This window comes from Mytilus galloprovincialis, chromosome 1 (assembly GCF_965363235.1).
Source record: "Mytilus galloprovincialis chromosome 1, xbMytGall1.hap1.1, whole genome shotgun sequence".
NCBI lineage: Eukaryota > Metazoa > Mollusca > Bivalvia > Mytilida > Mytilidae > Mytilus > Mytilus galloprovincialis.
The window spans coordinates 132,747,528-132,869,423 of NC_134838.1; the positions used below are offsets into that span (position 1 = coordinate 132,747,528).

At 33.2% G+C, this 121,896-nt stretch overlaps 1 protein-coding gene across 1 annotated transcript; it reads left to right on the plus strand.

The window, feature by feature from the left end:
* The first annotated feature begins 46,621 nt into the window (after positions 1 to 46,621).
* Positions 46,622 to 120,450, plus strand: LOC143060552 (protein EFR3 homolog A-like). Its single transcript, XM_076233613.1, has 21 exons — positions 46,622 to 46,759; positions 59,901 to 59,974; positions 62,623 to 62,750; positions 67,006 to 67,156; positions 68,674 to 68,795; positions 79,437 to 79,574; positions 80,353 to 80,484; positions 82,490 to 82,568; positions 83,468 to 83,714; positions 86,919 to 87,012; positions 88,507 to 88,558; positions 89,353 to 89,525; positions 91,034 to 91,109; positions 93,369 to 93,530; positions 94,237 to 94,365; positions 97,318 to 97,394; positions 106,083 to 106,216; positions 109,008 to 109,093; positions 110,671 to 110,719; positions 111,914 to 112,023; positions 113,914 to 120,450. The coding sequence occupies exons 1-21, from the start codon at positions 46,753 to 46,755 to the stop codon at positions 114,055 to 114,057; spliced, it is 2,364 nt and encodes a 787-aa protein (XP_076089728.1). The 5' UTR covers positions 46,622 to 46,752; the 3' UTR covers positions 114,058 to 120,450.
* The last annotated feature ends 1,446 nt before the right edge of the window (positions 120,451 to 121,896 follow it).

Sequence of the window (121,896 nt, forward strand, 5' to 3'; positions counted from 1 at the left end):
AAAATGATGCTACTTTTTCTTTTCTTTTTTCACCTTTAGTTACTTTTTTTTGTTAGTTTGTTTATATTTTTATTTTAAGTGTACCTTTTCTCTTTACTCAGTTTTGTATTGCGCCAGGCAAAATTTTATGTAACACTATTTGTGTTAATCGTGAGTTCTCCTCTCAGTATTAACTTTTCTTAACGTAAATAGTGGGTGTGGCATATTTGTACATTTCACATTCCTGTAGGAGTAGTCTTGTGTATTCATAATGTAAACATTTGGAATCTCTCTATATAGTTCTCACCGTGAAGAACGCCACATGCGGGTGTCGGCTATGTTTGACATGGGGTGGCAATTTTGAAGCGACGAAAAAGTAACAAGGTAAGTTTAAGCATCAAAATTTCATATTTTTAGAAATCTCAGTACCATATAATGTATTGCACGAAAGGAACCGCAACATAATCTATTTCCTGAAACTAGAAGCAGTCGTTTTCAGTGCTCAGTTTTCTCAAACACCTCGCCCTAGTTTTCCGTGATGCAGATTTTGAGCCTTTATATGCAAATTTCGATATAAAAACTACTATACACAGCTACCCTCCGTATCATTTATATAGAATTGTATTCCTCTCATTGACTTAAACCAAATACCAGTTTCTTAGTTAGAATTAATTGGTTTTAAAACTGTTATTCATCAAAATATAAAGTGTCGCTCGGGGTGTCAGATTTTGCGTCGCAAGGGGTAGAGGCTTGTTATAAAAAAAAAAAAATATTTGCATGTAAATTAGTCTTCATAAGATACATTTTATTTCAAACACATCTACTTTACCATGACAAAACAAGGATTTTTCATTTTGCCTGTTTTTGGTCTTATAAAATATATGCTTTTGATTTCATTCACATCTACTTTACCATGACAAAATAAGGGTTTTTTCATTTTGCCTGTTTTTGGTCTTATAAAACATGTGCTTTTGATTTCATTCATAGTAAAAACTGGCTCAAAATATTTAGTTTTCAAGCTGGTAAACGATTTCTTTTCCTTTTCAGTCACTATATATATCATGGTAAAAAAAAAAAGTCAAGGCTATGGCTCAATAAACCAAAACATGGTGGAAAATCACAAAATACATTTATGCATTTACATAATGTCTAAACAACAATTAATCTATTTGGGCGTCGATCAGTTTGGGAAAATAAACTGATAGTTACTAAATAAAAATTATATAAAATCATTTACGATCTCGAATATACATTTGCATTTACGAAATTGAAAAAAATATCATGGACAGATTAAAGATTTATATGTTCATAGCATTTAATTAAGTATATTACTATTCAACTCAATTTAAATCATTAATGATTTGATAATTAATCGGGTACACCCTTCTTCATTCATACGTGCAATTTTCATATTCTTACGTCCATTTGTCAATATTTTTGTATTTCAAAAGTATAATATAAAACAAACAACATTACACTTCTATTCATATCCAATTATTTTTCTACTTTGACAGTTTGAGGCTTTATTTGCTATGTTTATCAATAAAAATGCACATTACTTAAAAGACTAAAATATGGACAAAATGACATACCTTAAGTTTGTAATTTGTCATCATAACAGTGTAGGTGTGTTTGTATTAAAAAGTATCAGATAGAGATCGATTTATAAGAAAATTTATTCTTTTTATGACAAGCCTCTACCCCGTGCGACGCAAAATCTGACACCCCGAGCGACACTTTATATTTTGATGAATAACAGTTTTAAAACCAACTGATTTTAACTAAGAAACTGGTATTTGGTATAAGTCAATGAGAGGAATACAATTCTATATAAATGATACGAAGGGTAGCAGTGTAAAGTAGTTTTTTATACCGAAATTTGCATATAAAGGCTCCAAATCTGCAACACGGAAAACTAGGGCGAGGTGTTTGAGAAAACTGAGCACTGAAGACGACTGCTTCTGCTTTCAGGAAATAGATTATGTTGCGGTTCCTTCCGTGCAATACATTATATGGTACTGAGAGATCTAAAAATAAGAAATTTTGATGCTTGAACTTACCTTGTTACTTTTTCGTCGCTTCAAAATTGCCACCCCATGTCAAACATAGCCGACACCCCGCATGTGGCGTTCTACACGGTGGTTTTGTTCTGCTACACTCACAACACAATGGAAGCCTCCGTGGATAAACACATGTTATCATTTAATCATAAGTGCTGTTTACAGGTAAAAACAATAAGAACAGGGTTTACCCTTCCACCTAAGTCCTACACATGCATCTTTTTATTTATTTTTTTTTCAAATTTCAGATCCCGAATTCATACAATAGTGTGAATTATATTTATATGATTTGTTCAATAATATAATAAACAGAATTTTTTTTAAGGTACAATCAGATTACGGATAAAACAACATAACAAGGTATGGTCTCCGTTAATTTTATGCATTATGCTTCCAGTTTTGGAGTGAGCTACAAAACCATAATATATAGTTAAGTAACTAGAAACATTTAGAACTTTCTCAAAATCAACTTCTACATGGAATGACAGCTTAGACCAAAGTTGAGCATGATGACTGCTTTTGGTGCTTAATTGCATTATTTATCTTGTGTTTTCATGTTGATAAAATGCTGAGCTGTTTACTGCATTCTACTTTTGCTTTAGTTTAAGCTTTGTTTTTGTGATAGCATGTTGCTTGATATGTTTATTTGCTTGCTGCATGCTATGCTTATGATTTATTAAACTGTTTGTTACTCATGCATGACGTGTAGTAGTAAAGTTCTGTTTACATGTGTGTATTGTCCATATTTTACATGTATTTGCTTTGTCTAAAATTCACTGTTTAATTTAAAAGTTATTAAATCATGGCCTTAACAAATGCTTAAGGGCTCAAGAGGGGTAACAATTCTAATAAAAAATAGTTTTACATTTACTACTCACCAAGAAAAAAAAGGATCAGGATGAATCAGAATGACCATTCAAGATTATCGACTCTCTCTTGTTGCAATATATGGTCCCAATTGGGACTTTCCACTTTTTTTGAAAATATAAAAGGTCTAGTATCTGGTATGAAAAATAGCTCCATAATTATGGCTGAAGACTGGAATGTGGTGCAAGACTTTGATAAGGACACCTCAAATTATAGTGCTAAAACAATATAAGAGCAGATGATTAAACTTTAGATATGATAGAGTCCCTGGACCTTGTTGATATATGGCGAGCATTAAATCCGGATACAAAAAGATTTACATGGCGTGGTCCTGGGCTTAAGCAAAGCCATTTGGATTATTTTTTTATTTCATCCGATCTTGAACCATTTGTAAAAAATGTAGACATGAATATAAGTTACAGGTCTGATCATTCTCCAGTGTACCTGACCTTACAGTTTTACAATCAAATTAAAGGTAAAGGCACATTAAAGTTTAACAATAGCTTACTACATGATATGGTCTATGTAACTGAAAAAACAAATTGCATTAGGGAAACTATAAATCAATACTCTCTGCCTGGGAATGACCTAGAAACAGAACTATCAGAAAACCCACACATGTTTTGGGAACTCTTAAAATGTATGATAAGAGGGAAAACAATATCATATGCCAGTTATATAAAAAAGAAACACACAAAAACTGAAAATGATTTAGAACTCAAGTTAGCTTAATTACTTGAAAATTATGAAATAGATCCTTCAGAATTATCAAATTCAAACATTAAAATTTTAGAAGATCAACTTGTTAGAACAGAAACAGAAGAACAGAAGATGAACAGAAAGAATAGTAACAGGTATTATAACAAAAGCAAAGGCAAGATGGGTAGCAGAAGGTGAAAAATGTACTAACTATTTTTGTAATCTTGAAAAATTTATTATGAAAAGATTATTCCAAAATTAATTAAGGATAATGGAGAGGAAATGTTCAATCAAAGTGAAATTTTAGAAGAACAAAAATCATTTCATGAAAAATTATACTCCTCAACAAATCCTATTCTTCACCAAGAACATAAAAATCTATTTTTTTATGAAAATAATCCTTTTATCCGCAAACTTTCAGATGAACAGACGTTACAGGCAGAGGGTAATTTGAATGCTAATGAATGCTTAAAAACATTGAAAAATATGATAAAAAGGTTATTCTCCAGGGATTCACTACAAAATTTTATAAATTCTTTGTGATAGACCTCCATGAGTTTATTATAAATTTTTTTAATTATAGCTTAGAAACTGGACCTTTTTCGGTTAGTCAGAAACAAGGAGTAATAACATGCATTCCAACAGAGGGTAAATGAAAATTTCAATTAAAAACTGGAGACCTATCACTTTATTAAATGTTGATACAAAAATTGCATCATCTGCATTAGCGAATAGAATAAAACCTTTTCTTGGGGATATAATTAGTGAAACACAGCAAGATTTCATTAAGGGAAGGTATATTGGAGAATGTACCAGGCTTATTTTTGACATTATGGAAAAGGCAGAAGATGATAATCTACCAGGTCTTTTACTTTTATTAGACTTTGAGAAAGATTTTGATATTATTGAGTGGTCATTTATAGACTTGGCTTTGTCTTTTCTAGGATTTGGTCCTATTTTTTGTAGATGGGTCAAGACCTTATATGCAGAATCTCAGAGCTGTATTATAAATAATGGACATTGCTCTCAATTTTTTAATATTGGTCGTGGTGTTAGACAAGGTGATACTCTATCTCCATATCTCTTAATATTATTTTTAGAACTTATGAGTGCTGCACTTGAAAATAACCCAGATATAAATGGTATGAAAATAAATGATTCTGAGTATCTACTAAGTCAGTATGCAGATGACTCATGTCTCTCATTAGACGAGGATGAGCAATCTTTAGAAAAATGTTTATATACTTTAGAAAAATTTTCGGAGTGTGCAGGACTTAGGGCTAATTTTGAAGAAATAAAATTTGATCTGTTCAGTGAAAATAAAACGCTTGTAAATTTTGTAGAAAAAAAAATATACAGAGCTTACTAAATTCCTGGGTTTATAGAGATTTAACATATATGGGAAAGATCACTGTCATTAAATTACTAGCTCTACCTATTCAAATTCTATCATTGTCGGTTTTGCCAAACCCGCCTGATGATAAAATTAAAGAAATTCAAAATATTTGTTTTAGTTACTTGTGGTCAGGAAAAGCAGACAAGATTAAAAGAAAAGTTATGATAGGGTTATTTGAAAATGGGGGGTTGAAAATGCCTGATATAAGATCTTTTAGTTATTCATTAAAGATGACATGGATAAATAAACTGTTAGACCCCTTGAATATATCCCCATGGAAAACATTGTTAATAGATCAATACAACAGATTAGGAGCAGACAAAATATGGTCGATGACCCCTGATGGTATCCAAAAGATTTCTTCAAATTTTAATAATTTCTGGAAAGATATTTTACTAAACAGGAATATCCTAAACACTCTCACTAATGGCACTGCTGAAGGGATCATGAAACAATCCATATGGCTAAACAAGAGTTTGAAAATTAATAATAAAACTGTCTTTTACCAGAGGTGGGTTGAATCAGGAGTTTTCTTTATAGGTGATTTACTTGATGAAAACAGTAATTTGTTTATTTTATATAGAAAATTGGGATTTCATTTATAGTTTACCCTTTTGTTGCACTAAAAACAACAAATTTAGTATGTTCCAGTTTAAGATTTTACATAGAACTCTCGCTACAAATGCATTATTTCAGAAATATGGGTTAAAAGAAACAAACGTATGTAGTTTCTGTAATGAAACTAAAGAAACTATAAGTCACTCTTTCTGGGAATGTACCCTAGTTAGAAATGTGTGGTTAGAAATTGCAGGACTTTTTCTAGTTGAAAATAATTTGACTTTAATACTTAATGTGGAAAATATTGTTCTTGGGTCAGATTCTTGGGATGTTTCCCTAAACCTTTTCACTATTCTGGTTAAATATTACATTTATACATGTCGCTTTAATACTTCATTACCGACTCTTACAGGTGTCATAGCTATGATTAAAAATTCCTACCGTCACCGAATAGGAAAAATATCTACCTCCTTTTATAGATCCCATAAAGCAAGAGAGAAATTTGATAGTAAATGGGAATTTATTAAAAACTTAGTTCACATATGAGGAGAGATCTTTCTATTTGTACTTACCAAAGGCTTTATAATAGTTCATGTAGAATTAATAATATGTTGATGCACAATACAACTGGACAGTGATTTTGTGTGCATCTTAAAAGTACTATCTATATTTATTGATATTGTTATATATATATATTGATAGACTATTTTTTGTTTGATTGTATTTGAATTATCTCCCCGTGACTTAGGTTGACATTTATTATGTGATTCTGTCCAACATGTTATCTGTTAATGATCTCTGGTGGACTCTCCTGGTACCTCTCATGTGCAACGTCAATGTATAGGCAGTAATGCCTGTGGCTAGAGGAGAAGGCTGATGCATTCATTAACCTTATTAGCATATTCAAGTGTTCTAATCCAGAGTGATAAAGGTTGTGTATGATCGAGTAGAAAAGAAGTAGGTTCAGTAAGACCCCTTTTTGGCCCCAAAATATAGCAGTTTTACAAAATTGTGAAAATGTGATCTTTTAGCTATTTGCTGGAAAGTAGAATGCTTCTGCTACATAAATATGGACTGTTTTTGACAATACACTGCACATTATCGGGTACTAGCATCATTAAGTCATGCTAAATTACTGAAATCTTCACAATGTTAGCATTTTAGCTAAATTTTAGACGGTTTCCGTCTTAAATGAAAGTGGTCGCATTCGTGTTCCTTCATGATATTGAAATATAAGTTGTATTTGATGATGATAAATAACATATATAAAGGTTGAGGATGAACACGAAAGTGGCCACTTTCATTTTTGACCAAAAAACATCTGAAAAGTGACGTTTTTTGACATATTTGATAGATTTTTCATATTTAAGCTAGAATCGGAGCGTATTTAATGACTAAATCAGTTAAAATCTTTCACATAAACTAAATGAATCAATTGTAATAGAAACTTAAGTGTTTAAAAAGTGTCCAAAATCTCTCGTTAGATGAACCTGAAATTTGAGGCCAAAATCGGCCCTTACCGGACCTACTCCTTTAGAAAATTAGCATAACTAAATTTTTAATTTTAGACTGTTATTGAAAAAATTAATATCAATACATGTATTATGAATTATCTATATATTTATGTATCCCAATACTTGGTGTATTTTCAGATGGAATAAAGATAAATTACAAAAAAGAACCTAATGTTTGTTGTTTATTAGTGTGGTTCATTAATGTTTCTTGTTTCTCGTTTTTTTATATATATAGATTACGCCTACGGTTTTTCTGTTTGAAAGGTTTTGCACCATTCCTTTTTGTGACCTTTTAAAGCTGGCTGATCGGTGCGAGTCAAGGCGTCGGGTTCAAGACCGTACTTTGACCTATAAAGGCAACAAAGTAAACCGCTGACTTGGTACAGGAAATTTTAATAAATAAAATGGTGGGTTGAACCTGGTTGTGTGGCTAACCAAACCTCGCTCTTTTCTGGCAATGTTATAAATATAACACTAAAATGACTAAAATGGTTTACTTTCGCAAATTGCGACTTGAATGTTGCACCCATATCAAATTTTCGTACAGATCTGAGAGTTCTTGCAGTAACTGGCAGCTAGTTCAAGTTAAAGCAAACCAACAAAACAAATTATGTATCTAAGACTAAATTATCAATCAGTACACATTCAACATCCAATGGATTTAGTGTAGAGACGTTATTTACAGTCATGGGAAAACATGACCGTACCCGCATGAAGCTTATCAACAGCCAATTCTTCAATTTTCATTTTATTTTGTCTAGCATGTTTCTACTTCAGTTTTGACTTATATTTCTTTATTTGAAAGAAAGATACATTCAGCACAATTTTTGGAAAATTTAAAAAGACTTATAGGGGGAAATAATAGTGGTATTACACCTAAACATCATGTTTATCAGGCGGGTTGTCGATACTTAAACAGATACAAAGATTTTGTCTAATGAAATTGAGAATGGAAAAATTGAATAAACTCATCATAGATATCAGGACAAAATTTTGTATATACGCCAGACGCGCGTTTCGTCTACAAAAGACTCATAAGTGACGCTCGAATCCCAAAAAGTTAAAAAAGGCCAAATAAAGTACGAAGTTGAAGAGCATTGAGGACCAAAATTCCTAAAAGTTTTGCCGAATCCCGCTAAGGTAATATATGCCTGAGGTAGAAAAGCCTTAGTATTTCAAAAATTCTTAATTTTGTAAACAGTTAATATATAAATATAACCATATCAATGATAATTCATGTCAGCACCAAAAGTACTGACTACTGGGCTGGTGATACCCTCGGGGAAATAATTCTCCACCAGCAGTGGCATCGACCCAGTGGTTGTAAATAAACTCATCATAGATATCAGGACAAAGTTTTGTATATACGCCAGACGCGCGTTTCGTCTACAAAAGACTCATCAGTAACGCTCGAATCCCAAAAAGTTAAACAGGCCAAATAAAGTACGAAGTTGAAGAGCATTGAGGACCAAAATTCCTAAAAGTGTTGCCAAATCCCGTTAAGGTAATCTATGCCTGAGGTAGAAAAGCCTTAGTTATCCCAAAAAGTTAAACAGGCCAAATAAAGTACGAAGTTGAAGAGCATTGAGGACCAAAATTCCTAAAAGTGTTGCCAAATCCCGTTAAGGTAATCTATGCCTGAGGTAGAAAAGCCTTAGTATTTCAAAAATTCTTAATTTTGTAAACAGTTAATATATAAATATAACCATATCAATGATAATTCATGTCAGCATAAAAAGTGCTGACTATTGGGCTGGTGATACCCTCGGGGAAATAAATCTGCACCAGCAGTTGCATCGACCCAGTGGTTGTAAATAAACTCATCATAGATATTAGGACAAAATTTTATATATACGCCAGACGAGCCTTTCGTCTACAAAAGACTCATTAGTGACGCTCTAATCCTAAAATGTTAAAAAGGCTAAATAAAGTACGAAGTTTAAGAGCATTGAGGACCAAAATTCCCAAAACTTTGCCATATCCCGCTACGGTAAGTTTTCTATACCTTGGGTAGAAAAGCCTTAGTATTTCAAAAATTCTAAATTTTGTAAACAGTTAATATATAGATATTACCATATCAATGATAATTCATGTCAGCACAAAAAGACTATTGGGCTGGTGATACCCTCGGGGAAATAAATCTGCACCAGCAATCCCAAAAAGTTAAAAAGGCCAAATAAAGTACGAAGTTGAAGAGCATTGAGGAAAAAAATTCCTAAAAATTTGCCAAATATATCAAATTGAAAGAGAAAACAACCCCATCAAAGAACAGACAACAACCGAAGACCCCCAATGTTGTGATGTTTCACTATATGTCTCTTTTCTCTAAGCTTTTTATGATATAAATCATTTGATTTTTTATGCTAAGATAGATTGAAACGGATCCAATATTTGTTCCTTCATATTTGAAAGAAATGCCACCTTAAAATGTTTTTTTTTTAAATTACATCATACTTTATTGAAAAATTTATACATTTTTTAGTTAGATACAGAAATAACTGTACCTTATCCCGGACTCGTTAAACATTCAAATTAATATTCAAATTTAACTAATAATTAGTAAATGTTATTATTTCTTATGCAGCAAAAATACTGCAATCTGATTGGTTAATTACCCCGGTGTAAATAACATCCCACCCTGGTTCACCCCGGGATAAATAAAATTTTGCCAAAAATTTCAGAATTTTTTATTTTTTTTTGCCAAGAAATTTTTTTTTTTTAAATTTAAAAAAAAAAAATAATCAAAATAAAATGTTAAAAATTAAAAAAAAAAAAAAAAAAAAATTCCAAAAATTTTAAATAAAAAATATTTAAAAAAAAATGTTTCCGGAAAACTCAAAGAACACAAAATTTTTCTGATTTTTTCCAAAAATTAAGTAAAAAGTATTTTACAATGCGCAGCAACATAGACATTGAAAAAAGTTACACTGAAAATGAGTAAAGGAAAATTAATGTTCATAAGAAATAAATTCGTTATCTTGGTGTAATCAGGGGTGTACGGAATTTTACACCGTTGTTGAAAATTCATACACCCATTCGGCTGCGCCTCAGGGTGTATGAATTTTCAACAACGGTGTAAAATTCTGTACACCCCTGATTACACCAAGATAACTAATAGTATTCTCAATTGGGAAAATATATTACTATATTATTATGTATCCATTATTGCCATAGTCAATTTCCATTTAAAAAAGAGAATACTATATTTTAGAAGAGAAAATAACAAAAGAATAACAAAACAACAAAAAACAATAAAAAACACTGAAATTTTGATTTTTTTTGGCAGAAGCATTTTGATCAAAACTAGAGTGTGTCTAAAGATGGTTGTTTTTGTTGTAAAACATCCATACACAGGGAAACTTATCTTAACAAGGTAAATGATAAATGGTGAAACAGCATATAGAGCAATACAGATTATTTAATTGTGTTAAAATACCTTTGCAAAAACAAAACACTCAGGTTCGAACAAAAATGCTCTGAAACTGTCATCGCATCCTTATGTTTACGGGGATATTGTTTATTGAGAATCAGAGATTATCTCTATGTGAACTTATGGAGCCTTTGAATAAAATTAATCTGATTATCAAATTTATGCTGTTATACATGCTTAGAATATTGTTTTTATAAAATCTAACATTTATTTTATCATTTATAAATTGGAACTTAGTAACTGTTACTCAACATTTTGAATTGTATATGGTCGTACGTTTAATATTAACGGTTAATACTAATTCCGATTGATGTGTCCTGATTGAAATTTAAGTCTGGGATAAAATGAGATCACGTAACCAGTTTTAAAAATGGACCGCTACTGTGCTTGGAAGGAGATTATTCTATGCGAAAACCAGGTCCAAAAAGAGTGTTGCAATAATTGATGAAAAAAGGTATGTTTATTATCTACTGGCAAATATTCCGTGCATAATATTTAAATATAAACCAAGAAGTTGGTTCTGAATGTAAAGTCCCTATTCTCATTATAGAATCTGCATATTAATTGGTGTTCCTGCTTAGAGTAGTAGAACCTATCTTTCGACATGTTTGTACTGTCGGACTAGAGAATTCAATATTACCATATTTCTATATTTCTGAACGCTAAAGGAGATATGAGATAGTTGTCAAAATACACGTGGGGTATAGGTCAAAGGAGATGTGCGATGAACGTCAAAAGGGAAGACGGATACATGTCAAAGGAGAATATGGATAAACGTCAAAGGAAAAGTAGGTTAAGCGTCAAAAGGGTAAAAGGTCAAACGTAAAAGGAGATGAAGAATAAACGTCAATGGAGAGGGAGGAGTAGGATAAACATCAAAGAAGATGTGAGATAAATGTCAATGAAACTGTGGGATAAAAAGGAGAAGTAGTATTAACGTCAAAGGAGAAGTGAGATAAACGTCAGAGGAGAAGTAGGATAAACGTCAAAGGAGAAGAAAAATTAACATCAATGGAGAAGTTGGATAGGTTAGATAAACGTCAGAGAAGATGTGAGATACACGCCAAAGGAGAAGTAGGATACACGTCAAAGGAGAAGTAGGATAAATGTTAAAAGGAAATGTGGGATAAACATCAAAGGAGAAGTAAGATAAACATCAACGGAAATGTGGGATAAACGTCAAAGGAGAAGTAGAATGAACGTCAAAGGAGAAGTAGGGTAAACGTCAAAAGAGAAGTAGGATAAACGTCAAAGAAGAATTGGGATAAACGTCAAAGGATATATGGGATAAACGTCAAAGAAGAAGTAGGATAAACGTCAAGAGAGAATAGAGATAAGCATCAAAAGAGAAGTAGGATAAACGTGAAAGGAGATATAGGATGAACGTCAATGGAGAAGAAGAATAACGCCAAAGGAGAAGTAGGATAAACGTCAAAGGAGGAGTAGGAAAAACGTGAAAGGAGATATAGGATGAACGTCAAAGGAAATATGGGATAAACGTCAACGGAGAAATAGGATAAACGTCAAAGGCGAAGTGAAATAAACGCCAAAAGAGAAGTAGGATGAAAGTAAAAGGAGAAGTAGGATAAACGTGAAAATAAATTTCGATGGGGATGTGATATAAATGTCAAAGGAGATATGGGATATATTTCTAGATGGCGCTCTAATATACTTCATTCAGATTCTATGACCTCATTATGGAATTTCTAATTTTATTTCAAAAAGTAAATGACATACGAAATGTAATATCCATCTTCATTTTTTTTATCCTGTCTATAACCAATAAGCAGTGTTGTATCTAAAATAGATACACTTAAAGATCCTAATTGAACTATCCAATTACATAACAACAAGTAGGGTGACAGGTGGAATACATTGTTGATATATCTATAATGGATACACTTAAAGATCATAACTAAACTATCCAATTACTAAACAACAAGTAAGGTGGCAGGTGGAATACATAGTTGACATATCTATAATGGATATGCTTAAAGGTTCTAATTAAACTATCCAATTACTAAACAACAGGTAAGGTGGCAGGTGGATTACAGTGTTGTTATATCTATAATGGATACACATAATTATCCCATTAAACAACAAGTAAGGTGACAGGTGGATTACAGTGTTGTTATATCTATAATGGATACACTTAATTATCCCATTAAACTATCCAATTACTAAACAACAAGTAAGATGGCAGGTGGAATACATTGTTGATATATCTATAATGGATACACTTAAAGATCCTAATTAAACTATCTAATTACTGGACAACATGTAAGGTGGCAGATGGATTACTTATTTCAAAACAATTCATCAGTTTAACATTTACAAGCTGACAAAATAAAACTGTCACACAACCTTTAGCTAATACTTTATGATAAAATTAAATGCCAATAATATTATCACATCAATCTAAGACACAAGACCATACATCACGTTCATATGTTCACGTGCTCAAACTATATCCTGAACACGATGTAATACTACCTAAAGTTTCATATTTAACAATGCTATTAGCAACTGAAGCCCAATTTTCATGAATAAAACCGTCCAACCATATTTGTTTAGAATACCGATATCGTAGGAATCAAGTTACATAAACTTGTTTGTAAGTGATCAACGGTTGCAAATGCCAGTGAATTAAATGAAAACAGTTCAGTAGTCAGTAATTTCCAAGGGGATGGGGGTTGGTAGCATTGATTTTCGAAACGAGCCTTTATTACGAACGGGGTAACAATTTGAACATCATATCGACTTTAATAGATATAGGAAGATGTGGTGTGAGTACCAATGAGACAACTCTCCAAATAACAATTTTAAAAAAGTAAACCATTATAGGTCAATGTACGGCCTTCAACACGGAGTCTTTGCTCACACCGAACAACAAGCTATAAAAGGCCCATACATTACTAATGTAAAACCATCCAAACGGGGAAACCAACGGTCTAATCTATATAAAATAAAAAAACGAGAAACGAGAAACACGTATAAATTACATAAACAAACGACAACTACTGTACATCAGATTCCTGACTTAGGACAGGTGCAAACATTTGCAGCGGGATTAAACGTTTTAATGGATCCAAACCATCTCCCTTTTTCCGAAACAATAGCATAACATCACAACATAGAAAAACACACGGTAAAATATCAATTGGCAGGCTTAATCATTCAACTCAATCAAAAAACGTACATTAACGACTTTAAGCTTGTTTGACGCTAAATATCCCACCTTATGTAATGGTTTATTTACTACCTTACGCTAAACATATCACCTAAGAAAATGGCCAATTTGCTGTCTTACATTGAGGTAGCACTCCACAGTTAGAAAAAAATGTTAAAAATGAGTCACAAAATGTTTTATCATCTCCTATTCCTGGATTTCTAATACATTAACCTAGCTGTTTGTGTTGTACATGTGCATATGTATGTAATCAGTATCTTCCATAGATTTGATTTTGAAAAGTTTAAAGGGTGAAAAATAATTCCTTTTATGTGTATCCATGGCAACATGATTCATTTATTTACCATAAAATATTGCAAAAAGGGGTGAACATGTCACATATCAACCAAAAATTTGGATCAAACTGTAATTTCAATGCCTTTGAGTGATACCTTTTTAGAAACTGTTGACAATAATTTTCCTTATGATCAAATAAAAAATGGGTGTCTTTTGCCTCATTTTTTCGTAAAATCTAATCACAAAGTTCGTGCAGTAAAAAACATTACAATTATTGCCGGACCAATGTATGGTATGGACATGCCAATACGGACTGTCATACAGAAAACAGCCTATATTAAATATATTACATAATCTTGATGTTCATATAAACCCATTACGAAGGCTATTTTAATACTCAACTATCCAAAAATGAATTTTATTGCACATTAACTCTCATGTTTGAAAAATCCACAGGGGCCAAAATGCGAAACTACAGTCATAACTGTGGAGTGCTACCTAAAAATAATGTCTTATGTAATGGTTTATTTACTATCTTACGCTAAACATACCAGCTTAGATAATGGCGGATTTATTATCTTATGCCAGATATCCCACCTAAGATAATACCTGATTTTCTATCTAACGCTAAACTTCACGAAATTAAAAGCAAACTAAGTATCATTGTTATATACCTATATACCCAGGCATGGCTCTACAATATGTATCTTGTCATTGCACAAGTTCATGTTTTTCTCTTACTGTTTATAGCACTAAATCCATTGGACGTTGGATGTGTGCTGATTGATAATTTAGTCTTAGATGCGTGATTTATTTCATTAGTTGTTAGTAGCTTTCAACTAGCTGTCAGTAACTGCGAGTATTCTCAGATCTGTATTTTGTTAAGATAAACAAGTACCGGTAATTCTGTGTAGTATTTGTAGTTGCATCCATCTGATGAGCTAAGCTTTTGCCTACAGATTTTTATAGTTCGTTCTTATCTTGTACTGTTACACCATTGTCCCAGGTTAGGGGATATTTTGGGATCCCCCTAACATGTTTAACCCCGCCACATTCTGTATGTATGTGCCTGTCTCAAATAAGGAGCCTGTAATTCAGTGATTGCCGTTTGTTGATGTGTGACATATTTATTTTTCGTTTTTTTTTACATTAATTAGGCCGTTAGTTTTCTCGTTTAAATTATTTTACATTTGCAATTTCAGGGCCTTTATAGCTGACTATGCGGTATGAGATTTGCTCATTGTTGAAGGCCGTACGAAGACGTATAGTTGTTAGTTTATCTTTTTTTTATTATTGTCTTATGCTGATAATATCACCTTAAATGATGTCCGACCTACGATATTATGCTAGTAATACAATCTAACACAATAACATCCTATCTTTCTTTTGAACGAGATGCGGGATATATGTCAAATGAGATGTTGTGTACTCGTCAAAAGAAAATTTCGGTAAGGATATGTCGGGTAAATGTAAGGTATATTTTATATGACGCTCTAACAAACTTCAACAAGGTTCTATGAGCTAAATATTGTATTTGTAATTTCATTTTAAAAAGCAAACGGCATATGCAATATAACATACATTTATTGTTTAAAATCCTACATATAACCAAGAACAGTTATATCTATAATATATCACGTGTACTTTCGATGGGCCTAAAAGATCCTAATTGAACTATCAAAATAAATAAAACAACAAGTAATGGGGCAAATGAATGTATTTCCAAAACGATTCACCAGTTTGCAATTTCAAAGCTGACAAAATAAAACTGCCATTCAACCTTTAGTTAATATTAAAATAAACAACTTAAATGCTAAAAATTGTATCACCTCAAACTAAGGCACAAGACCATACATCATTTTCATATGGTCACGTACTCGTACAATATCAAGTACTCGTTTTAGTATTACCTAAAGTTTCATATTAACTAAGTGATCAGTGAAATACCAAAACAAAAATAGGGTGGATTAAATCGTTTAGGTTAATAAATTGATGATAATGAAAATAAAGCAATACGATGTTGCCTAGGTCTGTAAAAATCTACTCAAAACCTGGCATCAGATTGGTACATAGGATGGATGCTTTGTAGGTATTGATGTGTATCTCAGTATTATTCTGTGGACACGATAACTTATAATACTTTGTCACATTGTCTCAGTATTACTCTTTGGACACGATAACTTATATAATACTTTGTCACATTGTCTCAGTATTACTCTGTGGACACGATAACTTATATAATACTTTGTCACATTGTCTCAGCACAGTGTAGATACTATTCTGTACGCAATCAGGAAGTCGCGATTTTCGAAGCGAGAACTTTTTGGATCACATTTTAAATTTGATGGGTATACTGAATTAAACGGTAAGTTGATCATCTGTACATTGCTTAATGAATAATTCAGCCGACATTGATATTCTCAAATGGTTAAGAATTAAATTCCGCACATTCATTATTCGTATCTTTGCCTTAATCAAGAGATTTTCAAGTGCATCACTAAGAAAAATCAGTCGGCGAACCTAAAAACAATCTTTTTACCCTCTTAGTGTACAAATTAACGTAAAAACCAGACTTAATTAACTAAATGAAGTATATTTCAAGTGATGGTAAAAGTTTCAACCAGATCTTTGAAGCCAGAAATAAGAAAATTACACTCGTTTGAATTTCTCACTGTACGATCAGTCTCGCTTGTATATTTTAAAACTGTGTGATCAGTCTTTATGTCACTGTATTCTAGTGGTGATTTCAAAGTTATTTACGATACATTAGAAGGTGGCATTTTTCTAAATAACACAAATATATTTCAATACATTCACATCCTAAAAACTTATGAAACATTTTTTTAGCTTGATAGGGTGTACTCGACTTACTACATTAAGTATAAGGATGTTTAAATGTTGCTAAATTAAGAGGAAGGTTTGATGTATACTAGTATATTATACGTTTTAGAAATGTCCTCCATTATACTTAAAATTGTACAAACACACATATTTAGTTGTTATATAAAATGCATGTATTTACACACATTCGAGGCCGTACTGTAGCCTATATAATTGATCACAGTTCCTTCACTTTGTTTAAGATGTAGAGCTGTCTCTTTGACACCCAATTGTACACCACTCTGTCAAGCGGGGGATTATAGTGATAAAGAAGTCGTCTTTCCGTTCGTCCGTTGGACCGGTACAATATGTTTCGCCGGTTTTGTAAGCGCATCTCCTCATAAACCGCTTAATATACATTGGGGGTTTCTGGCCATTTTTAAATGGAGAGGGGGTCCAATCCAGGAGAAAAGGGGATTCCAAATATATGTTCCCATACAAATGCATTGATAGTTAAAAAAGGGTTTCAAACTGCCGGATCCCCTTTTTTGAATCCATCACTGATATAACTATTAATTAATCTTATTCGTAATCCTTATCATAAATGGTCCGAGACCACAATTATTTCGTAGTGCATTTCTTTTAGAACATAAATGAAATAAAAAAAATCCCACCTGCGCATTCTCAAAATTTTTTACAGTGTGTTGTACTACTTTTGGGACAAATTATATCAAAATCATAGAAAACTTCATCGGCTCTAACTCAAAATATGGACAATTTTACGTTAAGGGCGTCTTGAAATCTTTTGACAGATTCCGAAGTGCTAATTTTTAACCTTTTTCAGCTGGACCAAATCACTACTTTCCTTTAAAATTCTGGACCCATTTTTTTTTACAGTGTAACTTCACCCCCTTTTTTGCAATTTGAGGCATTAAACAGGAGAAATAAATTTGGAAGGGGTATAAAAATAAATGGCAAGTAACCCACTGTCAACACTAGGGACTTTATTCGAAAATCAAGGAACGACAACTGTGGTCTCGGACCAAATGATAATGACTGTATTGTGCACCGTCTATAAAAACTTTTATGGGGTTACTTTATATAACATACGGACTTGAACATTGCATTATATGGGGGCACCTATCAGGTATTTCCAACACCTCCTAAACCAATCATTAAAGTTTTCTGAAATTGCTCCATTTTTACTCGATAAATGCATTATGGACCTTCTATTTCTGTAAACTTACCAAAACTATATCACATGAATTACCCCCCTCCGAAAAGTTGTCTTTATCCATTTTTTGTTATTTTAAAAGAGACAAGCTTGATTTATGTTATCATCAATTGGTCAACGGCGGACGTGTAAATAACGATACACTATTACAAAGTCCACACGCGAATCATGTATTACTTTTTAGTCATTTGATTTTAAATAAGACTGATGGAACAAAAATACAATTATTTTGCCGTCTAAAAAATCATCAGAAATATATTTGTATTGTCTGATGAAAGTAATTGCACGTTATAGTTCCCTGGATAGTTCATAATATCACATATACACGTATATATCTTCAAATTGCTGTTGTTTTTTCTCCAACATCACGACTGGTCATACAGTAAAAAAATCTGAAATCGCTTCTAGAATACAGTCAGTTCTATACTGATCGTACAGTAATTTATTTTGGGATCCTCAAGGAAAACATATTTATTTAATGGGAAATACGAATATTCTACTTAAATACGAAAAGAATACTGAAACAGTATATATTTAACTGTAAACTGATGCAAATATTTGCAATAAAAGATTATTTGCTTTGTACTACGAGAGCAAAATTGTCCATCGATTTCACTTTTTTCTACCAAATTGATGTGATGCACACGTATATTTTATATTCTAATGCATGTTTTTGTTACAGTTACTCATATTTATGATGCTATATATACCTTGAAGATGTTCAAAGCACTTTGTAGATATAGGAGTAAACAAATGATGAGAAAAGTTACCGTAGGCAAAACCGTGCTGTTAGCCAGTTTTAAATCATCGCTTCGAAAATCGCGACTTCCAGATAGCGTACAGAATAGTATCTACACTGTGCTCAGTATTACTCTGTGGACACGATAACTTATATAATACTTTGTCACATTGTCTCAGTATTACTCTGTGGACACGATAACTTATATAATACTTTGTCACATAGTCGAGTAAACATTTTATTAGGGTATTGATGTTGTTAATGCAAATTGAAAATTGGAATCACGTTTTAGAGTTCACGTAAAAATTAAAGATAAAGAAATAGAGCTTGCTGTTTTCTGTTATATTGGAAAATAATGATGAAAATATCGTTCTTCATATTAAAAACGATGATTTAAGTAGAAATAGAGCGAAGTTGTACTTTGTATCAATGTGTAATGGACGTAGTTAGCAACGTGCATCTAGATTATTTAAAAACAAACGTATTGGGAAATCCACTTCTTGTGTATAAATATGACTTGTAAATATAAGAGAGAAGCAAAAGATATTTTCAAACATATAAGTAAATAATAAACTGACGACACCATGGTGTCCGTAAAATTTTCGAAGAGATGACTTCAACATCACTATTTAGAACTCTTGGTTTTATACCGTCCTTATAAGCAGCAACCCTTTATCTATATATATTTAGCTAGGAAATTATAATTAGAAATTCAATCCATGAAGTATCGTATCAACGGGGAGGTATATATTCGGTATGAAGGCGCTGCTGAAATGTTGTACACAAAAATGAAAATAGATATAGGAAGATCTGGTGTGAGTGCCAATGAGACAACTCTCCATCCAAATAACAATTTATAAAAGTAAACCATTATAGGTCAATGTACGGCCTTCAACACGGAGCCTTGGCTCACACCGAACTACAAGCTATAAAGGGCCCCAAAATTACTAGCGTAAAACCATTCAAACGGGAAAAACAACGGTCTAAAGTTCACATTTGGGAAGCTGGTGTGATGTCTAATTGAAAAGAAAAAGTATTGCATATACCCGTAAATAAATACATGTTTTATGTTTTATGTTCTATGAATGTGAAGTCTCTTATAACTCTATTAAGAGTGGCTCTTGTTGCTTTAAATTTTAATTCTTTTTAATCATTAACGTACTGTGTAATTAGTAGAATAGGTGACAAAAAATGTCGCTCAGTCGGTATATAGGTAAAGTGGAATAATAACGATATAATCACATCAATCCAATACACGTGTAAATAACTCACGTTCATATTGTCACGTGCTCCAACTATATCCTGCACATGATGTAATTTTACCTAAAGTTTCATATTTAACAATACTATTAGCGACTGACGCCCTATCTTGGAGAATTAAATCGGCCCAGTGTATTTATTTAGAATATCGATATCGTAGGTAGTAGGAATCAAATTACATAAAATTGCTAGTAAGTAATCAGTGGTCTCACATTCCTGTGAATCAAAAAAGGAAACAACTAACCTTGTCAACGGATTCGTAATGGAATGATGAAAATAACAAAAAGAAAAGAGACAAAATAATAAAATAAACTTTTATCCGAAAAAGGCTATTTTTCGTATTGAACATAACCTCTAGTGTTATAGATTGTGTATATAGAAAGTAACAAGTAACCGTTATAACCAAAAAGCAATGAACTTTGTTTTCAAGAACTTTTTTAAAAAATAAAAATTAAAAAAAACACACTAACATTTCGATTTTTTCCATTTTGTGATAAATCTTTTTGGTAATTCTAGAGATTCATGGTTTAATGTCACTGACAAAGGATAATGATATATTCACATATACATTACAGGGAGATATGGAGGAATGTCAATGAAGATAATTATTTTATTAACGCAACCCGCAACGAATGAATATAATGGCCCATTGCCAACTCGAGGATACCTTGATTTAGAATAAATCAAAAAAGGATAGCCGAACTTTATGAATTTCACAAATGAGCCCCGCATGATATCTTCAGATTCGAGCAGAAACAACAAAGGCAAAAGTGCATGTTACATACGTACCGATTATAAGGTTGTCTGCACATTACCATTGTAAAATATCATCTGCGAGCCACAATATGAAGCTTTTTGTCGAGTGAGCGCAGTGAACGAGATCAAAAAGCCTTCATATTGTGTCGAGCAGATGATATTTTACATTACGATTATGCAGATAACATGATAATCGATTTATCGGGTTGTGTTTGCGTCTTTTGGAAGTGTTTTACTTGATAAGTGCGGGTCAGTTTTATCGGTTCCAACATTATGACGTCGCCGATGTGTCCAGGTTAATATTATTAAGGACGGGTCACCGTTTTTGCCGTCACAAAGCCGTAAAATAGAATTTTATTAACAGCTGAGCAGAGTGATATAGACAGTGGGACGACTGTTAAATCCCTCTATCAAGTATTGTCATTTTACTATGTGTAATACAGGAAGTATCTATATGAATGAGTGCAGTCAAACTGACTACTTTTATTTACTGAAACCCTCAAAATATTGAACCAAACACAGCAGATCATTATCACATAAATATATCATATTCAACCAACTTTGAGAAGAGAAATAGTTCCTTATTTTTCAATGATAAAATCAATTTAACTAGGTCCGATATTGACAAAACAATTGAAAGATAAGTATCTTATGCAATTCGGAATTTCTTGATAATTTGAATATACCGAAGTCAGGAACATGACAGTTGATATCCATTTGGTATTCTTCACCTCTCTTTTGCAACCTTTAGATTTAAAACTCCATGTGAGCAGCACCTTTCTTTCAAAGAAATAATGATAAGAAATTCAAACTGTACGACGAAAGAGACGATTTTTAATTCCCTACCCTATTGTTAATTTTCCTTTTTTAGACTGCTATGTTCTTTTGGCTCCATCCCACGGTGTTTAAAAAAATATAACACATAGTAAAAAAAATTTCTGACGTCAGACACACAAATCAATGAATGTGTTTGTGGATAGATGTTTTTTTTTTTGTGTTCTGTTAAATTGTCCCTTTTAAAATTGTTATACGATGATGACTGATGTACCCATATTTTGACTATTTTATTTATTGTGTCTGTTTAGTTTACGCATCAATGTAAATATAACAGAATTTGACGAGACTTTCATCAAAGTTAGAGGGTTAGCGCTATAAAACCAGGTTTAATCCACCATTTTCTACATTTGAAAATGCCTGTACCAAGTCAGGAAAATGACAGTTCTTGTCATTCGTTTTTGATGCGTTTTGTTATTTGATTTTGCCATGTAATTATGGACTTTCCGAATTGATTTTCCTCTAAGTTCAGTATTTTCGTGATCTTACTTTTTATATATTCCAACTTGTTCGGTATGCCCTTGTATGTAGTGATATCAGATTTTAACGAACGTAATCAATGCATCAGTGGTAAATTATTTAGTCAGGGATTTCGTTATTATCAATTACTATACACTTTTACTAAATTCTTTCATAGTTAGAAAGATTTGATCATTAAATTTGGCTGTCCCTGTAAAAAACTTATTAAAACAGTATTTCACATCCTAAATTTTACGGTAATATTGTACTCAAATCTCGGAAATCACTATGTTATACGTATAAACTCACCGAACCTTTAAACAAATTTATTAGTAAAGGTTATCTTACTAATGTTGTAATTAGATCTTTGAATATAGTTTACATTGGCACTTATATCGATTGTGTTATTAGCAAATTTAAATATAACTGAATTTGTATTCTTTATTGACGGGATGTATAGAGACACACACACACACGTTAATTTTTATCTATAAAGAAGTAAACTATCATACTCCTTGTCGATACGTATATTTTCAGCATTGCACAAGTCATGTCTTCTTTGACTGTCCATGACGTTAAAATGCTTAATTCCTGGGATTGTTTTAGTTGATTTTAGCCTCTGATGCATGATTTTTATTATTAATTGTTTTGGCTTTTAACTAGCTGTCAGCGAGTACTCTTAAGTCGTACTTTCTTTTTGATGTGATGTTATTTAATGTTAACAGGTAGCTGGTCTATATTCAAGCTTTGATTGTACGGAATTACTACAAATTGTCTCTTCTTCGCACTATGAACATCAAAATTATATTGTTTCTCCTTAAATACTGTTTGGGAACCTTGACATGAAGAACACGAAGTTTTATCGAGCACTAATTGTATAGTTTTAATGTTGATATTCACCCACATGTCCTTAGTTTTAGATTAGATTTCTGACATACAAGAAATTGCTAGGTATTCCTAAACGGAAGATTATAAAGACAGAAGAAGTATACTTGACTACGAAATTATTTTCATTGATCTGTGTATAATATAACGTGATTTTTTTCATAATTGATGTTTTTTTCTAAAATTGTTTAACATTTCACAGCGGTTTATACTTTATTTCAATCATCCCTTATTTTTTATTAACTATGTATTTACATTGTATCACAGATCAAATTTATTTGTTCATTGTGTGTAAATTTATTTTACTACGTTTTGTGATTGAGTTAAGTATTCAAATTGCTATTTTATAGTTTGTCTTTCTATGTTGTGATGTTATACTATTGTTTCAGAAAAGTCAGGCATATGATGTTCAGTTGCTGTCGTCTGTTTATGTGGTTCATGAGTGTTTATCGTTTTCGTTTTTATAAATAAGACCGCTGGTTTTCCCGTTTAAATGGTTTTACACTTCTAATTTTTGGGGCCCTTTATAGCTTGTTGTTCTGTGTGAGCCAAGGCTCCGTGTTGAAGGCCGAACTTTGACCTATAATGATTTACTTTTATAAATCGTTACTTGGATGGATAGTTGTTTCATTGGCATTTATACCACATCTTCCTATATCTATGTAGAATATCATATGAACTGAGAGATAGATACTCCATATGATGGCGCTGTATGAATGTTGTTTTTTTCATAAAATGTAAAGTTCACTGAGATGATTGAAGCTGTAAATGTTTTCTTTGGGATAATATTAATGTACGTTCGGCAACAAAGTTTATCGACATGTTGTATGAATTCCAAAGAGCACTTATTGCGCCAGTTTAATAGTAGACTTGATCTTGTTCTGTTATAAATAACATTATACAGTAGCGGGCTCACTTGATATTCTTGCTGATAAAGTCAGTTTGATAAAACAAAAATGTCATTATTCTATATATCATTAGGATCATACTTGAAACTGTATATGTGTGTAATCCTGATTGATTGTTATCTGTCTTTATGTCAAAATTAAACAAATTACAAAAACAACTTTTAGATAAGAATAAGAACATGAGGACACAATGGAAAATAATTTGGTGAATCTATTTAAGCGACATATTTAAGCCTCATTTTTTTCTGGAAAAGAAACCATTGTAAATGAATGGGGTAGAATCTCTGCAATAAATTAAGGATAAAATAAATGCGACAATAGTTCTCATTATGTATAAATCTCTATGATATATCTAATATGAAAAGACTGTAGAGAAATAGACCATTCATAAAACAGAAACTGATTTAATCTAAAATCAATTATGAAACGTTTTCTTTTTTCACGTGTATATGTAAGTTTGGTGTGATAATACAAATAAGGCGATAATTGCGTTGTGGACAAATGATATTATTATAATTTCACCAGATATCAACCAGTTTAGACGTATATTTAAGGTACAGTAATAATTTCACCAGATATCAACCAGTATAGACGTGTATTTAAGGTACAGTACTCTAGTATTTTTATTTCTTTTTATTTTGCTTTTATTGTAAACGATTGACAAAGATATGTGGGGTAAACAATCAATTGATCGATATGATTTAAAAAAAAAAGTATTTAAAACACAGAAAGCATCGAAATATGCGTAAAGATAATAAAAAAATTGAATAATCAGATGACCCTGAATAAAAATTCTTAACAAAATATCATATACATGTTTATAAACATTTAAACTTTTTTGTAATCGGAAGTGGTACCAGATTCTCTACAGGGTGAACATATCATGCTGAACATGTAACACTTATTTTTGTTTTAGTCGTTAAATGCATATTTTATCTGCTAATGAAAAATGGGACAAAAGAACGGAATCATTTAGAAATGTATAATGTCATTGCAAAACATTGAACCGAAATAAAATTTGAACAAAAATAAGAAGAAGAAAATGAAAGAAAAATCTTGTGAGCTTTTAATTTTAATTTGAAATTATCAATAAAGTATGACACCCATTTAAAAATAAGAAAAGAACATTTGAAAAGGTAAATCATCACATGTTATCATGGTCGGTGTGTTGGACATGCCTAGACCAAGCAGGAATATGAAAGTTGTTTTCAATACGTTTCATATGTTTGGATGTTTGATTTTGGTTTTTGTTCAAGGACTTTCCGTTTAGAATTTTTCTTGTAGTTTTGTAATTTCGTTATTATTCTGTTTGACACTTTAAACACATTGATACTAATCCCTCGTTACACTTTTAGGTCATATCAACATATAAAAATATGGATTTAGTTGTCCAACCGTATGAACGTTGCTACGGAATGTTCCATCAGTCAGCTGATTACAGCATGAAAACAAGCGAGGTTTATTCGCAACACAGAGCTAATCGTGAATTTGTACCAGCAGAGAAAAAAGATGACAAATACTGGTTCAAAAGGGTCAGAAATAATGCATCCGCGAGAAAGTCGAGAATGAAAAGGAAAGCTATGGACAATGTGCTAGAGAAAAAATTACTAGCACTTCAGAACGAAAACATACAGCTCCGAAATGAATTGGCGACCATCAATATCATGTACCGTGGTTCAATTGCTAAACAGAGCATTAGACACCAAACCCATCAAGAAGCTGTCAATACGGATGGGGACAACAATGATGACGTCTCAGATAATGAGATAAAATATGAACAGAAAAATATTGATCATGAAGAAGAAAACAGTAATTTCTCTGGAAAATCTGAAATGGATGACGGAAGAAATGACACCGTTTCTTCAGATGATAATTTAAGTCCGTCCTTTCCAACTTTTCACGGCATGTTTCCACCTACTTATGCTGCTAATGAGTTGTCCGAAAGTTTTCATTCGTCCTCCAGGTACCTGTCTTTGCCTCTAAGCTATCAAGCCATGATGACATTTCATTCAGCCTTTGCCCCTCAAATCATGATGCAGAAAATGAACAATGCTACAGACAAAACACAACCCGAATATTCAGAGAAAAATGTCTATGAACATGTACACAGTGTGCCACTCAAAATAAGAATGAAGGAAAAGCTTCATTCAGCTTTTCAAAATCAAAATCTTAAGTAAATGTGTACCCAGATGTAAATTGTCTACTATCTTCTGTTTAAGATAACTGGCAAACATATCAAATCTTAAATAAAATCAATTTCTTTATACATGTATCTTTTTTACTGTTTTACTATACACTATATTTGCAGCAAATTAGTAATGTCTCTTGTACCACGTTCGTCTTTCCATTGTTCCGAGTAATCAAATTTTACAACATATATCATTTCATTCTCGTAATTTGAAAGTAATATACTCGATTAATCATACTTGTCAAGTATTGAAAGATATATAAGCAAGTAACATGGATTTTTATTTGTGAAAACAATCTACAATTTTGATTTCAAGATGCCTGATCCTAAATTGTATGCTTGCAGGGATATCACTTATATCTATGAATGTTACTATAGGCCAGTTTATTATCTCTGATCATACTTTATATCACATTCTATATTTAAATCTTCGTTCTATATCCTCTTTTTGTTTAGACAAGATATTGGCGGTTGAAACTTTTTCTAAAGGCAACAGTAGTATATCGCTGTTTTTAACATTTTGAAATCAAACGGTAGATATAATTAAGGAATCATATAAAAGGGAACTGATCACTATTTGAACAGAAATATCAACATGGTAAACATTATTGTCACTACCACAGCTCAGCTGAAGACCTCTTTGGAAGTTTAGCTGTACATTTTCTGAAAGGTTACCAATTCGAAACTATAATTAGATCTTTCAGTATTGTCTTATTGTTATGAATATTGATTTTGCTATTAGTATATTAAAATCATACTAAATGTTATTGTTATACATAAATGCACTTTCATGGAACTACAAGTTGTCGCTATCAGTATTTAGATAACCTTAGCCGTATTTGGCACAACGTTTTGATATTTTGGGTCCTCAATGCTCTTCAACTTTATACTTGTTTGGCTTTCTAATTATATTAATCTGAGCGTCACTGGTTAGTCTTATACCTGCGTCACACATCAGCATATAGCACCAATGTACATCGGACGTGTTCAAAAAGCATGAACCGTTCCAATAAGCTAGTAATTTTTTATTTAGTCAACTTGTAAATCATATCTGTATCGTGTGCACAACGTGTTTAGGGCGTACGAGAAGCGATAATAATCGTGTATCGGGCGTTTAAGTAACGTAAATTGGTGTGTGTCTGGTAATTGTATAACGCAGATGAAATGCACGTTACAAAGGAAAAACGTCTCGTGAACGTTTTTGAGACGTGTGCCGGTCGTACATAGGACGATTTAAGACATGTAATTGTGGGTTGTTTGAACTACATCTAGGTACATACATCTTGTAAATTCACGCACATATTCCACTATAAATGTCAGAGCAATTTTCGTTAAACGTCTTTAGCTGTAATACCACCCAATCATAGTATGTCACATTTGGTTGCAAAAGAAACAAGGTCGAAACAAATATTCCCTTTTACTTTGACAGTTGTAGGTAAGTTATCTTACTTTTCATTGCAGTAGCACAATTGTGGTTCATAAATATATATTTTTTTGTATTTCAAAGCAGCATTGTTTTTTATTTGTGGTTTCTCTAAAATATAAACGTGAGGTTATATGGTTACTAAAGCTTGTAAGAGATAATAAAAAAAAGAAGTGACGGTTAATTTCTTGTATGATTTGAAATTTTTGTTCTTTTCTATAGTACTGGACAGGATAAAACTTTACTACTGCCAAGTATTTAAAACAAAGATGAATTCTGTACATTTTTTTTGAAAAGTGCAATTTAACAATGACTCAAAGGGAAATCAATGGTGTTATTACACCAGAATACGTTTTTGATACGCAATGGATTCGTTTATACGTTCACGAAGCGCGCAGAAACTAAGCAAGGCGTATGTAACAAACACGCCTGATGTAAAATAAAATAAATCGAAATAAAAGTCCAAGTAAATGTCGAACGATCACGAGGCGTATACAACGTACCCTAAAAGTGTCACAAACGTATCAGTAGCGTTTGTAACGTATTCAGTGTATGCGTGTTGCGAACAGGTAGACGCTCGACAAAAGCTACAGTTAGATATAAATTTTAATGCTGCATATAAATTTCATTGAGTTATATCGTTCACAAAGCGTATAATTCTGCATTTCGACGGACTCCAAACTTATGCAACGCGCGTCTTTCGATTTCTTCTCGTTTCTCTTGTGTGCACCTTACCTATTCGGACTTTCTTTGTACGTCTGGGGCACGTCGGTATATACGCCAATGTATGACGCCGGCATTATAAAGACGGAATTCGCGTCTGGCGTATCAAATTAGAAGCCTGGTACCTTTGATAACTATTAACACCACTGGGTCGATGTCACTGTTGATGGACGGTTCGTCCTCGAGGGTATCACCATCCCAGTAGTCAACACTTCAGTGTGGACATGAACATCAGTTATATGGTCATTTTTATAAATTTACTGTTATAAAAATATAAATTATTTGACATAATAAGGAATGTCTTATCCAAGGCATAGATAACCTTAGCCGTATTTGGTACAACATTTTGGAATTTGGGGTCCTAAATGCTCTTTATACTTGTTTGGCTTTCTAAATTTGTTGATCTGATTGTCAATGATAAATCTTATGAAGACGAAAAGCGCGTCTGGCGTATCAAATTATAATCCTAGTACCTAGCAATAACTATGTGTATGTTTTACTCTGTTTTTAAGATCTCTTTACACTAAATTCTTTGAATGATTTAGGGATTCTGATTGATACTAGAAACCTTCTGTATGTATTTTTTTCATAAATGGTTATTAGCTTTGACCTTTCTGTATGAATCTATGAGTAGTTTGTGTCTTTTTGTTGTTACTGATGTAACAATACCTGCCACGTCTGATCTGTTATTTTTGGTAAGACGTGTTTTTACCTTGTTTGTATCCATCTTTTGAGTTAAAATAAAACTTAGTAGATCATTGCCAATGAGAATATAGTTGTTAATTTCTGTGTCAATTGGTCACTTGTGAAAATTTGAGTCATTGACAATCATACCACATCTTTTATGTACTTTACACTACAACGCAAATTCAAACTTTTTTTTATCAGATATTTAGACATTGCTTTAATCCGCCATTTTCGACTTTAAAAATATGCCTGTATCAAGTCAGGAATATGACAGTTGTTATCCATTCGTTTGATGTGTTTGAGCTTTTAATTTTGCCATTTGATTAGAAGACATTATTGTTTTAGGATTCGAGCGTCACTGATGAGTCTTTTGTAGACGAAACGGGCGTCTGGTGTATATACAAAATTTGGTCCTGGTATCTATGATGAGTTTATTTACTAATTTTCCTTGGAGTTCAGTACTTTCGTGATTTTACTTTTAAATAATTTCCATAATTTAGTTATTTGATATGAAGATATCCCTCACAAATGTACATAACCTTTTGTATATGCATCACAATTAAGTATTCAAACATAAAGATATATAGTTTAATGACATTCTTCAGACTACTTTTTGGTATCCCTCTATTTATTTTTGGTCCAATAATCGTTGGTTTCATATTCATAAAGTAACAATGGTAACAAATGGTAACCAAATCGTATGATTTCTTTATTGTGTTGTCTCATTGTATACTATTGTTTTCTGTTTATTTCCGACACATGAGTTAAAATGTTCCTACGGTAGCTTTCGTCTCTCTGTTATGCTTTGAAAGTTAAAAAATTTGTCATGCAAATGAGCTCGCAGTAAAAAATCAAAAAATCAGAAACAAATTATTTCTCATTCATTAGCTAATCAACAAATAAAAAATTAGTAACAAATTGCTTCAAATTCATAAGCAAATCACAAACAAATTGTCTAGAAATCGTTAAGAATTAAGTCAATAGTTGTCAACCGATGTTCAAAAGTCATAAATCGATTGAGAGAAAACAAATCCGGGTTTCGAACTAAAACCGAGGGAAATACATCAACTATAAGTGAAAAACAAAGGAAACATAGGAACATCTAAGATTATCCAACTAAAACCATAACAGAAACATCAAAAATAAATCCCTGAATGTTTGATGTATAAAACATCGAAACACGCCGCACAGCAACTAAAATTCCCATTTATTATAACTGTCATATTTGGGAATATAACAATGATCGTATTGAAAGGTAACAAACAATACGACATCAAGTCATTTACAATCAGATGTAATTCTAGTTTTACTTCAGGTAAATCACAAACAAATTGTTATCAATTCATAAACAAATCACAAAAAAAGTCAAGAAATCGGTTTTATTTTTTTAAATATAAACAAAATTGGATAAGGCAAATATATATGTTCAAAAAATTGGAAAACAATTCGTTGCACTGAAGATTCATTCAAAACTAAAGTTAAAGTTATACATGACTTGAAAATTATGCACAGGACAATTACTCCCTTAATGAGCACAAAAGAACTCTATAAAATATTCACACTGATAGATAGTTGTGATAAACCAAATGGTTTTCTTATGTGGCAAAACATATTTCAAAAATATTTAAATTCTAAATTGAAAAATGCTTTTGTTTTTAATTTTTTAATATCGCACTGATAATAGATTGAAAATATTTAGACGGAAACTTTTTCACTACATACTGCCAAGAAATGAACTTTCAAAAAAGTGGAAACTTACTGAAACTAATGTAAGCATTGTAAAAAAAAGGAAGACTATGAACAGTTTTTGTCAATTGCTCATACAATAATTACTTTTTAAAAATAGTAAGGAAATTAATGAAATCAATTGGTATTGGAAAATACATTATAAGCCTTGAACATTTAGTAACAGGGTCCAAGCTGAATATTCAGCATACTTAGATATTAATTACATATTAACTATATCATTCTTCTCAATATACAAATCACATTTTGTCTCAGAAAAGAAGACAAAAAACATTAAACATCTTTAACATTTTTCAGAAATAATTGAAATAAACAATTTTAATAACAAATTGTAATCAAATTCTAAACAAACTGATATGAAATCTTTAGCAAATCAGAAGTAAATCATATTTCAACCTCAAGCGAAGCACAAACAAATCGTGAACAAATTCACATCAATTATTAAGTCACAGATTAATTCATTTGATTAGGGACTTGGTGAATCATCTAAGTTCGGTGAATTTGTATTTTATTTTTTTAAATCTAGATCAAAAATAATTTCTGCACCTGAAGCCCCAAGGTTTGTGCAAATGTATTGATGTTAGATCCTGATTTTTAAGGGATTTCTTGATACTGTTTTGTGTGCTGTTTTTACGTGTTTTATTCTGTGGTTAGCATAACATAACAATTGAGAGGTGTGGCTAGCCATTAAACCATGTCCGATCTATCATTTTTCTTAAAATGTCCTGTACCAAGTCATGAATACATAAGTTGTTATCAAATTGTTCGTTTCTATGTATAATAATTATGTTGCATTGTCGTTTTGATTTGCACTTGTTCGTTTTCCACTTAAGGGAAAACGGTACTATTACATTTTCCCAGCATTAGGTTGGCCGTTTGTGTACCCACAAAAGGCAGGTGAAGGAAGTCAAATTAGTAGCGTTGTGATTGGATGTAAGGGTACAATAGATTTTTTAGTTATCTTTGAATAACTGCAGTGTGTATATTTACAATATAAATTTTGAAACCTATTGAAATATTTTATAGAGAATTATTCGAAAAAACTTCCCAAATTTGATGCAAAATGACGGTGGGCATGAATAACATAAAAAAAAGCTCCGTTGGAAGTTGGTCATGATACTATTTGGCCTTAATTTTAAAAACAGACTAATAAAGTACTAACATCACATATAACTGTTTATCCAGGTTTTTATCATTAAAAAGTGGTAAATTCAGAAAATGTTAATATTGTCGCGTATGGCAGAATAAATAGTACCGTTTGACCTATAAGTTGATGTGTTTCCCTCAGTTTTAACTTGTTACCCGGATTTGTTTTTTCTTAATCAATTGATGACTTTTGAACAACGACACACTACTGTTGCCTTTATATATGCATAATTTTGGGGATTAGTAGAAACTATTATAGAACCGAGGTGGGTATACGTGTACTTATACGCGTTAGCATTGTCTTTATGCAATGTCATATCTGAATAACTTTGCGAGAAAAGGCTCGCGAGGATAAAAAAATGAATATCCAAAATGGCAAAAACCGGAGCAGAGGGGAATTTGAGGAATATTCACCGGCAGTGTTGACAACAGAAAAATTCGTTTGCTATCAAGAAAAAGGCTTGAATATGCGAAAAACTCCAGTTCATATTATATTAAGGTCGTACTTTGTTCTGATGTTAAAATTATAATTAGGTCATGCATTCTTCTGTTGATGGTATTCTAATAAGGGTGTTAAATGAGAAATAAAAAGAATATGATTAAATGTTTAAATTGTGTTATAACATTTACATATGTCCTTTTATCTAATTGAATATGTAAGGCAGTTGATAGATTATAAATGTTAGGAAAGAAAATATGGCAACGTTTTTCATTTTCACGTGTAGATATAAGTTGAAATGTGATTATTCTGGTAAAGTGATAATTGCTTTGCAGACAATCATTTTCCTATACTTTCAGCGAACATCAACCGTAATAGACGTCAATTTAAGGTACAGTGCTATATTATATAGTTAACATTTTAACCACAAAATAATCATGCAAAACTTTTTTAATAATAATAATAATAATAATAATAATAATAATAATAATAATAATAATAATAATAATAATAATAAACTTTTTAAACCGAAAAAGTCATCTAGGTATATTTTTTTTTATCAAAATGAAAAGAAAGTATATATTTATAAATGACATAACTCATTACATTTAAAATGTTCCTCAAAGACTGACTAATGTTACTTTGAATGTTTTTCTTTGTCTCAAATCACGACTCATTGGCACAGACTTATCATAAAAAAATCAATAGATCATGGTGCCAAGAACGTTTCTTTTGTGATTTAAATTTTACAAAATTCGTATACTAATCTTGCATTATAATTTTAGGTGCGACTTATATATATATATATATATATATATATATATATATATATATATATATATACAAATGGATTTAATTGTCCCTTCATATGAACAAGGTCATTCTTACTTGAAGTTTGATCCCTCATATGAGCCCAATATGATAGAAAGTGATGTCAATTTACAGCACAGAGCATGCCGAGAATTTGTACCAGTGGAGAAAAAAGATGACAAATACTGGTTCAAAAGGGTAAGGAATAATGCATCGGCAAGAAAGTCCAGAATAAAAAGGAAAACCATGGACCAGGTAATAGAAAAACAGCTATTAGCGCTGCAGAAAGAAAATATTCAGCTTCGAAATGAATTGGCGGCAATCAATATCATGTACCGTCATAGTATAAACAGCGAAAGACTACAAACAAACCGACAGGATATCATCACAAACGATAACAAACATGAAGATGGCAACAAATCAGATAATGAAGGTAGAGTTGAGACGACGAGAGTCCAGAATATAAAATATGGGGTAGCGGAATCTGCCGATAATTGCCGATTGATCACGGACGATGGTCAACAGGTGGAAGTCGACGACAAATCAGACAATGAGGGCCAATATGAACAGAAAGATATTTATCGCGAGGAAGAAAGCAGCAATTTCTCTGGAAAGTCTGAAATGGATGATGGAAGAAATTACACTGTTTCCTCAGATGATAATTTTAGTCCGACATTCCCAAGTTTTCACGGAATATTTCCACCAATATACAACTCACAAACAATTTCAGAAAGTTTTCGTCCGTCGGACAGGTATCAGTCTTTGTATCTGCGAACTCCGGCCATGATGATGTTGAAGTCAGAGGCGGCCTATTCGCCTTTTATGATTGTTTCGAACATTGATGATGTATCAGAAAATACATCGAGTGAACATTCTGACAAAAATGTCAATGATATGGTACAACGTGTGCCGCACAAAATAAGGATAAAGGAAAGGCTCCATTCAGCTTTCAAAATCCAAAAGTAAATTGAAGACACTCATATGTACAAAACAAAACAATTTCAAACAGAATGACTTAGTACAAATAAAGTTTTTTTCTCTCCATATTACGTTTTATTTAAGATTAAATATAGCTGTATTTGGCAAAACTTTGAGGAATTTTGGTTCTCAATGCTCTTCAAATTCGTACTTTATTTGGTCCTTTTAACCTTTGTTGGATTCGAGCGTCACTGATGAGTCTTTTGTAGACGAAACGCGCGTCTGGCGTATATACTAAATTTAGTTATGGTATCTATGATGAGTTTATTATGAAAACAGATACATAGTTTTAAAACACTTCCGATGTAAGTCAGTATTTTTACTAATGGTATTGATTTGATACATGTGTAGCTATGACTGGGATCCTCTTGTGCCACATTTTACATTTGATATGGACATAAATGAGTCAGTAAAGCTTTGAGTGGGATCATCTTGTGCCACATTTAACATTTGATATGGACATAAATTAGTCAGTATAGCTTTGAGTGGGATCCTCTTGTGCCACATTTAACATTTGATATGGACAAAAATGAGTCAGTATAGCTTTGAGTGGGATTCCTTTTAGACACTTTGATAATGGTCCAAGATTGTCATTTAGATTTCTAGTTCAGTTTTCTAGGTAGTATCCTGTGTAACATTCGTCATTGCATTTACTAATAATTAATCATTAAAAATGTCGAAAACAAACTCATCAGATTTGAGAGACAGTTATCCTCTGACGTTTAATACAAACTTATCAAATATCGGGTAAAACAGTTTGTATTTGTCAAAGGCTATCGTTTGACCTATAAACATATTCAACAACTCCTCTCTACATCAACCCAATGACCAATTAGCACGTTAAAGTGCTGTGAATGTTATACTATTGATAAATTTTATATTTAAATTGTTGTTATTTGTATCGGTGCTAATTGATATTGTTTTCTTGTGTCAATATTTTGTGATTCCCAACAGTTTCTTAAACACATTGTTCTTTTATAAATAGTAAAAGGTGAGGGAAAAGATACATGTATATTATACAAACATGTATTATAGACTTTTTATTTTGAAAGTATTTCATTTAACATGTTTAAGGATGTTTCAGGATCTAGAGAGACGGATATTAATATTTTCGTATAATTACACCTTATGTAAAAACCTGGGTTTTGATTGGTTGATAGCCAGTGTATTTTTCACCAATTTATAGTTATCAAATGAATATCGTTCATTTTTTTCCCTCCAGGGTATTTGCCTTTTTTACCCACTCTGCCGTGGTATTTGTCACGATCTTCAATACGTTTTTGAACATTAAAACATTCGGTGTAATTAAACAGATATAGCATGTTCTTGAGGGGTATTTGCGAAAAATACCAGTCTTGAGAATGAATTTCCCTCGCTTTACGGCTCGCGATATTTAACATTCTCTCGAATGGTATTTTTCGCAAATATCCCTCCTTAACATGATATATCTCTTTAATATTTAATTCAATCTTCACACATATATTCATTATTTTTAACTAATACATTGTTTATCAAACAAAAGTGTTTACTTATATTATTAAAGAAATATCATATACGTTATTTCTGTAGTTTGAGCCAAAGAAGTCAAAATATTAAACACGACGTGATTTTGATTTAGTGATACAAACTCATTATGTTGGATATTTTGAAGTGCCACTGGGTATATTGTTCCTGTATTTGTCAGGCGTCACACAAAGTATCAACTTGAATAGTTAGCCTTCACAGCAAAACAAAGGGTAAATCACAATTTAATTATATTGCTCTGTAACTACAGTAACTACACTGTATACCAAAAGAATAATATATATCACAACAATACTGAACCGGGGAAAATTAAAAAAGGAAAGTCTCCAATCAAATGGCAAAATAAAAAAAACACACCAAACGAATGGATAACAACTATCATATTCCTATCTTGGTACAGCCATTTTCTGGTGTAGAAAATTGTAGATAAAACCTGGTTCTAAAGCTAGCTAAACCTCTCACTTGTTTGAGTGTTGCATCAAATGTCATTATATTGACAACGATGTGTGTACAAAACAAACAGACATAATAGGTAAAAATGTCAAAAAGGGGTACAACAGTCAACTTTATGTTTTAATCTTAATAACTATAGAAAACAAAACAATTATGTAATAAAGAAACACATAATTGCATATAGACCAACCATACTAGTATTAGCAAATATTAAAGATATAGACAAGATTACACGTAATTTAGCATTAGCATAGTACAATAACACAGTGACGGGATGTGAAAGTACACAGCCATGTCCTAAATGTGTATATATATATGTAATTATTTTTGTTTCTAAATTGAGTGTATAATACCAAAGATTACCCCAAAGTCCGATAAAATTATTGGCTCTTGTATTGTTTCATCCTATGAGCTCTTTTGCTCGGCCTTATATATTTAATATTGCAATTGAGGTCGAGGTTTGGCTAGCCACAACACCAGGTTCATAACACCATTTGTTCTTGAAATGTCCTGTACCAAGTCAGAAATATGGCACATGTTTTTTAATAGTTCGTTTCTACGATTGTTGCATTGCCGTTTGTAACTCGGATTTGTTTTCCTTCATTCGCATGATGACTTTTGAACAGTTGTATATCACTGTTGACCTTATTTAATAAGAAATCAAAAGGTGATATGTTTTAAAATGTTCTAGCTATTGTAGAATTAATACAAATGTTCTTATCGATTTTCAAGTAACCAATGAACAGTCAGTATGTTAAATTATCTTGCTGTTATGATGTTCCAATGAACATTCAGGCAATATGCTTTTAAAATGCTTATGTTTTTGACAATTTAGATGTTACATATAGAGTCAGTCAATATTTAAATGGTTTTGACTATTTAAATGTTACATATAAAAGAGTCAGTCAATATATTAAATGGTTTTGACTATTTAGATGTTACATATAAAAAGTCAGTCAATATATTAAATGGTTTTGACTATTCAGATGTTACTTATTAAGTGTCAGTCAATATATTAAATGGTTTTGACTATTCAGATGTTACTTATAAAGTGTAAGTCAATAAGTTAAACGTTCTAGTTATTTAAGTGTTGCCAATAAAGAGTCCAAATGTTTAATGTTCTTACTATTGTAGTTTTTCCAATGCAGAGTCAATACATTAAATGTCCATTGTAGTGTGACCAATGCAGAGTCAATACATTAAATGTCCATTGTAGTGTGACAAATGCAGAGTCAATACATTAAATGTCCATTGTAGTGTGACCAATGCAGAGTCAATACATTAAATGTCTATTGTAGTGTGACCAATGCAGAGTCAATACATTAAATGTCCATTGTAGTGTGACCGATGGAGAGTCGATATGCAATATCTTCTTGACCATTGTGGTTTTATTTATGGACATTTAGGGCGTACATTTTCTATTTTAATGTGAACAATGATCGATCAAATCCAAACACATCGTAGTCCTTTTGATACCTAGTAACTATCTTTTTTTCTAAACTGTGTGTATAATATTTTAAGATTTTGTTCTTTGCGTTAGTAGCATGCATTCTTGTAACGACTAAGTCATTACGTTTCCGATTTTGAAGCCAATGTCTGACCGTGTCGTTCCATGCCCCTACTTTTCGTAACAATTTTTCGGTAAAATCAGGTAAGTTTTCCATGACACCAACTATCATATGTTTGTAATAATGTTGTGGTAGTCGAACTTGTGACTCCCAGTGTGGATCTTTACATGTCCTTGTTAACTCTATAAATTCTGAAAAAGACTTAACACTTCTGTTACATTTTTCCAATACAAATGAGTTGTCAATTGCTTTATCTAAATATGCTGACAATAACCGTTCTCTTGGCTCTCTGACGAAGGTGGCTTTAATCCAGGTCGGATCATTCATCATCTGTGATATACTTTTGTTACTATAATTATCTAAATACTTTAACCCGCTCCTTTCTGGTGTATGTATAAACTGGAATTGTTTCCGGGGAATTCCTTGTATGTACTGGAAAACTCGCTTCCAGTAGGAGCAAGCTGACTTTTGATTCCAGAAAAATATAAGTTTATACCTTGGCACGACAATGGGAGGGCCACGTTCTACTCTTTTTAAACGCTCCAAATCATTAGCAGATAAAAGCTGAATATAAATGTCACCGGAAGGTTTAATTGTCTCCTTAATTTGCATATTTTTACTACTGTCGTTATATTGAGTCAGACATTTGAGAATAATAACAAAAACAATTGTTAATGTTACAGCCTGGAATAATGTCCTGAATCTTCGACGACCGTCAAATCTAAATATAGTCATAGTATCACACATCGTCCGTAAAAGTAGAAATCTAAAAATAATATAAAGATTTAAAAGTAAAATCACAAAAATACTGAACTCAGAGGAAAATCAATTCGGAAAGTCCATAATCACATGGCAAAATCAAATAACAAAACGCATCAAAAATGAATGGACAAGAACTGTCATATTCCTGACTTGGTACAGGCATTTTCAAATGTAGAAAATGGTGGATTGAACCTGGTTTTATAGCTAGCTAAACCTCTCACTTGTATGACAGTCGCATCAAATTCCATTATATTGTCACCGATGCGTGAACAAAACAAACAGACACAATAGGTAAAAATGTCAAAAATAGGGGTACAGCAGTCAACATTGTGTTATCATCTTAATCACTATAAAAACAACAAATGTAACGAAGAAGCACCAAAAGGCATACATCAAATTAACATCCTCATTTTGATTATATTATACGATTTTATTTGTCTATGTAAAATGCACCCATCAAGGACCAAACGACCAGAACATAATATAAACGGAGTTGGTGGTACTGATGACAAACTTTTTTTTATTATTTCTTTAAAATGTAGTCCTAACTATTCAAAATTCGGATGTTTTTTCCACTTATCTATCATCGCATATATATTATAAAATGGCATTAGTGCAGGGTTGTTGTTTTATTAACATACCCCCAACATCTACTAAAGTCAGAGGGGCCTATCTAAAAAAAAAACACAATGTCTGAAGTCTGTTGGTATAACCAATCTTCAATGTACAGATACACGCAGTGTAATCCACATCCAACAAAAATTACACATCGCCATTAACAAAGTGTCACTTGGATTGAGAGTTGTCTCATTGGCACTCATACCACATCTTCGTTTATCTAATACATATATATCTATATACTTTACAACATAATAAACAAAGGGTAATAAACAGTACCTGAGATACAATATATATCATTTCCTGCAAAAACCTTTGATGACATATGAGACACGATATATTCTTCACGGTGAAATCAGTAATGACATTATAGACAAGATATATCTTTCACCGTAAAACCTGTAATGACATGTGTTGTATAAAACAACATATGTCAAAATACAAGTTATGTTGTACAGGAGTTTATGGATTTTATTGGTAATTAATTCACTAGGATAATGTGTTAATTTAGTAAAAAAAAAAAAAAAAACGAAACGCACACAAATAGTTATAAAAAATGATAACGAATCTTACGAACTAGTGTGCAAGTCCAGAATTGTACAATTGGAAGATATTTCTCCAATAAATTGGTTTGTCGGTAATATAAAAAATTAAAGAAGTGGTATGATTGCCAATGAGACAACTGTCCACAATAGACCAAAATGACACAGACATTAACAACTATATGTCACCGTACGGCCTTCAACATTGACCAAAGCCCATACCGTATAGTCAGCTATAAAAAGGCCCCGATAAGACAATGACGTTACGCACGATATTGCGTCTCAAATGGTAACGTCAACTTTTTACGTTTTACGGCGATTAATGATTATTTGGAATATTTTCTTATTTCGCTTGCAATTTTTGTTTTGCACATCAATATGGATACTTCTTAATGCTTGGTTGTACTGAATATGCATGAAATATTGCCCACTGGAATTAACTTAAGAAACAGACAACACAATATATCGTACTTGGGTAATTCATAAGTCTATATGAAATGAGAAGATATATACGGTATGATGCGTGTCAATGAGACAACTCTCTACCAGAGACCAATTGACATAAATCGTAATAAAATGCAATGTTTCCCCATTTAGATCCGAAAAGGAGGAAGATATATATTTTGCTTTAATATAAAAAGTTTGTCGGGAATTACAAGTTAAACGGGTCTTGCTTATAAAATTCAATTTACTTTCTTTAATAGCGGTACGATTAGATTAAGAAATGAAACTATTGTCAGAAAAAAATGTTAATTATAATTCATCTCATATGCTTACATGCTTTGTATGATGTGGAGAGGTATATATAGCCAATGGCACGCTTTAGGCCTAATTTTATTTTCACTTTCAAGTTCTATACATATGAATCCTATTGCAGGGAAATAAAAAAAATCGAAGTTTTACGCTTTCCAAATTTGAAAAAGAGGATTTTTTATCCTCTCGTGATACAAAACTTTTTCACAACTTAAGAACCTCATATAAATGAACAACCCCAGTCATCGGATTTTTTTTATACTTTGTTGTCTTGTTGATAGTATCTGACCATCAAGAAAATTCCATCTGAGGAAATATATACAGATGATCCACCATAAATAGCGTACCCCGAATCGACAACGTTGAAAACGTATGAAAATCGTCCAGTGGACAAACTTGCAAGACATTTCATTTCTTTAAAAACGAAGTCGTTTTGACTACGCAAATTATTAAAAAGTATGTAGCTGTTTTGTAAAGTTAAAGTACAATTACGGAAAAGCACTATGTAGCATGCAACTAATCTAAATTTTCAATAAATAACGTCGCAAATAACAATTTATTTGTAAAAAGCGGCGAAATCCGACATTGGACATCTTGCAAGACATTTGCCAGAAGCCGTTGCATTTTAAAATTTAGTGTGAGTGTTGCAAAATTTCGATTTTGATATGGTCTATGTATGTACTTTTGTGAGCATAATTTACACAAACGAAATATCATATCATCTTATATTTTAAAACCTATAAATTTTGATAACTTAAAATTTTCCAAAACCTGACCATAATGAACACTACTTGTTTTTGCCAAAAAATACCGTTGGTCGTTACAGGAACGCATATCGATTAGTGTTGTAATACTTTATATATAAAGCATATCATTCATTCGAATTTTCGTGGATATAACACTGTTTTGAAGAACACAAACACCCCTGCTAAAGTTATAAGGCGGATAGTATGTTACGTCTGACATGCATATTTTTGACGTTTTGTCAATATTATTTTAGACTTTAGTAAAATATGATAAAACAATTTGTACTTTTTTTCGAAATAGTATTTACCTGTCTGTCATTGGGTATAAATTTTATATAACCCAACTGTTATGATTTTATAGAAAAGCTGTTTATTAGTCTGGACTGGTTGATTACACGGTATTGACGCAATAACGTGCTTAACGTCAATGTAAAACAAATCAAACGACATATTACATTTGTACTTATATAAAAAAAAAATGAACGAAAAAATGAACGAAAAACAAATATGTAACACATAAACAAACGACAACCACTGAATTGCACATAAATAAATAATTTTGCGGGGTTAAATATGTTAGCAGGATCAGAAATCGATGATATTGTCGGTAAACCAGTAATCCCAGAATTTGTCAGTAAACAAGCAACCCCTGATATTGTCGATAAACCAGCAATCCCATATATTGTCCGTAAACCAGCAATCCCATATATTGTCCGTAAACCAGCAATCCCTGATATTGTCGGTAAACCAGCAATCCCTGATATTGTCGGTAAACCAGCAATCCCTGATATGTCGGTAAACCAGCAATCCCTGAAACTATCGGTAAACCATCAATCTCAGATATTGTCGGTAAACCAGCAATCCCTGAAACTATCGGTAAACCATCAATCTCAGATATTGTCGGTAAACCAGCAATCCCTGAAACTATCGGTAAACCATCAATCTCAGATATTGTCGGTAAACCAGCAATTCCAGATATTGTCGGTAAACCAGTAATCCGTGATATTGTCGGTAAACCAGTAATCCGTGATATTGTCCGTAAATCAGCAATCCCTGAAATTGTCTGAAAACCAGCAATCCCTGAAACTATCGGTAAACCATGAATTCCATATATTGTCGGTAAATCAGCAATTTTAGATGTTGTCGGTAAACCAGCAATCCCTGAAATTGCCATTAAATCAGCAATCCCTGAAATTTTCAGTAAACCAGCAATACCTGATATTGTCGGTAAACCAGCAATCCCATATATTGTCTGCAAACCAGCAATCCCAGATATTGTCGGTAAACAATCAATCTCAGATATTGTCGGTAAAACAACAATCTCTGAAACTGTCGATAAACCAGCAATCCATGGTATTGTCAGTAAACCAGCAATCCCTGTTATTGTTGGTAAACCAGCAATCCCTGAAATTGTCGTTAAACCAGCAATCCTTGACATTTTCGGTAAACCAGCAATCCCTGAAATTGCCATTAAATCAGCAATACCTGAAAATTTTAGTAAACCAGCAAGCCCTGATATTGTCGGTAAACCAGCAATCCCAGATATTGTCGATAAACAATCACTCCCAGATATTGTCATTAAACCAGCAATCTCTGAAACTGTCGATAAACCAGCAATCCCTGATATTGTCGGTAAACCAGCAATCCCTGATATTATTGGTAAACAAGCAATTCCAGATATTGTCTGTAAACTAGCAATTCCTGACACTATCGGTAAACCAGTAAACCAGTAATCCCTGAAATTGTCGTTAAATCAGCCATCCCTAATATTGTCAGTAAACCAGCAATCCCTGAAATTGTCGTTAAACTAGCAATCCCTGGTATTGTCGGTAAACCAACAATCCCTGATATTGTCGGTAAACCAGCAATACCTGATATTGTCGGTAAACCAGCAATCCCTGAAATTGTCCGTTAACCAGCAATCTCTGAAATTGTCGTTAAACCAGCGATCCCTTATATTGTCATTAAACCAGCAATCCCTGAAATTGTCGTTAAACCAGCAATCCTTGATATTGTCGGTAAACCAGCAATCCCTGATATTATTGGTAAACAAGCAATTCCAGATATTGTCTGTAAACCAGCAATTCCTGACACTATCGGTAAACCAGTAAACCAGTAATCCCTGAAATTGTCGTTAAATCAGCCATCCCTAATATTGTCAGTAAACCAGCAATCCCTGAAATTGTCGTTAAACTAGCAATCCCTGGTATTGTCGGTAAACCAACAATCCCTGATATTGTCGGTAAACCAGCAATACCTGATATTGTCGGTAAACCAGCAATCCCTGAAATTGTCCGTTAACCAGCAATCTCTGAAATTGTCGTTAAACCAGCGATCCCTTATATTGTCATTAAACCAGCAATCCCTGAAATCGTCGTTAAACTAGCAATCCTTGATATTGTCGGTAAACCAGCAATCCCTGATATTATTGGTAAACAAGCAATTCCAGATATTGTCTGTAAACCAGCAATTCCTGACATTATCGGTAAACCAGTAAACCAGTAATCCCTGAAATTGTCGTTAAATCAGCCATCCCTAATATTGTCAGTAAACCAGCAATCCCTGAAATTGTCATTAAACTAGAAATCCCTGGTATTGTCGGTGAACCAACAATCCCTGATATTGTCGGTAAACCAGCAATCCCTGAAATTGTCCGTTAACCAGCAATCTCTGAAATTGTCGTTAAACCAGCAATCCCTTATATTGTCATTAAACCAGCAATCCCTGAAATTGTCGTTAAACCAGCAATCCGAGATATTGTCGGTAAACCAGCAATCCCTGATATTGTCACTAAACCAGTAATCCGTGATATTGTTATTAAACCAGTAAAGGGTAGTTTATTATGCAATGATTCTGAACACTACACTGAATCTTCATTTACCAATCCAGGCGCCCAACGAAGGACAGTTTATAATGTAATGATTCTGAACACTACACTGGATCTTCATTTACCAATCCAGGCGCCCAACGAAGGACATTTTATAATGTAATGATTCATTCTGAACACTACACTGAATCTTCATTTACCAATCCAGGCGCCCAACGAAGGACAGTTTATAATGTAATGATTCTGAACAGTACACTGAATCTTCATTTACCAATCCAGGCGCCCAACGAAGGACATTTTATAATGTAATGATTCTGAACACTACACTGAATCTGATTTACCAATCCAGGCGCCCAACGAAGGACATTTTATAATGTAATGATTCTGAACACTACACTGGATCTGATTTACCAATCCAGGCGCCCAACGAAGGACATTTTATAATGTAATGATTCTGAACACTACACTGAATCTTCATTTACCAATCAAGGCGCCCAACGAAGGACATTTTATAATGTAATGATTCTGAACACTACACTGAATCTGATTTACCAATCCAGGCGCCCAAACGAAGGACATTTTTATAATGTAATGATTCTGAACACTACACTGGCACCAAATCTTCATTTACCAATCCAGGCGCCCAACGAAGGACAGTTTATAATGTAATGATTCTGAACACTACACTGGCACCAAATCTTCATTTACCAATCCAGGCGCCCAACGAAGGACAGTTTATATTGTAATGATTCTGAACACTACACTGAATCTTATTTACCAATCCAGGCGCCCAACGAAGGACAGTTTATAATGTAATGATTCTTAACACTACACTGAATCTTATTTACCAATCCAGGCGCCCAACGAAGGACATTTTATAATGTAATGATTCTGAACACTACACTGGATCTGATTTACCAATCCAGGCGCCCAACGAAGGACATTTTATAATGTAATGATTCTGAACACTACACTGGCACCAAATTTTCATTTACCAATCCAGGCGCCCAACGAAGGACAGTTTATAATGTAATGATTCTGAACACTACACTGGATCTGATTTACCAATCTAGGCGCCCAACGAAGAACAGTTTATAATGTAATGATTCTGACACTACAATGAATCTTCATTTACCAATCCAGGCGCCCAACGAAGGACAGTTTATAATGTAATGATTCTTAACACTACACTGAATCTTCATTTACCAATCCAGGCGCCCAACGAAGGACAGTTTATAATGTAATGATTCTGAACACTACACTGAATCTTATTTACCAATCCAGGCGCCCAACGAAGGACAGTTTATAATGTAATGATTCTGAACACTACACTGAATTTGTATTTACCAATCAAGGTGCTTATTGAAGGATACTTCACAATGTAAGTATACATAACAAAATCAATAAACTACTTATAAAACTAATAATTTAAGACAATTAACGTTCATTGGGAAAAATAATTATATTGAAAATCAATATACTTTTAACCTAAGCATTAAAATAGTGAATATCCGGCTAGATTTATACAAAGAGAGACAATTCAATCACATATTTCAGAATTAATGAATCCCGGGTTTCTGTTATAGATAGATATACCCGGCAGATGGGGTATGAGTGCCAATGAGACAACTCTCCATCAAAGTAACAATTCATAAAAGTAAACCCTTAAAGGTCAAGGTAGGACCTTCAACATGGAGCTTTGGTTCACAGCAAGCTATAAAGGGCCCCAAAAATTACTAGTGTAAAACCATTTAAACGGTTGAACCAACAGTCTAATCAATATAAAACGAAAAACCAGAAACACTTATGAACCACATAAACAGACGACAACCACTGAAGAACATCACACCTTTAAAAAAAAAACAACATAACAAACGCGTACGGTACCCTTGATATAAGATATAACAATACAAAAAACAGGTCCGCAATAAGTGGTGCACAGTTAGGCCCCATTTGTATTCCGATAACTTGTCGATATCCGGAATCTCCAAAGCGAACACAAATGTTATCAAGTAGAAATTCAAGTACAGTTTTAGTACAAAAAACATGTCCATTTGACATACAAACATTTTTTGACACTCCAAAAAGAATAAATTTTGCACTATTTTCAAAGTCCTTATTTGAACAATTTATTATCAGGTGTTGTATTGTACCAAGTGTACAAGTAAGTAGATATATAATAGACAGTTAAGTAGTGGAAAATTGCTTGAAGACGGAATAAATCTATTTTGTAAGGTGTTTTGTGTTTGTTAATGGTCTGGGATTTATCGTTAATATGTACACCACTAAAATTAATATTAACTGTTAACTGTTATTTTACTGTACAGAACATGCAGAATTTATATCATGTAAATAGCTTTTATTTTTTCTGTCAAAAATAAATAAACTGTGTCCTTTTACCTTTTACTAGTAAATCTACTCCACTCCCTTTCAAAGTGTGTGTTTTAAGTCATCTGGACTAACATTATTTTATGCTTAAAATGTAATTAAAATAGTAGGTGTTGAAATATTTTTATGATAGATTTTACATTACTACATGGTTTTAGGACAACAATATTCCTGTATAAGGCTTTTATATATTCTAATCTAGTCTGCTCCATGTTTTTAAATAATATCAAATAAAAATAAGGGCTTTTTTTACCGTGTGACACGGGTGCTCCGTTGCAGAGGAATTTACCTAGAGAAGAAGAAAGATGGTCATGACCTTACGCGTATGGTCCGAATACTCGTACACGATGGTCCGGAACATTATCTAAATCATACATACGTATTTCATCGTAGTTGTTTCTTTCACGAATCGAATATTACTTTGCGTTTGGAAAGGGAGAAAACTCGGGGGAAAATAAAAGTGACAGACGATCGCAATATTTCCTCAGTGAAATCGAAATTGCTCTTTATATACATGCATTTTTGGGGAAGCTAGCTTTATAGTTTACGCTTTGAAGAACCGCCAATATGTCAGGTATAAAATAATTAGAATGTATAGTACCAAAAAGCCCCTATGTGTCCGGTACCACGAATTCCAGAGTATTACAAGAACTATTAAAAACCAAGATGGCAAGATTTTGAAGATACATGTACACATCGATTTGTCCCAAAAATATGTTGTAATATTACTTAATATTACAGTATATTTTCTTCTTCCAAGTAAGGAACAGTATTGATACTGAATGTGTATGGTCCAGCCATGTATGTATGTACATTGTCATTGGAGATTCCACCAATTAAGATATCAATGCACCCCTTGATTGACTGCAAGGGTGCAGCGGATCCCTGTACACTCCTTAAAGATAAATGGAGATGTGCCCTTTACAATATTATCCCACCACCAGAACAGTCCCTACCTAACACCACCCAAGGGAGCGTGTAGGACACCAGGAAGTCTGTTATTATGGTGGAGGAAGCCGAAGTACTCAGAGAGAACCACCAGGCCACTAGGTGGAAACAGACAAACCAGAGAGATATCAGAAGATTGATCTCCAGGTTCGAAGTAGGGGACAACTTTGACCAACCAGTCAAGGGTCTAACTTAAATATTAAAGTTATTAGAGAAAAATAACAAACATGTTGTTATTGTGGGATAAAATATCAAAAAACTGTGATAACATATGTATGTTACGTGTTTCAAAGGGAAAATATACAACCTTTATTTTGAAATTTTTTTCTCAAATTCTATTGATATTATAATTTTCTTTATGTATACTAATCTTTGCAAAGATATAACAGCGTAGTTTACCAATCATGCATAGTACACCTATGTTATTACAGAAAATATATTCCAGCAATAACAAAAGGGTGTTATTACAGATTCTCTATATCTCTTTAAATGCTTTGCCCTGACATGCATAACAATTTCTTTCAATTCATGTAAGAAATGATGATCAGAGCTTGTAATGAGGCACTGCGCAAGATTCCAAGTGTCTCATTTACTCTCATACAGTTAGTTACATGCTTGTTATAAGTTGAGCCTTGTTATTACAGCTTAGTTTAATTTGCCCTCAAAGGCCTTGTCTCATTGATTTACCGTGGTTGATCAAAATTGTATTAATAGAATTAGAAAATTAGTATTTAAGGTAAGATATCTATAATAAATAACTGATAACTACATATGTTATTACAGATTAAGGAAAAAAGAGTAGACAACTCATGAAAGTGTCTGTAATAACACATGCATGTTATTTTTCTCTGATAACTTATTTAAGTTAGACCCTTGACTGCCAACCAAGGCCCCCAAAGTACCCATTCTAGTTTAAACTCCGGTCTGGGTACCAGAGATGTGTGTGAGAGGGTGAAAATTACTCTTCTGATGTACTGATATTTTTAGCACTCTGAGTGAGAATCAAACTCAGGACCTTCAGCACCGTAGCCATTGGTCTTAACCACTAGACCATGAACTCACATGATTATTATGATTTTAAGATATTAGTGGTGTTTACTCAATAAAAGTGCAATATTAATGGATACCAAGTACCATCTTGTAGGACCGAAGTGCGGAAGGAATCTTTTTACCCAAGGACGATACGAGATTGGAATGCCCTACCACATACTGCCACCAATACAGGTAGTCTTGAATGCTTCAAGACTTATCTACACGAGATGAACTAGATCAACTCCAAGATGTTTTTAAATTCACTGTACATGTATATATGATGTATAGCACAAATTCTTATCAATTAATACTTATTTCTTATCAAAATTTTAAACATGTTAAATGCGCATCCAAAAGTGGCAAAATAATCAACTTATTGATGATGGTTGCATATTGGTAGAAGTTGGGGGTAGTTTATTTTCAAATAGGTCGACCTCAGGATCTAAAAGCAGTGCTCTAACCAATTGAACCAGAAAAGATCTTCCCTGACTCAACTAGTTAGACTACCTTTTAATTATATCTCCAGGTCTACAAAACTTTTCTTAACCAGTAGTCAATACTTTTTTTTTTTTTTTTTTTTTTTTTTTTTTTTTATTTGTTTTTCAGTAGTCAGGCTTTTACAATCCCTTTACATCACCACCTGACTATGGTGTTAAGGGGTTTAATATATACAACAAAAAATTGACTACATTTTTTTTCTTCTACTGTGAATATACATTATAATAAAAAGGGGAAAAGAAAACACACACACATACACACACACATTCTCGCAGTTGCATTAACAAAACATGTATATCAACTTGTGTATTGCAAAGAAAAATGTTATCCTTGTAAAGATCTGCTCTTTATAAATTAAGTTTCATTTTTTTTTATTTTAAATATGATTTGGATCAAAAGTAATTATTACTAATCATTAAAAATGTAATCTACTGGGGCCCAGAATTTTTGAAAATAAGGTGTGGTACCATTTTTCTTTGCTATATAATGTTCATTTTCCTGATATTTTCTTATTTTTGCTAATAGCCCTATAATACTTGGTTTCTTTTCATACAATTTACATTTGTATATATAGTTCTTTGCAATAATAATGATCAAATTCAACAGTAAACTCTCATTTTGAAGACCAAGAAAAATATGCTTCTTAGATAATGTAAAGTTCACAAAATATCTTTTCAATTTTTGTGAAAAAGATTGCCATATAAATTTGTTATTGGACATTCATAGAATAAATGCTCCATGGTTTCATCAGAAATCTTACAAAAAGAACAAAGCTTTGAATCTTTAAGTTTAACTTTATACAAGAAAGTATTTGTTGCAATTATTCTGTGTAAAAATTTGTATTGAAAAGTCCCTAAATAAGTGTCTTTACATGATTTTCTTAAAATAATATAATATTTTGACCAATCTGCAATTTCAATACCTAGTAATTGCTCCCATTGTAAGAACTTTTCTGTTGGCAGTTGCACATTTCTGTCAACAAGATCTTTGTATACAAACTTTGCCTTTTTGTTACACAATAATCTTTCCAAAAAATTATCAATACAGTTAAAAGTTTCAAAATTTACATGAGCAATGTTTTCTTTAATATGTTCTCTCATATACTTTGGAATCTTTGCAATGAGACCATAATACTTTAAAAAATTATTTGTTTGAAGTCTTGGTCCTATCTGATCAAAATTACAAAAGTCCTTAGTCTCTAAGTTAATAAGGTCAAACAAAGACTGCACTCCCCTTCTCTGCCACTGAATAAAGTACGGAAAATCTACTAGAGGTGCAAAATTTAAAATATCTAATGACAAAATATCTTGAACAGAGATATTGGTAGCAGGCCTTGCTACATGAAAGCTAAAAAATACATCCTTCCAAAAAGGATTGCTAAGACTATCAGAGATCTGTCTGAGTTTCTCCTTTTCAAAATGCAATACTCTTTCTCCACCATACTGTTCAAGGCTTTTTAATAATAATGATTGCCAACTACCATATAAATTAGATGAAAACCTCTCTATCCAGCCAATCTTAAGGTATATATTAAAATAATGTATATTAATCATATTTAAACCTCCTTGTGGAATATCTCCAATTAAGGCGAAGTGTACGTAATTAAACTACACAATGGATTTTTTTAAAATTTTACATGTAGATTCTGCTTGTAAAAATAAATCGGAAAATAAAATAAAAAAAGGGGGTAACCGTTTTCGTTTTTGAGATACGAGCTGTTGAAGTTAACAGCATCATACACCAAAATTACAAAGGATATATAGGGAATATAGTGAAATTCGGCAGGAATTGTTACATTTCCAAGATTTTCTATTATATTAGACAATCGATTTTTTTTTTTTAATTTATGAGATGATTCTAAAATGTCTGAGGAATCGATTGGTGCAAAGAAAGTCCTTAGCAACCGTGCTACTTTTCAAGCTATACCCTGTTAAAGTTGAATCTTGAGTGTAAAAAAACAAAAAAACAACGACAACGTTATTGACGTCGCCGCAACAGTTACGACGTTTCATATAGTCCTATACTTGTATGAAATATATACCGTTTTGTTGGAGTTCGTGTTGCTCGGTCTTTAGTTCTTTATGTCAGTACGTTTTGTGTACTATTGTATTGTATTTGTCTATTATATTCGGTTGCGTTCAGAGATCGCCAAGCTAGAAAACGGTTGACATTTTCTTCATTATGAACTAGAACTATTTTCGACCTTGGTGCCTTATTTTTTGTTAAAATCTAAACACTGCGACGCGTTTCCAAAATCTTTGTTCCCATAAAACTTCATTTCATCAAAGTCTCTTCTCAGAATATCAGCCATCTGTCTGGCACATGATAACACATCAATATTTAAGTAAATTTAAGTTGTGTGGTAATTCTTAGTACATTTGATTTAATCTTATCTTTGTGCCGCATAAGCATCTCTATAATTCAACACATCCCTGAGCCACGACATTATATATTTTATGCATTGCATGCGCTTCTTTTTATCACAATCCAGATCGGCCAGTAACCGTTGTATAACTTTAAACGTCTGAAGACAAATATTTGCGTGAAACATTTTTGTATGATTTTTATTTCTGGAAATCAATCTGAAATCTACAACAGTCCATTTCAGAAAGTCGGGCTGGACCTTTACTTTTATGTGCATTCGGGATTTACACAAATGGTAACCCGAATAATTCAGTCGTATTATTCAGCTGATGTACGAATGCTACATTTCTCGTGTGGGAGAAAATGGGACATGGAAAGGGCTTGAATTATTCGAGTTACTCAAATTGGAACTCGGGAATATATTTCTAGCTGTTCGGAATTCGCGGCAACAAATGATTGTTTTTCGGCATTACGGTATTGAATCAATAGAGATACCAATTATTTCTTTTAACAAATTCGAATACCAGTCAGTTTATAGGACTTCAGTTTGAAATAGGGGCGGCAATCCATTCATTTTATCCAATCAATTGGAAAAGGGGGGGTCAACATTGATAGTCAAAAGCCTTGTATTTCAGTGGTTGTCGTTTGTTTATGTGTTAAATATTTGTTTTTCGTTCATTTTTTTACATAAATAAGGCCGTTAGTTTTCTCGTTTAAATTGTTTTACATTGTCTTATCGGGGTCTGTTATAGCTCACTATGCGGTATGGGCTTTGCTCATTGTTGAAGGCCGTACGGTGACCTATAATTGTTAATGTCTGTATCATTTTGGTCTTTTGTGGATAGTTGTCTCATTGGCAATCATACCACATCTTTTTTGTATTGAAATATTCGATAATAAACGTTGAATGTAGATTATATGAACTACAAAGTCTCATATTATAAGACTTGTAAACCACAGGCTTCTTAATTATTGTAAGATCATGAACTAGGTGAAAACCTAGAGCTGACCGAGTTCGAGATCCTCATGGATAATCATCGAGGTCGTTAAACACCCCTTGCAGTAAAGTTTGGTTAAATTTTAAAAAAAAATCGAAATGTTATAGTCTGAACACATTTCACCTCTCATTCCACTAAATATTAAATTGCAGTTACAAGTATCACAAAACTTCCATTACCTCTTTTCTTTAACCATAATAGAGGGAGGAGGGAAGGAGGGATCCAGATCCCGAAATCCAGGGCTTAAAAACACGAAATCCGGCGAGGTCCCGAATTAAAAAAAAATTAAATCCCGACACCCGAAATTCGGAAATAGAATTCCCGGATCCCGAAAGGGTCAATCCCGAAATCCCGAGCTTAAAAACAGCCTATCCCGGAGTTCCGATAAAGGTCCCCCCCTTTCCCCCCTCCCCCCCCCCCCCCCCCCCGTAATTCTATATTCTATTCATTCGTAATCTTGAATTGAGACTTGATACTTCAAAATTACATTCTCTAATTTTGAACGATGCACACAGGCACAATAAAAGAAAACAGATTTCGCTATATATCTCTTCGAAATTGGAATTTGTGAAAGAAGAAATGACATGTTATATTTTATCTTACATGTGTACTTTCAATTTCAATATGGTTCTAAATTTAGATTTAGTTTTCCCATAAATTGCGGACGGAATAGAAGACACCTGTTTATTTTCTGCACATGTAGAAAAAGTTGAAAACTGGGAGTTGAATGACATTATTTTTACTTATTTTAAGATAAATGTTAGAGTGAGACAATTTTTAAGTTACTGAGTAATTTTTGGGGCATAATTTGTTTATTTTTTGTTTGTTTTCCGTCTTTGTTCTTCCGACTGGTAAGTTTTGCACTAGTGGTCAAATTATTCTCTTGGTATCGTCGGATTTCTTATATGAATATAAATCATGTCCTTAAATTTTCAATTGCACAAAATACGAACATTTCAACGTCTTTTTAATTAAACAATTAAATTCACACGTCTTTCATTAATTATTTGTAACCTATTATAAAACTTTACGTTGAGTACTGTGTTTTTCGTTCAAGACTACGGCTTTTTAAAACGATATTGTTAGGTCAATTCAGGTTTCATTTTAATTAATTTGATATCAATAGAAGAAAAATTGTTACATGGTTATTTGTTTATTTGTTTATAATTTTGTTGTGAGGCGTTTTTTCTTTCTGTTGATATTTGAACACGAAATGCCTTCTCCTACGCGTCTAAAACAAAAAAAAAAACAGTGTTTTTAAGTCCGGCTGCACACAGAACAACGTACAGAATGCTGTGATTTCTTATTGGAGTTATTTAGATAATTTCTATGAGGTTTAACACAGCACAGGCGTGCTTGTTGGATTCATTATAGACCGCAGAAAGTAGTTTCTCTTTCGTGTGTCCTTTCTTGGAGTAAGGGAGATAACTTGCGTAACTAACGACGAACGTTTTTAATCCCGTATTCCGCTAGAGGCGTGCAATTACGTACACTTCGCCTTAAAGTACTTCGTCTAATTCGATCAGGTTTTCCATTCCATATGAATTGAAAGAATAAAGTATTCAATTCATTTAATTTTGACTCTGGCAAGTTGGGTAGTGCAGTCAACAGGTGAATTAATTTTGGAAGTGCCAAAGTCTTAATAACAGTAATCTTTCCCATTAGGGTTAATTTTCTATGTTGCCAACTCTTAAGAATGCCTGACACTTCCTTTATCTTTTTGGAGAAATTAATTTCTGGCATACTGTCAAGATCTAAAGAGAATTCAATTCCCAAAAGCTTAAAATTTGAAGAGCACCACTGAAGTTTTAAATCAGGACAAAGAATCAGATCTGAATACTTTTTATTCCCAACCCACACAGCTTTAGTTTTAGAAGAATTAATTTTTAACCCAGATACTTTGTGGAAAGAGTCAAAACAATTTAAAGTCTCTCTCAAAGAGGTTTCAGTTCCATCTAAAACAAGGAAAGTGTCATCAGCATATTGACTCAAAAGGGATTCATTTTCATGAACAAAAGTTCCCTTTATTTTGGGGTTTGACCTTATTTTCATAGAAAGTAGCTCAACGCCTATAATAAAAAGGTAAGGGGAGAGGGGGTCACCTTGTCTACAGCTTCTCTCCAAATTAAAGAAGCTTGAAAGATGGCCATTATTTATAACACAACTTGATGCTTTCAAATAAAATACTTCAATACTTCGGTGTTGACATGAATATCAATAACATGGTCATTTTTATAAATTTTCTGTTTACTAAACTTTGAATTTTTCGAAAAAATAAGGATTCTCTTATCCCAGGCATTGATTACCTTAGCCGTATTGGGCATAACTTTTTGGAATTTTGGATAAATGCTCTTCAACTTTGTACTTGTTTGGCTTTATAAGTATTTTGATATGAGCGTCACTGATGAGTCTTGTGTAGACAAAACGCGCGTCTGGCGTACTAAATTATAATCCTGGTACCTTTGATAACTATTTACACCACTGGGTCGATGCCACTGCTGGTGGACGTTTCGTCCCCGGGGTATCACCAGCCCAGTAGTCAATACTTTGGTGTTGACATGAATATCAAAAACGCGGTCATTTTTATAAATTTTCTGTTTACTAAACTTTGAATTTTTCGAAAAACTAAGGATTAATTTCTTATCCCAGGCATAGATTACCTAAGCCATATTTGGCATAACTTTTTGGAATTTTGGATAAATGCTCTTCAACTTTGTACTTGTTTGGCTTTATAAATATTTTGATATGAGCATCACTGATGAGTCTTGTGTAGACAAAACGCGCGTCTGGCCTACTAAATTATAATCCTGGTACCTTTGATAACTATTCTCCCTTTTCTTTTTTTCATGCTGCGTACCATTCATGAGGGTAGTAATGCCCTTTACCATCAATCGTCAAACGGTCATTTTTAGCTACCGTTAGCGTAAAATTGATTAAAATGTTACCATGATTCGTCAAAATATCGTTATCGGAATTCGTCAAACATGTCAACGGTCTCAAATAATTATCGTTACCTTTATTTTTGGAAAAAAATTAACGTGATTTCTCAAAATCATTCAATCTTTTTATCGTCTATTAAAAAGAAACTGCATATTTTATCGTCATGCACCAAAAATTAACATTAACGTCATTTGGCTAGAACTTTTACCATTATTCGTCATGAAGGTACCATCCTCATCCATCCAACAACTCACACTCACAGGTCTACTACTGTACAACCCGGAGACTTTCACTCAGAAATCCTAGAGCCAGTTCCCTGCATGTCAATTAAACATGTACTGATCATCATATGACCTGGTCAACCCTCATGACCATATCAAGCTGCCACGCTCTTATGTACCAGTATGAGCATGATAAGATCTTCTTCTTTTTCTTTTTCAGTTTCAGAAAACCATCAACAAACTGAATGTTTACTTTCTGTCTGGTTAAAATTTTCAAAATTAGTGAGTTTCTGATCTAGTGATTAAGACAAATGGCTATAGTGTTGAAGGTCCTGAGTTATATTCTCACCTGGGGTGCTAAAAAAATCAGTACATCAGAAGGGTAATTTTCACCCTCTCACACACATCTCTGGTACCCAGACCGGAGTTTAAATCAGAATTGGTACTTTGGGGGCCTCAGTTGGTCAAAGTTGTCCCCTACTTTGACCTGGAGATCAATCATCTGATATCTCTCTGGTTTGTCTGTTCCATCGAGTATTTCAGCTTCCTCCACCATAATAACAGACTTCCAGGTGTCCTAACACTCACTTTGTGTTGGATGGGGAATGATTGTCCTTGTAAAAATAATTTTCGTATAAATATATATATGTTAGTGACATTAATCACTATAGGGAGTGTACATTGTATATGGACATGATGGATGCCACTTCGGATAACGAAGGTAAATGAATTTACCAGTACATACAAACATAGATTTATGTTTTTATGCCCCACCTACGATAGTAGAGGGGCATTATGTTTTCTGGTCTGTGCGTCCGTTCGTTCGTTCGTCCGTCCGTCTGTTCGTTCGTTCGTTCGTCTGTTCGTTCGTCCGTCTGTCCCGCTTCAGGTTAAAGTTTTTGGTCAAGGTAGTTTTTGATGAAGTTGAAGTCCAATCAACTTGAAACTTAGTACACATGTTCCTTATGATATGATCTTTCTAATTTTAAAGCCAAATTAAACTTTTGACCCCTATTTCACGGTCCACTGAACATAGAAAATGAAAGTGCATGTTTCAGGTTAAAGTTTTTGGTCAAGGTAGTTTTTGATGAAGTTGAAGTCCAATCAACTTGAAACTTAGTACACATGTTCCTTATGATATGATCTTTCTAATTTAAAAGCCAAATTAAACTTTTGACCCCTATTTCACGGTCCACTGAACATAGAAAATGAAAGTGCATGTTTCAGGTTAAAGTTTTTGGTCAAGGTAGTTTTTGATGAAGTTGAAGTCCAATCAACTTGAAACTTAGTACACATGTTCCTTATGATATGATCTTTCTAATTTTAAAGCCAAATTAAACTTTTGACCCCAATTTCACGGTCCACTGAACATAGAAAATGAAAGTGCATGTTTCAGGTTAAAGTTTTTGGTCAAGGTAGTTTTTGATGAAGTTGAAGTCCAATCAACTTGAAACTTAGTACAAATGTTCCCTATGATATTATCTTTCTAATTTTAAAGCCAAATTAAACTTTTGACCCCTATTTCACGGTCCACTGAACATAGAAAATGAAAGTGCATGTTTCAGGTTAAAGTTTTTGGTCAAGGTAGTTTTTGATGAAGTTGAAGTCCAATCAACTTGAAACTTAGTACACATGTTCCTTATGATATGATCTTTCTAATTTTAAAGCCAAATTAAACTTTTGACCCCAATTTCACGGTCCACTGAACATAGAAAATGAAAGTGCATGTTTCAGGTTAAAGTTTTTGGTCAAGGTAGTTTTTGATGAAGTTGAAGTCCAATCAACTTGAAACTTAGTACACATGTTCCTTATGATATGTCGGTGCCATATAGTTTTACCCTTGTCCGAAATTCTAAAATTTCGTAAGTCCGTCATTTCGTCCTTCCGCAAAAACCATCATACAGAGTTATTTCTAAACGCCGGACTGGCTGACTTTTGGTGTGTGAGTTAACCATGATGGTTACTGATCAAGTTTAAGTTTCGTTCCACTGCGCTAATTTTTGCTGAATTTACTGGCTTTGTACTTTGATAAATTGTTGAAAATCACAGTTATACAGACTTTTTTTCTAAACGCTTTCCTTTATTAGGCTGATTTTTGGTGTGTGAGTTAACCATGATGAATTACAGATCAAGTTTAAGTTTCATTCCGCTCTGCTAATTTTTGCCGAAATTACGGAATTTTGGACTTTAAAAAATTGTTGAAAATCACAGTTATACAGACTTTTTTCTATACGCCTCCAGATTTTGAGCTAATTTTTTATATGTGAGACTACCATCATTTTTGTGTCCTCATGTGTAATTCAAATTGCAGATTTTTCTACTTTTTGAGACAGAGCTATTTGTGTCGCTTTGACACATCTAGTTTATTTTTATTTTTAATTTAAGATAAAAACATGATTGCCTGATTACTTCAGGTGTGGATAGGTATAAAGGAGCACATCATGAGTGAGTGTACCCTTGAAGATTTCTGTGGAGGTGTTTTTTGTTATGACAGGGGATAATTTGTTCCCGTCTTTTTAAATTGTTTGACAAAAGAAAGAAAATTTGTAGCTGTCCTTGTTACATTGGATTTGTCTGTAAGCATCTTTATTGGTTGATCTTGTAATGGTCTGACTCTTTTGTAATAAATTTTGCGATGGATTGGCAATATTTTCGTTTGTAATTTTGTGAAACATTATTGGCCTTGTTCTTAGCTGGCGTTCTTGTAATGTTTGCCATTTCATGGTGTCTAGCATTTCAGACACACTGCTGGTATTGTGATGTCTTTTACATGCATACAATGTACATTGTACCTTGCAGCTTGTCTCTGTACTTTTTCTAGTGATCATATGTTTTCGCTTGTATAGAGGTCCCATACAGTAGGCAGTATTCTAGTGTGGGTCTTATGATGGTTTGGTATGCTCTTTCTTTTATTTTTTGTGACTGCACTTTGAGATGTACACCGATGTTGTGAAAAACCATATGTCATTGATGGTACCAGGGGGATTCAAAACCCTTAAATTTAGAATCTAAAGGAAGTGCTCTATCCAATTGAACCAAAGAAGATCTTCCCTATCTTAACTTGTTAGACTACCTTTATTTCTCCAGGTCTACAACAATTATAAATATTTTGTCTGAAATTGAATATTATAAGTCATTGTAAGATTGTAAAAATCTTAACCTTTAACATGCTGGGGTGGTGACATTGTGACTGTACCTTTAACATGCTGGGGCGGTGACATTGTGACTGTACCTTTAACATGCTGGGGCGGTGACATTGTGACTGTACCTTTAACATGCTGGGGCGGTGACATTGTGACTGTACCTTTAACATGCTGGGGCGGTGACATTGTGACTGAACCTTTAACATGCTGGGGCGGTGACATTGTGACTGAACCTTTAACATGCTGGGGCGGTGACATTGTGACTGAACCTTTAACATGCTGGGGCGGTGACATTGTGACTGTACCTTTAACATGCTGGGGCGGTGACATTGTGACTGAACCTTTAACATGCTGGGGCGGTGACATTGTGACTGAACCTTTAACATGCTGGGGCGGTGACATTGTGACTGAACCTTTAACATGCTGGGGCGGTGACATTGTGACTGAACCTTTAACATGCTGGGGCGGTGACATTGTGACTGTACCTTTAACATGCTGGGGCGGTGACATTGTGACTGAACCTTTAACATGCTGGGGCGGTGACATTGTGACTGAACCTTTAACATGCTGGGGCGGTGACATTGTGACTGAACCTTTAACATGCTGGGGCGGTGACATTGTGACTGTACCCAAAACACTGTTATTTGGCTCCAATGGACATGCATATTGAGGTCAATGTCAGACCATTTGTTCCGAAGTGTATTCATGTTTCTTCAATCTTTAACTTACATTGTAGTTATATTTATTGTTATGTTTCTCAGTCAAAAATTAAAGGTCTAAAACTCATCATGAGTGAGTGCACCCTTGAAGATTTCTGTGGACAATGGTGGAGGTGTTTTTTGTTATGACAGGGGATAATTTGTTCCCGTCTTTATTGTGTTATCCTGAGGGCATATAACTACTGATCGTGTTTATTATTGAAATACGCATTGCCAACAACTATTTCTGGTTGCAGGTGCAGTTAAAGTAAAAAATTAAAAAAAACCTGGAAATTTCAGATTCAAGTGGAAAAGAGGTAGTACAGACATTAAGGGACCAAAATAGAATATAGTTTTAGTGTAAAAGCAATGCACAAAGTATTTTGGATACATACTAGGCGCAAACTTTATAAGATGTAAAACATGCCAGACACAGTGATAAAGATGTTCGAACAGTCCAAAATTATCGGATTTGTTAAGAATTCTTGTCAAAGTCAAATAAATTACACAAATGTGAGTAAAAGATGCATTAATTGAACAGAATGAGTCCTGTACAAAAGAATATTATATAAATAATCAAAAATAGTATGGTATGGTTGGTACTCAGGCTAAGAATGTAACAAAAACAGAGGAAGGAGGAAGTGGGATGATTAGGAATTTAGATTTAAGTTGACTTTTAAACCTTTTAGCTGTCTAAATTGAAATTGAAAGTAAAGACAGGTAAAGTTTGATATAGGAAATTATGTTTTTCACCTCTGGCAGTGAGGTTTCCGTTGCTGTTGTTGACAGATTTGTAATAAATTGTAATTTCAAGTTTGTTTGCATGCATCTGTTTAAGAAAAATGTTGATGAATTTCTTGTATATCATTTCAGTATGTTTTGGATGTGCATGTTTAAAGCCACGCTACAAAAGACTTGTTGATAATATATTCCCACTGAACCCAGAGGTAAGGTAGATCACTGGTTTACTTTAGATATAGGTATCAGATAAATCAGAGAGGTTTACTTTAGAGATATAGGTATAAGATAAATCAGAGAGGTTTACTTTAGATATAGGTATCAGATAAATCAGAGAGGTTTACTTTAGATATAGGTATAAGATAAATCAGAGAGGTTTACTTAAGATATAGGTATAAGATAAATCAGAGAGGTTTACTTTAGATATAGGTATAAGATAAATCAGAGAGGTTTACTTAAGATATAGGTATAAGATAAATCAGAGAGGTTTACTTTAGATATAGGTATCAGATAAATCAGAGAGGTTTACTTTAGATATAGGTATAAGATAAATCAGAGAGGTTTACTTAAGATATAGGTATCAGATAAATCAGAGAGGTTTACTTTAGATATAGGTATCAGATAAATCAGAGAGGTTTACTTAAGATATAGGTATCAGATAAATCAGAGAGGTTTACTTTAGATATAGGTATCAGATAAATCAGAGAGGTTTACTTAAGATATAGGTATCAGATAAATCAGAGAGGTTTACTTTAGATATAGGTATAAGATAAATCAGAGAGGTTTACTTTAGATATAGGTATCAGATAAATCAGAGAGGTTTACTTTAGATATAGGTATCAGATAAATCAGAGAGGTTTACTTTAGATATAGGTAGAAGATAAATCAGAGAGGTTTACTTAAGATATAGGTAGAAGATAAATCAGAGAGGTTTACTTTAGATATAGGTATCAGATAAATCAGAGAGGTTTACTTAAGATATAGGTATAAGATAAATCAGAGAGGTTTATTTTAGATATAGGTATCAGATAAATCAGAGAAGTTTACTTAAGATATAGGTATCAGATAAATCAGAGAGGTTTACTTTAGATATAGGTATCAGATAAATCAGAGAGGTTTACTTAAGATATAGGTATCAGATAAATCAGAGAGGTTTACTTTAGATATAGGTATCAGATAAATCAGAGAGGTTTACTTTAGATATAGGTATCAGATAAATCAGAGAAGTTTACTTAAGATATAGGTATCAGATAAATGAGAGGTTTACTTTAGATATAGGTATCAGATAAATCAGAGAGGTTTACTTAAGATAGAGGTATAAGGTAAATCAGAGAGGTTTACTTTAGAGGTATAAGAGAAATCAGAGAGGTTTACTTTAGATATAGGTATAAGATAAATCAGAGAGGTTTACTTTAGATATAGGTATAAGATAAATCAGAGAGGTTTACTTTAGATATAGGTATAAGATAAATCAGAGAGGTTTACTTTAGATATAGGTATAAGATAAATCAGAGAGGTTTACTTTAGATATAGGTATAAGATAAATCAGAGAGATTTACTTTAGATATAGGTATCAGATAAATCAGAGAGGTTTACTTTAGATATAGGTATAAGATAAATCAGAGAGGTTTACTTTAGATATAGGTTTAAGATAAATCAGAGAGGTTTACTTTAGATATACATGTAGGTATAAGATAAATCAGAGAGGTTTACTTTAGATATAGGTATAAGATAAATCAGAGAGGTTTACTTAAGATATAGGTATCAGAGAAATCAGAGAGGTTTACTTTAGATATAGGTATCAGATAAATCAGAGATGTTTACTTTAGATATAGGTAATGTCAAGCTTAAGTAAAGAAGAAATGATTTGACTGATTGAAGAAATAACAACAACATGAACATGATGAACAAGATCCTTTTTAATTGTAGACCAACAACACAAACTAACAAAAAGTTTGAATAAAATTAATATAAATTGCTGTTATGGTACTTAGATTACAGTTTAAAACACTTATTCATAAAGTTAGAAGAAAAAAAAAGAAAATATTTTGGATTCCTTTTAGGGATATTATGATAGTTATTAGATACAGTACATACATCATTGTACATGTACTAGCTGTGACCTTGTTTATACAAAACTGCACATGTGTTCAGTCAGTTTTGTTTGCATTAACTGAAATCAACATTGTGGTCTCTTTACATTTAACTGCAGCTGCACTGAATCAGTATTGTATTAAAAAAGTTTATTCCTGTTCACGGTGCAAAATTATTATACCTGTATAATCAGGAGATCAAGTATGATACAACCCTACTGCATACATATATAGATATAGGAAGATGTGCTATGAATGCCAATGATACAACCCTACTTCATACATATATAGATATAGGAAGATGTGCTATGAGTGCCAATGATACAACCCTACTGCATACACATATAGATATAGGAAGATGTGCTATGAGTGCCAATGATACAACCCTACTGCATACATATACACGTATAGATATAGGAAGATGTGCTATGAGTGCCAATGAGACAACTCTCCATTCAAATAACATGAATAACAATGCATGAAATGATGACCACATATATTTTCTACCCTTGATCATAGAAATGAACATTCACTTAATAAACATGAAGCAGTAAACATAGTGTGTTAAAAAATAAAAAACAAAAAACTAATTCTTATTTGTAAGAAATATGTTTAGATACTACAGAAAATCCAGGGAGAGTTAAACAAAGTCATACAAATGTATCAGGGAATTTGTAATATTTCTCTACTGAAGAATCAAAAGTCTGAAAAAAGATGTATTGCTTGATTTTCCTAAAGCACTAATTACTTAATTACTACTTCAGGATGGACTTGTTAAAAACAACATGGACAAACTTACATATTATGCCATGTCTAACTCAGAAAAACTTGACAGAATTGGAGCTTATCTGGAACAAAAACTAGGAAGAGATTTACAGCGCAGGAGGATAGGGTAAGGTTATCCCTATAATTCTTTATTTTAGTCATTAACTCAGCTAGGGGGGTTGGGGTGGGAGTAAACTAGGAAGAGAATTACAGCACATGAGGATTGGGTAAGGTTATACCTAAAATTCCTCATTTTAGTCATTAACACAGTTAAAGGGATAATTCACGATTTTTCACTTTTCATCTTATTATGTTCATAATACCATAAAAAACATATTCACCAAGTTTTATTTTGATATGAAAACTAATAAAGAAGAAAATTGGAAATTATTAATTTTATTTCTTGAAACTTCCTGACTTATGTGACGTAGTTTAAGTCTTTTTGCATGCCAGGAGTGAAATTAATCTCATTTAAGTCTTGTTCCTTAACCATCTGATAACGTTATTTAAAGCGCATCGATGACTTTTGGTGTATCTATTAACCAACGAAAAATAAGTGAAAGCCATGCAACTTTTAAAATAAGATCGTGTGGATTTTTTAAAACAAATTTTAATAATAAAAGTAAATCATACAAAAGAACATTTTTATGATTTTTAACCGGATTTTTGTGACAAAAATGTCGGTTATTGATTTGGGGATGTTCGGCGTGCGGGTGGTCGGGCTGTCGGGCGGGCGGGCGGGCGGCAATCAAATGTTGTCTGTGCATTAACTCATGAACCGTTCAACCAAAGCTTTTAAAATTTTAATATGTTATTACTAACAACTATACGAAGGTCAAGTTCAATAATGGCGATTTTGACTTTTACCGTTCAGGAGTTATGGTTCTTGAAAGATTGAAAAATGGAGTTTCCAGTTGTGTCCGTGCATTTACGCATGAACTGTTCTACCAAAGCTTCCCAAATTTTAATATGTTATTACTGATGACAGAATGGAGGTCAAGTTCAATAATGACGATTTTGACTTTTACCAATCAGGAGTTATGGTTCTTGAAAGATTGAAAAATGGTGTTTCCCGTCGTGTCCGTGCATTTTCTCATGAACCATTCAACCAAAGCTTTTGAAATTCTAATATGTTGTTACTGATGACAAAATAGAGGTCAAGTTCAATAATGATGATTTTGACTTTTACCGTTCAGGAGTTATGGTTCTTGAAAGATCGTAAAATGCGTTTCCATTCACGTTGTTGCATTTACTCATGAACCATTCAATCTTAAGCTTTTCAAATTTTAATATGTTGATACTGATGACAAAATGGAGGTCAAATTTGATATTGACCATTTTCACTTTCACCATTCATCAGTAATGGTTCTTGTGATATTGCCAGGACACAAATAAATATTAATAAATCCGGTTTGCTGTCATTGTGACAGCCTCTTGTTTTTCTACAAATACTTTAAACAAACATATGAAACTGACATGATCCATAGTGTATTAAAAATACATGTCTGTATTCTGAACTTTTTGCTTCATTCCAGCAAAAAATTTCACTTGCTTGTACGGTGGAAATAAAATGTGTATTGTTTTGTGACACTTAGTGAATGTTGAATGCGTAGTTAAACTCAAGGTAATTAAAAGATTAGCATTATGTAATTCTAATCTTTTGATCTTCGTTCAGTGAAATCTAGGCGTCACGGTTCACTGGCATTTCAGGTGTGAACAACATTTCGTATCAGAATGGTAAACGGGAGTCAGTTAAGTTTTAGACACAGAAATGTAAAAAAAAAGAATTAAAATTAATTAACGGGAATAATAAGGTCGCACAATAACTGGATAGCTGTTGTATATTTTTATATTTTGCATAAGATCACTTTTAAATGAATTATGACTTCTGATTACTTTTGTAACGATAAAATACTGAATTATTTTAATTGAATAAATTTATTATAAATAAAAATAGCCTTCTAAACACGAGTGTATGAACTAAAAATTGTACTATTTTAAATTAGAATCGGCAACCTTAAATATTTCAAACAGATCATTTACAATTGCAATTATATAATTTAGTCCATCCAAAGCGATCTTTATTTACCTATTTAGGAATAAATGTTCTCATCAAAATATTTTAAATCTCACAACGCATGAATACTTCAGCTATATGAAAAAAAAAGATGTTTTAAAAAAATTGGGAAATTAAAGGATCTTCTTGGAATGGTATCGAAAAAATTTTCTTTTCAAGTGTGAAAAACATCAACAAAATTTATGCATAATCGGGAATGTCCTTATTAAAAAGTCTTTTTCTCACAACGTATAATACTTTAGCTATTTGACCAACTATGTTTAAAAAAAAACAGAACGAATTTTAAGTCTGTTTTAACTGGCAAGAATACCCCTAAAGCGGGGGCCGCTAAAGCGGACAAGCAGTTTATTCTTTAAATTGCTGTCATTGAATACAAAGAAAGAAAATAAATCCCGAAATTGATTTGAAACTTTGATACTCTATAGTTTTCCTTGGAAAATATTCACATCCCTTGGGGATCATTGTGTACGCCCAGTTGCGTATGTATTACATGCATGTCGGAACAATTGTGATGATGACGAATTTCTTCCTTTATTCGAGAACAATCTAATTGATATATAAATCTGTGATTTTACTATGTCCATAACTTCGATGATCCAAAGCAAGTTATATATCGACCTGTATTTAAATCAAATTGGCTCTCTTCTTCTTCTTCTTCTTTTGGTATACAATAGTCTGTTACATACTGTCGGCATACTTGGACTAGTCTATTTACAAAACTTTTACCCCAATTTACACAAAATGTATGTTTTTTTCTTATGTTCAATGTATACATGTTTATATTTCAATTTGTGCTATAGTTCCGTAACTTATTATCCAGGCGTATAAACGAATGGTCGACAAGTGCGTAAATTTTTTTTAAATCAATATTTCTGGTATGTTCCAATCTGTCCTTCACTATTGTCAACGAGTATATATTACATTTTACCAAATTTACCCTTGGAAAAAATATGTATATAGATTTTTATTTCATCAAATCTTGGTTTTTTTTTGTATTATTTATATTTTTATAAATAATATTCTTTACACCAGAAATGTTATTTATAAACAAGGTATGCGTTTAGTAATGACTAGTATATTATATCACTTTCGGACACGCAAGACAGAGATGTATATTATACACCTAATAGTTCAAAATGGAAAGTTATAAGTTATCAGCCGTGTACACTGATCAATACCCTTAGAAGTGAAACGATGCATGAACTTACAAGCCCGACAGGAAATCGCTTGAATACCTGGACGTATCACCTCACACCCCTCACAATACTGGGAGTAATACCTTTAGCCATGCGGGTGATCAGTTGAGAGAAGATCCGAATTTATTTGAATAAAGTTTATTACATAAAAGAATTATGGACAAATTAGATTTTCGAAAACAATTCAATTTTCAGGGAACACTTATTTATGATTTGAACTTTGACTTTTTAACTATTTCCAATATTAGGCCTAAATTAAAATATTGTTTGTTTCCCCAATCCCGACCCTGCCAAGCCAGGTGTGGGTAGGTAGGTAGGGAAATAATTTTATTTTTCGAACATTATCGAACTATCCGGCAAGCCTGAAAATCCAAAATGAATAAAATAATATTTCACTTAGTTTTGACAATAAAATTTTATGAGTAGCACCAATTTTGCAGGGTCGGTCGGGATTGGGGAAACAAAAAATATTTTATTTTAGGCCTTAACAGTTTAAAAATAACAAACCATGGTTATTTTTAAAAAATAAGAAAATTTTCCGTATCAAGTTAGTTAACTAGTTGGATAAAAACAACCGTACGATTGACAAGATATCGACACGCAATGACGACTACATCAGGTTACTGTAGTTTTGGTCCTTAGACATATCGTGGTTTCAAATCGGACAAGATGACAAAATGGCCGAAATCAGAGAATTGATACTCTAAATTTAAAATCGATGGTGATCTCTCATCTAGCAGAATAAAACTTTAATATCTATGAATTTGAGCGTTTCTATACAGAATGGACATAATATCAATTTTTGATTTTTTTGCGAAGTTTCCCTTTAAGGGGTCTCATTGGGGGGTTCTGATCCCGGATCCCGCTTACTGTTTTGTCAGATTCCTGTATCCTGCTTACACTCTGTATGTAAGCAATTCTTATTTTTTGATAATTTCCCGTGACCCGCTAGACTTCATTTCCTGTTTTCACAGCACAATAATTTGATTTCCACGTGTCAAGCTTACAAAAAAATCGGCAATCCCGCGTCACGCTTAGACCCCAATGAGACCCACAGGTAAGGGATATTTTATGAAGCAGTATTGTGTTAACAGTTTATTTTGTTTCAGAAATGTATTTATAAGTATGGACGCATTAGACCAGCTATTAGTAGCCTGTCACTCTCATTCACTTAACTTGTTTGTGGAAAGTTTCCTGAAGATGGTACAGAAACTGCTGGAATCTGATGACCCTGACCTACAAGTATTAGCTACACAATCAGTAAGTAATGATAGAGGTTAGGTTTTTTCCTGATGTAATTTTTAGATAAGCCGTTAATGCATGTATTAGACTTTAAATTATTATTTCTCAAAATGAAATCTGTCAAAGTTATGTTGAAATATGTATAGCAATTGAAACTTCTGTTTTATTAGAATAAAATAATAGGGGGTCACTGCACTTGTTAAATATACATTTTCTGTTTGTAAAGTTTTCCTCCACCATGCCACCCACCCCACTAATATGATTGATTGTATAACTAGCTAGTTTGTAAAGTTAACCCCAAACAGTATGATTTCTTTGTAGAACTAATTATATATGTATATTTTCAGTTTGTAAAGTTTGGCCCCACCAATATAACTAATTATACATGTATATTTTCAGTTTGTAAAGTTTGCCCCCCACCAATACAACTAATTATATATGTATATTTTCAGTTTGTAAAGTTTGTCCCCCCCCGCCAATACAACTAGTTATACGTGTATATTTTCAGTTTGTAAAGTTTGCCCCCCACCAATACAACTAATTACATATGTATATTTTCAGTTTGTAAAGTTTGTCCCCCCCGCCAATACAACTAGTTATACATGTATATTTTCAGTTTGTAAAGTTTGCCCCCCACCAATACAACTAATTATACATGTATATTTTCAGTTTGTAAAGTTTGTCCCCCCCTTTCCACCAATACAACTAATTATACACTTATATTTTCAGTTTGTAAAGTTTGGCCCCACCAATATAACTAATTTTACATGTATATTTTTAGTTTGTAATGTTTCCCCCCACCAATATAACTAATTATACATGTATATTTTCAGTTTGTTAAGTTTACCCCCGCCAATATAACTAATTATACATGTATATTTTCAGTTTGAAAAGTTTGCCCCCACCAATATAACTAATTATACACATATATTTTCAGTTTGTAAAGTTTGCCCCCCACCAATATAACTAATCATATATGTATATTTTCAGTTTGTAAAGTTTGCCCCCCCCCCCCCCCCCCCCCCCCCCCCAATATAACTAATTATACATGTATATTTTCAGTTTGTAAAGTTTGCCCCCACCAATATAACTAATTATACATGTATATTTTTAGTTTGTAATGTTTCCCCCCACCAATATAACTAATTATACATGTATATTTTCAGTTTGTTAAGTTTGCCCCTGCCAATATAACTAATTATACATGTATATTTTCAGTTTGAAAAGTTTGCCCCCACCAATATAACTAATTATACACATATATTTTCAGTTTGTAAAGTTTGCCCCCCCACCAATATAACTAATCATATATGTATATTTTCAGTTTGTAAAGTTTGCCCCCCCCCAATATAACTAATTATACATGTATATTTTCAGTTTGTAAAGTTTGCCCCCACCAATATAACTAATTATACATGTATATTTTCAGTTTGTTAAGTTTGCCCCCCACCAATATAACTAATTATACATGTATATTTTCAGTTTGTTAAGTTTGCCCCCCACCAATACAACTAATTATACATGTATATTTTCAGTTTGTAAAGTTTGCCAATATAGAGGAGGATAATCCTTCATACCACAGACGATATGATTTTTTTGTATCAAAATTTAGTGCAATGTGCCATTGTGGCAAAGATAATGAAAACATTAAAACAAAGTAAGTACTTATTAGAATCTATAAATGATACTGAGTGTAGAAAATAATGCATTCAATACAAAGTAATTAGTTAGTCCAATCTATATATAGTTTATATTGAAAATCTTACTTAAAAAATTACCAATATGGAATAATATACAATAATTGTCTTTTGATGAGGTAAATATGGGGTTTTATTACTGATGTCTTTGATGAGGTAAATATGGGGTTTTATTACTGATGTCTTTTCATGAGGTAAATATGGGGTTTTATTACTGATACTCACTGAGGCCTACGGTCAAAGTAAATATCAGTTTTTTTAAAAGTCAATTAAATCACATATTTACCGAAACAAAGACAATTATTATTTTATTTCATTTTCTGAGAGAAAACAATGTATTTGATCTCAAATATTTTGACCAAATGTGTAACAAACATTTTACCATTATAATGTTACATGTAAAAGCATGTGACATTTAGGGTGGTATATATATATATAACTTATCTCCAGGTGGGTATGCTTTTATATTCCAAATTCCATTCATAAAAAGAAAATTATTAAGATAAGAACAATTTAGAATAATATACAGTCACGGTCTTTTGATGAGGTAAGTATTGTGCTTTATTGACTTTTATATTCCCTGAGGCCAACAGCCAAAGTGAGTATCAGTTTTTGTTAAGTCATTTAAACATCATATTTACCAAAACAAAAGATAATTTTTTTCCATATTCAAACATGTGAAAGCATTCAAAGTTTGGTGCGTTTAAGATCAAGATAAGGAAAATATTAAAGTAGTTATCATTCTTTTCAATCTCATTGGTGCACTTGTGTATGTTATATATGTTAAATAATTCATGTGTTTACCTATGTATTAGATGTATAAATAGTATTTGAAATTTAGAAGTTTATTTTGAATATTATTTTGATCCCTTGATTGAATTGTCCTGTGTGTCATTTTAGATCTGGACATTTGACAATGAGTCTAAGGTAACATTAAAACTGATGTTGTTAGCATGTCTATATTGTTTCAGTGAGGATAAGGTGGGTGGGGTAGGGGTAACTAAGGATAGAAAGTTGTTAGCACGTTTCTATTGTCTTAGTGAGGGTGGGGTAGGGGTAATTAAGGATAGGAGGTTTTTATCATGTCTCTATTTCTCAGTGAGGGTAAGGTGGGGTGGGTTGGGGGGCAACTAAGTACTAATATAGGAAGTTGTTAGCATGTCTCTATTGTCACAATGTCATGATTGAGGGTGGGGTGGGGGAACTAATTATAAGTATTATAAGAAGTTGATAACATGTTCCTATTGTCTCAGTGAGATTGGGGTGGGGGGAATTCAGTTTTGGAAGTTGGTAGCATGTCTTTATTGTCTCCATGAAGGTGGTGTGGGGAAAAGAAAGGATAGTAAGTTTATTTCATCTCTATTAAATCTGTGTAGACAGGTAGGATTATTAAAAATAAATAGCATATTTCTATTGTCTCAGTATACATGTGATGAAATGTAAAAAGACATGATATTGGTAGCATGTATCTGTTGTCTCATTATTGGTTCCTAGAGGAAAATTAAGGAAAAGTTGACAGAAAAGATTTTAAGATGCAGGAAATACCAAGGATGCATGTTTCTGTGAACTTTGTAATTTGGTTTAAAGTGGCACTTTATATTTTGGGTCACTGTTTCTAAATTTCAGTTTCATTTAGATATTGTAAATATTATAACTACCTGGTGTACTATTTAAAAAATCTGAAAATTCAATGATACCCTAACAACAAGCCTCTTTATTCTAAAACTTACAAGAATGACTGTAAAATAATATAACCTGTAGCCCTTAACTCTGAAACTAATAAGACCCTACACTCTAACCTCTTTACTCTTAAATTTTTAAGAATTAATGAGTGTAAATAATACTCTTACTCAACCTCATGACTAACACTTATAAGAAATGGTGAGTTTATATAATACCATAACTTATAACCTCTTTACTCTAAAACTAAACTTTTAAGAAATGGTGAGTTTATATAATACCATAACGTATAACCTCTTTACTCTTAAACTAAACTTTTAAGAAATGGTGAGTTTATATAATACCATAACTTATAACCTCTTTACTCTAAAATTAAACTTTTAGAAAAGATAAACATCGCTTTATATTTTTGTTAATCATAACTCTTATTCTAACCCTGATTTATTCATGACAAAACAATCAACAAAAATCAGATACATGATAAACCAAAAACACAAATTATATAACCCTGCTCTTACCTGGGGCGGTGGTGTAACAGCACAACAACAACAATTATATAACCCTGCTCTAACCTAGGGCGGTGGTGTAACAGAACAACAACAACAATTATATAACCCTGCTCTAACCTAGGGCGGTGGTGTAACAGAACAACAACAACAATTATATAACCCTGCTCTAACCTTGGGCGGTGGTGTAATAGCACAACAACAACAATTATATAACCCTGCTCTAACCTAGGGCGGTGGTGTAACAGCACAACAACAACAATTATATAACCCTGCTCTAACCTATGGCGGTGGTGTAACAGCACAACAACAACAATTATATAACCCTGCTCTAACCTGGGGCGGTGGTGTAATAGCACAACAACAATTATATAACCCTGCTCTAACCTGGGGCGGTGGTGTAACAGCACAACAACAACAATTATATAACCCTGCTCTAACCTGGGGCGGTGGTGTAACAGCACAACAACAACAATTATATAACCTTGCTTTAACCTGGGGCGGTGGTGTAACAGCACAACAACAATTATATAACCCTGCTCTAACCTGGGGCGGTGGTGTAACAGCACAACAACAACAATTATATAACCCTGCTCTAACCTGGGGCGGTGGTGTAACAGCACAACAACAATTATATAACCCTGCTCTAACCTTGGGCGATGGTGTAACAGCACAACAACAACAATTATATAACCCTGCTCTAACCTAGGGCAGTGGTGTAACAGCACAACAATTATATAACCCTGCGCTTACCTGGGGCGGTGGTGTAACAGCACAACAACAACAATTATATAAGCCTGCTCTAACCTGGGGCGGTGGTGTAACAGCACAACAACAACAATTATATAACCTTGCTCTAACCTGGGATGGTGGTGTAACAGCACAACAACAACAATTATATAACCCTGCTCTTACCTTGGGCGGTGGTGTAACAGCACAACAACAACAATTATATAACCCTGCTCTAACCTGGGGCGGTGGTGTAACAGCACAACAACAACAATTATATAACCCTGCTCTTACCTGGGGCAGTGGTGTAACAGCACAACAGCAACAATTATATAACCCTGCTCTTACCTAGGGCGGTGATGTAACAGCACAACATAAGAACAAACTAATTATATAACCCTGCTCTAACCTGGGGCGGTGGTGTAACAGCACAACAACAACAATTATATAACCCTGCTCTAACCTTGGGCGGTGGTGTAACAGCACAACAACAACAATTATATAACCCTGCTCTTACCTTGGGCGGTGGTGTAACAGCACAACATAAGAACCAACAACAACAATTATATAACCCTGCTCTAACTTGGGGCGTTGGTGTATCAACAACAACAATTATATAAGCCTGCTCTATTCTGGGGCGGTGGTGTAATAGCACAACAATTATATAACCCTGCCTTAACCTGGGGCGGTGGTGTAACAGCACAACAACAATTATATAAGCCTCCTCTAACCTGCTCAGAAGCCTTATGTAACCATGTAACAGATTTTTGTTATATGTACATTGTTCTTGACCTGACTTTTATGGTTTAGCAACTGCTTAAACCATATAAAAGCTTTTTATACATTTGGCAGAGTTCCTCTGACATTGACCTCAGTTTCATAATTAATTGTTCAACAGAAACTTTTTTGTGATGTGATCTATTTTTCAGGTACTGTTATCAATAGTATGTAACATTAGAACTTAGAAATAAAAAGAGAAGTTGAGGTCACTAGGTCTAAGATAAAGCTACTAGCAAATAAATGAAAATAAGCAGATTATGGTGCTCTATGTAAATTTAGATAAAAGATTCTTGAATTTGTCTATATTTGCTAAAACTGATTTTTTGGATAAAGTTTGCATTTCATGCAACCAAAGCCCATGGCCAAGGTTTGAATCTTCCAAGGTTAATCAATACTTTTGAGATACACCAAAATATAGGGCATTTATCATATAACATTTTATACATCATGACATCATAACCATGATTATTTCCAGAAACTATATACATGTACTGTGATATTCAATTTTCAACAAATGGATGTTATATTTGTCAAGAAAATTACAAACTTTTGCAAGGTGCAGGAATCTAATATAATTATCCTTTTTCAACTATTTTTATAGTTCGTTCTTATGTTGTGCTGTTATACCACTGTCCCAGGTTAGGGGGAGGGTTGGGACCCCGCTAACATGTTTAACCCCGCCACATTATTTATGTATGTGCCTGTCCCAAGTCAGGAGCCTGTAATTCAGTGGTTGTCGTTTGTTTATGTGTTACATATTTGTTTTTCATTCATTTTTTTACATAAATAAGGCCGTTAGTTTTCTCGTTTGAATATGTTTTACATTGTCTTATTGGGGCCTTTTATAGCTGACTATGCGGTATGGGCTTTGCTCATTGTTGAAGGCCGTACGGTGACCTTTAGTTGTAAATATCTGTGTCATTTTGGTCTTTTGTGGATAGTTGTCTCATTGGCAATCATACCACATCTACTTTTTAGCTCACCTGGCCCAAAGGGCCAAGTGAGCTTTTCCCATCACTTGGCGTCCGTCGTCGTCCTCGTCCGTCGTCCGTCGTCGTTAACTTTTACAAAAATCTTCTCCTCTGAAACTACTGGGCCAAATTAAACCAAACTTGGCCACAATCATCATTGGGGTATCTAGTTTAAAAAATGTGTGGCGTGACCCGGCCAACCAACCAAGATGGCCGCCATGGCTAAAAATAGAACATAGGGATAAAATGCAGTTTTTGGCTTATAACTCAAAAACCAAAGCATTTAGAGCAAATCTGACATGGGGTAAAATTGTTTATCAGGTCAAGATCTATCTGCGCTTAGAGGAGTAGGTTCAGTAAGACCCCTTTTTGGCCCCAAAATATAGCAGTTTTAGAAAATTGTGAAAATGTAATCTTTAAGCTATATTTTGGAAAGTAAAATGCTTCTGCTACATAAATATGAGCTGTTTTTGCCACATACAATGCACAAATATCGCGTTCTAGCATCATTAAGTCATACTAAATTACTGAAATCTTCAAAATTTTAGCATTTTGGTTAATTTTTAGACGGTTTCCGTCTAAAATGAAAGTGGCCGCATTCGTGTTCATTCATAATATTAAAATGTAAGATGTATTTGATGATAATACAAAACATATATAAAGGTTGAGGATGAACACGGATGCGGCCACTTTCATTTTTGACAAAAACCATCTGAAAAGTGACGTTTTTTGGCATATTTGATAGATTTTTCATATTTAAGCTTGAATCAGAGCGTTTTTAATTACTAAATCAGTTAAAATCTTTCACATAAACTAATCGAATCAATTGAAATAGACACTTAAGTGTTTAAAAAGTGTCCAAAAACTTTCCTTAGATGAACCTGAAATTTGAGGCCAAAATCGGCCCTTACCGATCCTACTCCTTTTCAGATGAATCTGACAACCCGTTATTGGGTTGCTGCCCCTGAACTGGTAATTTTAGGGAATTTTTGCTGTTTTAATCCAAACTTGGCCACAATCATCTTTGGGATATCTAGTTTAAAAAATGTGTGGCGTGACCCGGCCTACCAACCAAGATGGCCGCCATGGCTAAAAATAGAACATAGGGGTAAAATGCAGTTTTTGGCTTATAACTCAAAAACCAAAGCATTTAGAGCAAATCTGACAGCAGTAAAAGTGATTATCAGGTCAAGATCTATCTGTCCTGAAATTTTCAGATGAATCGGACAACCTGTTGTTGGGTTGCTGCCCCTGAATTGGTAATTTTAAGGAAATTTTGCTGTTTTTGGTTATTATCTTGAATATTATTATAGATAGAGATAAACTGGAAACAGCAATAATGTTCAGCAAAGTAAGATTTACAAATAAGTCAGCTTGACCAAAATGGTCAGTTGACCCCTGAAGGAGTTATTGCCCTTTATAGTCAATTTTTAACCATTTTTTCGTAAATCTAAGTAAATCTTAGTAATCTTTTACAAAAATCTTCTTCTCTGAAACTACTGGGCCAAATTAAACTAAACTTGGCCACAATCATCATTGGGGTAACTTGTTTAAAAAATGTGTGGCGTGACCTGGCCAATCAACCAAAATGGCTGCCACGGCTAATAATAGAACATAGGGGTAAAATGCAGTTTTTGGCTTATAACTCAAAAACCGAAGCATTAAGAGAAAATCTGACAGGATTTAATTGTTTATCAGGCCAAGATCTAGCTGCCCTGATGTTTTCACATGGATCGGACAACCCGTTGTTAGGTTACTGTCCTGAATTGGTAATTTTAAGGAAATTTTTCCGTTTTTTGTTATTATCTTGAATATTATTTAAGTGTTTAAAAAGTGTCTAAAAACTTTCCTTAGATGAACCTGAAATTTGAGGCCAAAATCGGCCCTTACCGGACCTACTCCTTTTCAGATGAATCCGACAACCCGTTATTGGGTTGCTGCCCCTGAACTGGTAATTTTAGGGAATTTTTGCTGTTTTTGGCTATTATCTTGAATATTATTATAGATAGAGATAAACTTTATACAGCAATAACGTTCAGCAAAATAAGATCTACAAATAAGTTGTACATGACCAAAATAGTCAATTGACCCCTTAAGGAGTTATTGCCCTTTATAGTTAATTTTTAACATTTTTCATAAATTTTTGTAAATCTTTAGAAAATATTTTCCATTGTAATTACTGGGCCAAGTTCATTATAGATAGAGATAATTGTAGCAACAAGAATGTTCAGTAAAGTAAGATCTACAAACACATCACTATCACCAAAACACAATTATGTCATGAATTTATCCGTGTCCATTGTTTAATATGCACAAGACCAAGGTGAGCGACACAGGCTCTTTAGAGCCTCTAGTTTAGCTCACCTGGCCCGAAGGGCCAAGTGAGCTTTTCTCATCACTTGGCGTCCGGCGTCCGGCGTCCGGCGTCGTCCGTCGTCCTGCGTCCGTCGTCGTTAACTTTTACAAAAATCTTCTCCTCTGAAACTGTTGAGCCAAATTTAATCAAACATGGCCAAAATCATTATTAGGGTATCTAGTTTAAAAATTGTGTCCGGATACCTGGCCAACCAACCAAGATGGCCGCCATGGCTAAAAATAGAACATAGGGGTAAAATGCAGTTTTTGGCTTATAACTCAAAAACCAAAGCATTTAGAGCAAATCTGACATGGGGGTAAAAATGTTAATCAGGTCAAGATCTATCTGCCTTAAAATTTTCAGATGAATCGGACAACCCGTTGATAGGTTACTGCCCCTGAATTGGAAATTTTAAGGAATTTTGCTGTTTTTGGTTATTATCTTGAATATTATACATAGATAGAGATAAATTGTAAACAGCAAAAATGTTCAGTAAAGTAAGATCTACAAATAAGTCATCAGGACCAAAATGGTCTGTTGACCCCTTTAGGAGTTATTGCCCTTTATAGTCAATTTTTAACCATTTTTCGTAAATCTTAGTCATCTTTAACAAAAATCTTCTCCTCTGAAACTACTGAGCCAAATTAAACCAAACTTGGCCACAATCATCATTGGGGTATCTAGTTTAACAATTGTGTCCGGTGACCCGGCCAACCAACCAAGATGGCCGCCATGGCTAAAAATAGAACATAGGGGTAAAATGCAGTTTTTGGCTTATCACTCAAAAACCAAAGCATTTAGAGCAATTCTGACATCGGGTAAAATTGTTTATCAGGTCAAGATCTATCTGCCCTGAAATTTTGAGATGAATTGGACAACCCGTTGATAGGTTACTGCCCCTGAATTGGAAATTTTAAGGAAATTTTGCTGCTTTGGTTATTATCTTGAATATTATTATAGATAGAGATAAACTGTAAACAGCAAAAATGTTCAGCAAAGTAAGATCTACAAATAAGTCAAGAAGATCAAAATGGTCTGTTGATCCCTTTAGGAGTTATTGCCCTTTATAGTCAATTTTTAACCATTTTTCGTAAATCTTAGTTATCTTTTAAAAAAATCTTCTCCTCTGAAACTACTGGGCCAAATTAAACCAAACTTGGCCACAATCATCATTGGGGTATCTAGTTTAAAAATTGTGTCCGGTGACCCGACCAACCAACCAAGATGGCCGCCATGGCTAAAAATAGAACATAGGGGTGAAATGTAGATTTTGGCGTATAACTCTGAAACCGCAGCCTTTAGAGCAAATTTGACAAGGGTTAAAATTGTTTATCAGGTCAATTTCTATCTGCCCTGAAATTTTCAGACGAATCTGACAACTCGTTGTTGGGTTGCTGCCCCTGAATTGGTAATTTTAAGGAAATTTTGCTGTTTTTGGTTATTACAGTATCTTGAATATTATTATAGATAGAGATAAACTGTAAACATCAATAATGTTCAGCAAAGTAATATCTACAAATAAATCAACATGACGGAAATGGTCAATTGACCCCTAAGGAGTTATTGTCCTTTATAGTCAATTTTTAAAAATTTTCATAAAATTTGTAAATTTTAACTAACATTTTCCACTGAAACTACTGGGCCAAGTTCATTATAGATAGAGATAATTGTAAGCAGCAAGAATGTTCAGTAAAGTAAGATGTACAAACACATCACCATCACCAAAACACAATTTTGTCATGAATCCATCTGCTTCCTTTGTTTAATATTCACATAGACCAAGGTGAGCGACACAGGCTCTTTAGAGCCTCTAGTTTCTTTTGTTCCATAATATTCAAATTATTTCTGTTATCAGCTTCAACATACTTAGACAAATATTAAATACCTGATAAAAGCTCTACCATTTCATTATTTTTGACTTTATAAATTATTTAATTAAAAAAGATATATAACATTTTTAGCTCACCTGTCCCGAAGGGCCAAGTGAGTTTTTCCCATCACTTGGCATCCGTCGTTGTCGTCCGTCCGTCGTCGTTTACTTTTACAAAAATCTTCTTCTCTGAAACTACTGGGCCAAATTTAACCAAACTTGGCCACAATCATCATTGGGGTATCTAGTTTAAAAAATATGCGGCGTGAACCAGCCAACCAACCAAGTTTGCCACCATGGCTAAAAATAGAACATAGGGGTAAAATGCAGTTTTTGGCTTATAACTCAAAAACCAAAGCATTTAGAGCAAATCTGACATGGGGGTAAAATTGTTTATCAGGTCAAGATCTATCTGCACATGAATTTTCAGGTGATTCGGACAACCCGTTGATGGGTTGCTGCCCCTAAATTGGTAATTTTAACAAAATTTTACTGTTTTTGGTTATTATCTTGAATATTATTATAGATAGAGATAAGCTTTAAACAGCAATAATTTTCAGCAAAGTAAGATTTACAAATAAGTGACCCCTTTAGGAGTTATTGCCCTTTATAGTCAATTTTTAACCATTTTTCGTAAATCTTAGTTATCTTTTACAAAAATCTTCTCCTCTGAAACTACTGGGCTAAATTAATCCAAACTTGGCCACAATCATTATTGGGGTAGCTAGTTTAAAACATGTGTGGTGTGACCTTGCCAACCAACCAAGATGGCCGCCATGGCTAAAAATAGAACATAGGGGTAAAATGTAGTTTGGCTTATAACTCTAAAACCAAAGCATTTAGAGCAAATCTGATAGGAGTAAAATAATCTATTAGGTCAAGATCTATCTGCCCTGAAATTTTCAGACAAATCGGTCAACCTGTTGTTGGGTTGCTGCCCCTGAATTGTGAATTTTAAGGAAATTTTGCATTTTTTGCTTATTATCTTGAATATTATTATAGATAGAGATAAACTGTAAACAGCAATAATGTTCAGCAAAGTGAGATCTACAAACAAGTCAACATGACCAAAATGGTCAGTGGACCCATTTAGGAGTTATTGCCCTTTATAGTCAATTTTGTAACAATTTTAGTAAATTTTTGTAAAATTTTTGAATATATTTTCCACTGTAATTACTGGGCGAAGTTCATTATAGATAGAGATAATTGTTAAGAAGAATGTCCAGTAAAGTAAGATCTACAAACACATCGTTATCACCAAAACACAATTTTGTCATGAATTTATCTGTGCCCATTGTTTAATATGCACATAGACCAAGGTGAGCAACACAGGCTCTTGAGAGCCTCTAGTTATATGTTCCAAAAATGTAAATGATGTCGATGTTTAAGCACTTTAAAAATTGGATTTATCTTCCTTTGTCCAGAATTGTACTTTTAAAATCAACTACAACCAATGGTTTACATAATGTTATATTTAAATTTACTTCCCACTTACAAACAAAGCTATGTTTACCCTTCAGTGCTGACAGGCACTTTGATTCTCAATTAGTCTTCACATTAGAATACCTTATGAAGTTTTTTTTCTAAAATCTGTCATACTTATTTGCTTTAAGAGAACTGCAGGTTCTTCTGCATATATTTATATAGATTCATTAATGCTGGTACAGGTATAATGAGGGCAATAATAATTAGTTCCCTTTTTCTTGCAGAATACGTAATGCTGGGTTAAGAGGTCTACAAGGTGTAGTTAGAAAGACTGTATCAGATGATTTACAAGTAAATATTTGGGAATCTATACACATGGATAAAATGGTTCCATCGTTGTTGTTTAACATGCATAACCCTAAGTAAGTATTTCTTGAAAGGTTTATTGGATATTATCTTGAATATTATTGAAAATAAAGATAAACTGTAAACTGCAAAAATTGTTCAGCAAAGTAAGATCTACAAAACATTTATATTGACCAAAATTGTCAATTGACCGCTTAAGGAGTTATTACCCTTTATGGACAATTTTACACAAGTTGTTTTATGTTTTTAACTTTTAAATCTTTTCAAATGAATCTAGTATAAATTTTGTATTTCCTTGTTAGTCAAGAAACATAGACACTTTGGGTAAAATGGAACATATGGGTAAAAAGCAAAAATAATCTTTGATGAAAGATTTAAGCAAAAAATTTAGCAGGTGAGCGATTCAGGCTCTTGAAAGCCTCTTGTTAACTAATACAACCATGACAACATGTTTAATATAATCTTGCCAGCAACACACATTCTTACACATTTGGTTAAATCTGAACTCCTTCAAGTATAGCAGAAGCTTATATATTCTACAACTGTTTTATCTGATTTAATATAACCATCAGAAAAGTGACCAGTGTAAGCCATATGGGGACTTATAATATATTGTAATAGTTGACAATGTCTTTTGGTCTCTTGCAGATAGTTGTCTAATTGACAATCATAAATTTTTATATAAGGTCTCATACCTTTTAACTGTTTTACCAATTCAAACCATGACACCCATACACATTTAGTATTTTATAATAATTTTTATTTGATCACATGTGACAGGTGTGTTCATTCTAAAACTCTTCTTTGTGTATAATCATAATAATGCTGTTTCAGTTTTATGTCTGTGGATTTAGAAAGCCCTAAAGATGAAGAACATCCAGTTTACTTATCAGAAGTTGTCTTCAGAGATCTGGTGTGCAGAGCTTCTTATGGAAATATCAAAAGTGTGTTGAAACCAGCATTAATGTAAGTACATAAATAACATCCAGTTTACTTATCAGAAGTTGTCTTCAGAGAGCTGGTGTGCAGAGCTTCTTATGGAAATATCAAAAGTGTGTTGAAACCAGCATTAATGTAAGTACATAAATAACATCCAGTTTACTTATCAGAAGTTGTCTTCAGAGATCTGGTGTGCAGAGCTTCTTATGGAAATATCAAAAGTGTGTTGAAACCAGCATTAATGTAAGTACATAAATAACATTCAGTTTACTTATCAGAAGTTGTCTTTAGAGATCTGGTGTGCAGAGCTTCTTATGGAAATATCAAAAGTGGGTTGAAACTAGCATTAATGTAAGTACATAAATAACATTCAGTTTACTTATCAGAAGTTGTCTTCAGAGATCTGGTGTGCAGAGCTTCTTATGGAAATATCAAAAGTGTGTTGAAACTAGCATTAATGTAAGTACATAAATAACATTCAGTTTACTTATCAGAAGTTGTCTTCAGAGATCTGGTGTGCAGAGCTTCTTATGGAAATATCAAAAGTGTGTTGAAACTAGCATTAATGTAAGTACATAAATAACATTCAGTTTACTTATCAGAAGTTGTCTTCAGAGATCTGGTGTGCAGAGCTTCTTATGGAAATATCAAAAGTGTGTTGAAACCAGCATTAATGTAAGTACATAAATAACATTCAGTTTACTTATCAGAAGTTGTCTTCAGAGATCTGGTGTGCAGAGCTTCTTATGGAAATATCAAAAGTGTGTTGAAACCAGCATTAATGTAAGTACATAAATAACATTCAGTTTACTTATCAGAAGTTGTCTTCAGAGATCTGGTGTGCAGAGCTTCTTATGGAAATATCAAAAGTGTGTTGAAACTAGCATTAATGTAAGTACATAAATAACATCCAGTTTACTTATCAGAAGTTGTCTTCAGAGATCTGGTGTGCAGAGCTTCTTATGGAAATATCAAAAGTGTGTTGAAACCAGCATTAATGTAAGTACATAAATAACATTCAGTTTACTTATCAGAAGTTGTCTTCAGAGATCTGGTGTGCAGAGCTTCTTATGGAAATATCAAAAGTGTGTTGAAACCAGCATTAATGTAAGTACATAAATAACATCCAGTTTACTTATCAGAAGTTGTCTTCAGAGATCTGGTGTGCAGAGCTTCTTATGGAAATATCAAAAGTGTGTTGAAACCAGCATTAATGTAAGTACATAAATAACATTCAGTTTACTTATCAGAAGTTGTCTTCAGAGATCTGGTGTGCAGAGCTTCTTATGGAAATATCAAAAGTGTGTTGAAACCAGCATTAATGTAAGTACATAAATAACATTCAGTTTACTTATCAGAAGTTGTCTTTAGAGATCTGGTGTGCAGAGCTTCTTATGGAAATATCAAAAGTGTGTTGAAACTAGCATTAATGTAAGTACATAAATAACATTCAGTTTACTTATCAGAAGTTGTCTTCAGAGATCTGGTGTGCAGAGCTTCTTATGGAAATATCAAAAGTGTGTTGAAACCAGCATTAATGTAAGTACATTAATAACATTCAGTTCAAATATGAGTACATAGATAAAAAAAAAGCTCTAAATTGAGTACATTAATAGAAACCAGCATTATAGACACACTGAAAATACATAAATAAAACCAGCACTTATGCAAGTTGTAAGCAGTACATAGATAAAAACCAGTACTGATGTAAGTACATGAATAAAAGCAAGTTCTTTTGTTAGTCCATAGATAAAAACCAGTACTTATTTTAGTGCATGAATAGAAAGCAGTTTTTGGAAAATGACGCTATCAGCGGCATGTTTACAATACTATTGACCAGAACTTACTGAAAATGCATTGATTTTAACTCGCATTTTGAAATATTTTATATGAATTCAACAAGATTTTTCTCAAAATCTTAAAATTTAAAATGACATTTAATTCTAAAATGACAAATTCACAATAATACATGCTTGCAATAATTTGTAATTTGTTTGAAATTATAATGATCATGAACATTGATATTTTGCAGACATTATGACAACCACAAGTTATGGGTTCCAAGTGATTTTGTTGTGAAATGTTTTAAGATTATCATGTATTCCGTACAGGTAAGTTGTATTTCTGTTGTTGAAACTCATTCTTGATTCACATATCAAGTATATTGCAAACCAATGTTTGTAGAGTTGACAGATAGATACGAAAAATGGGAACCTTCTTAGCTCACCTGACCCACAGGACCAAGTTTGGCCTCATCTTAACTGTTAAATTTTACCCTTGTTAGGATTCTATATGATTCCTCAAATGCATATCATATAGAGAAGATCTGTATTTGAAATGAAGGGAATTTTCTCATGCACTTTTGAAATAGTCAAAAAATATATACCTTCAACACATACTTTATAAGGATTCAATTTTGGCACGTCTAAGATTAAAATACAAACTTGGCCCAAAAAATACCAAAACTGTGAAACAAAAATATTTTATTACTCATGGTTTTGTAAAGTTTTCCTTTAACCTATAGTCTTTTAAAGTAGTTTTCAAGTTGAATAAAGATAGCTTTCCTGCAAAGACATCTTTGTAGTATATAGTAAATGATTAATTGGAATATAATAATTCTATCAATATACAACAACCAAACCAAACATTTTATTGAATATACTTGGTGACAGAAAATTAACGTAACAATAGTTGATTTTACAAGTTTCCATAAACTGCATCACTGTTTTATGTTGACACTGGGTACAAATTCCAGGAACTGATTTGATGAGGTCAGTTTGTCTTTTGGGAAATCTAGATGCATATAGTGAGCAACCTCCAGTGAAAGGCATGTTTAACTCTGTGGAGGTATTTCCTACACCTTCAACTGTTACTGTATCATATATATAAACCCTTTAGTATTTTCATCATGATTTCAGTGTTTACAGGCATTCTTAAGTCATTTCTGTTGTTGTCTGTTGTCTCAATAAACTAGTTTCACCCTGCCAGATGAATTATAATTCTTTTTCAGCAACAGTATGGTTATATTGTTATACAAACTTTAATGGAACATTTAGATAAACATACCCGAAGTGAGCCCCAGATAAAGAACAGCATTATAGATGTATTATATGAATCAGTGTTGATAGCTGCTGGTGGATCTATCGGACCTTCTGTGTTAGATGTTATCAACACTTTACTGAGACATCTCAGACTTTCTATAGAAACTAATGATGAAACAAAGGAACAGTTTGAGGATAATATCATTAATACTATAGGTAATATTACAATGTAAACTTAGTGTTGATAGAAAAGCAACACTTAACATAATATAGGTACTATATATGTTTAGACTATTTTTTCAAATTGCAAGCGTTCAACTATTGGACTTGTCAATAGTTTCCAACTATTGCACTTCAATGAAACTATTTGACCACAAGTGCCATTACATTTAGCTGAATTTCCAATGCTGCTACGGGATTGGAGGATTTTGAATATACTGTGGGAGTAATGATGTCGCGTTTTACATATTGTATCTAGGGTTTAAGTCAGTGCAAGACATAGTCTTAGCATTTCAGAATATTTATGAAGTAAACGTTATGATTGGGTTTCTGATCTTTATATTATCATAGTTGGTTTATCACCGACATTTTTGTCTGTTGAATAGTAAGAATATTGTCCCCTCAGATACAACTATTGCCCTTGGCTACGTCTTAGGGCAATAGTTGCACCTCGGGAGATAATAAATTTACCATTCCACTCATACCCAGTCAATAAGTATACAATATACTCAGTGCTGATAGAAAAGCAACACCTACCAAACTATAGGTACTATGACAATATATACTCAGTGCTGATAGAAAAGTAACACCTACCAAACTATAGGTACTATATATGACAATATATACTCAGTGCTGATAGAAAAGCAACACCTACCAAACTATAGGTACCATGACAATATATACTCAGTGCTGATAGAAAGCAACACCTACCAAACTATAGGTACTATGACAATATATACTCAGTGCTGATAGAAAAGTAACACCTACCAAACTATAGGTACTATGACAATATATACTCAGTGCTGATAGAAAAGTAACACCTACCAAACTATAGGTACTATATATGACAATATATACTCAGTGCTGATAGAAAAGCAACACCTACCAAACTATAGGTACTATGACAATATATACTGAGTGCTGATAGAAAAGCAACACCTACCAAACTATAGGTACTATGACAATATATACTGAGTGCTGATAGAAAAGCAACACCTACAGTCGTCCACCATAAGTATTCGTAAAAACAAAATGGCCGCCAGTCAATGTAAATCTGCACCTGAAAAAACTTGGAACTATTGAACAAGTAACAAAATAAAACAATCCTACCTCAATACTTTGTTATGTTTCCTTTGTTCCTCATTACTCATAAAATCCTCCTTGGAATGCTGTTATACAACGATTTCAGGTAAGTAACAGTTAATTTGTCCCATATGTCACGAATTTCACGTTCCAGATCTTTGGTATTATTTATGTTCTGAGTTCGTTTTTGCAGTTCCCTTTTTAATACCCACCAACAATTCTCTATAATATTGAGGTCGGGACTCTGAGCTGGCCAGTTCATGCTTTTTAGACCTGTTTCCCTACGAAAATCTTGAACAGATCGGGCTCGATGGACGGGGGCATTATCATCTTGAAAAACGTAGTTATCATCTGGAAAATGACGAACAACCACTGGCCACAAGTTATTGTCAATAATTTCAATGTATTTTAAGGCATTTATGTTACCTTCAACAACAGTAATAGTTCCGACACCATGGTAAGTGATGCATCCCCAGATCATTAAACTATACTTGCGCTGAGATGGAGGGCAAATACAATCTGTCAGCCACTCTTCTCCGACCTTTCTCCAGACACTGACACGAGAATCCTGCCCAATGATTACCTTGCACTCATCACTGAAGATTACTTTACTCCAGTGTGCATTAACAGTTTTATGTAAATTCCCCCTGCAATATGCCACTCGTTTCTTCATGTTGACCTCACGGATACGAATTTTTTTCTTTACTGACCGCTTGTGAAACCCATCAGAATGTAATTTACATTCAACAGTTCGTTTAGAGAAAGGTCGATCAATGCTCTCATTAAAAATATTAGTAATTTCAGATAAAGATTTACGGCGATGTTTTTTTACACAACGGGAAAGTTTTCTCATGTCCCGGTCATGAAAGGATTTTGGTCTGCCTGTTCTCCGAATGTTTTCTATATCACCCCGGTGCTCATACCTCTTCAAAAAACTGTAAACAGTACTCTGTTTAATGCCTGTCAATTTGACGATTTCACTTTTTCTGTAACCTGCATCATTTAATGCAGCGAGACGACTTTTCTGATCAGATGTCAGTTCTTTTCCCTTGCGACCCATTTTGTTTACATTAGATACAACGTAAGTGCAGACGCCTCTGACGTCATTACGCACGTGTCACATGACAACCACATGTTTTTCCACATGATCATCTATATATAGATTCATTGCCATCCCGATTGTGACATGGAGACGACGGTCAAATCTTGTTTACCCTTCCGTGACGTGACCGCCATTGTTGTTTTACGAATACTTATGGCGGAGTACTGTACCAAACTATAGGTACTATGACAATATATACTGAGTGCTGATAAAAAAGTTACACCTACCAAACTATAGGTACTATGATAATATATACTCAGTGCTGATAGAAAAGCAACACCTACCAAACTATAGGTACTATGACAATATATACTGAGTGCTGATAAAAAAAGTTACACCTACCAAACTATAGGTACTATGACAATATATACTCAGTGCTGATAGAAAGCAACACCTACCAAACTATAGGTACCATGACAATATATACTCAGTTCTGATAAAAAAGCAACACCTACCAAACTATAGGTACTATGACAATATATACTGAGTGCTGATAGAAAAGCAACTCTATATGGAGTTACTGCTCCTGAAATATTTATTTCATTCATTTGTTTGCTGTTATTGTAAAAACTATAGGACTTGGGTTAAAATTGTTAAATGCAAAAATGATCAGCATGACGAGATCAACTTATATGGCAGTTATTGCTCCTGGTATATTGATTTTTGATGCTATTTTTCCATTTTTACACTTATCTAAAAAAAACAACAACTATAAGATCTTGGTTGACTTTGTGAATTGCACACATGAGCAGCCAAACAAGAGAACCATAACTGCATTATGTGCATATAATAGTCTTAATAAGCAATGGGTGATTTTTTCAGAAGGTTAGTGATAGAATCACAGGTATGCCTCTTGGTTTTTTTTTTGGTTATTTTAAAAGTTTTTATAAATGTAAAGACACATTTGTCAGATAAAAAGTTAATGACTAATGGTTTGATTTAACAAAAAAAGATAAAAAGAAAAAACTGTCATATGTAATATAATTAATGTAGATAACATATTCTCTTTTTTACAGGGGAATTTGCCAAGAATCTTCCTGACTACCAGAAGATAGAAATTATGATGTTTATAATGGGAAAGTTTCCACAGTTTTCCTCAGAAGAATTAGGGTAAAGTCCATATCTACATAACCAGTGTTATTAATCAATAATTCTTATATGATTTGCATATCTGTAAATACTTGAATTGGATTGGTCAATTAAAATTTTTCTCTTGGTTTACACTTCAATAAACCATGTTTCCGAAACTACTTTCGTATTTTTTCATGCGCGATACATTCTTGCAGGTCAGCAAATTGAGCTGAAAAAACAAATGCATACCAATTGTTTCTATTCTAATGCATATATAACAAAAAAGAAATAAAATTAATGCACTAAAGTTTTGAAAAATGTATAAAAATGAAATTTCAATAAATGATTTGGCGAATTTATGGCAAAACGCGACGTCATACGAATAAAAACTTTCAAGGGAAAGATTATTTGTTTACGTGTACGCTTCAAATTCGGATAATTACTCATTAAAATGAAATTTTAGGCAATATGGTGGCCAACTCCTTAGTTACGACCTGTCAGTTGTGCATGTGATTGTTATTATAGTAGCCTTTACACAAAAAATATTAATAAAAAAATCGCGATCATTTGGCTAAAGAATTATAAGGATTAAACACATTTTTTCTAGAGATTATTGATGTGTAAACCGGGGCTCTTACCAGTTTGTGAGTTAATCGCCCCGGTTTACACATCAATAACCTCTAGAAAAAATGTGTTTAATCCTATAATAAGTTTTCTAAAGTTTACTCCATAATGCAGGTAAATGTCCCTACCGATATTCCTCTGATTTAATGGAATAAATTCTCAAGCACTCCATAATTAAGGAGAATGGTCCCTAGCATAATAATATTCCCCAACTGTTATATAATTTTTTGGAACTGACTTTTTAATTAAAAATGCTCTTTGAAATTGTCTGAAACATTTTATCTTGTAGTGTTCCTTTATAGAAGAAGAGGAAAGAACAACTAGACTTTTTTTCATATTACTGACTCCAGATTTTAGAATTTTCGACAGGTTACCTAATCTGTGTTAATTTGGCACAGACAATGTAGCTAGTCACAGAGAGTTTCCTCCAGACCTCTTGCTATTTCTACACCAATGGCCAACACTCATTTCTCACTATTTCAAGTTTGTTTTCTAATTATCAGGGCAGCAGAAAATAAATTTACCTTTACCTATTATCCTTGGTGCCAAATCTTGGTGAAAGTGACTTTATATGGTTTCATTCTGAATTGAAAGAATTGATTACAGTTTCTGATATTTTTAAACTGGCAACTGTGGAAAAAGTATTTCAGAAAACCATGTAGAATGGGACTATGTTGTATGGTACTTGAATAGGCCAATAAGAAGAAAGTATTCTTAATATATCATTTCATAAGTTGAAAATTATTTTTAAGATATTGTTACTAGGACTGTAGGATGTATATTGATTATAAGTTTATTTTTAAGATATTGTTAGTAGGACTGTAGGATGTATATTGATTATAAGTTTATTTTTAAGATATTGTTAGTAGGACTGTAGGATGTATATTGAATATTAATGTTTAATTCCAGAGAAGCAGTAGATACTAGAATGCAAACCATGCTCCTGAAAACATTACTTAAAGTAAGTTTTTATGCCCCATTTATTATGTCCCATTTATTATGTCCCATTTATGTTTAATCCCACTGCAAATTTTTGCACCTGTTCTAAGTCACGAATCTGATGTACAGTATAGTTGTCGTTTGTTAATGTAATTTATTGTTGTTTCTCGTTTCTCGTTTAAAAAAAAATTAATTATATAGATTAGACTGTTGGTTTTCCCGTTTGAATGGTTTTACACTTGTAATTTTGGAGCCCTTTATAGCTTGTTGTTCGGTGTGAGCCAAGGCTCCGTGTTGAAGGCCGTACATTGACCTATAATGTATTACTTTTTTTAAATTGTTATTTGGATGGAGAGTTGTCTCATTGGCACTCACACCACATCTTCCTATATCTATTATGTTTTCTGGTCTGTGCGTCAATTCGTTCGTCCGTCCGTTCGTCTGTCCCGCTTCAGATTAAAGTTTTTGGTCACGGTAGTTTTTGATGAAGTTGAAGTCCAAACAACTTGAAATTTTGTACACATGTTCTCTACGATATGATCTTACTAATTTTCATGCCAAATAAGTTTTATCCCAATTTCACAGTCCATTGAACATGCGAGTGGGACATCGGTGTACTATGGACACATTCTTGTTAGGATCTATTATTACAAATCCAGGTTCACATTATTCTCACAGAAAAATACTCCAGATTATTAATGATTATTTCCTATCAAAAACTTTACCACATGCTAAATCAGGTGTTGCCATACATTCTCACATGAAAGACTTCAGATACTTAATGTTAATTTCACAACATATATCTTGACATTGCAGGTTGCCACTAAATATAAAACAGTTGAAATGCAGAAAACTTTTCCTGTAGAATTCCTAATACCTTTGCTCAGAATATCTCTTTTGCCAGATGCTACAATGAGGGCTACTGTGCAGGATATACTACACAAACTTATAGATCGTCATGACAATACAGAAAAACTTAAACATATAACGTAAGTCAATTGTCCTAGTTCAGGATATACTACATAGGCTTATAGATCGTCATGACAATACAGAAAAACTTAAACATATAACGTGAGTCATTTGTCCTAGTTCAGGATATACTACATAAACTTATAGATCGTCATGACAATACAGAAAAACTTAAACATATAACGTAAGTCAATTGTTCTAGTTCAGGATATACTACACAAGCTTATAGATCGTCATGACAATACGGATAAACTTAAACATATAATGTAAGTCAATTGTCCTAGTTCAGGATATACTACACAAACTTATAGATCGTCATGACAATACAGAAAAACTTAAACATATAACGTGAGTCAATTGTCCTAGTTCTGGATATACTACACAAACTTATAGATCGTCATGACAATACAGAAAAACTTAAACATATAACGTGAGTCAATTGTCCTAGTTCTGGATATACTACACAAACTTATAGATCGTCATGACAATACAGAAAAACTTAAACATATAACGTAAGTCAATTGTTCTAGTTCAGGATATACTACACAAGCTTAAAGATCGTCATGACAATACGGATAAACTTAAACATATAACGTGAGTCAATTGTCCTAGTTCAGGATATACTACACAAACTTATAGATCGTCATGACAATACGGATAAACTTAAACATATAACATGAGTCAATTGTCATAGTTCTGGATATACTACACAAACTTATAGATCGTCATGACAATACAGATAAACTTAAACATATAACGTGAGTCAATTGTCCTAGTTCAGGATATACTACACAAACTTATAAACCGTCATGACAATATGGAAAACTTAAACATATAACGTGAGTCAATTGTCCTAGTTCTGGATATACTACACAAACTTATAGATCGTCATGACAATACAGATAAACTTAAACATATAACGTGAGTCAATTGTCCTAGTTCAGGATATACTACACAAACTTATAGATCGTCATGACAATACAGATAAACTTAAACATATAACGTGAGTCAATTGTCCTAGTTCAGGATATACAACACAAACTTATAGATCGTCATGACAATATGGATAAACTTGTCATAGTTCAGTCAATATAACATAATTAAGATGATTTATACTGCAACTTGTTGTGGTTTTTTTCTAAATATAGTAACACAGCTATATTTTGGTTAATGTCAATTTCATCATGGAACACTTTCTCCACAGTCAGGGGTTCATTAAGGGATGGATATGAATTTAACATTGGGTTACGATTTAAAAAAACTATCACTGTATTAATTTAAGTTGCAGTATAAAAACAATATTAGGTCAATGTCAGAAAAAATACAAACTTTTTTTGTACTTTGCACAAAACTGGGGAAGGGGGAGGTTCTACCGAGCCCTTCCCCAGTTTCTCAGCCTCATTCAAAAAAGTTTATTTTTTCCTGACAATGCCATTGACCTAATATTGTTTATTTATTAAAAAAATATACCAAAACAATCAAATACATTGATATATATTCAGCATGTTAATTACAAGTTTAATTTCAGAATACCTAAAGATGTTGGTGATTTAGATCTAGTTGTAGAAAAGAATTCTCGACATGACAGCCTGTTTATGAAGAAGGTTTGTTTACATAAGGATAACAAATTTTTGATAGAGATTGCATTAAAATGTTATTGCTTCAAAGACTAGTTTGGAATTTTACTGAAGTTTTATGCATTAAGTTTTACCCTTGTTTGTCTGTACGTTCCAAAATTGGTTTCCATTCTCTTTATTTTGTTTGCTTCAACCAAATGTTATGAATCTCATACACAATACTTATAACCACAAAAACATAGATCAAATTAGAATTTCGGTAGTGTTACTTTTACCTTTCTAGAGTTATGCCCCTTTACAAATGGAAAAATTGTGGAACTTTTTGTTTTCTTTCTCTAACTTTAGGTTGTCTCAACCAAGTGTTATGAAACTTATGCACAATGCTTATAACCACAAAACTCAGATCAAGTACAAATGGGTAGGTAAGGGCTGATTTTGGCCCCAAATTTCAGGTTCATCTAATGAAAGATTTTGAACACTTTTCAGGCACTTAAGTGTCTACTTTAGTAGATTCAATAATTTTATTTTAATTAAAGACGCTCATATTCAAGCTTAAATGTTATGAATCAATCAAATATGCCATAATATGTCACTTTTCAGGTGTTTTTTTTTGTCAAAAATGAAAGTGTCACATCCGTGTTCATCCTCAATCAATATATATGTTATGTATTATCATTAAATACAACTTACATTTAAATATTTAGAATGAACACAAATGCGGCCACATCCATTTAAGACAAAAACCGCATCTAGAAATTAACTCAAATGCTAAAATTATGAAGATTTCATTAATTTAGCATGACTTAATGATGCTAGTTCCCATTACATATGCATTGCATTGTCATAAACAGCCCACATATGTATATAATAGAAATATTCTACTATACTTAAAATAGCCAAAAGTTTACATTTTTAGCTCATCTGACCAGAAAGGTCAAGTGTGCTTTTCTCATCACTTGGGGTCCGTCGACGTCCATCGTCCATAAACTTTTACAAAAATCTTCTCCTCTGAAACTCTGGCCACAATCATCATTGGGGTATATAGTTTTAAAAATGTGTCCGATGACCCAGCCAACCATCCAAGATGGCTGCCATGGCTAAAAATAGAACAAAGGGGTAAAATATAGATTTTGGCTTATATCTCTGAAACCAAATGGGGTAAAATTGTTTATTAGGTCAAGATCTATCTGCCCTGAAATTTTCAGACAAATCTGACAACCCTTTGTTGGGTTGCTGCCCTCGAGTTAGTAATTTTAAGGTAATTTTGCAGTTTTTGGTTATTATCTTGAATATTTTTATAGATAGAGATAAACTGTAAACAGCAATAATTTTCAGCAAAGTAAGATCAACAAATAAGTCAACATGACCAAAATCGTCAGTTGACCACATGAGGAGGTATTGCCCTTTATAGTCAATATTTAACAATTTTCATAAATTTTTGTTATTTTTTTGTAAATTTTTAGAAAATATGTTCCACTGTAATTACTGGGCCAAGTTCATTATAGATAGAGATAATTGTTGCAACAAGAATGTTCAGTAAAGTAAGATCTACAAACACATCACCATCACCAAAACACAATTTGTCATGAATTTATCTGTGTCCATTGTTTTATATGCACATAAACCAAGATGAGTGACACAGGCTCTTGAGAGCCTCTAGTTCAATTTGTTAATCTGTTATTTTTTCGTGGCCAAAAAGGGTCTTACTGAATCTACTCCTTTTGGTAGTGTCATTTCTATTGCTCTTGAGTTATGTCCCTTTATAAATTTATATGCAAGTGGGTGTATCAAGTGGTTTGGGGGTGGGGGTTGAGGAAATAAGAATTTGGGATGGAACATTTTTACTAATTTGAGATTTCAGAAAATATAAAGAAAATTTCTTCAAATATTTTTTTTTGAGGGAGGTGTAAATTCAACAGCATAGTGTATTACACAAAAGCAAATAAATTGGGTATTTTTTTTTTTTTTGAAGGTGGGGATCAATTATCAACAGCACAGTGTATTGCACAAAAGCAAAACATTGTAATTTAAATCATATAACCAATTATAAGTTCTTTGACTACAGTTATTCTGTGTCAGAAACCTATTATTTGTCAAATATTTAATTACAATCCAAATTCAGACCTGTATCAAGCAAGAATATTGTGGTCATTTTAGCATGTACTTTTCAGGGTTGGACATCTGCGTTCGTATCCAGATGAACTCAGCGAAGCAATTTATTTTAGTTATAGTAAGCAGAAGATTAATTTTACATGGCTTAATCTTGGTTCTGTATTTATTTTTCAGAATGGTCTGCAGTTTTATTGGCATATATTGGAAAATGTTCAGATGACTTCCAACAAAGTGAACAACTTTGAATCCCTCTATTGTACAATGTGTTTATTATGTGTGGAAATAGGATGTGATGAAATGGTTATAGAATTACTTAGACTAGGTTTAGATTTACAGGTGGGTACATCCAATAAAACAAAAATAGACAACTTTTGAGTTCAATGCATAGTTGACAGTGAATGATTAACTGGAAAGTGGTCTATAAAATTTTATGAACTTCATAAATGATTATGGTAAAACATCATAGCATACCATTATGTCATACAAGCAAGAACAATTAAACTGAAGTTTATTTTGTTACTTGTACAACACAATTTTGGATTTTGAGCTCCTTTCTCAAATTGGTCCACATTGAGGTCCAAATTTAATGACAATGTCCATGATTAAAGTTTTGTTTGATTTCATAAAAAATGAATTTTTGGTGTTCTTTAATATGCTAATTCTAACAATGTTTTTATATTTTTTATATTTAACCATAATAGGTAATTGTCCAATTTCATTTGTTTCAATTATTTGACCACATTTATTTTGTGTCACAAACCTATGCTGTATCAAATACTTGGTATTCAATCACAATTCAAATTCAGAGCTGTTTTGAGCTAATATGTTGTGTCAACACTTGCTCAACTGTTCAGGGTTCAGAAATGTACCATTGTTGGTTATTGTAATTTGATGGCAAGTTCAAATGGCCGCATGAGAAATATGTTTCATATGGTGCCAACATTAAAACATCCCACATAACTCATGAATAGAGTATTACATCATATTTGATACAATTTGTTTTATGTTTAACAAGTTATATATATTGATCTTTATTTTCCAGCAATTAGCCATGTCTAATTCATCTTTACCCCTAACACATAAATGTGCTGTCCATGGAATGGTAGCTGCTTACCTCAACTTAGCCAGTCAACTGTTATGTGAACAACCAGTCTGTCAGTATGTCTCAGAAGTAAGTATTGTTAACAGCTAACCGTAACCTATCTAGTCAGTTGTTATGTGAACAACCAGTCTGTCAGTATATCTCAGAAGTAGGTATACATAATAGCTAACCTTAACCTAGCCAGTCAGTAGTTATGTAAACAATCAGTCTGTCAGTATATCTCAGACATAAGTATTGTAAACAGGTAACCTTAACCTAGCCAGTCAACTGTTATGTAAACAATCAGTCTGTCAGTAAATCTCAGAAGTAAGTATTGTTTACAGCTAACCTTAACCTAGCCAGTCAGTTGTTATGTGAACAACCAGTCTGTCAGTATATCTCTGAAGTAAGTATTGTAAACAGCTTACCTCAACTTAGCCAGTCAGTTGTTATGTGAACAAGCAGTCTATCAGTATGTCTCAGGAGTAAGTATTGCTAACAGCTAACCTTAACCTAGCCAGTCAGTAGATATGTGAACAACCAGTCTGTCAGTATGTCTCAGAAGTAAGTATTGTTAACAGCTAACCCTAGCCTAGCCAGTCAGTTGTTATGTGAACAAGCAGTCTATCAGTATGTCTCAGGAGTAAGTATTGCTAACAGCTAACCTTAACCTAGCCAGTCAGTAGATATGTGAACAACCAGTCTGTCAGTATATCTCAGAAGTAAGTATTGTTAACAGCTCACCCTAGCCTAGCCAGTCAGTAGTTATATGAACAACCAGTCTGTCAATACATCTCAGAAGTAAGTATTGTTAACAGCTAACCGTAACCTATCTAGTCAGTAGTTATATGAACAACCAGTCGGTCAGTATATCTCAGAAGTAAGTATTGTTAACAGCTAACCGTAACCTATCTAGTCAGTAGTTATATGAACAACCAGTCTGTCAGTATGTCTCAGAAGTAAGTATTGTTAACAGCTAACCCTAGCCTAGCCAGTCAGTTGTTATGTGAACAAGCAGTCTATCAGTATGTCTCAGGAGTAAGTATTGTTAACAGCTAACCTTAACCTAGCCAGTCAGTAGATATGTGAACAACCAGTCTGTCAGTATGTCTCAGAAGTAAGTATTGTTAACAGCTAACCCTAGCCTAGCCAGTCAGTTGTTATGTGAACAAGCAGTCTATCAGTATGTCTCAGGAGTAAGTATTGTTAACAGCTAACCCTAGCCTAGCCAGTCAGTTGTTATGTGAACAACCAGTCTGTCAGTATGTCTCAGAAGTAAGTATTGTTAACAGCTAACCCTAGCCTAGCCAGTCAGTAGTTATATGAACAACCAGTCTGTCAATACATCTCAGAAGTAAGTATTGTTAACAGCTAACCGTAACCTATCTAGTCAGTAGTTATATGAACAACCAGTCGGTCAGTATATCTCAGAAGTAAGTATTGTTAACAGCTAACTTTAACCTAGCCAGTCAGTAGTTATGTAAACAACCAGTCTGTCAGTATATCTCAGAAGTAAGTATTGTTAACAGCTAACCGTAACCTATCTAGTCAGTAGTTATATGAACAACCAGTCTGTCAGTATATCTCAGAAGTAAGTATTGTTAACAGCTAACTTTAACCTAGCCAGTCAGTAGTTATGTAAACAACCAGTCTGTCAGTATATCTTCAGAAGTAAGTATTGTAAACAGCTAACCTTAACCTAGCCAGATAGTAACCAGTCTGTCAGTATTTCCCGTTTTGTAGTGAAATTTGGTTGATTGTATTGGGAATCACTGAAGCATGACTGGAGCGGGCCCCCTTAGGTCATTCAACGGGCCCCTTATGAAAAGTTTTGGATCTGCCACTATATGTCAGAAGTAAATGATAGTAACATAGCGTTATTATATGGCTGTTTCTTGAAAGGCCCTGTTATAGATTTGGGTAAGCTGTATTGAACCTGAGACTTGAAGAGGGCCAATACAGAAACAGCCAGCTGATAATAGTTTTACTGATTGATGGTTCCATTTACAAAACAATTACAATAGTTGTTTATCTAGCAATATCCTTAATATCTACGTGGTTAAGATTTCATGTGACTATCATGAGTTCAAGTTTTAATGTCTTCCATTCACTGTTACATTTACACTTGCATATGCTATTGATGGAAGTTCATTAATGGTACTCATCGTTTATTCACGATAATTTTATTTTCTCATTTTAACTCTTACTTCAAAAAGAGTGAAAAATAAAACTGCCTTTACTTTAGGGGTCCCAACATTACTGTTAAAAAATGGAGGGTCCCACAATATAGAGTGTATTTAAATACATTTTGTAATTGTAAAATTATATATTCTGTTGTATTGATTGTTTATATTATATTGGCTTGTGTATGTCTGTTATATTGGTTGTTTATATGGTTTTGGCTTGTATATAGGTTGTGGGACCCCTAAAGTAAAGGATGGCATTATAGCACTCTTTTACTTTAGGGGTCCCTGTTAGATTATCTTTATATGCGATATATATGTTTTTTGGGCTTGTATATTATAGATTGTGGGACCCCTAACCTAAAGGATGGCATTATAGCACTCTTTTACTTTAGGGGTCCCTGTTAAATTATCTTTATATGCGATATATATGTTTTTTTGGGCTTGTATATAGGTTGTGGGACCCCTAAAGTAAAAGAAGGCATTATAGCACTCTTGCTTTAGGGGTCCTAATTAAATTATCTTTAAATAGGTTGTGGCCCAATGAAATATCAACAAAATTGTGTATTTTTTAAAGTTTGACTCAATATCTGCATGATAAAGATCAAATAAATAATCATGATACTAATATGAGGATGGAAAATTAAATACACTTAGAACAAGAAGGGAACTTAATTTTTTATACTATTACAAAAAAACATACTTTTATGGACTGGGACCCCTGAAGTCAAATCCAAAAATTTCGGGACCCCTAAAGTAAAAGAAGGCCAATATTTTACTGTTTACAGTATCAAATTATTTTTGCACCCCAACACTTTAGTCAAGGTACTCCCTGTTATCCCTTTTTATGTATTTTTAGATTATAGAGATGAGAAGAAAAGAAGCCCCACACTACCTTCCAGAGTTTGCCTTCAATAGAGCCAACAGACCAAACAGGTAAGCAGTCCAGAAAATTATCATACCAATCTCCTATGACAAATCTTACAAACGATTAAGATCAAGTGCCAGCTATATTTAGTTAGCAGTTATTGACAGCCTTTAAGAATGAGAAAACACATATTGTATAGTCAGCTATTAAAGAATCCAACATGAAAAATTAAGAATGATTTAAACAAAAAACCTAATGTGGTGATTTATAGCACAACAATTACAAAATACAAATATGACAGACTTGAACCAACAAAAACCACTGTACCACTGGCTCCTGACTTTGGACAGATACATACAGAATGTGTTGGGGTTCTTGCTGTTTTGGTTTCTTCTCTCCTGATAATTATTTAGTATGTTGTTTTATCTAATTTGTTGCTAAAATTCAGTTCTGAGATGTAAGTATAGATTTGATACATTGCCTCTAATTGATATTTAGTACACATATTATCTTGACATCTCTCAGTGTACACTTATATGTATATTCTGTTGACAATTCTCAGTATGTGTATATACTTAAATGTAAACATACATAATATTTATATAATGAGATATTATATGATGTTATACTAATTAATATATAGATGCCTTATTGTCTAAAGTATCCCATGTTGCAAATGTCAGTTTTCCTTAACCACATTATCTCAGCTCAGTTAACACATATATAATTATACTTTTATAACACTCTTACTGTTCCCCTGAGTAACACGTTGCAGGGGACATAGAAATACTTGGCATCTGTCCATCCTCTGTGCATCTGTCAGTCCAGTCATTCAGAGTAATGTTATTGAATACATTTGATTGACAGATAAGCTTTTAATATATTCTTGCCAAATGTAACTTTCTAAGATTCTCATGTTTTGATGTCTTCTTTTTATACCATCCATCCGGTTACACAATGCTTTGCATTTGTTAAAGCTATACACCCAGCGACACAATGACATGCTTTTGTTAAAGCTACCCACCCAGTGACAATATGACATGCTTTTGACAGCTACCCACCCAGTGACACAATGACATGCCTCTGTAAAAGCTATCCACCCAGTGACACAATGACATGCTTTTGTTACAGCTACCCACCCAGTGACACAATGACATGCTTTTGTTAAAGCTACCCACCCAGTGACACAATGACATGTTTTTGTTACAGCTACTCACCCAGTGACACAATGACATGCTTTTGTTACAGCTACCCACCCAGTGACACGATGACATGCTTTTGTTACAGCTACCCACCTAGTGACACGATGACATGCTTTTGTAAAAGCTATCCACCCAGTGACACAATGAAATGCTTTTGTAAAAGCTATCCACCCTGCAGTGACACAATGACATGCTTTTGTAAAAGCTACCCACCCAGTGACACAATGACATGCTTTTGTAAAAGCTATCCACCCAGTGACACAATGACATGCTTTTGTTACAGCTATCCACCCAGTGACACAATGACATGATTTTGTAAAAGCTATCCACCCAGTGACACAATGACATGCTTTTGTAAAAGCTATCCACCCATTGACATTATGACATGCTTTTGTCAAAGCTATCAACCCAGTGACACAATGACATGCTTTTGTAAAAGCTACCCATCCAGTTACACAATTCTTTGTATTTGTTACAGCTACCCACCCAGTGACACAATGACATGCTTTTGTAAAAGCTACCCACCCAGTGACACAATGACATGCTTTTGTTAAAGCTATCCACCCAGTGACACAATGACATGTTTTTGTTACAGCTACCCACCTAGTGACACAATGACATGCTTTTGTTAAAGCTACCCACCCAGTGACACAATGACATGCTTTTGTTAAAGCTATCCACCCAGTGACACAATGACATGATTTTGTAAAAGCTATCCACCCAGTGACACAATGACATGCTTTTGTAAAAGCTATCCACCCATTGACATTATGACATGCTTTTGTCAAAGCTATCCATCCAGTGACACAATGACATGCTTTTGTAAAAGCTACCCATCCAGTTACACAATTCTTTGTATTTGTTACAGCTACCCACCCAGTGACACAATGACATACTTTTGTTACAGCTCTTTTCCCAGTGACACAATGACATGCTTTTGTTAAAGCTACCCACCCAGTGACACGATGACATGCTTGTGTAAAAGCTATCCACCCAGTGACACAATTACATGCTTTTGTTACAGCTACCCACCTAGTGACACGATGACATGCTTTTGTTAAAGCTATCAACCCAGTGACACAATGACATGTTTTTGTAAAAGCTACCCACCCAGTGACACAATGACATGCTTTTGTTCCAGCTACCCACCTACTATGACACGATGACATGCTTTTGTAAAAGCTATCCACCCAGTGACACAATGACATGCTTTTGTAAAAGCCATCCACCCAGTGACACATTGACATGCCTTTGTTACAGCTACCCATCAAGTGACACAATGACATGTTTTTATACGCCCGTCGTCTTTTAGACGGGACGTTTTATGGTATACCGTTGTCCGTCCGTCGTCCACACTACGGACAATAACTCAAAAACACTTTCACCAATTTCCATGAAACTTAAGTGAATTGTTTATATCTATTGACGTAAGCTCCCTTTCGTTTTTTTTTAATTTCAGATTTTAAGTTTTGGATTTATGGGGCTTTATTCATAAAAACGGGGGGATTTTCAACACTTTGGACAATAACTCAAAAAGGCTTTCACCAATGTCCATGAAACTTTGGTGAATTGTTTATATCTATTGATGTAAGCTCCCTTTCAATTTTTATAAATTTCAGATTTTAGGTTTTGGATTTATGGGGCTTTATTCATAAAAAAGGGGGATTTTCAACACTTCGGACAATAACTCAAAAAGGCTTTCACCAATGTCCATGAAACTTTGGTGAATTGTTTATATCTATTGACGTAAGCTCCCTTTCGTTTTTTTTTAATTTCAGATTTTAAGTTTTGGATTTATGGGGCTTTATTCATAAAAAAGGGGATTTTCAACACTTCGGACAATAACTCAAAAAGGCTTTCACCAATGTCCATGAAACTTTGGTGAATTGTTTATATCTATTGATGTAAGCTACCTTTCAAATTTTATAAATTTCAGATTTTAAGTTTTGGATTTATGGGGCTTTATTCATAAAAAAAAGGGGGATTTTCAACACTTCGGACAATAACTCAAAAAGGCTTTCACCAATGTCCATGAAACTTTGGTGAATTGTTTATATCTATTAATGTAAGCTCCCTTTCAATTTTTATAAATTTCAGATTTTAAGTTTTGGATTTATGGGGCTTTATTCATAAAAAAAGGGGGATTTTCAACACTTCGGACAATAACTCAAAAAGGCTGTCACCAATGTCCATGAAACTTTGGTGAATTGTTTATATCTATTGATGTAAGCTCCCTTTCAATTTTTATAAATTTCAGATTTTACATTTCCGTGTTATAAATTTTTATGCTTAAAAAAGGGGGGATTTTCCAATTTTGGGACAATAACTAACACTTTCACAAAATTTTATGCAACTTTGATAAATTGTTTATATCTATTGACATAAGCTCCCTTTCCATTTTTATAAATTTTAGATTTTACGTTTTCTTAAGTAATGAATTTTATACTTAAAAAAGGGGGATTTTATGAAACTTTGGTGAATATATTAATGTAACATCCCTTTTTATTTGTATATATATTTCTAGTTGATCATATCAATTCATTTAAAGCATAAAAGACAAGTTAAAAGAGCAATGGGCGTATCATGCGCTAAAGCGCAGCCCTTTATTGTTACAGCTTCCCACCCAGTGACACAATGACATGCTTTTGTTAAAGCTACCCATCCAGTGACACAATGACATGCTTTTGTTACAGTTACCCATCAAGTGACACAATGACATGTTTTTGTTATAGCTATAGACCCAGTGACACAATGACATGCTTTTGTTACAGCTACCCACCCAGTGACACTATGACATGCTTTTGTTACAGCTACTCACCCAATGACATAATGACATGTTTTTGTTACATCTACCCACCCAGTGACACAATGACATGTTTTTGTTACAGCTATCCACCCAGTGACACAATGACATGTTTTTGTTACAGCTACCCACCCAGTGACACAATGACATGCTTTTGTTACAGCTACCCACCCAGTGACACTATGACATGCTTTTGTTACAGCTACTCACCCAATGACATAATGACATGTTTTTGTTACATCTACCCACCCAGTGACACAATGACATGTTTTTGTTACAGCTACTCACCCAGTGACACAATGCCATGTTTTTGTTACAGCTATCCACCCAGTGACACAATGACATGTTTTTGTTACATCTACCCACCCAGTGACACAATGACATGCTTTTGTTACAGCTACTCACCCAGTGACACGATGACATGTTTTTGTTACATCTACCCACCCAGTGACGCAATGACATGCTTTTGTTACAGCTACCCACCAAGTGTGACACAATGACATGCTTTTGTTTAAGCTATCCACCCAGTGACACTATGACATGCGTTTGTTACAGCTACTCACCCAGTGACACAATGACATGTTTTTGTTACAGCTACCCACCCAGTGACACAATGACATGTTTTTGTTACAGCTACCCACCCAGTGACACTATGACATGCTTTTGTTACAGCTACCCACCCAGTGACACTATGACATGCTTTTGTTACAGCTACTCACCCAGTGACACAATGACATGCTTTTGTTACAGCTACCCACCCAGTGACACTATGACATGCTTTTGTTACAGCTACTCACCCAGTGACACTATGACATGCTTTTGTTACAGCTACTCACCCAATGACACAATGACATGTTTTTGTTACAGCTACTCACCCAATGACACAATGACATGTTTTTGTTACAGCTACTCACCCAGTGACACTATGACATGCTTTTGTTACAGCTACTCACCCAATGACACAATGACATGTTTTTGTTACATATACCCACCAAGTGACACAATGACATGCTTTTGTTTAAGCTATCCACCCAGTGACACAATGACATGTTTTTGTTACAGCTATCCACCCAGTGACACAATGACATGTTTTTGTTACATCTACCCACCCAGTGACACAATGACATGCTTTTGTTACAGCTACTCACCCAGTGACATAATGACATGCTTTTGTTACAGCTACTCACCCAGTGACATAATGACATGCTTTTGTTACAGCTACTCACCCAGTGACACAATGACATGCTTTTGTTACAGCTACTCACCCAGTGACACAATGACATGCTTTTGTTACAGCTACTCACCCAGTGACATAATGACATGCTTTTGTTACAGCTACTCACCCAGTGACATAATGACATGCTTTTGTTACAGCTACTAACCCAGTGACATAATGACATGCTTTTGTTACAGCTACTCACCCAATGACACAATGACATGCTTTTGTTACAGCTACCCACCAAGTGACACAATGACATGTTTTTGTTACATCTACCCACTCAGTGACACAATGACATGCTTTTGTTACAGCTACCCACCAAGTGACACAATGACATGCTTTTGTTTAAGCTATCCATCCAGTGACACAATGACATGCTTTTGTTACAGCTACCCACCCAGTGACATAATGACATTCTTTTGTTACAGCTACTCACCCAGTGACACAATGAAATGCTTTTATTACAGCTACCCACCTAGTGACACGATTACATGCTTTTGTTACAGCTACCCACCAAGTGACACAATGACATGCTTTTGTTTAAGCTATCCACCCAGTGACACAATGACATGTTTTTGTTACATCTACCCACCCAGTAACACAATGACATGCTTTTGTTACAGTTACCCACCAAGTGACACAATGACATGCTTTTTTTTAAGCTATCCACCCAGTGACACAATGACATGCTTTTGTTACAGCTTCCCACCTAGTGACACGATGACTTGCTTTTGTTACAGGTACTCACCCAGTGACACAATGACATGTTTTTGTTACATCTACCCACCCAGTGACATAATGACATGCTTTTGTTACAGCTACCCACCAAGTGACACAATGACATGCTTTTGTTTAAGCTATCCACCCAGTGACACAATGACATGCTTTTGTTACAGTTACCCATCCAGTGACACAATGACATGCTTTTGTTACAGCTACCTACCCAGTGACACTATGACATGCTTTTGTTACAGCTACTCACCCAGTGACACTATGACATGCTTTTGTTACAGCTACGCACCCAGTGACACAATGACATGCTTTTGTTACAGCTACTCACCCAGTGACACAATGACATGTTTTTGTTACATCTATCCACCCAGTGACACTATGACATGCTTTTGTTACATATACCCACCAAGTGACACAATGACATGCTTTTATTACATCTACCCACCCAGTGACACAATGACATGCTTTTGTTACAGCTATCCACCAAGTGACACAATGACATGCTTTTGTTTAAGCTATCCACCCAGTGACACAATGACATGCTTTTGTTACAGCTACCCACCTAGTGACACAATGACATGTTTTTGTTACATCTATCCACCCAGTGACATAATGACATGCTTTTGTTACAGCTACCCACCCAGTGAGACAATGACATGCTTTTGTTACAGCTATCCACCAAGTGACACAATGACATGCTTTTGTTTAAGCTATCCACCCAGTGACACAATGACATGCTTTTGTTACAGCTACCCACCCAGTGACACTATGACATGCTTTTGTTACAGCTACCCACCCAGTGACACTATGACATGCTTTTGTTAAGCTACCTACCCAGTGACACTATGACATGCTTTTGTTAAAGCTATCCACCCACTGACACAATGACATGCTTTTGTTACAGCTACTCACCTAGTGACACAATGACATGTTTTTGTTACCGCTACCCACCCAGTGACACAATGACATGTTTTTGTTACAGCTACCCACCCAGTGACACTATGACATGCTTTTGTTAAGCTACCTACCCAGTGACACTATGAAATGCTTTTGTTAAAGCTATCCACCCAGTGACACTATGACATGTTTTTGTTACAGCTACCCACCCAGTGACACTATGACATGCTTTTGTTACAGCTACTTACCCTGTCACACGATGACATGCTTTTGTTAAAGCTTTCCACCCAATGATACAATGACATGTTTGTGTTACATCTACCCACCCAGTGACACTATGACATGCTTTTGTTTAAGCTACCCACCCAGTGACACAATGACATGCTTTTGTTACAGCTACTCACCCAGTGACACTATGACATGCTTTTGTTACAGCTACTCAACCAGTGACACTATGACATGCTTTTGTTACAGCTACTCAACCAGTGACATAATGACATGCTTTTGTTACAGCTGCTCACCCAATGACATAATGACATGTTTTTGTTACAGCTACTCACCCAATGATACAATGACATGCTTTTGTTACAGCTACCCACCCAGTGACACTATGACATGATTTTGTTACAGCTACTCACCCAATGACACTATGACATGCGTTTGTTACAGCTACCCACCTAGTGACACAATGACATGCTTTTGTTACAGCTACCCACCCAGTGACAAGATGACATGCTTTTGTTATAGCTACCCACCCAGTGACATAATGACATGCTTTTGTTACATCTACTCACCCAGTGACACCATGACATGCTTTTTGTTACAGATACCCACCCAGTGACACGATGACATGCTTTTGTTATAGCTACCCACCCAGTGACATAATGACATGCTTTTGTTACAGCTACCCACCCAGTGACGTAATGACATGCTTTTGTTATAGCAACCCACCCAGTGACATAATGACATGCTTTTGTTATAGCTACCCACCCAGTGACATAATGACATGCTTTTGTTACAGCTACCCACCTAGTGACAAAATGACATGCTTTTGTTACAGCTACCCATCAAGTGACACAATGACATGTTTTTGTTACAGCTACTCACCCAGTGACACTATGACATGCTTTTGTTTAAGCTATCCACCCAGTGACACAATGACATGCTTTTGTTACAGCTACCCACCAAGTGACACAATGACATGCTTTTGTTACAGCTACGCACCCAGTGACATAATGACATGCTTTTGTTACAGCTACGCACCCAGTGACACAATGACATGCTTTTGTTACAGCTACTCACCCAGTGACACAATGACATGCTTTTGTTACAGCTACTCACCCAGTGACATGATGACATGCTTTTGTTACAGCTACTCACCCAGTGACATAATGACATGCTTTTATTACATCTACCCACCCAGTGACACAATGACATGATTTTGTTACAGCTACCCACCCAGTGACACAATGACATGTTTTTGTAAAAGCTACCTACCAAGTGACACAATGACATGCTTTTGTTACAGCTACCTACCCAGTGACACAATGACATGCTTTTGTTACAGCTACTCACCCAGTGACATAATGACATGCTTTTGTTACAGCTACTCACCCAGTGACATAATGACATGCTTTTGTTACAGCTATTCACCCAATGACACAATGACATGCTTTTGTTAAAGCTATCCACCCAGTGACACAATGCCATGCTTTTGTTAAAGCTACCCACCCAGTAACATGATGACATGCTTTTGTGAAAGCTATCCACCCAATGACACAATGACATGCTTTTGTTAAAGCTATCCACCCAGTGACACGATGACATGCTTTTGTAAAAGCTATCCACCCAATGACATGCTTTTGTAAAAATCCAGGTGCACAATTTTTTGTATTTGTTACAGCTACCCATCAAGTGACACAATGAGGGATGAATGGTTGTTTGATCAGGTCATGCTACAGGAGTTATTGGTTGAATGTGGACAAGATGCGTCGCGTCTTAATGTCTCCTTGGCACAGAAACCATACAGTGCAATGGGTAGGTATTCTAATGTAGTTTTCTGATCATGGATAGTTATACCTTTGTACTTTAGGTAGATGCTTAGAAACTTCAGTGACTTTGAAGATGATGATGCTTTAATATACTAATAGAAATATTTTTATCTGGTGAATTTGGTTTTACATTCAGACAGAGCTACAAATTAAACAATTTCAAGAGTTTGTTCAGTGACTTTCATTTATCTTACTCAACACATTGCTGGGGAGAGAAATATGCATAACATACTAGAAAGGATTATTTCATTAAAAAAGGGCAAACTCTTGTATTTATAGTTCTTTATTTAAATAAACAATGGTATATAGAAACAAATATATAATATACAATGTTCATGATTATTAGCAAGTAAATTATAAATGATATTGTTTGAAGGTGCATGTCCATTTGAGGTGGAGGTTTCACTGATTTTACTGTAATCAGTTTTATAACAGCATGATTGTTGTGTTTTATTAGAAGTTGTTGTTAAACTACATTTAACTGCTATGACAAACACGTAGTGTTAATAAGTTAGATTGATACTTTGTTTTAGGCGAGGAAGGTAAATCATTATATTTGTTTTGCTTTTCTCTCTTAACAAATTTAACAAACTTCACTTACATGACTGATTTGTTGTAGTTAGGAATGGTTTGAATTCCCTTATCCACAAACAAATCCACTAGTCAAAATAAAATGATTAGAGCACTATAGTTTTTAGATGATGGATAAAGGTCTATGTGTGAACTTTAAGGAAATGGATAAAGATCCTTGTGTGAACTTTTAAATGATAGATAAAGATCCATATGTGAACTTTTAGATGATAAATAAAGATCCATGTGTGAACTGTTAAATGATTGAAAGATAGAGATCCATGTGGGAACCTTTAGAGGATTGATAAAGATCCATTAGTGAACTTTTAGATAATGGATAAAGATCCATATGTGAACTTTTAGATGATAGATAAAGATTCATTTGTGAACTTTTAGATGATAGATAAAGATTAATGTGTGAACTTTTAGATAGTTGATAAATATCCATATATGAACTTTAAGATGATAGATAAAGATTCATGTGTGAACTTTTAGATGATAGATAAAGATTCATGTGTGAACTTTTAGATAGTAGATAAATGTCCATATGTGAGCTTTTAGATGATAGATAAAGATTCATGTGTGAACTTTTAGATAGTGGATAAATATCCATATGTGAACTTTTAGATAGATAAAGATTCATGTGTGAACTTTTAGATGACAGATAAAGATCCGTGTGTGAACTATTAAATGATTAAAAGATAAAGATCCATGTGTGAACTTTTAGATAATGGATAAAGATCCATATGTGAACTTTTAGATGATAAAGATCCATATGTGAACTTTTAGATGATAGATAAAGATTCATGTGTGAACTTTTAGATGATAGATAAAGATCCATGTGTGAACTTTTAGATAGTGGATGAATATCCATATGTGAACTTTTAGATGATAGATAAAGATTCATGTGTGAACTTTTAGATGATAGATAAAGATTCATGTGTGAACTTTTAGATGATAGATAAAGATCCATGTGTGAACTTTTAGATGATGGATTAAGATCTTTATGTGAACGTTAAGATGAGACATTTTAGTGTGTCTGATCTTGTTGTCTTAGAGATTTATCATTTATGATAAACTGAGTAATTTGAGGGTCTAAGAAATGTCTTTGTTTCTTATTGTCTTGTCTTAAATCTTAATTTAAAGAAATTATTCAAGTGAATTGAAAAGTAATTTTTATCTGATTTAAAGTTTATTAGATTTTTTTGTCACTTTTTTTTTAACCAAATCTTTTTAAGGCCATTACAGAATTTGGTGTGCATATTGAACAAAATATGGTTAGCTCTACATTGACTTTTTGATATAGCTATCACTTAAGGACATTATGTTTTTAGGTGTGTGTCTCCATTCAGTTGTCTGTTTGTCCTTTCTTTTAGGTGTTCTTTGATCTGTTTGTCCAGCCTCAGATTAAAGTTTTTGGTCAAGGTTATTTTTGATGAAGTTGTAGTCTAATCAACTTGAAACTTAATACACTTATTGCCTATGATAGGATCTTTCTAATTATAATGCCAAATTAGAGTTTTTATTGCGGTCCACTGAACATGGAAAATGATAGTGTGAGTGGGGCATTCATGTACTATGCACATTCTTGTTTTTATTGAAAACTCAATATTATTATCCAAATGAATGCAGAACATTTAAGATAAAAGATTTCTCTGTCCTTTCAAAACATTTACCTAATATTCCTTTAACTAACTAATCACTGATATATCAGCATGCATATTTACCTTGGTACAATTGAATGACACATACATATAGCATGTATAATTATCTCATTGCTGTATATAGCTGGTTATTGGTATTTTCTTGTTTAACCAGGTGGAAGTTATAATAGTTATACATATTTAATTAGCTATTGAAGTACATTTTGTAAGCAAAATAGATCAAAGAATTTAATCATGTAACTGGCAAAGTTTATTATTTCAGAAAATATTGAGTGAACAGAGGAATTTTTATAGCTTTCTCATTGTTTTGTTATCTTGTCTGAAAAGCTGACTATTTTACAGTTCTTGCTAGATCAAAAAGTCATAAAATATCAGGGCTTCTGGTCATTGCTGAGTGATGACATACAGGGAAATTATTCCAGTCCTTTTGAGATTAAAAAAACTCTCACTTTTTATTTGAGTTTTGAGAACTCTAAAAAGGAGTTTTACCTGTTTTAAAAGAATTTGTTGGTGTATGCTAGTTTCTTTTTTGCTTTATTATAGATGTGGGAACTAGTGGCAGTGCCAGTGACATAGGTTCTATACAGCTTGAGGTAGAGAGTGTTGAAACTTCACCAATGATGTCTAGGGTAAGTGTAACATAGGATCTATACAGCTTGAGGTAGAGGGAGCTGAAACTTCACCAATGATGTCTAGAGTAAGTGTAACATAGGATCTATACAGCTTGAGGTAGAGAGTGCTGACACTTCACTAATGTTGTCTAGGGTAAGTGTAACATAGGATCTATACAGCTTGAGGTAGAGAGGGCTGACACTTCACCAATGATGTGTAGGGTAAGTGTAACATATGATCTATACAGCTTGAGGAAGAGAGAGCTTAAACATCACCGATGATGTCTAGGGTAAATGTAACATAGGATCTATACAGCTTGAGGTAGAGAGTGCTGACACTTCACTAATGTTGTCTAGGGTAAGTGTAACATATGATCTATACAGCTTGAGGAAGAGAGAGCTTAAACATCACCGATGATGTCTAGGGTAAGTGTAACATAGGATCTATACAGCTTGAGGTAGAGAGTACTGACACTTCACTAATGTTGTCTAGGGTAAGTGTAACATAGGATCTATTATATACAGCTTGAGGTAGAGAGGGCTGACACTTCACCAATGATGTCTAGGATAAGTGTAACATAGGATCTATACAGCTTGAGGACGAGAGAGCTTAAACATCACCGATGATGTCTAAGGTAAGTGTAACATAGGATCTATACAGCTTGAGGTAGAGAGTGCTCGAACATCACATATGATGTCTAGGGTAAGTGAAACATAGGATCTATACAGCTTGAGGTAGAGAGTGCTCGAACATCACATATGATGTCTAGGGTAAGTGTAACATAGGATCTATACAGCTTGAGGTAGAGAGAGCTGAAACTTCATCAATGATGTCTAGGGTAAGTGTAACATAGGATCTGTACAGCTTGAGGTAGAGAGAGCTGAAACTTCACCAATGATGTCTAGGGTAAGTGTAACATTGGATCTATACAGCTTGAGGTAGAGAGGGCTGAAACTTCACCAATGATGTATAGGGTAAGTGTTACATAAGATTTATACAGCTTGAGGTAGAGAGGGCTGACACTTCACCAATGATGTGTAGGGTAAGTGTTACATAAGATTTATACAGCTTGAGGTAGAGAGTGCTGAAACTTCACCAATGATGTATAGGGAAAGTGTTACATAGGATCTATACAGCTTGAGGTAGAGAGAGTTGAAACTTCACCAATGATGTCTAGGGTAAGTGTAACATAGGATCTATAGAGCTTGAGGTAGAGAGAGCTGAAACTTCACCAATTATGTCTAGGGTATGTGTAACAAAAGGATCTATATAGTTTTATCTTGACAAGTTACAGATAAAGTTCAATTTTTGTTTTGGTCTGATAATTTTGTGCATGTTATGGTCCTTGGACTTAAAAAATGCACGAATATAATAATTTTAAATCATGCTTACATATAATGACTTGATATTTTCTTTTTGTTTACACCATGACAAATTATAGTACAAGTTAGAATCTTGTTCCAGTATAATGTAATTTTTATCTGGAAGGGGACTATGTATTGCCATGCAATACTCCCAGAATGCTTGTTTAAATTAAAAGAAGGATTCCTCTTGGCTGTGAAAAAGATATGTACTTTATTGTTTTGTTTTACAGAAATCTGTGAAAGAGGAAATTACTGTAGAGTCATTAAAGAAAATGTTGGGTAAGTTAACTTGTAGGTAGTTTGTAACTGTCTCTCACTGTTTTAGCTATTTTTACCAAACCTTTTGGAATTCAATTTTATGGTGTGAATGCTCCTTAATTTTGTATAGACTTTTTTGGACTATTGAGTATTTTTATTTAACCTGTACTGATGAGTCTTTTGTAGACCAAATGGACATCTGGCGTAAATATTTTTAAGTGTAGTTGCAATGACTAGAAGTATTGATTACATAGGAGACTTAAACCTACAGCATATTAAGAGAAGATAATAGAAACAAGCCTTGTCTGTTATAAAAAAAGTGAAGACTAGTATCTATGATGAGTTTGACAAAGACAACTGAGTTGATGCATTTATTATTGGAGCATTCCATCAGGATGCTAATCTGGCCACAGTGTTAATTATTTGTATAAGAATTTATTCCCAACATTGGATTTTTATGCCCCACCTACGATAGTAGAGGGGCATTATGTTTTCTGGTCTGTGCGTCCCTTATGCCCGACCTACGATAGTAGAGGGGCATTATGTTTTCTGGTCTGTGCATCCATTCATCCGTTCTTCTGTCTGTCTGTCCGTCTGTTCGTTCGTTCGTCTTTCCAGTTTCAGGTTAAAGTTTTTGGTCCAGGTAGTTTTTGTTGAACTTAAAGTCCAATCAACCTGAAACTTAGTATATATGTTCCTTATGATATGATCTTTCTAATTTTAATGTCAAATTAGAGTTCTGACCCCATTTCACGGTCCACTGAACAAAAAAAATGATAGTGCACTCGGGACACATTCTTGTTCTGACTGAAATATTGTCTTTAATGCTAGATTTTTACAAGGACAGGACATTTTAAAAATAATAGTCTTAATTAGATGTTTTGCATTAGTAAAAATAATATTTAATTACTCTTTAACTGAAAGATAACAATGCATTTTCAGACAAGGGCACGAATGCATACATTTGAGTCATGGAAGCATTGGAGCTTTTGAAATGTTTAAAATGTTAGTGTAAACTAGAAATAACGAATTTTGTGAACATTAACTTATACTGTGCTCTTGATCTATATCAATATTGTCAATGCTATAAATTTATTGATTTAATTTTTTAGTAACTTATTTTTGTTTGGTGATATTATTATGTTTATTGTTTTGACAAACCGTAAGATATATCTGTCTAAGCCCAGTGTAAAATTAGTTTTTTTATATGTAAAGCTGAAGACAGTAGAGAGAAGAAGGAAGAAGAAGAGAAGAGAAGACTTGAGATTGTACACACCTTTAGGACAGCACCATTTGAAGAAATAGTAGCTCGTTCTGAAGCCAAGGTAAACAAACTTTATAATAGTAGCCAATTCTTGTAATTATTTTGCCCCTTTTTCAGCCATTTCTAGTAATCATTTCCCCCTTTTTTCAGCCATTACTAGTAATTATTTCCCTCTTTTTTAGCCATTACTTGTAATTATTTCCCCCTTTTTCAGCCAGTACTTGTAATTATTTCCCCCCTTTTCAGCCATTACTAGTAATTATTTTTCCCTTTTTAGCCACTTCCAGTAATTATTTTGCCCCTTTTTAGCCATTTCTAGTAATTATTTCCCCCTTTTTTTAGCCAATACTTGTAATTATTTCCCCCTTTTTAGCCACTTCTAGTAATTATTTTGACCCTTTTTTCAGCCATTTCTTGTTATCATTTCCCTATTTTTCAGCCATTACTTGTAATTATTTCCCCTTTTTTCAGCCATTACAAGTAATCATTTCCCCCTTTTTCAGCCATTACAAGTAATCATTTCTCCCTTTTTCAGCCATAACTTGTAATTATTTCCCTCTTTTTAGCCACTTCTAGTAATTATTTTGCCTCTTTTTAGCCACCTATAGTAATTATTTAGACCCTTTTTTCAGGCATTTCTAGTTATTATTTTTCCCTTTTTTCAGCCATTACTAGTAATTATTTCCCCCTTTTTTCAGCTATTTCTAGTAATCATTTCCCTATTTTTCAGCTATTACTTGTAATCATTTTCCCTTTTTCAGCCATTACAAGTAATCATTTACCCCTTTTTCAGCCATGACTAGTAATCATTTCCCCCTTTTTTTAGCCATTTCTAATAATTATTTCACCCCTTTTTTCAGCCATTTCTAGTAATTATTTTGCTCCTTTTTCAGCCATTTCTTGTTATCATTTCCCCCTTTTTCAGCCATTTCTTGTTATCATTTCCCCCTTTTTCAGCCATTACTAGTAGTTATTTCCCCCTTTTTAGCCAATACTTGTAATTATTTCCTACTTTTTTAGCCACTTCTAGTAATTATTATGCCCTTTTTTTCAGCCATTTCTAGTAATCATTTCCCTTTTTTCAGCCATTACTAGTAATGATTTCCCCCTTTTTTAACCATTACTAGTAATTATTTTCCCCTTTTTCAGCCATTTTAGATAATCATTTCCCCCTTGTTCAGCCATTTCTTGTAATTATTTCCCCCTTTTCAGCCATTACTTGTAATTATTTCCCTCTTTTTAGCCACTTCTAATAATTATTTTGCCCCTTTTTCAGCCACTTCCAGTTATTATTTTGCCCCTTTGTGAGTGGGCATCTGTGTACTGGGGACACATTCTTGTTCTGACTGAAATATTGTCTTTAGTGCTTGATCTAATTCATGAGCATTACTTGACAGTACAAAGTCTTTTTCACAGATTTAGTGCCAATATGTAAATATGGAATATATTGTAAGACACAAATGTAAATTTCTTTTATGCTTTTTGTTGAGTCTGAGACAAAAGTTTCAGAAACCAGGTATTGTAATCCGACGTTCTCTTCTCAGTAACACCAACTTTAAGTTTAGTAAATAGTTAGTTTTTCTTGTGACATCAATTAGTTTTACCTTCATGAAGCTTTAAGACAGGAGCTTTTTCATAAGTAAATAATATTTAATTGAACTTCTGTGTTTTATTGAAAGATGGTCTATATACTGAAGTTAACTTTTTTAGAAATTCTTCTTTGGATGTTACTAAACTTAGAAAGACATATTTTCATGATCAAGAAATTGTATCTGAAGAAAAACAAATTTCCTAAAAGGTTTACTTATATTACTGGTAAAAGGACTTTTTCTTGTAAGAATTCTGTTTAGATTATACTATAACAATGATTGATAGATAGACAATTTTCTATAGTTAAGAATTTGAATTGAACATTTGTTTACTTCTAACATTAATAACGTTACTGTTTCAGTCCAATCATTTTCATAACAAACTAAGTGAGATTTTAGACATGGTATCCAAACCTCCAGAGAGTCCAGAGAGGAATAGGAAAGCATTTAGTGACAATGTTGTACCTGTGTATGATATGCAGTTTCCTGAATTATTTGTTTATTGATGGAACTCTGTTTACTATCCGATTACAAATGTCAAATGTCTATGTTGACTGTTTAAAGTGAGATTATAAAATGATTTTGTAAGATAACATGTTGTCAAGAATAATTATTAATATGCATTATATAAGTTAGTTTATCAGATTCGTGGTGAAGGTAAAATGTATTGATTAACAAAGACAGAGTGGATTAAATACATATTTATTGTAAGACAGAGTGGATTAAATAATTATCTATTTTATCTCCCTGTACAAAGTTTATGTCAACACCACTTATTATTTGAACAATGTAAAGATGAAAAAGATTTTCGTGTAACAAAAATATACAAATTATTATATTTTAGGTCAATCTTAGATTCGTGTGACGTTTTGTCTTCACTGAACATTTGTTGTCTTTCTTTCTTAAACCTGTTGACCTCATTGTTCTCCTTTTAAACCTGTAGACAAGGATGCTCCAGGTAGGCTGGAATGATTCAAAGGGCCTTATATAAAAGTTGTGTCTTTGTTCACACTAACCAACCATCATGGCTTCCCTGGCTAAAAAATAGTATCAAGGATCACATGTAAGTTATTGTTTCGAAAAAAAAAAAACCATGTGAATGGGACAAGTGGTCAGAGTTTACATGTGAATGGGACAAGTGGTCAGAGTTTACATGTGAATGGGACAAGTGGTCAGAGTTTACATGTGCATGGGACAAGAGGTCAGAGTTTACATGTGAATGGGACAAGAGGTCAGAGTTTACATGTGAATGGGACAAGTGGTCAGAGTTTACATGTGAATGGGACAAGAGGTCAGAGTTTACATGTGAATGGGACAAGTGGTCAGAGTTTACATGTGAATGGGACAAGTGGTCAGAGTTTACATGTTTTGCATTTCTACCCTAATTATCAGATGACTTCTTAAAGAAGTATTAACCCCCCTTATGATAATATTTGACCAATTGAATTGGTTTTCCTGATAGGAACTGTTAACTAACTGACCAGTAAAGTAAAATGTTTGATGATTATAGTGCCAATAATACTGAAACCATAAATTGACATCTTATAGGAGTGATGGATCTTTAATAACGATAATTGACATCTTATAGGAGTGATGGATCTTTAATAATGATTATTGGTAAATGTGAGTTATTTTGTAATTTAATTGAAATGTAGTATAGACAGATATACTTTTTAATGATCATCAAGGCTTTTCCTATGTCACCTAAACTGTCAATTGACTGTTTATTTGAAATGTTCCACTTAAATTACTTTGTGTATCCATTAATTATTTAAATTTGTTTGTTAATATTTAATGAATAATCCTCTGTGTGTGTTGATTTAATGAAATATTGCTTTTTATGTTGATTTCAATGAATGATGTTAAGGTAGATCATAAGTATATGTTTCCCAAGATAGAATTTTCTTATACTTTGACAAAATGAAGATTTTATTATGCTCTTTTCAAAAATGTAATAAAAAAGATGGGTCACTTTTCTATTTTTCAAGCTATGAGTTGTTGAAAATTGCCTTAATTTGCTTAGAATGATCATAAAAAAACATATTTTTTGTGCATTTAAAAAAATCTATGAGATAGAATTTCGAAATAAATTGTGAGAAGATGGGTTTTATAATATGTTTCAAGAAAAAAAAAAGAAAAAATGGTGTCACAGAACTTGTTTTCTTGATATAAGATAAAGTTTAAAAAAAATACCCTATCAGTGCAGTATAAATTTTGTACTTAAAAAAGTTAACTCCCCTTAAATGGCTTAGTTGAAAAATATTATTTTTAAACACTATTGTTTGGTATTTGTTTAAATATCTTGAAAAATGCAATGAATCGGCAAATTTTATTCATATGAATGAAGTGTCTGTCTACAAATTTGCAGATTTAGGTAAATAACTATGTATAGGAAGATGTGGTATGACTAATTGTGTACTGAGATAGGACAATCCAAGATGGCGGTATACAATGAATCTAGGAAGTAAACCACTAATTCATGGTCCCATTGCTTTCTATGTTAAATTCCTCCATTTCAGGCAGGCACACCTCTTTCATTTTAAGTTCAAATAGAGCAGCAATCATTGCATGTCAAGGCAACACTTTATGGTGTCTTGTACTGAAAAAATCAACGTACCTTTAATGGCATATAAGAAAGAACTGGTTCCCGGAACTTTGGATGTACCAAAACAGGTACTTCAGATCTGACAAACAGACAAAATGTACCCTCTTTTTAAATTTGGTCCAGTTTTTTTAATATTTAAAATTAAAAGTCAAAAAGTGTTCTACAATGATCACCAGTTCTTCAGCTTTCATTTGATGCCAAAAATACCTAAATATCCTACATGTTTTGAAAGTTACACTCATGCGTAGGAACTATTTTGTGTTGTATATGTACTACTTTCTAGTATGTGCTTTCTGGCCAGGCCTGAATTAGTAATGTTACACCTCTACCTTAAGTGTGTGTAGATTTTAATGAATGATCCTCAGTGTGTGTGTATTTTAGTGAACGATCCTTGGTGTGTAAAATTTGATGAATGATACTTAGTGTGTGTAGATTTAAATGAATGATATTTAGTGTAGATATTTTTTTATAAATGATCCTTAGAGTGTAGATTTTAATGAACTATCATTGAAAGGAATGATCCTTAGTTTGTGTACATGATATTTAGTGTGTGTAGATTGAAATGAATGATCCTTAGTTTGTCCCAAGTCAAAGTAAACTGCAGTTCTTTAGCAGTTAATTAGCATTCACAGTTCCCACTTGACAGCAGTTATTTGGCTGTTTATTAGCATTCACAGTTACCAAATATAAGGCAATGATTAATTTGCATAAAGGCATTCCAATAGCATTCCATAGCTGTTTCTTAGCAGTTTATTTAGCCTTCACAGTTCTTTGGCAGTTATTTTTAACGAAAAATTTAAATGAGATCTGAATATTCATGAGAACTGCTATAATAACAACTATCAAATAATGAATATTCATGAGAACTGCTATAATAACAGCTGTCAATAATGAATATTCATGCCAACTGCTAAGTTTTACATCCTAATATGGTTTTATAAACTGCTAATAACTGCTGTTGAATGCTATCAGATCTGCCAAGAGTTGCAATAGTAATACAAAGGCGACACATGAATACTGGTAATCAATATACAGTGTACAAGATATGAAAGCAAAAATTATTAAAATTCTAATATTTTACTGTAAGTCTTATGTGAAATTTCAAAAAGTTGTACTTAAACTTATATTTGTAATTAGAGCAGTAACTATACAATCTAATAACAGACTTAATTCTAAGGGAATGTAAAAAAAAAAAAGAGTAGCACTTACTTTAGCTGGTCTTAGACCCTTTATTAATTATATAAGTGGCCGTTACTGATATAGGAACAATTAAAAATGCACTTTAATTATCAAAACTTTTAAAAAAGCAACTTATTTAAGAGCTATTACTGCTAAGAGGCTTATCACTACCTTGACTAAGTGATTTTCAAATAAGAAGTTATTTCATTGTTATCATTATTTTATTACCAAACATGCCAAATGTACTGTTTTTATTCTATTAAATGTGGACCAAAAGACAACAGTTATATCCTCTTTCTCTTTTGGAATTTTAAACAAATAAATTCTTGATACATGTAATATATATTATGTTTCTTTTTTCTGAAACAAACAAAAGTAAAATTATATATTATAAATTAATTTCATTAAATTGATTGTTTGGACAATTTTAACCAATCAGCTATTTGCAGTCTAGGTTTACCTATGAATTCCCTCCCCCTTTTTTCAACTCTCGAATATGATTAGATTTGTTTTTTTAACAAAATAATAGATTAAATAATCATATCTATTTTTTTCAAATAACATCTTGAACTGTAAGTATATATATGCTAGTATTCTAATACAATCCTGTCAACATCAGATATTCTATTTAAGTAAACAACTATCCCCCCTTTTTGTGGGCTTTCTGTATGATTTCTGTTTCCCCCAACAAAGTTATGTCAGAATATACACAAGCATTAACTGTAACTTTCAACTTACTGTACTGCAGGTGTGTAAAAGTATTCAATTCATCCAAAATTAAGCTTATAAATGACAAAAATACAGTTTTTCACTAGCAAGTATTTCCACACAACATGGAGCCAAAATGCACATTTGAAAATGATCAAATTATCTTCAAATAAATGTTTAACTTCAAGCTGAAAACATAGCCAGATCCAAGCATTTTTATAACAAAGGTTAATAGGTCAACTGCTATCGAACTGCTGTCATAACTGTTGTCCTGACTGCTAAGAGGAATGCTAAGATGAATGCTAAGACTAATGCTAAGTCGAATGCTAAGATGAATGCTAAGACGAATGCTAAGCCGAATGCTAAGAAATGGTGAAATGTGGCAGTTTTTCAAACTGCTATTAGATTGAATGCTTAGAACAGCTAAAGGACTGCTAAAAATATGAAGAACTGGCAAATAACAGCTAAAAAACAGCTAATAATAGCAGTTCAGTTTGACTTGGGGTGTACATGATATTTAGTGTGTGTAGGTTTTAAATTATGATTTATCATCTTTGTTTTGGATGTTTTATTTATGCCCTTTATGTAATGTTTACATTTTTAACTTTCAATCCTAGTCTGCCAGATGAATATGAAGCAAATGAGAATTATGAATAAGACAGCAGCACAAAATGAATATAGCAAAAAACTTCTACAGGGCAACCCCTAACTAGTATCTATTCCTCTACAGTCATTATAAGTCATCAACAATATATAGTATCTATTCCTCTAAAGGTCATTATAAGTCATCAACAATATATAGTATCTATTCCTCTAAAGGTCATTATAAGTCATCAACAATATATAGTATCTATTCCTCTACAGTCATCATAAGTCATCAACAATATATAGTATCTATTCCTCTACAGTCATCATAAGTCATCAACAATATATAGTATCTATTCCTCTACAGTCATTATAAGTCATCAACAATATATAGTATCTATTCCTCTAAAGGTCATTATAAGTCATCAACAATATAGAGTATCTATTCCTCTAAAGGTCATTATAAGTCATCAACAATATATAGTATCTATTCCTCTACAGTCATCATAAGTCATCAACAATATATAGTATCTATTCCTCTAAAGGTCATTATAAGTCATCAACAATATATAGTATCTATTCCTCTACAGTCATCATAAGTCATCAACAATATATAGTATCTATTCCTCTACAGTCATTATAAGTCATCAACAATATAGAGTATCTATTCCTCTAAAGGTCATTATAAGTCATCAACAATATAGAGTATCTATTCCTCTACAGTCATCATAAGTCATCAACAATATATAGTATCTATTCCTCTACAGTCATTATAAGTCATCAACAATATATAGTATCTATTCCTCTAAAGGTCATCATAAGTCATCGACAATAAACTAGTATCTATATCACAAGCTTTTAGGTTACTACATGAATTTGTAGTTTGTAGAATTTGAACTCTGCACAATCCTTACTGTTTTTAAATGTTTAAAGATGATCAGCGGTATATATTTCCTATTATACATTGTCTTTCGTACATTGCCAAAATTGTGATTTTCCATTCGTTTATCAAAAATGTAATATATAGTTTGGTTGGCTCTGTTATTTTTCAAGCAATGTGTCATGGTGCATTGCCAAAAAATTGAATGGATTGATCATTTTTATGAATGAAAAGAAATCTATGAGAAAGATTTTTCAAATAAATTATGAGAAGATAGAGTTTTTAATATGGTCTAAAAATATTAAATGAAAAAGTTGTCACCAAACTTGATTTTTTGGTACAAGTAAAAATGAACATCTTATTATCATTCCAGTATAAAAAAAATTACTTAAACAAAATATAATCAAGATGATGATATCAGTTTAATGTAATGGTTTCAGTGTTTAATGTATTTATTATTCATGTGTTTAATATATTTATCATATATGTGTTTAATATATTTATCATATATGTGTTTAATATATTTATCATTTATTAGTTTATTATATTTATCATATATTAGTTTAATATATTTATCATATATGTGTTTAATATATTTATCATATATGTGTTTAATGTATAAATTATATCTGTGTTTAATGTATTTATCATATATGTGTTTAATATATTTAGCATATATGTGTTTAATATATTTATCATATATTAGTTTATTATATTTATCATATATTAGTTTGATATATTTATCATATATGTGTTTAATATATTTATCATATATGTGTTTAATGTATTTATCATATATGTGTTTAATGAATTAGTGGTAACTGTGTTTAATGTTTTTATAATATCTGTGTTTAGTGGTACCTATATACTTTAATGCATTGCAATCATGATGTTGTAATATTGAACTTAAATCGAATGTCAATAAAAGTTTTAAATATTAAAGTTCATTTTACATTTTTATCAATTTGATTGATTATTTTGATACCCTCTATGTCTATATTTTGAATTTTTGGAAATACTAAGGATTTTCTACCTCAGGCATAGATTACCTTAGCTGTATTTGGCAAAACTTTTAGAAATTTTGGTACTCAATGCTCTTCAACTTCGTACTTTATTGGCCTTTTTAACTTTTTTGGATTCGAGCGTCACTGATGAGTCTTTTGTAGACGAAACGCCCGTCTGGCGTATATACTAAATTTAGTCCTGGTATCTATGATGAGTTTATTTAGACGTGTGTTTCAACATTTCTATAAACTTCGAAACCTCAAAGTTCTGTTTCAATATTATCTAGCTATCGTCTCATGATACTTTGTTGTGACTACACATCAGGGTACATCATCCATACTAAACAGAGGTTAAGCTAGCTATAAAGACAGGTTTGATGATATTTAGCTAGCTATAAAGACAGGTTTGGTGAGGTTTTGCTATCTATAAAGACAGGTTTGGTGAGGTTTAGCTATCTATAAAGACAGGTTTGGTGAGGTTTAGCTAGCTATAAAGACAGGTTTGATGAGATTGAGCTAGCTATAAAGACAGGTTTGATCAGGTTAAGCTAGCTATAAAGACAGGTTTGATGAGGTTTAGCTAGCTATAAAGACAGGTTTGATGAGGTTTAGCTAGCTATAATAAAGACATGTTTGATGAGGTTTAGCTAGCTATAAAGACAGGTTTGATGAGGTTTAGCTAGCTATAAAGACAGGTTTGATGAGGTTTAGCTAGCTATAAAGACAGGTTTGATGAGGTTTAGCTAGCTATAAAGACAGGTTTGATGAGGTTTAGCTAGCTATAAAGACAGGTTTAATGAGGTTTAGCTAACTTTAAAGACAGGTTTGATGAGGTTTAGCTAGCTATAAAGACAGGTTTAATGAGGTTTAGCTAACTTTAAAGACAGGTTTGATAAGGTTAAGCTAGCTATAAAGACATGTTTGATGAGGTTAAACTAGCTTTAAAGACAGGTTTGATAAGGTTAAGCTAGCTATTAAGACAGGTTTGATGAGGTTTAGTTAGCTATAAAGACAGGTTTGATGAGATTAAGCCAGCTTTAAAGACAGATTTGAAAAGTTTAAGCTAGCTTTAAAGACAGGTTTGATGAGGTTAAACTAGCTATAAAGACAGGTTTGATGAAGTTTAGCTAGCTATAAAGACAGGTTTGATGAAGTTTAGTTAGCTATAAAGACAGGTTTGATGAAGTTTAGCTAGCCATAAAGACGAGTATGATGAGGTTTAGCTAGCTATAAAGACAGGTTTGATGAAGTTTAGTTAGCTATAAAGACAGGGTTTATGAGGTTTAGCTAGCTGTAAAGACAGGTTTGATGAGATGTAGCCAGCTATAATGACGGGTTTGGTGAGGTTTAGGTATCTATAAACACAGGTTTGATGAGGTTTAGC

What these genes read in the sequence shown, in the direction of transcription:
- LOC143060552 (XM_076233613.1), top strand. An exon ending in TTACAGCGCAGGAGGATAGG is followed by an intron (nt 62,751 to 67,005) that starts GTAAGGTTATCC and finishes ATTTTGTTTCAG; the next exon opens with AAATGTATTTATAAGTATGG. An exon ending in GAAAAACTTAAACATATAAC is followed by an intron (nt 89,526 to 91,033) that starts GTAAGTCAATTG and finishes GTTTAATTTCAG; the next exon opens with AATACCTAAAGATGTTGGTG.